The 142,601-nt window shown below is 54.8% G+C and overlaps 1 protein-coding gene, 1 long non-coding RNA gene and 1 other non-coding gene across 3 annotated transcripts; 1 reads left to right on the top strand and 2 right to left on the bottom strand.

Annotated features, from left to right (window-relative positions):
* Window positions 1–58,088: 58,088 nt before the first annotated feature.
* On the bottom strand, window positions 58,089–58,226 carry LOC114813056. Its single transcript, XR_003760668.1, has one exon. It is a non-coding gene; the product is annotated as a small nucleolar RNA SNORA7 (small nucleolar RNA).
* Window positions 58,227–59,786: 1,560 nt separating this feature from the next.
* ABCB7 (ATP binding cassette subfamily B member 7) lies at window positions 59,787–127,940 on the bottom strand. Its single transcript, XM_029067283.2, has 16 exons — window positions 127,802–127,940; window positions 102,545–102,622; window positions 100,128–100,214; window positions 92,316–92,435; window positions 79,156–79,288; window positions 77,520–77,788; window positions 76,116–76,204; window positions 75,929–76,016; window positions 74,915–75,089; window positions 73,376–73,533; window positions 72,648–72,811; window positions 72,340–72,469; window positions 71,598–71,769; window positions 67,712–67,815; window positions 66,251–66,358; window positions 59,787–63,095 (listed from the first exon to the last, which is right to left on the bottom strand). The coding sequence occupies exons 1-16, from the start codon at window positions 127,913–127,915 to the stop codon at window positions 62,883–62,885; spliced, it is 2,202 nt and encodes a 733-aa protein (XP_028923116.1). The 5' UTR covers window positions 127,916–127,940; the 3' UTR covers window positions 59,787–62,882.
* Window positions 115,307–122,080, top strand: LOC114812858. Its single transcript, XR_003760464.2, has 2 exons — window positions 115,307–115,460; window positions 121,554–122,080. It is a non-coding gene; the product is annotated as an uncharacterized LOC114812858 (long non-coding RNA).
* Window positions 127,941–142,601: the final 14,661 nt, after the last annotated feature.

Genomic DNA, 142,601 nt, shown 5'->3' with positions numbered 1-142,601 from the left:
ACGTGGTGAGCACTTTTAACGAATACCACAGCTATTATTAGTAATTAGCATAAACACCACTTATTGATTAACTGATGACCCGAGCCTATCGTCTGCCGCCACCGGAGACTCCAAGGGAGTGAAGGAGGTGAGAAATTAAGTCTGCGGAGACAAATGACGTTCCCGAAGGGGCCACTGAGACCGCCCACTTGACCCCTCTCTCGGCCACGGCCCCACTCCCACCGACCCCAGGCAGTACGCGACCCCGCCCGGATTCTCGGAGCAGATTTCGTCTGCGCTTAAACGTCAGTACGGTACGAGACGGTACAGGCACGCCCGATTTATCATCTGGAATGTCACGACGGAAAAGGTTAATCTCCATCTGTCGGTGAAAAATTAGAAGCGGAAGGGAGTCTCTATCACGCGGCTGAAGGATGATAATAATAATAATCATAACGGTGGTGTCCAAGTGGGAGGGAGAACGGGCAGTAAATCCCCAGTTTACAGATGAGGAAACTGAGGCCCGGAGAACAATAGCAGCGGTATCCGTTCAACGTTTACTACGTGCCGAGCACCGTGCTAAGTGTTGGAGTAGATACGAGACCATCGATCCCTGCCCCTCTCCAGGCTTCACTTCTCTGGACCTCAGTGACCTCATCTTTAAAATGGGGATGAAGACTGTGAGCCCCATGTGGGACGGGGACTGGGACCGACCTGTTTATCTTGCATCGACCTCAGTGCCGTACGCGGTGCCCGGCACGCGGTAAGCGCCTAACGAATACCGAAAACTGCGCATTCCAGCCGGGCCCCCCCCCCCCCCCCCCCCCCCCGTGGGAATCTAATAATAAACAATGGCTCACTATGTGCAAGGCACCGTTCCGAGCGCTGGGGGGGATACAGGGTGATCGGGTCGTCCCACGTGGGGCTCACGCTTTTAATCCCCATTTTCCAGAGGAGGTCACCGAGGCCCAGAGGAGTGAGGCGACTTGCCCGAGGTCACACCGCCGGCGCGCGGCGGAGGCGGGACTAGAACCCGTGACCTCTGACTCCCAAGCCCGGGTTCTCTCCACTGAGCCGCGCCGCCTCTCTGATCTCTGAGCTGCCCCCGGGCGTGTCAGCTGAGGACGTCCACCCGGATCAGAGGCCTGGACTTGCGGTTGGACGCTCGGGTCGTCGCCTCAAAGAAGGGGATCCACTCCTTGTAGGGGGAGAGGGTGCCCGCATTCATTCCCTCAGTCACTCGCTTGTATTTACTGAGCCCTTACTGCGTGCGGAGCACCGCAATGATAACGACGGTATTTTCGAAGCCCTTAACTATGCGCCAGCCACCGTACTGAGCGCCGGATCGGGTCGGACACGGTCCCTCTCCCGCGTGGGGCTCACGGTCTCAACCCCCGTTTCCAAGACGCGGTAACTGAGGCACGGACGAGTGAAGTGACTGGCCCAAGGTCCCTCGGCAGACAGGTGGCAGAGCCGGGATTAGAACCCATGACCTTCCGACTCCCGGACCCGTGCTCCGGCCGCTACGCCGCGCTATTATCGGGAAGCGGCGTGGCTCAGCGGAAAGAGCAGGGGCCTGGGAGCCAGAGGACACGGGTTCTAATCCCGGCTCCGCCACTCGTCCGCCGTGTGACCTCGGGCGCGTCTCCGTGCTTCGGTTCCCTCATCCGTAAAAGGGGTATCGAGACCGTGAGCCCTACGTGGGATAACCTGAAGAGCTTGCGGCTCCCCCAGCGCTTAGCGCGGTGCTTGGCACATAGTAAGTGCTTAACAAATATCATCATTATTATCATGAAGCACTTGGGAGAGTACAATACAACAATAAATGGACACATTCCCCGCCCACAGCGAGCTGACAGTCTAGAGGGGAAGCCAGACATGCAACTGGGCCACTTGTCAGCTGTGTGGCTGTGGGCAAGTCTCTTCACTTCTCCGGGCCTCAGTTACCTCACCTGTAAAATGGGGATTAGCTGCGAGCCTCACGTGGGACAACCTGATGACCCCGCATCTCCCCCGGCGCTTAGAACGGTGCTCTGCACGTAGCAAGCGCTTAACAAATACCAACATTATGATTACGGATGTAAATAAATACCACGAACAAGCACCGCGCTAAGCACTGCGCCACAGGCAGGCCTGCGTTGGGCGGCCGAGGCGCCGAGTGGGTTTGCGCCCCGCCGTTTTCCAAAGTGCCGTCCGGCAAGGAGCGATGCGGAGAGACTGGGGAAGCAACGGAGCGGAGGACGGACAGTCAAACTGCCCCTCCTGGACTCTTGTGATTTTGCAGTCAGTCAACTGTATTCCTTGAGCGCTTACTATGTGCAGAGCGCTGTACTAAACACTTGGGAGAGTACGATATAACCGACACGTTCCCTGCCCCCCAGTGAGCTGACGTCCGAGAGGGGGAGAGAGTCACGGGTTCTAATCCCAGCTCCGCCACTTGTCAGCTGCGCGACCTTGGGCGAGTCACTTTGCTTCTCCGTGATTCAGATACCTCATTCATTCAGTCGTCTTCATCGAGCGCCTACTATGTGCAGAGCACTGTACTGGGCGCTCGGAATGGCCAGATCGGTAGCGGATAGGGTCGGTCCCTGCCCTCTGAGGGGCTCGCGGTCTGATCGGGGGAGACGGACAGACGAGGACAGTAGCAGTAGACAGAACCAAGGGATCAACCTCATCCGTAAAATGGGGCCCCTCTGGGACAGGGACGGAGGCCGACACAATTTGCTTGTAATAATAATAATAATAATAATAATGTTGGCATTTGTTAAGCGCTTACTATGTGCAGAGCACTGTTCTAAGCGCTGGGGGAGATACGGGGCCATCGGGTCGTCCCACGTGAGGCACAGAGAAGTGAAGTGACTCGCCCACAGTCACACAGCCGGCGGGTGGCAGAGCCGCGAGTCGAACTCACGACCTCTGACTCCGAAGCCCAGGCTCTTTCCACTGAGCCACGTTGCTTCCGGTGCTCAGCACGTAACAAATACCATCGTCATCATCACCACCGAAACCTTTTCTCCGATCATCGGAAAGATCGAAGGACCCAGGAGCTGAGGGGAGAACCAGCTCCGGGCTTCAAGCGCAGGAAGCGCAACTACAGCGTGAGCCCAGCTGGCGCCCGGCGAAATGGGCCGAATCTGCAGCGAGAGGGCTGTGGGTTAGATCGTCTTGCCAACGAGGGCTGCGGGGCCCTAAAACGGGATGAGGGGGTGCTCGTTCCGAAGGACGCCCACCCGCCCAAATTAATCCGGCTCCAGCCCAGCGGGGACGGGGCGTTTAAAGGGGTCGGAAACGAGCCGGCGATACCCTGGACCCTCGGACTCGGAAAGAGGCTCGATCTCCTGAAGATTTCACCTCCTCCACCGTTCCACCTCGGCTGGGTGGCTCGGCGTGGCGACTCCTGGGATTGGCCATTGATATCTGACATCTGCCTAACGCGTAAGTACGAAGTAACGGATGCCCAAGGAGTTTTCTGCTTCATGAGTTTTCTGCTTCACGTATTTGTGTAAACACAACAGCTCCGTGAAGGAGGAGAAATAATCAACCAGCCGCGCGTGGCGTCCGAGATCCGCCTAACTTCAAAGAACAGGCCGAGAACAGGCCGGGGAGGGGTCGAGGTGGTTTGGGTGGAGCTTTTTAAAGAGCTTTGGGATCAGGTTGGGTGGGGCCACGTGAAACTTGGAAAGAGCCCGGGCTCTCTCCTCCGCTGTGGACCTTGGACAAGTCATTTCGCTTCTCGGTGCCTCAGTTTCCTCATCTGTGAAGTGGGGATTGAGACTGCGAGCCCCCCACGGGACAGGGACTGGGTCCGACCTGATTTGTTTGAACCCACCCCAGCGCTTTTTACAGTGGCTGGCACGGAGCGAGCGCTCAAACACCATATTCACCGTTCCAAAGACAAAACACCTAATTCTTGTTCATTTTGGCAGCGGCTCTAGGTAGCCGTTGTGGGGCTGGGGGGAGGCAGGGGGGGACCCGGGAAGGGTAAGAACCCAGACCTCCCTGTTCTGACAGCTCCAGGACCCCACTGTTAAATCCACACGTTGTTCATTCGTTCGTTCATTCAGTCGTCGTATTTATTGAGCGCTTACCGTGTGCAGATCACTGGACTAAGCACTTGGAGAGTACAGTTTGGCGACGAATGGAGACCATCCCTACCCAACAATGGGCTCCCGGTCTAGAATTCATTCATTCGGATGTATTTATTGAGCGCTTACTGATCGATCGATCATATTTACTGTGGGCAGAGCAGTGTACCAAGTGCTTGGGAAAGTACCGTACGACTATAAAGAGAGACAATCCCTGACCACAGTGAGATCACTGAGGTTCAGGGCTCTGCAGCTCTGGGCTCCACAGTTTCTTGTCAGCCTTCGAGAGACTTTGTCTTAAAAATAATAATTAAGCGCCAAGCACTCTTCTAAGCGCCGGGGGAGATGCACGGTAATTAGGTCGGACACAATCCCTGTCCCTCATGGGGCTCACACTCTCAATCCCCATTTTACGGATGAGGTAACTGACCCCAGAGAAGCTAGGCAACCTGCCCGAGGCTACACAGCAGACATTAGGCAGAGCTGGGATTAGAACCCAGGTCCTTCTGACTCTTAGGTCTGGGCTGTAGCCACTGAGCCAGGCTGCTGCTTCCCTGAGTATAATAATGTGGGGATTTGTTAAGCGCTTACTATGTGCAGAGCACTGTTCCAAGCGCTGGGGTAGACGCAGGGTAATCGGGTTGTCCCACGTGAGGCTCACGGTTAATCCCCATTTTACAGACGAGGGAACCGAGGCCCAGAGAAGTCAAGCGACCCGCCCACAGTCACACAGCTGCCAAGTTGAGTGACATGGCCAGAGTCACACGGCGGTCAAGTGGCACAGTTGGGATTAAAAGCCGGGTCCCTGTTAAGTTGTTCTGTGGTCCTCTCCCAAACACTTAGTACAGTGCTCTGCACGCAGCGGGTGCTCAATTGATACGACCGATGGATTGATTTGGCTCCGAGGACACGGCTCGCTCCCCTAAGCCTCCTTGAGATGCTCTGCACGCAGGAAGCGTTTGATAAACGCTACATCATCATAATAATAATTACTATATCGGTACTTGCTAAGCGCTTACTCTGTGCCGCACGCTGTTCGAAGCGCCGGGGTAGATACAAGGTGATCAGGTTGTCCCAGGTGGGGCTCGCGGTCTTAATCCCCATTTTACAAATGAGGGAACTGAGGCACGGGGAAGTTAAGTGACTCGCCCAAGGTCGCACAGCAGGCAAGCGGCGGAGCCGGGACTGGCTCAGCGGAAAGAGCCCGGGCTTCGGAGTCAGGGGCCATGGGTTCGAATCCCAGCTCTGCCACTGGTCAGCTCCGTGACTGTGGGCGAGTCACTTCACTTCTCTGGGCCTCAGTTGCCTCATCTGTAAAATGGGGATTAACCGTGAGCCTCACGTGGGACAACCCGATGACCCCCGTATCTGCCCCAGCGCTTAGAACGGTGCTCTGCACAAAAATACCAACGCCCTGGGACCCCCAAGCCCGTGCTCTTTCCACTGAGCCGCGCTTCCTTACACGTAGTCAAGGGGGAGACCGAAAGCGGGTACTGAATTCCCATTTTACAGATGAGGTGACTGAGGCCCCGAGAAGTTAAGTGATATGCGCAAGGTCACCCAGCAGGCAAGTGGCCGAGCCGGGATTAAAACCCCAAGAGTTGAAGGCAGGAGTTGTGACTGCTGAAGAGCTCGGCATTCTGTGGCAAAGGTGAGGAGTTTACAAATCCCTTATCCTGCCTTTTTTCTTTTTTTAATGGTATCTGTTAAGCTCATCCTGTATAATAATAATAATAATGATAATAGTGGTATTTGGTAAGCGCTTACTATGTGCCAGGCACCGCTCTAAGCACTGGGGTGAAGTCAAGCAATTCAGGTCGACACACAATCCCCGTCCCCTGTGGGGCTCACGGTCTCAATAGCAATTGTAGAGATGAGGCGACTTGACGCCCGGAGAAGTGACTTGCCCAAGGTCACTCAGCAGACAAGTGGCGGCACCGGGAGAGGAGCAGCGCGGCTCAGTGGAAAGGGCCCGGGCTCGGGAGCCCGAGGTCAGGGGTTCGAATCCCGGCTCGGCCACTTGGCGGCTGTGTGACCGTGGGCGAGTCCCTTCACTTCTCTGCGCCTCAGTTCCCGCATCTGTAAAATGGGGATGAAGACCGTGAGCCTCACGTGGGACAACCCGATCACCCTGTATCTCCCCCGGCGCTTAGAACAGTGCTCTGCACATAGTAAGCGCTTAACAAACACCAACGTTATCATCGTTATTATTTGCCTGGAGACGGGGCGTCCGAAGAGACTTTTCAGCTCTAGGCCGCAGAGACACCCTTGGTGAAAGATGCTTTGCATCTCAAGCCTTCCTTCCTCCAGACCTGTCTGTCCCTGTCCTGCGTGGGAATTCATTCATTCGTTCAATAGTATTTATTGAGCGCTTCCTATGTGCAGAGCGCTGTACTAAGCGCTTGGAATGGACACATCGGAATTAAGTCTGCCTAAGCCTCAGGGGGAGGAAGGCGAGGGGCAGATCCCCCCCCCCCCCGGGTTCACTAGCAAGGACCCCCTCCTCCAAGACTGCAGGAGGAGAGAGAGCAGAGCCCGGCCGGGCTCACAAGGGAAACGAGCGCTCGGGGTCCACACCCCCCAGCTCTGACACCGTGGATCGGATTGGGACCGCCTCGTGACATCCTTGACAGAATAACAATAATAATAATGATAACAATAATAATATTCGGTAAGTGCTTACTAGGAGCCAGGAACCGTACTGAGCACCAGAGTGGATACAAGCAGATCGGGTTGGACACAGTTCCTCGTGGGGATCACAGTTTTAATCCCCATTTGTCGGATGAGGGAACCTGTCAGAGAAGTGACTTGTCCAAGGTCACACGGCAGACAAGCGACGCAGCCGGGATTAAGGATGATGGTCTTTGTCAAGCGCTTACTACGTGCGGAGCACTGTTCTAAGCGCTGGGGTAGGTCCAGGGTCATCAGATTGTCCCACGTGGGGCTCACATTTTTTAAATCCCCATTTTTACAGGGGAGGTCACTGAGGCCCAGAGAAGTTACAAGTGACTTGCCCAGGGTCACACAGCGGACGAGTGGCGGAGTCGGGATCAGAACCCACGACCTCTGACTCCCAAGCCCGGGCTCTTTCCACTAAGCCGTGCTGCTTCTTAAGCCAAGTCCTTCTGACTCCCACACAGCCGCCGATCCACGCATCACCGTGATAACAATGTCGGTATCCGTTCAGCGCTCACGGTGTGCAGAGCACCGTTCTAAGCGCTGGGGGAGACACAGGGTCATCGGGTTGCCCCACGTGAGGCTCACCGTCTTCATCCCCACTTTCCAGATGAGGGAACTGAGGCCCCGAGAAGTGAAGCGACTTGCCCGGAGTCACACAGCTGACAAGGGGCGGAGCCGGGTTTCGAACCCATGACCTCTGACTCCCAAGCCCGGGCTCTTTCCACTGAGCCACCCTAATGCACCTTGCAACCTCGGCCCGTATCCGGGCAAGGAAATAGATCCCGTCTCGCGGAAGGGACCCGGGGTGGGATGAAACCGTACTGCCTGTCGCCTCGTTTTACCTCAGAGCTCTCTGCCGGAGGGAAGAGGAGGGGTAATAATGATAACAACAACCGCGGTATCTGTCAAGTGCTTACTCTGCGCCGGACACTGTACTGAGCGCTGCGGCAGATACCGGCAAATCGGGTCGGACGCAGTCCCTGCCCCACACGGGGCTCAGTGTCTCCGTTCAGCCCTATTTCGGAGGCGGGGACTGAGGCCCAGAGAAGTGACGCGACTTGCCCAAGGCCCCACAGCAGGGACCCGTGGAGCCGAGTCAGTCGAGACGCCAGCGTCCCAGTGCAAATCCATAATATTTTCGCTCTTCACCGCACCATTTCACCCGGCTGGCCTCTCGCGGGGCGGTCTTCGCCACCGGGTTGGGTTTCTGGACAGAAACCCAAGTTCCTCTTGACGGGGGCTCAATAAACCCCGCCGGCTGACGGGTCGAGGGGACGGAGGGAGCCTCCCCGAGACGCGGAGAAGGCGGGAGGACGGGTAACGGCTTCCTCGCCGCAGCGTGAAGGTCCCCCTTTAGACGTGGAAGGCGCCGAAAGGAAACTAAAAGGCTTAATAGGCCGGGCGGATATTGTGCTCCGGTGCCGGTAAATAAATAATGACGAACTGGAGGAGTCGTAGTGCACGGCGACATCCTGAACGATGCGGCGTCTGGTAACCCTCCAGCGGAAGCCGATTAGGTCGCGTTACCTCGGTCCTTTGTGTATTTTTGCGCGGCTCTACCCGCTAAATTGACCTCTGCAGACGGATGCGTGGCTTTTATTGTTTAATGGCTCCGCCTTCTAAGCTGCACTCAAGATGGGGGGAGGGCGATGGGGAGAAGCAGAATGGAGACAAATGGACCCAGCGCGTTCTCCGGTTTGAGAAATTTCCCCGGGAAATCGATCGATCGACGCTATCTATTGAGCGCTCGCGTTAAGGGCGCAGGGTGCTGTGTTAAGCGCTCGGAAGAGGACAGTACAATAGGGTCGTTAGACCCGGTCCTGGCCTTCGAGGAGTTTACGGTGGAGGGACAGCGGACTCTGGAGTCCTGCTGAGCCGGGGAGAGCCAGTCTGGCCGGGAAGACTAAAGTTTTAGGGTTTGGAATCAGGGCGGTCGGAATGTGGACGGGAAGAGGGACCGGGGTCGCTATAAAAAAAATCAGCGTGGCCAGACCACGGGCCGAGGCGCCGGGGGACCTGGGGTCTGATCCCGGCTCGGCCACTTGCCCGCACCGTGACCGCGGGCAGGTAACTGAATTCCCGGGGCCTCAGTCTCCTCACCCGTCGTCGAATGGGGATTAACCCCCTGCCCCCCCTCCCTTCCAGACTGTGGGATGGGGGCAGTGTCCAACCTCGTTACCTTGCATTCGTTCACTCCCTCGTTGCATTTATTGAGCACCTACCATGCACAGAGCACTTTACTAAGCGCCGGAGAGAGTACAATACCCCAGGGATCGGTACAGTCTGGCTTAGCGGAAAGAGCCCGGGCTTGGGAGTCAGAGGACGCGGGTTCTAAACCCGGCTCTGCCACTTGTCCGCTGCGTGACCTTGGGCAAGTGACTTAATCTCTCTGTGGCTCAGTTACCTCATCTGTAAAATGGGGATGAAGACCGGGAGCCCCACGTGGGACGATCCGATCACCTCGAATCTACCGCAGCGCTTAGAACGGTGCTCTCAACATAGTAAGCGCTTAACAAATACCAACATTATTATTCTTCTTATTTCAGCGAGGGGCACCTGATCAGTGTTTAACAAATGCCATGGTCATTACCTGCAATGCACGGGACATTATCTTCAGAGGTTCGAGAATCACGAGACGTAGGAGGCAGGGGAGGGGGAGGGGCCTGGGAACAGCAACTCGAGCCTCAGTTTCCCCCCCTTCCATCTCAGTTGTAGCTGGGGGCGACGGGGTTGGAGTCAAAACCCAGCTGGGAGTCAGGTGACGAACCTATCGCTCGCTCCCTCAGAGAAACCCCAGAACCTATAGCTTCACCCTCCCCGGTCCGAACGTGAGGGAGCGGAGGAGAGGCACGTCAGTGGAGGAGTCGAAAAGGAGACAACGATAACTGTGGAATTTAAGCACTTACTATGCGCCAAGCACTGGGGGGGGGGGTAGAAATAAGATAATCAGAGCAGGCCCATCCCACGGGGGCCTCCCGGGGGAAGGAGAACAGGTAGCGAGTCGCCACTTTACGGACCAGAGAACCGAGGCCCCGAGAAGTGACTCGCCCAAGATGACCCAGCAGGGAGGCGGTGGAGGTGGGACTCGAACCCAGGTCCCGGCTCTCTCCACTAGGCCAGAGGAGGGTGGGAAAAAGTAGGCAGGCCAGTTGCAACAGTGTCAGCTGACCTGAGGAGACTTCATTACGTGGCTCAAGGGGAGTCTGGACCAAGCTCTAAATATGATTCTTTTTTCCCCCCGGGGAGTATCTACAGAGCAGTATTTAGTCAACTTGGCCACAGGCCATGAAACATAATTACTTGTGAGAGATTGTTTAAGTGTGTAACAACGGTCGCTAATAGCGGAGCCGGGCACCGCAAATACAAATGGATTCCTCGGACCGGGGGCCCGGAGACGGCGCGGGAGCATCCCGAAAGGATCGGTGGTCTCGGACCAGCGGGCACGAGAAGGAAGAAGACCGGCTCCAGGAGGAGAGGGGGGTCTTCTGGGGAACGCAGGCCTCATAAGAAGTGTGCTGGCAAGAGGATTTCGGGGAACTCCCGATCGCTATGAGCCTCGCGCTCCCCGCCTCCTCCGGCGTACCGCCCCCGATCGATCCATCGTATTTACTGAGCGCTTGCCGTGGGCGGAGCGCTGTACTAAGCACTTCGGGGAGAAGAAAATAACGGGCGGCAGACATCTGCCCCGCCCCTAATGAGTTTACAGTCTAGAGGGAGAGACACGCATGAATAGGAATAAATTACGGCTACGTACCCAAGTGCCGTAAGGCTGCGGGAGGGGTGAATAAGGGGAGCAAATCAGGGCCAAGCAGAAGGGAGTGGGAGAAGAGGAAACGAGGGCTCAGTCAGGGAAGGCCCCTTGGAAGAGATGTTCCTTCAATAAGGCTCTGAGGAAGGGGAGAGAAATCGTCTGCCGGCTGGGAAGAGGGAGGGCGTTCCAGGCCGGAGACGCGGGCAAGAGATCGGCGGCGAGACAGGCCAAGTCGAGGTACAGCGAGTAGGTTGGCATCAGAAGAGCAAAGTGCGCGAGCCGGGTTGTAGTAGGAGAGCAGCCGAGTGAGGCGGGAGGGGGCAGGGTGATGAAGCGCTTCGAAGCCGCCGGAAAGGAGTTTCTGTTTGATGCGCTGGTGGCTGGGCGTGACCTACTTGGGGCTCACCGTAGGAGGCCGGAGGATTTGATTCCCATTTTATAGATGAGAAGGTCAGGACACGGGAGTCCAGCAGAAAGTGGAGGCCCCAGGATCAGAAGCTCGTCTCTGTAAGCTCGCTGTGGGCAGGGAACGTGTCTGTTTATCGTTGAACTCTATTCTCCCAAACGCTTAGTACGGTGCTCCGCATACAGTAAGCCCTGAATAAATACAATTGAATGAATGAGCCTCGGTCCTCCGAGTCCCAGGCCTGCACTCTTTCCACTGGGCCACACTGCTTCACCAAAATGGGCAGCAAGAAGGGGTGGCGAAGAATAATGGTGATAATAACAATTACCGTACGTGCAAAAGACTTAACCGTGTGCCAGTCACCGTACCGATCGCTGGGGTGGACAGAAGCGGATTGGGTTGTACGCAGTCCCTGCCCCGCGTGGGGCTCGCAGTCTCAATCCCCATTTTACAGATGAAGACACTGAGGCCCGGAGGAGTGAAGTGACTTGCCCAAGGCCACACAGCCAACAAACGGCGGGGCCAGGATTGGAACCCAGGACCTTCTGCCTCCCAGGCCCGGGCTCCCCCGGGCCAGAGATGAGACACGCTGGGTGGCAGGGCAGCTCCAGAATACCATCCCGCTGCAGACCCCGGAGTGAAGCCTTGGTGGGAGAGGAAAGGGAAGGTGCCAGTTGGGAGAAAACCGACCGTCCGCCAGCTCCGCGGCCCAAGAAACCCATTACGCCCCCGTGTCCTATTCCTGCTGGAAGTGAAGCTCTGCTTCATCACGGTGGAAAGCAGGGACGACCCGCTGCCCGACGAGGGCCGATTCACGGCCCAGCTCCTTGACCGCTTGCTCGGGTTTATTAAGTGCCAAGGCCTGGCTCTTCTGGAATCAATCAACCTATCGGTTGGGTTCATTAACGACCCAATTACGAAAGGGGCACTCGGAGCGGGCACCAGTGAGGTCGGAGCTGCCGGACGGGGTTGCTGGGTTATAGGCAACATCATCGGGGAGGAGAGGCATCCCGGGTGTTGGGTAGTTACTTGCCAGGGGCCGCCGCCGCCCCTCTACCCGCCCCTCTATTTCCTTCCATCTGTAATTGCTTTTAGCGTTTGCCTCACGTCTTAATCAGTCGTATTTATCGAGGGCTCACCGTGTGCCGAACGCTGTCCTAAGTGCTTGAGAGAGTACAATAGAACGGATACATCCCCTGCCCGTAGTGAGCTTACAGTCGGGGGGGAGAAGGGTAAGGGTGGTGGGGGGGGGGGGGAGCAGACATTAATCTAAATAAATAACAGCTACGGACGTAAGTGCTGTGGAGGGGGTGACGAATAAAAGGAGCAAGTCAGGGTGACGCAGAAGGGAGGGGGAGAAGAGGAAAAGGGGGCTTAGGGAAGGCCTCTTGGAGGAGATGGGCCTTCGGTAAGGCTTCGAAATGGGAAAGGGTAATCGTCTGTCAGATACGAGGAGGCAGGGCGTTCCAGGCCGGAGGCAGGACGTGGGCGAGGGGTCGGCGGTGAGCTGGGCGAGATCGAGGCACAGTGAGGAGGTTGGCGTTAGAGGAGCAAAGTTCGCGGGCTGGGTTGTAGAAGGAGAGCAGCGAGGTGAGGTAGGTGGGGGCGAGGGGATTAACTGCTTTCCAGTCCTGCCAGACTATTGGCACCCGGAGGGCAAGAAATGGCATCTTCTAGTTCTGTGGTACTGTCAAGCGTGAAGTGCAGGGCCCCGGACACACAGCCGATGCTCGGTCCATGCTACTGATTGACAGAAAGGCAGAGCGCGTGCTGAGGAGCCTCCTGAAATCACCCGTGACTTCTCTACGCAAGCCCCGCGGCCATGTTCTCAAAGATGAAACAAATGACACCTGTTATTATGACACCAGTAATTATTATCACTGCAGGTGATGCAGAGGAATTGGTGAAAGGGGTGGTTCCCAGAAGGTGGGCGGGAGACCAGGGAGCCTCCATCTCCACTAGAGGCCCAGGGTCGCCCGTGGATGATGATGACGACGACGCTGTTTGTTAGCCACAACTATTACTACTTTTACTGTAGCTTATGCAGAGGAATTGGTGAAAAGGGTGGTCGGGGGACGGGAGGCTGGTCAGAGGAGGCTTCCCGGAGGGGATACGATTTCAGTGCAGCTTTGAAGATGGGGAGAGCGACGTTTTGCCAGATAAGAAGAGGGTGGGAGTTCCAGGCAGGAGAGAGGACTCGAGCAAGGGGTCGGCAGCGAGGGAGACGAGATCGAGGCACAGCAGGTCTGCCGGTGCCGGAGGAGCTTAGTGCGTGAGCTGGGTTGTGGTGGGAGAGGGGCGAGGTGAGGTAGGAGGGGGAGGGCCGAGCGAGCGCCCAAAAGCCGACGATGCGGAGTTTCTGCCTGATGCGGAGAGACGGATGGGCAACCACTGGTGAAGGACTGGTGGCAGAGGGTGTAAATGACCTGTCGGTGGAGTCTGGACAATAACCAGGGGAGAGAGATGGGGCAGTCAGGAGTTGGGAAGGGCCGGGGGGGGGGGGGGGGGGGGTGAAGGTTTTTAGTGGAAGGAAGGTCTGAGCGGGTCCGAAGGAGCCAGTGAGAGGTTGAAGATGGTAATACTCATAATAATGATAATGTGGACATTGGTTAAGCGCTTACTATGTACATGTAATACATTATTATGTGTGAGAGGTTGAAGATGGTAATACTAATGATAATAATGATAATGTGGACATTGGTTAAGCGCTTAGTATGTACATAGTAAGCGCTTAACCAATGTCCACATTATCATTATCACTGTACATACTATATACATAGTAAGCGCTTAACAAATGTCCACATTATTATTATTATTAGTATGTGTGAGAGGTTGAAGATGGTAACAATAATAATAATATCTGTTAAGCGCTTCCTATGAGTAAAGTACCGTTCTAAGCGCTGGGGAGGAGACAAGGTGATCAGGTTGTCCCACGTGGGGCTCAGAGAAGTGAAGGGACTTGCCCAAAGTCACACAGCTGGCAAGCGGCGGAGCCGGGATTTGAACCCATGGCCTCTGACTCCCAAGCCCGGGCTTTTCCCACTGAGCCACGCTGCTTCTCTCCCAAGCAGGGTGAAGGCACAGGCACAGGGGAGAAGTTAAACTTTCCCGTCGCCATCACCGCCACCCCAGTCGCCACCGCCCTCTCAGATCCAGGAGCCCGCGACCTTCGTATCGCCCTCTCGCCCCCTCCTCGCTCTTTCCACCCTCGAGTCCGGCGTGACGCTAAACGCCGCCGGCTACTCCTCCAGGATGTTGCCCGCATCCGCCCCTTCTCTCTCCACCACCCCGGTGCGGGTCCTTGTCCCATTCCGACTAGACGGCGGTATCCGCCGCCTCCATCCTCTTCCCTCGCCAATCTGCCGCCCGGACCGACCAGCTAACGTGTTTGGGCACCTGTCTCGGAGAAGCGGCGTGGCTCAGCGGAAAGAGGCCGGGCTTGGGAGTCAGAGGGCGTGGGTTCTGATCCCGGCTCCGCCGCCTGGCAGCTGCGTGACCTTGGGTGAGTCACTTCACTTCTCTGGGCCTCAGTGACCTCATCTGTAAAACGGGGATTAAAACCGCGAGCCCCACGTGGGACGTCCTCATCGGCTCCCATCCCCTCGGCGCTTAGAACGGTGCTTTGCACAGAGTAAGTGCTTAACAGATGCCATCATCGTCACCCATCTCTCCCTTCTTCAATAACCTCACGTTTATTCATTTCTCTCGCTGCGCACGCAGAAGGCACTCGGGGAAACCCTTGCCCGAATGCCTCCTCCGGGAAGCCCTCCCCGACTAACCCGAGCCAGGAGGAAGCTTCCGTTTGACCCCCATCGTTCCCGTGAATTGCGGGAATCCAGGCACTTGTGAGTTTTCCTCATGGAACCCAGAGTAAAGCGCTCTGTCTAGCCCGGGGAGACGATAACCGAAGGGTGACCTCCTCACTCCGGTTGATATAGCCGTTAATATAGAGAGAAGCAGCGCGGCCTAGCGGATAGAATACGGGCCTGAGAACCAGAAGGTCACGGGTTCTAATCCCGGCTCCACCTCGCATCTGCTGTGTAACCCCGGGCGAGTCACAGCGTGGCTCAGTGGAAAGAGCGCGGGCTTGGGAGTCAGGGATCCCGGGTTCTAGTCCCGGCTCCGCCGCCAGTCAGCTGTGTGACCCCTTGGGCAGGTCACTTCACTTCTCTGGGCCTCAGTGACCTCACCTGTAAAATGGGGATTAAAACTGTGAGCCCCACGGGGGACAAACTGATCACCTTGTATCCCCCAGCGCTTAGAACAGTGCTTTGCGCATAGTAAGCGCTTAACAGATACCACGGTGTATTTATTTCTCTGGGCCTCAGTTACCTCATCTGGAAAATGGGGATGGAGACTGTGGGATAGGGACCGCGTCCAACCCCATTTGCTGGCATCCACCCCGGCGCTTCGAACAGTGCCTGGCACATACTGAGCGCTTAACAAATACCGTAATCACGAGTATACCCTAGGGCCACGGGGACCTTTTTAATCCATGGATCCTGAGGGAAATGATGATTTTACTAGACCACCCCCTCCAATAACCACCAAACCTTATCCCCCACCCCTATGCCGAAAAAGACGGCCACGAGCTCTTCTACCCCCCAGGTCCCCTGCCCCTCGCAATAGCAACTGCCCACGGCATCTCTTTCCCCCTGAAAGGTAAGTGCGTCAACACCCAAGTTGGAGAAGGGGCAAGCTGGGAATTTCCTGCTATTTCACTGCTGAGAAGCAGCATGAGCTAGCGGATAGAGTACAGGCCTGCGTCAGAGGCCCTGGGTTCTAATCCCGGCTCCGGCACGTGTCTGCTGTGTGACCCCCCGTCATTTCACTCCTCTGGACCTCAGTTTCCTCATCTGCAAAATGGGGATGAAGACCGAGAGCCTCAGGTGGGACAGGGACTGTGTCCAACCCGATTATCTTGTATCTATCCCGGCGCTTAGGACGGTGCCTGGTACATAGTAAGCACTTAACTAATACCACCATGATCATTATGATGGATATCATCATTATGACGGTTATTATCATTATTCTCTTCAGAGGGTTTCAAGAAGAAACCCAGGGTTGGGAAGAACAAACCGCAAGTCAGTCCAGAGATGGACAGGCAGGCTGAATTGAAAGTCCAAGGGATGGTACAGAGAAAGCGATGCCATCATCATCACTATTATTATTCTTGTGTACTAGAGAGTGAGACTGTGTGTCGGAGTGCGTGCGTATGCGTGGGTTTGCGTGTGAGTGAGCGAGAGGACAGTCGAGACAACCAAGAGGGCCAGACGAACGGAAACAAAAGAGCAGACACAAAAGCAAATTCTTCCTTCCCACTCACGGTAAAGCGAAACAACTTTTAATTAAAAAAGTCATTTTGAAAATTGCTTGTGCAGCGTCTGTAAAAGGTGTCGGAGGCGGCCGGGCTGATCCCTGGAGTTCTGCAACCTCGCGCTTAATAAACTGAATTTTTGAAAAGTAAACAGAGCCCATCCCAGACACACATCCCCTCAGGCTGGGGTCCGTAGCCTGTCACTTGGGCGGAGCGGGCCCAAGTCGTGACTAATAATAATCGTGGTTATTCATTCATTCAATAGTATTTATTGAGCGCTTACTATGTGCAGAGCACTGTACTAAGCGCTTGGGATGAACAAGTCGGCAACAGATAGAGACGGTCCCTGCCGTTTGACGGGCTTACGGTCTGATCGGGGGAGACGGACAGACGAGAACAATGGCAATAGCCAAGCATCGTTCCAAGGGCCAGGGTAGAGCCAATACTTTCTAGCCGGCCACAGTCCCCGACCCACGAGGGGCTCCCACTCTACGGGGATGGGAGAACGGGGATTCGAATCCCCAGTGTACAGATGGGGAAAGTGAGGCCCAGAGAAGTGAAGTGACCCAAGGACACCCAGCGGGTAGGTCGCGGAGCTGGAGGTAGAACCCGGGTCTTCTGATTCCCAGGCTTGGGCTCGGTGCACTGGGCCACGCTGCTTCCCTCCAGCCCCAAGATGGACCTTTCCTGAGTTGGAGAAGACAGCAGAATCAGTCTACAGGATGATGGGATTTCCCTATCACTGGGCTCCAGAAGCAGCACATCTTTCCCCTCCCTTCAAACCCTTACCGAAGGCTCATCTCCTCCAGGAGGCCTCCCCTGACTAAGCCCCCTTTTCCTCTTCTCCCACTCCCTTCTGCGTCGCCCTGACTTGCTTCCTCTATTCATCCCCCCCCCCCCCCCTTATGTACCACAGCACTTATATAGCACATCTGTCATTTCTTTCTTCGCATTAACGCCCGTCTCCCCCTCTAGACCGCAAGCTCAATCTAGACTGTGTCCTCTATATCGTTAAATTGTACTCTCCCAAGCGCTCTGCACACGGTAAGCGCTAATAAATACGACCGACCGACTGACTCGGAATTTCTAATCGGGCTCCGCTCGCGGCCTCCCCCAACCCACACACCCACATCAGTCAGAAAGGCCTGTATCCTTGAAGCTATTCCCTTCCACCCCCATCCAGCCCCCAGCACTTCCTTCCCCACCTCGAAGGAGAAAGCCAGCACTGAAGCGGGAGCTGTCTGTCGTTCGGATAGCAAGGAAGTTCGCACCCCAGTCTGTTCTGTGCTCTGAAGCTTCAAGTAAAAAATAGCCTTAGTCCCTGCCTCTGGAGACTCCCCTGCCTAAGAGGGGAAAGAGTAGGACGGGCCCCCGCTCACCTTCTCACCTAATGCTAACCCTCTCACCGTGCCTCGATCTCACCTATCTCGCCACGGATCCCTCGCCCCCGTCCTGTCTCCGGCCTGGAACGCCCTCCCTCCTCGAATCCAACAGACAGTTACTCTCCCCCGGCTTCTAGGTCTTTCTCGAAAGCCCATCTCCTCCAGGAGGCCTTCCCTGGCTAAGCTCCCCTCTTTCCTCTTCTCCCACTCCCTTCTGCGTCGCCCTGACTTGCTCCCTCTGTTCTCCCCCTCTCCTGGCCTCACGGCGCTTACGTCCATATCTGTCATTTATTTATTTATATTAATGTCTGTCTCTCCCCATCTCTAGACTGTAAGATCACTGCGGGCAAGGACTGTGTCCGTTTACCGTCGTACACACGCGGCCTAGCGGAAAGAACACGGGGTTAATGACAGTAATGATAATAATGACAGTATTTGTTAAGTGCTTACTACGCGCCAAGCACCGTTCTAAGCGCCGGGGAGGATACAAGGTGATCAGGTGTCCCACTGGGGGCTCGGGGTCTTAATCTCCAATTTACAGATGAGGTAACCGAGGCACAGACAAGTGAAGTGACTCGCCCAAAATCACACATCTGACAAGTGGCGGAGCCAGAGCTAGAACCCACGACCTCTGATTCCCAAACCCATGTTCTTTCCACTAAGCCACGATGCCTCCGGAGTCAGGAGACCCGCGTTCTAATCCTGCTCCTCTACTTCCCTGCTGTCTGACCTCGGGCCAATACGGAAGGTCCTTCTGCTCTATTTTTTCTAGCAAAACATACTACTACTAATAATTACCATTACGGTATTTGTTAAGTGCTTCCTATGTGCTAAGCACTGTTCTAGGTGCTGGGGTACCAACAGGGTGATCAGGTTGTCCCACGTGGGGCTCACAGTCTTAATCCCCATTTTCCAGATGAGGTAACTGAGGCCCAGGGAAGTGAAGCGACTTGCTCAGACAAGTGGCGGAGCCGGGATTAGAGCCCACGTCCTCTGACTCTCAGGCCTGGGTTCTTGCCGCTAAGTCATGCTAATGTTATTGTCATAAACGCCGTAACGGCAGTGTCATTCTTTGGAACCTGTTGCTTAACTTCCCTGCATCTCAGTTATCTCATCTGTAAAACGAGGATTCAATGCCTGTCCTCCCTCCTCCTTAGAAAACCCCCGGGGGACGGGGACTGTGTCCGACCCGTTGGTCTTGTATCTACCCCAGTGCTTTCTACAGTGGGGTGGACACGAGTAATTCGGGTTAGACCCAGTCCTTGTTCCGCACGGGGCTCACGGTCTCAATCCCCATTTTCCAGGTGAGGTAACTGAGGCCCAGAGAAGTGAAGTGACTTGCCCGAGGTCACGCGGCAGTCAAGCGGCAGAGCCACGGTGCCACTGGGCTATCCCGGGCAGACCCTCTGGAGCAACAGGGCCGGAGAAGATCCCAACCTCTTGGAAGGAGAGGTCGGATGAGTGACTGCAAGCTCCTCGACGGCGGGACTCATGTCGACTCACTGTATGGTACTCTCCTGGGCGCTTAGTGCAGTGCTCTGCAAACAGTGCTTCATCAATACCATGGAATGACTGACCGCGCTGGGCTTCGGCTCAGATCTGAGCCCAAACTCCCGCGTCCCAGTTTGGTTCAGACCAGTGAAGGACCCCTCCTTCTGGGGATCATCGGGCCTTGCTCTTCCTCGCCTACTCTCCTGCTCTCTGACTCGGTTTACTCCCAGCCTGCCCCCATCCTGACATTCTGGTCTGAGACCCCCAAAGGCAAAGAATTAGTGGCAGATCGTTTCGGACGTGTCTCTCCGGTCTGCTCCAGATCTCAGGGGGTGTCTTCCGCGTGCTCTCTCACAAGCACGGGGCAAAAACACTCACACACAAACACACACACACATCCTTGGATTCAGAATTTCATTTGGCCTTTGGATGTCAAGATAATAATAATAATGTTAATGTTGGTATTTGTTAAGCGCTTCCTAGGTGCAGAGCACTGTACTGAGCGCTGAGGTAGTTACAGGGTAATCAGGTTGGCCCACGTGAGGCTCACAGTCTTAATCCCCATTTTACAGATGAGGTCACTGAGGCACAGAGAAGTGAAGCGACTCGCCCACAGTCACACAGCTGACAAGGGGCGGAGCCGGGATTCGAACCCATGACCTCGGACTCCCAAGCCCTTGCTCTTTCCACTGAGCCACGCTGCTGCTCTTTTGCCTCTCGGAGCAGGACGACTCCCCTCGGTTCCACGCAACGAAACGGGACGTCTCACGGCCCACTGGATAGAGCGCGGGCCTGGGAGTCCGAAGATCGGGAGTCCTAATCCCGGCTCTGCCACGTGTCTGCTGTGTAACCTTGGGCAAGTTACCTCACTTCTCTGGGCCTCGGTTCCCTCATCTGTAAAATGGGGATTAAGACTGTGAGCCCCGTGTGGGACAGGGACTGCGCCTAAACCTACTATCTCCTATCTACCCCTGTCGGTCTCACCTTCACACCATCGTTAAAATCGCCCTGTCCTCTCCACCACGTTGATATAATCACTCATCCTACCCCGCCAGGGCTTAGAGCGGGGCCTGGCACATAGTGAGCGCTTAACAAATTATCATCATCATTAAATTTATGTTGAGGTTTCCCGTCGCACGGCAGCAAGGCGGAGGCTTATTCTCGCCCCAAGGCGGGTCCTTCCTCCCGCAAATTTTCTGACTCGATTTCATCCTCATTTCCCCTTCCTTCCACTCCAGGTGACACCACCCAGGCAATTGCAAACAAAACCAACCTGGTCTATCAAGCGCATGAAACAGTACGGCCTGGTGGAAAGGTCACAGGCCTGCGAGTCGAAGGATTTGGGTTCTAAACACCGGGCTCTGCCGCTTGTCTGCTTGCGTGACCCTGGGCGATTCATTTAATTTGCAGTCACCTTATCTGTAAAATGGGGATTAAATCCTTCTTTCTCTGATTGCTCCGACTGTAAGCCCTGTGATTATCTGGTATCTACCACAGCACTTAGAACAGTGTTTGATGTATGGTGAGCGTTCAGCAAACACCATAAAAAACCCCTGCCCCACTTCCAATCAATCGATGGCATTTATTGAGCGCTTACTCTGTGCAGAGCATACTTGAGAAGCAGTGTGCCCCAGTGGATAGAGCGAGGGGCTGGGAGTCAGAAGGACCTGGGTTCCAATGCCGGCTCCGCCACTTGTCTGCTGTGTGGCCTGGGGCAAGTCAGTCGGGCTGGGAGTCAGAAGGACCTGGGTTCTAATTCTGGCTCCGCCACTTGTCTGCTGTGTGGCCTTGGGCAAGCCAGTTCACTTCTCTGGGCCTCGGTTTCCTCGGCGGTAAAACGAGGATTGAGACTGTGACCCCCCCCCCGACGTGGGACAGAGACTGTGTCCAACCCAATTACCTCGGATCTACCCCAGCACTTTTTTTTTATAGTACCTGGCACCCGGTAAGCTCTTAACAGATACCGTAATTATTATTATTCTAATTATTACTAAGTGCTTGCGAGAGCACAATACAACAGACGCAGGAGACATGTCCCTACCCATAACAAGCTTACAGTGTAGAGGGGGAGACAGCTCTTTTATCGCGATTACGTGGTCTTGTTTTTGTCCGTCTGCCTCCCCCCGATTAGACCGTGAGCCCGTCGCTGGGCAGGGACTGTCTCTATCTGTAGCCGCACTGTACATCCCAAGCGCTTGGTACAGTGCTCCGCACGTAGAAAGCGCTCAGCTAATACTACTGAACGAATAAATAATTTATAATACATAATTTAAAAACAGATACACAAGCGCGGTGGGGTTGGAGGCGGGGGGCGAATTTCAAATGTCCAAAGGTCACAGATCCAAGTGCACAGGCGAAGCGGAAGGGACGGGGAGATGGGGAAGGGAGGGCTTAATCATGGAAGGCCTCTTGGAGGAGCTGGGCCCTTAGTAATTCACTCTCTCCAGGCTCGCCTCTCCCCCCGCCTTCAAGACGTCTCCACTTGGATATTCTCCCGTCATCTCAAACTTAACATGTCCAAGAGAGAGCTGCTTTTTCTCCTCCCCCAAACCCTGCCCTCTCCTTGACTTTCCCATCACCGTTGATGGCACCGCCGTCCTTCCCATCTCACAAGCCCAGAACCTAGGTGTCATCTTTGACTCCTCCCTGTCTTTCAACCCACACGTTCAATCCGTCACCGAGTCCTGTCGGTCTCACCTTCACACCGCCGCTAAAATCCGCCCTTTCCTCTCCAGCCCTACGGCTACCACGTCGATATAATCACTCATCCTATGCCGCCTGGACTACTGCGTCGGCTTCCTTGCCGACCTCGCAGCCTCTCGTCTCTCCCCGCTCCAGTCCGTAGTTCACGCTCTGCCGCCCGGATCAGTTTTCTAAAAAGAACTTTCAGGGTACATCGCCCCGTTCCTAAAAGAGCTCCAACGGTTGCCTGCCCGCCTCCGTATCCAATGAAAACTCCTCACCGTTGGCTTTAACGTTCTCCATCACGTTGCCCCCCTCCTACCTCACCTTGCTTCTCTCTTTCTACCACCCAGCCAACACACTCTGCCCCTCTGGTGCTAACCTTCTCACTGTGCCTCCGTCTCGCCCGTCTCGCCGCCGACCCCCGGTCGACACCCCGCCTCTGGCCTGGAACGCCCTCCCTTCTCACATCTGCCGGACAGTGACTCTCCCCCACTTCAAAGCCTTACAGGAGGCCCATCTCCTCCAAGAGGCCTTCCCGGACCGAGCCCCTCTTTTCCTCATCTCCCCCTCCCTTCCGCGTCACCCTGACTTGCTCCCTTTGCTCTTCGCCCCCTCCTAGCCCCACAGCGCTTATCTGTAATTTATTTATCTGCATTAACGTCTGTCTCCCCCCCCCTAGACTGTCAGCTCGCGGTGGGCAGGGAGCGTCACCGTTTATCTTCCCAAGAGCTTAACACGGTGCTCTGCACGCAGCAAGCGCTCGATAAATGCGACTGAATGAATGAATAATGCCAACCCCCCCTCCTCCTACCTCACCCTGGGCTCGCTACCCCGCTTATCAGCCCCAACTCTCCTGTCCTCTCCCTCGCCCCAAACCCCCTCCGCTCCTTTACAACCGGCAACCTTAACCCCATCCGGCTTCAGTCGCCGCAACCTCTGAACGGTCTGTGGAACAACCCTGCTGTCAGGTTGCTCCTGTTTGTCACTGTTTGTCCGTTCGTGGGAGCGTTCTGTCTCCCGAACCGAACTGGAAGCTCCGGAGAGCAGAGGAGGTGACTCTTCCGGCCTCTGGGACCCCTCAGGCCGTCTGCATCCCCTCGGCCCCGCGGGACTGTCACCCGGTAGGAGGTCGTCTCGTTTCCGCGCAAGTCGACAGAGAGACCGCGGGCTGGGCTCCTCGGCATGCGGGTGGCTCTAAAGGATCGTGGACTCGGGGAGAGGAAGATGCCAAGGTGCGGATAATTCACTTATCGAGCACGCTGTGTGTGCAGAGCACAGCACTGAGCGCTTGGGGTGTATATGGAAGCCAAACGCACAGCCCTCATCCGCCAGACTTGGGAAGGCCACTCAGAAAAGCTCAGTCCAGCTTTGGGGGGGTCGAGGCCCGGACAGGCGCCCCTTCTTTGGATTTCTTGGTTCTCCAGGGTCTCCCCTGTCCTAGATTTCCTTGGATTCGGGGGAATGGGCCACGGGGGGCCAGCACATTTGGAAATTCCTACTCAGGGTGACTAATCCCTCACCTCCCTATCTGAGTGCTCTCCCGAGTGCTTAGTGCGGTGCTCTGCACACGGTAAGCGCTCAATAAATACGACTGAACGAACGAATTTAACGATAATAATGACTGCGGTATCTGTTAAGCGCTTACTATGTGCCAGGCGTGGTACTGAACGCTGGGGTGGACACAAGCAAAGGGAATGAATGAATTTAACAATAATAATGAGAAGCGGCGTGGCTCGGCGGAAAGAGCACGGGCTTTGGAGTCGGAGGCCATGGGTTCGAATTCCGCCTCGGCCGCTTGTCAGCTGGGTGACTTCGGGCAAGTCACTTCACTTCTCGGTGCCTCAGTTACCTCACCTGGAAAATGGGGATGAAGACTGTGAGCCCCACCTGGGACGACCCGATTCCCCTGTGTCTACCCCAGCGCTCAGACCAGTGCTCGGCACGTAGTAAGCGCCTAACAAATACCAACATTATAATGACCGTGGTATTCGTTAAGCGCTTACTACGTGCCGGCCACGGTACTAGACGTTGGGCTGCTTTAGGGAAGCAGCGTGGCTCACCGGAAAGAGCACGGGCTTTGGAGTCGGAGGTCATGGGTTCGAACCCCGGCTCGGCCGCTTGTCAGCTGGGTGACTCCGGGCAAGTCACTTCACTTCTCGGTGCCTCAGTTACCTCATCTGGAAAATGGGGATGAAGACTGTGAGCCCCACGTGGGACGACCCGATTCCCCTGTGTCTACCCCAGCGCTCAGAACAGTGCTCGGCACGTAGTAAGCGCTTAACAGATACCAACATCGTTATTATTATTATTATTATTATTATATAAGCAAATCAGGTTGGACACAATCCCCGTCCCGGGAGGCGCAGTCTTCCCCTACTTTACCTGTGCCCTTGGGTTCATACCCTTTTAAACACCTAGTTCCCCATTCCCACCCTCACAGCACTTGCGTTCGTTAATTCATTCATTCGACAGTATTTACTGAGCGCTTACGATGCGCAGAGCACTGTACTACGCGCTTGGAACGTACACATCGGTAACAGATAGAGACGGTCCCTGCCCTCGGACGGGCTCACGGTCTAATCGGGGGAGACACGCCCGTTCACACCTTTACGCTCGGCCGCCTCCCTACCGCGATTTATTTTGCCGCGCTGTACTCTCCCAAGTGCTTAGTACAGTGACTTGCACACAGTAAGCGCTCGGTAAATAGAATCCATCGACTGACCGGTCAGCGTCCGGCTCCCCGGCTCTACCGTACGCTCCTCGAGGGCGGGGATTGGGTCTGTCGACCGATGGTAGTTCTCCAGGGCTCCCTGCGTGCACGACACTGTACTACGCACTTATTAAGCGCAATGTAACAAACGACAAGACACATTCCCCGCCCACGATGAACTCACAAAATAGAGGGACCTGGATCACGCCAAAACGGAGGGGATTATTCCGCTCGCTCTTCATTCATTCATTCGATCGTATTTATTGAGCGCTCACCGCGTGCACAGCACTATACTAAGCGCTTGGAAAGTACAATTCGGCAACAGATAGAGACAGATAGGGATCTACAGCGAGGCTGAGGAAAAGCAGGTCACGGCCCATCGGAGACTCGGGAACAATTACATTCCCAACTCCAGAGACATGCCCTGAACGACAGAAATTAAACACTAAGGGGAGAGAAAAGCCAACACCCGGATTTATGGACGAGAAGGAGGTGGGACTTGCAGCAGAGCTGGGCTTGAAGCCTTTCTCCCTTCTGGGGTCCAGGTGTAGAGCTCCGTCTTCGGCCAAAGCGGGTCTGCGGCCGAAAGCAACAAGCCCATCTATTTCGGTGGTCTTGAATAATGATGACGTTGGCATCTGTTAAGCGCTTACTACGCGCAGAGCACTGTTCTAAGCGTTGGAGGCGATTCAGGGTCATCGGGTTGTCCCACGTGGGGCTCACGGTCTTAACCCCCCATTTTACAGACGAGGGAACTGAGGCCCAGAGAAGCCAAGGGACCTGCCCACAGTCACCCAGCTGACAAGTGGCAGAGCCGGGAGTCGAACCCGTGACCTCTGACTCCGAAGCCCAGGCTCTTTCCACTGAACCACGCCGCTTCCCATACAACCCACCAGCCCGGCAGAGATCGGGCCGCCGAGGAAGCAGCTTGGCCCAGTGGCAAGAGCACGGGTTTGGGAGTCGGAGGCCGTGGATTCTAATCCCGGCTTCGCCGCTTGTCTGCCGTGGGGCCTCGGGCAGGTCGCTTCACTTCCGAGCGACTCGGTCACCTCATCTGTAAAATGGGGATTAAGACCGTGAGCACCAGGTGGGGCGGGGACCGTGTCCAACCCGATTACCTTGTATCTACCCCGGCGCTTAGAACAGTGCTTGCTACCCGGTAAGCACTTAACAAATACCGCAATAATAACAATTATTATTACATCCAGGAGGCGACAAATCTGTGATTGAGTCTCCGTGCAACCTAAACCAGCTGACGCTATCGGCAACCCAACCTGGCCCCAGAAATCATTCTGTCTCTTTTTTTTTTTTTTTTAAGAAAGTATTTGTTAAGCTTAACAGGCCAGGCATTGCGCTAAGCGCTGGGGTAGATACCCGCTAATCGGGTTGGACACAGTCCCTGCCCCATATGGGGCTCACAGTCTTCGACCCCGAGGTCACACGGCGGACAAGCGGCAGTGTCAGGATCAGAACCCAGGTCTTTCTGACTCCCAGACCCGTGCTCTACCCGCTAGGCCAAGAAATATGAAGCACTGAACGGCGGCGGGGAGAAGAACGCGTTATCTCAAGCCCTGGCCAAAGAAGCAGCGTGACCAAGTGAAAGAGCTTGGGGGTCGGAAGACCTGGCTTCCAATCCTGACCCGGCCACTGGTCGGCTGCGGCATGACCTCGAACAAGTCACTTCACTTCCGGGTGCCTCAGTTTCCTCACCTTAAAAATCGGGATTCAATACTCGTTCTCCCTCCTTAATTAGACTGTGAACCACGTGTGGGGCGGGGACTCCGCCTGGCCCGATTATCTCGTAGCAGCACAGAGCTTAGCGCATAGTAAGCCTTAACAAATACCATTACTATTATTACCATTACGGCAGGGCGGCAGGGCCTAACGAACAGGTCATGGACCTGGGAGCGGAAGGCCCGGGGTTCTAATGCCAGCTCCGCCGCTTGTCTGCTGTGTTACCTTGAGCTACTGACTTTGCTTCTCTGTGCCTCAGTTACCTCACCTGTAAAATGGGGATGAAGACCGTGAGTCCCAAGAGTCCCAACCCGATCAGCAGATTGTATCTGCTCCGGTGCTTAGTAAGTATGGCTTAACAGATGCCATAAAATAAATACGGGCGCCTGAGATTCCCACCCAGGCCCTGGCACTCTCCCCTTAATTTGAGTTTACGGAATTTCAGACCTGGTTGGGGTTTCGGACGGTCATCTCGTCCAGCCCCCTGCCTCTAGGCAAGGCAACACCTACGCACCGCGGGACAGCGAGGCGGCCGTTCCTTTTCCTCCCGCTTTTTAAAGCGTGCCGGAGATCCCTCCACTCACCTCTGAAGCTGGGCCTGTAACCTGTAGACTCCCTGTGAGCCGGGATCACGTCTACCACCTCTACTGCTTTGTGCTTAGCAATAAACGCCATCAAATAAACGGATTGAGCTTGTCCCAGTTTTGAACCGGTCGAGAAATTCTACTCTGGGACTAATGAGAGTAATAATCATCACCGCTATTATTACCGTGGTATTCGTTCAGCGCCTTCTAAGCGCCGGGACGGATACAAGGTAATCGGGTTGGGCACGGTCCCCGTCCCACGTGCGGCTCACGGTCTTAATCCCCATTTTACCGACGAGGGACCCGAAGCACGGAGAAGTGGGGTGACCCGCCCAAGGCCACGCAGCAGGCACACGGGAGAGCCGGGAACCGAACGCACATCGTCTGACCGCCAGGCCCGTGCTCCCTCCCCTAGGCCACGCTGCTTGTCGGTCTAATACGGCTCTCTCCTGATTTTTCAGTCCTCTGTGGATGCGGGTGCATTGGTCTGCACCCACTCATGATAACCGTTTTCAAGTCTCCGAAGGAATCTTTACATCATCCTTCCCATCGCCTTTAAAACACTCGATCAGCTCTCTCCCTCCTACCTACCCTCGCTGATTCCCTACTACGATCCAGTCCTCACGCTCGGCTCCTCTCACGACAACTTCGCTCCTCGATGTACCTCCGTCTCGTCCATCTCGCCGCCGACCTCTTGCCCACGTCCGGGCCCTGGCCCGGAATCCGCTCCTTCTCCACAGCCGACAGATCGCTACTCTCCCCGCCTTCGAGGCCTCGTTAAAATCAGTTCTCTTCCAAGTAGGCCTTCCCTAATTAAGCCCTGTTTTCTCCTACTCCCCCTCCCTTCTGCGTCGTCTATGCCATCGCCACTGGTATTTACTGAGCACCCACCCTGTGCACAACACTATCCCAGGTGCCCGGGGGAGGGCAACAGAATTGACACACACGTTCCCGGTCCCGAATGACCTCGCAGTCGAGAGAGCATAAGTAGGGCGTTCGTTAAGCGCTCACTATGTGCCGGGCACCGCACCAAGTGCCGGAGTGGATCCAAGCCAATCGGGTTGGACACAGTCCCCGTCCCGCGTAGGGCTCGTACTCCTAATCCCCGTTTTCCAGATGAGGTGACCTGCGGCAGTGAAGTGACCCGCCCAAGACCACGCAGCCGTCAAGTGGCGGAGCCGGGATTAGAACCCGCGACCTTCTGACTCCCGGGCCCGTGCTCCTTCCTCTGTGCCATTCCGCTTCCCCTACAGTTTGCGCACTTCATTCATTCGGTCGGTCGTATTTATTGAGCGCTTACTGTGTGCAGAGCACTGTACTAAGCGGTCGGAAGATACAATTCGGCAACAGATAGAGACAATCCCTGCCCACGAGGGGCATCAAAACAAGTAAACAGGATCTGTGCCCTTTGAGCATTTGGTATGCACCCCACCCTCAGCACTTCTGTATCTATCCATCATTTACAGTAACGTCTCCATCTCTCCCTCTATGCTCTAAGCTCCTTGTGGGCAGGGAATGAGTTTCCCAACTCCGTCGTGCTCTCCCAAGCGCCGAGTACAGTGTTCTGTGCAAGGTAAGCACTCGGTAAATACCGCTGAGTAAATCACGTTAAAAAAAAGATCGATCCATCGATCTTTCGCCTTCTCTGCCCCAGAACCGCTCAAATATTCCAACTCCTTTAACACGTCCTCTTCTCTTTCCAGGGGGTTTAAGTCTTCACAGTCATCGGGAAGCAGCGCGGCTCAGTGGAAAGAGCCCGGGCTGGGGAGTCAGAGGCCGTGGGTTCGACTCCCGGCCCTGCCACCTGTCGGACTGTGGGCAAGTCACTTCACTTCTCTGTGTCTCAGTTCCCTCATCTGTAAAATGGGGATTGACTGTGGTAACCTGATTACCCTGTATCTACCCCAGCGCTTAGAACAGTGCTCTGCACACAGTAAGCGCTTAACAGATACCGACGTTATCATCAGCAGCTCCCCAGGAGACGGCCGACCTCCCCGTCCCTCGACCCTCACCACAGTTCGGTCCATCGATCCACCCGGCGGTGGGATTTTACTGATCGATGACCGTGCAGAGCACTGAACTGAGAGCACTGGGGAGAGTACCACGGAGTGAGTACGTGGCTCCTGGTCTCCTAGAGCCGTTCGCCGGAATGTCGATTCTGACACCACGGGGCCGCCGGTTGGAGCGAAAATGGTCTCGGTCGTGATTACGATCATCACTGATATTATTAAGATCTCTGCTAGGCACTTAGACTTCGTATACTTGAAGCACTGGGGCAGATACAAGCTAATCAGGTTGGATGGAGTCCCCATCCCTCATGGGGCTCACGGTTTAATCGTCCATTTTACAGAGGAGGAAAACTGAGGCTCAGGGAAGCTAAGTGAGCTGCCCAAGATGACGCAGCAGGCAGGGGGCGGAGCCGGGATTAGAATCCGGGTCTTCCGACTCGCGGGCCCGGGCTCTTTCCACTAGGCCCCGCGGCTCCTCGAAAGTAGTAACGAGTGGATGTTCTCTTCGGTTCTCCCGTCTCACCGAAACAGAGTTACGGGGTTACCGTAGAAGTTATCGTCATTATCAGAGGTATTTATTGAGCATTTACTGGGCGCGGAGCACTCTGCGTTTGGGAGGGTACGATACAAACGAGTTGCCCGATACGTTCTTATAGTCTAGTTTAGCGCTTACAGTCTAGAGGCACGTATGTTAATATAGAGAAACAGCAATGGCGGAGTGGATAGAGCACGGGCCTGGGAGTCCGAAGGTCTCGGATTCTAATCCCGGCTCTGCCACCTGCCTGCCGTGTGACCCTAGGCAAGTCACTTCACTTCTCTCGGCTTCGGTTCCCGCATCTCTGACACGGGGATCGTTCTTCCCCCTTGAGAGGCCCGGGTGGAGTCGGGACTTGTCTGATCCGATTGAATCCCACCTATCACAGTGCTTGGCACACAGTAAGTGCCTCGCAAATTCCCCAATTATTATTGCAGATGAAATACAAATCATCATAATGGAATCTGCCGAGCGCTCACTACGTGCAAAGCACCGTACTAAGCACCGGGGTAGATACAAGACCGTCCGATCCCACGCGAGACTCACAGCGTCCGTCTGTTGTCAGTTCAGCGCTCTGCACACGGTAAGCGCTCGATAAGTACGGCTGAATGAGCCGAATGAATGGAAAGGGATCGGAATCCCCATTTGGCAGATGAGGGAACTGAGACCCAGTGAAGTGACTTCTCCAAGGTCACCCGGCAGACGAGTGGCGGAGCCGGGATTAGAACCCAGTCCCTCTGACTCCCCAGGCCCAAGACCCTTCCACTAGGCCACACTGCTGCTGACGAAAGAAGAGGTTTTCTTGTTTTTCTCTCTTCCCGCCTCCCACCTGCTGTCACCTCCCTGTCGCCCGAGCAGAAAGCCAGCCTGTCGCCCTTCTCTCACCTGGTCTCCAGTCCCGCGCTCTCCCCCCAGATCTGACCCCGACGCCCGGGGGACCCCAGGCGAGGCCGAGTGCGTTTCGCTCGCGACGCGGTCACGGGACCGACGGCGTTTTTCAAAACGGGGGGGGGGGGGGGGGGGTGAGACCCGAGAAGGAGACCCGGGAGAAAGCAAAGCGAAGGGACAGCTGCGCCCGGCAAGACACTTCGCCCGAAGCGCGGCTGGGAGATGCCCCAGGAATCTGGGCTCCTTTACCGCTCAGCGGGTGGTTCACAGGTTCTGAAGAAAAAAGGGACGGAGGAAATTCCCGAAACCGATGAGGGGGTTCTGACCGGCAGGTACAACGGTCACAGCAACTGAGGAGCGGGTCTCCCCGGGGGCGGGGGGAGGGCCGTTTTGACTTTTGCCGGGCCGGTCCAAGAGGCGGAAATCCGCACCCAAGCGCTATTCGGCGAGCTTCAGACGGCTAGCGGAGGAAGCGCGTGGCAATAAACACCGGATGGTTTTCTGTGGGCGAGGACGTTCCCAAGCGCTTAGAGCAGAGCTCTGCACCCAGTAAGCGCTCGATAGGTTCCGCCGGTGGATTGGGCACCCGCGTTGGCTCGGCTTGGGGCGGCAATCCGTTAACCTCCTCCTGGGTGTCTCCCACCCCTCTTGGGAGATGCCCCAAACTGAGCCTCCCCGACTCTCTCCACCCGGCCCGGACGCCAGCGCGCGGCTCGGATCCGGGTCCGGCGGCCGGCCTCCGAACGGGAGGCTCGCGTACAGTTCCGCCGCTCTCCCGGAGCTCTTTGGGAAGGACGAAAGCAAGCCGGGAATTGGACCCGAGGGGCACGACTATCCGCCGGCGGGCACGCGACACCCAGGGCACCGGCTGTCCCGGAACCTAAGCTCGAGCGGGAAACCCTTGCTGGGAATTCAGGGAGGCGGGTCTCCCAGGCCAAAGACCTTCCACACTTACAGGACCTGGGGGTCTCTCCAGAAAAGGGCACCCCTCGCCTTTCCCCGGGGGGTCTCTTTCAGGGATCGGGGCCTCGGGCCGACTGACCCGAAGCCCTCTTGCCGCGCTTCGCGTCCGTCCTCCTCTTCGGCCCGCTCTGAGGAGGGGACGGAGGCGAGTCGGTCGGCGCTCCTTGTGGGCGGGGAACGTGTCTGTTTATTCTCTTCTCCCAATCCCTTGGCACAGTGCTTCGCACAAGAGCGAGCGCTCGACGAACACGACTGAACCGACGAACGAATTAATGGAACGGCCCTCCTCGGTTGGACCGAGGTGGCTCACGACGGAGCGGGCCTCTTCCTGCCGCGGGACCGCAGACGGGTCACTTCACCTCCCTGGGCCTCGGTTTCTTCGTCTGGGAAATGGGAACTCGATACCCGTCCTCCGCTCCTACAGAGACCCCGAGGGACAAGGGACGGTGTCCGACCCGATCAGCCGTATCCTCCCCAGCCCTAGGGAGGTGCCTGCCCCATCCCGCCGCACCTCCCCGATTTCCTACCCGAGAGAGGCCCGCACGCCTCGTCCCTCGAATGCCACTCTACCTCCGGCTCGTCGACGCCTCGCCGACCCCCTCGCCCCCACCCTGCCTCTGTCCCGGCACTCCGTCCCCCTTCGGAGCCGACGGACAGTGACTCTCCCCCCCTTCAGGGCCTTACTGAACTCGCATCTCCTCCCTACGAAGCCTTCCCTGACTAAGGCCTCTTTTCCCCTCTCCCTTGGACTCACACCCTCTATTCAACGCCGCCCCCCCCCCCCCACTTACGTCCGTATCTGTAGTTGATCTCTTTCTATTAATTTCCGTCTCCCCCCTCTAGACCGTAAGCTCGTTGTGGGCAGGGCATGTGTCCACCCGCTCCGCTACTCTGAACTCTCCCAAGCGCCTAGTACAGCGCTCTGCCCACAGCGAGCACTCAACAGATACGACCGACGGATCGACACGTTAAGAAATACCACAGTTATTACGATCACTATTCCCGAGGGCCGAGAGGGCACTCGGGCCGCCAACTCGGGGAACGTGTCTGTCCATCGACCTGTCGTGCTCTCCCAAGCGCTTAGTACAGCGCTCCGCGCCCAGGAAGCGCTCAGTAAATACGACTAGCTCTCCATTCATTCATTCAATCACTTATTGAGCGCTCACCGGGGGCGGAGCACTCTACTAAGCACTCGAGAGAGCACGGCATCGCAACGGACGGACGCATTTCTGCCCACAGCAAGCCCGGGGGGGAGACGGATATTAACGTAAGTGAATAAAGGAGTAAATAAATCACGGACACATAGATATGCGGTGCGGGGACGGGAGGGAGGATGAATGAAGGAGCCAGTGAGAGCCGCACGGAAGCGAGTGGGAGAAGAGGAGAGGAGGGCTCAGTCAGGGAAGGCCCGTTGGAGGCGATGCGCCTCCGACAAGGTTTCGAAGCGGGAGAGGACAACTATCTGTCCGACACGAGGAGGGTCGCCCGCCGGCGGTGAGGGAAGAGGGTTTCTTCTCGTGGAGACTGGGGTGGGGGGGGCGGGGGGCTTCATCAGTGGCCCGTTACAGCCCGCAGAGGACTGGCCGTTGGGGAGGGGAACACATCGGCAGCCACCCCAGCCCTCAGCTTCCTCTCTGTGGATCGGACTGCAGACCTCCTCTCTCCATCCCTCCCTCTCCCCCCGCCTCTCTGCCCGGCAAGCCGAGTCACCCCCGAGACGCCGCCGGTACTCGCTGGCGACATTTGTTGGGCGCTTCCTGTGTGCCGGGCACCGCGCCGAACACCGGGGTGGACCCGGGCGCACCGGGTTGGACACGGTCCACTTGGGGCTCACGGTCTCGAGCCCCATTTTACAGCCGAGGCCCAGAGAAGCGCGGTGACTCGCCCGAGGTCCCACAGCAGACGAGTGGCGGAGGGAGCCGGGATCAGAACCCATGCCCTTCTGACTCCCAGGTCCGCGCTCCGTCCGCTCCACCCCCCGTACCGCTTCACAACTGACCGAATGCACGGATTCGACGGACGAATAAATAAACACGAACGAGTGAATACGGACGAAGGAACCGAGCCCAGGCGCAAGCCACCCAGGCGAGATGCCGAAGGGCAGGAGGGGAAACGGCGGAGAAGGGAAGGGGCCTGGAGGATTCTGGGAGCTGCAACCTTTTGGGCCGCTTATGAAAAACTGGAAAAAACCAAAGAAGCCTGGCAAATATTTGACATTCCGCCTCGGAGATCGCTTATTCCTTCAACCCTCTCTGAGGGGGCTCAACGACTGAACAGATGAAAATCAAGAGCCCGGCGGCTTCACCGGCTCCTTTCCTTCTTCCCTCCGTGAGTCTCCTAGAGAGGTCTCGGGCGGGACTTCCCAACCCCGGGTCGGGGGAGCCCGGATGAAGCTCCCAGGGGAAGAGGGGGACCTCGCCATCCGGTCGGGACGATCAGAATGGGGGCCGAAGCGGGGAGACGGAGTGGGGGGACCCCCTGCGCTTCCTCGGGCCGCAGTCGGAGGCGCGGCGCTTTGGCCTGGAGGCTTCAGCGCTCTCCCCCTTGAGGAAGAGTAAGTTCCCAAGGCCCCGGGGAGAAGACGGAAGTCGCCGACTCAACCAGGAAGAAGAGAACGGGAGGCAGAGGGGCCGCCGAGCGGCTTGTCGCCCCCGGGGCAGGACTCCCAGGAAGCACAGAGAGGCATGGAGAGAGGCCGGGCGTGGGAGCCGGAGGACCCGGGTTCCGCTTCCCGCCCCGCCACCCGCCCGCCGCGCGACCGCGCGCGGGGCGCTTTGCTCCCCGGGGCCTCGGTTCCCTCGTCGGCCGAATGGGGATTCAAAGCCCGTTCCCCCTCCTACTTGGACCGTGAGCCCCACGTGGGCCCCGATCATCCTGTATCTACCCAAACGCGGCACAGCGCTCGACGTAGAGTAGGCACTTGACAAATACCACTACTGTCATCGTTATCATCCTAGAGATGCCCAGGCAGTCTCCTCTCTGGAAAGAAACAACTCTCCCCGCCTCTGGACATTACATCTATCCTTCCCCGCCGCCTGGGATACCCGCCCCCCTCTTTTTCAGAGACCCATCCCCATCCCTTCTGCTAAACTCTTCTACACACCCAACTTCCTCCTTTTTTGGAAGTGACTCCAGTCGCTCCCCAAGCAGAGGCTTGTTTGGACCTTCGGTGCATCTCCCCTCTTCCGCCCTTTGCGCTTCGGGTATCGGTCACTTCTCTGCGGATTTACCGTCTGCCCTGTCACCCCCCACAAGGCCCCGAGGCCCAAGGGCTGCCGGGAAGTGATCTGGGCCAGGAGGTGAAAAGCAACCGTCCGTCGGGTGACGAGGCCCGGACCCCGGCATTCTCCGGAGCCGAGGGAGAAGGGGGGAAGAAAACAGCCCCGGAGCGGACGGGCCCGGGGCCCTCGAGTGGGTCCTCTTTCATTCCCCTTCCGAGCAGGGGCGCTTGAACCGGCTCTTTACGTGCCGAAAGATAGCGCACCAGCGTCCAGGGCCAAGTAGGACCCCCCCTATTCTTCCCTCTCCGTCAGGGCTCTGGTTGCGGGCGGGGGCGGGGGGGGGGGGGGAGAAAAAAAATCATTCTTCACCAGAACCGCCACGATGAAGACAGTCACCTAAATCAATAGAGCTCTGCGCGGGCCGTTGCCACCACCGGGCAAATACTCGGGCGAGACGTGTGTCGGGGGGAACCGTCTCCCTGGGATATTCCTTAAGCGCATCTTTGTGTGTTTTTAATATCGGGCTTATCGTTTTTCCAATCCCTCCTCCTCCGACACCACCAGCGATCCCGGCCCAGCTAAAGGCCTTTCCGCCGTGGCTGTGGGTTCTGGGATGGGGAAACCAGAGAAGGGAGAAAGATGGGGGTGGGGAGGAGAGAGACAGAGACAGAGAGACAGAGAGGGAGAGAGAGGAAAACTTAAAAGCAACAGTCAGGTCGATCCGTTTCGCTCCACGGCGCGTCGTGTGCCTACATGCCCATCTTTGGGTCTGTGGGGTTTTTCGGGGGTTGTTTCTTTTCCTACTAAGGCCCCGACGCATCCCAGATCCGTTCACCGAACGGGTCGGTTTATTTAACGGACCCGACGTACGTCAAATCCCCACCACGTGCTTACATAACCGTTACGTGTTTACCGCCGCTGTCGTTCAACCGGATCTCTGAAGCGTTTCCCTTTAAAAGTCTTCCGAGCCCACTGCGGCGTCTAGCCGGGCGTCTCTCTCTTAACCGTGTGCTGACACGCAGGTCTGGGCCGGCGCGGTCCCCCAGCCCACCTCCCCCTTCCCTCTCTGAACCCAAACGCCCCTCCTCCCCAGTCCCATTTTGGATTTTCACTCCGGCAGGTCCGGAAAGACGCGGCAAGGTGCACTTTCCGCCCGGGGCCTCGGACGAGCCGGCTCCCGCTCAGACGGCAGGCGCCCAACGCGCCGAGGAACCCCCCCCCCCCCCCCCTCCGGATCTCCAAATACCGGGGGTCCCGACGAACTGCCGGAAGAGGCGCTTACGGGAGGGGGGGGGGGACACCCCCACGAGGGGATCGAGGCACCAGCCAAGAAGGCGGAGGAGATGGCGGAATTCTTGTCTCTGTTCTGAGGGTAGGCCGATCCCGCCTGTCACGTCCCGATTTCCCCCCCCTCTCGTTTCCCACCCCGTCTCCCTCCGTTCACCCTGGCGCGCGCACGCGCACACGCCCGGACCCCCCGCACAACCCGTACACACGCGCGCTCGGACCCCCGCCCGGCCCATTCGGACGCCCACCGCGCCCGCACACTCGCACCACACACGACACCCAGACGCGCACACCCTCTCCCCATCCCCCTTCGAACCGGCGCACCCGGCTGAGCTCTTCCTCCGCCAGAGGCGCCGCGCGGGATGGCATCTTCCACGAGCCCCCCGAAAAGACATATAAGAGAAATGGGTAACCTCTGATTTTAATCACTCGCCCCATCAGAGTCGGGCCGAGCTAATATACTGTAAATATGCCCTCCGCAAGACACGGCGGAGAAGGGGGAGGCTTATTTTGCACATCCGGTTCAATCGCAAACACCTCAGCTAAAAGGAGAGACCGGAGAGAGGGAAAGGACCTCCTCCTCACCCCTCCGGTCGACGCCGACACTCGGCGAGCGGAAAACCCATTATTGTTGTCACCACGGCGGAAACGCACAGGGCCTCCAGAAATCGGAGCCCGTGATAAAAATGTACCGGCCCAAATTTAAACCGCTCACCGGACAGACGGCAGATGATATTCACGGCCGCATCTTTCGCCGGGATAGAGTTTCAAACACTCGGCGGGTCTTTATCCGATCGGTCCACCTCCCCCTTAATATGCCAGATGAATTACTTGGCCCCTTTTCATTTTTTCTCTTTCCCGGTTCCCTTCTCAAAATAGATTCGAAGCGAGCGGCCAACGGCCCCCGGACATCACCCCGGGGGCCGGGCGCGGGCCATCCGACGGGTGAAAGAAAGCGCAAAGGGAGAGCCCCGCAGGAAAGGGAAATGGCCCGGACCCACGTAGCCCCTCTCGCCCCGCAGGATAATCCAGTCGCCACCCGGATTCTCCCTGTCGCCGAAGCGCACGCAGATCCGCTCCGGGGCCCCCGGCTCGTCCTCCGCCGAGCGCTCGGCGCCGTCTCCTACCTTCCACCCTCCCCTTCGCCCCCTCCGGCCTCCACCCGGATCGTGGGGAGCGATGCCCCTCGAAAAATCGTCACCATCATAACGACGACGGGATGAAATATCGGAAGAGGCCGGAGAGCAACGGCGTGCCCCGGGTGAGATGCCTCGGCCCCCAAGAAAGGACCGTGCAAGCCGGTGGTGGGGGGGGGGGGGAGAAAAAAATCTCCCTCGGGGAGGCTCGGTTTTTGTTGGATCTTTTTATATATATATATATATACGACTTGCGAAAGCCCAGAAACGATCAGAGCACAATTCCGCACCTTGCCATGAGACAGGCAGAGGCAGGCACGCCGAACCCGTGAATTCCACAGCAGAACCCGCGCTGAGATTTCTCCCCCCACCCGCCCCTTCCCACCCTTTCTCCTCCCCCATCCCCTCCCCCCAGAGACGAGTCGGGAGCCCCCACCTTATTCCACGGGAAAGGGGAGGGTGGAGAAGATGCAACCGTTTAAAGGGAAAAAAAGAAGGGGGGGGTTGAAATCATCCTCCGATGGGGGTGGTCCCCGCACCCCGATTTTCTCCCCGGAGGAAGGGCTGTCAAGTAGAAAACTTCACCTTCAGCCGCCCCCCTCCCCCCAAAAAACCAACCACAGAAAAAGCAGGCCCTAGCCCTTCCATCCCGGTAGCCTGGAGCGGGGGGGGGGGGGGGTGTGTGTGTGTGTGTGTGTGAAATCCTCTTTCAATGAGAGGGAGGGAGGTCCCCGCACCCCAATTTTCTCCCCGGAGGAAGGGCTGTCAAGTGGAAAACTTGATCTTCACCCCAGCCCCCCCCCCCCCCCCCCCCCCCGCCAAAAGCCAACTACAAAAAAAAGCAGGCCTTAGCCCTTCCATCCCGGGAGCCCGGAGCGGTGGGGAGGGGGGCCGCGGGATCCTCTTTCAATGGGGGAGGGGGATCCCCGCACCCCAATTTTCTCCCTGGAGGAAGGCGACCCCGGAGGAAGGGCTGTCAAGTGGAAAACTTGATCTTCACCCCCCCCCCCCAAAAAAACCAACTACAAAAAAAAGCGGGCCCTAGCCCTTCCATCCCGGGAGCCCGGAGCGGTGGGGAGGGGGGCCGTGAGATCCTCTTTCAATGCGGGGGGAGGTCCCCGCACCCCAATTTTCTCCCCGGAGGAAGGGCTGTCAAGTGGAAAACTTGATCTTCACCCGCCCCCCCCCCCCAAAAAAAGCCAACTACAAAAAATAGCAGGCCCTAGCCCCTCCATCCCGGGAGCCCGGAGAGGTGGGGGGGGGGGCGTGGAATCCTCTTTCAATGGGGGCGGGGATCCTTGCACCCCAATTTTCTCCCTGGAGGAAGGCGACCCCGGAGGGAGGGCTGTCAAGTAGAAAACTTCATCTCCGGCCGCCCCCCCCCCCCCCAAAGAAAACCCCGGCCACCAAAAAAAGCAGGCCCTGGCCCCTCCAGCCTGGGAGCCCGGAGCGGTGGGGAGGGGGCGGGGGCTCCGGCTAAGCCGGCCAGACTCGGTGGCCTCTCAATCGCGACCCCAGACCCCCCACTGGATGGGGGGGGGGGGGTGGGGGTGGAGGGGGGAGAGGGGGAAAAAAAAATCCTCTCGCAACAAATGCAGCAAAAAGGCCCGGGGGCGCGCAGGCGCGCGCGTGTGCCTGTGTGTGTGCCTGTGTGTGTGTGTGCGTGTGTGTGCGCGCCCCCCTCCCCACCCCCCTCCCCACCCCCCCACCCGGCCCGAGGGCGAGCCGGGCCCTCCCTAGGTGGCACAATGCCCGTTGGGGGGCGGGCAGGGGTGGGCAAGGGAGAGGCGGCTCTGGCTTTCTCCTCGTCCCCCCCGTTCCGTTCCCCCCTCGCCCCTTCTCCTTTCCTCGTCCTCCTGCGGATCGCCTTCCACCCCGCACCCCCTTCCCCGGGAGCGGACCCTTACCCGGGGCTGGCGAGGGGGCGCTTCTCCCGCCGCGGGCGTCCACTGCGGTCACCGCTGCCGCTCCACGCGCCTGGACAGCCAGGTGGACGCGCCTCCCTCCGTCTCTCCGTCTCTCCTCCCCCTCCTCCTCCTCCCTCCGTCTCCGCTCCCTCCTCCTCCTCCTCCTCCCCCCTCGGTGTCTCCTCCTCCTCCTCCCCCCCCTCCCCCGTGTCTGCCGCCCCCTCCCCCCGCCCGTCCGTCCGTCCGCCCTCCGGGCGGTGCGGCCCCGGGGGCGGGGGGTCCGGGTTTCGGGGGGCGGCCCGGGGAGGGTCCCCCGCCCCCCCGTCCGTGTCGGGCCCGGGCCGCCGCCGGAGGCCCGAGCGGGCCATGGGGGGGCGGGGAGGGGGAGGGGGAGGGGGAGGAGGGGAGGGGGCGCGCACGGCGAGGCCGAGGGGCACCGGGGCAGCGGGTGGGGGGCGGAGGCGCCCGGGGAGGGGCGGGACGCGGGGGCGCCCGGGGAGGGGGACACGCCACCAGGGGACTGACACTGCTGCTGCTCTTCTTCCTCCTCCCCTCCCTCCTCCTCCTCCTCCTCCTCCTCTCCTCCCCCCGAGCCACCGTGGGAGCTGCTGCTGCTTCTCTCCCTCCTCCTCTTTCTCCCTTCCTCCCCTTTCCTCCTCCTCTTCCTCCCCCTTCCTCCTCCTTCCTCCTCTCTTCCTCCCCTTTCCTCCCCCCTTCCTCCCCCTTCCTCCTCCTCTCCCTTCCTCCTCTCTTCCTCCTCTCTTCCTCCCCCTTCCTCCTCCTCTTCCTCCCGCTCCCCCTCCTTCCCTGAAGTCCCCTTGGCCCATTGTCTCCTCCCCTGCCCGCGCCTGACCGGACCCCCTCTTCCCTCCCGGGGCTACCCTGCCACCCGTCATGAAGGGGGCACACCCCCTCCCCTCCTGCCTCCCCGGGGACGCGCGCGCAGCCGAGGGCTCTCAACTTCGGGGACCCCCCCCCCCCCACCCGGCACCCCTCATCCCTCTCCCTCCATCTGAGGGCCCGCCGGCTAGGCCCGGGGAACCAGGGGGTCCGGGGGGTGACGAGAGCGGGCGTTCCGTCCCGTCGGCATCGTGGGGGGGGAGGCCGCTCCCCTCCGCCCGCCTCCGTCCCGGTGCCCGGGTCGTTCGGGCCGATCCCACCGACGGATCGCCGACCGCGTGCCGGCCGTCGGGCCGGGCGCTCGGGAGGGGACGGCGCGACGACGCACGGACGCGTTCCCCGCCCGCGACGGGCTTACGGTCTGGAGGGCGGGGGCGCGGGCCCGACGGACGTCGATCCCCGCGGGGGGCGGGGAGGGGGACGTGATCGGCGCTCGACTGACGGCACGGAGGACGGAGACATCCGGACGCCCGGCCCGGGCGAGAGCGGCGCCGGCCGTGCCCGTCGTCCGCCGGGCCGACCGGGAATCGCCTCCCGGGCCCGGGTCCGGGTGGAATGGGTCCGGCCGTTCTTCGGATCCCACCAGCCCGCCTGGAGGACCCCAAGGGGTGTCATCTGTTCCCCGCCGTCCAGAGACGGCGAGGAGCGTTATTTGGAACCCGGGGCCCCGATCCGGGCGTCGGAACGGGCGGGGTTCCGGTCCTGGGCCCTGACGCCGAACCCACTGTCGAGTCCCCTCTCCGGGCTGCTGCGAGGAGGAGGAGGAGGAGGAGGAGGAGGAGGAGCGCTTCCTACGCGCCGGGCACCGTCCCGAGTGCCGGGGTAGGTACGAGATGGTCGGGTTGGACCCGGTCCCCGTCCCACGCGGAGCTCACGGTCTTAATCCCCGTTTTACGGAATAGGTGACTGAAGCCGAGTGACCTACCCGAGGTCACCGAGCAGACGGGCGGCGGAGCCGGGACCGGGACCCGGGTCCTCTGACTCTCGGGTCCGCGCTCTTGCCGCTAGGCCGCGCGGGAAAACGGGACAGGGTCTCCCCTCCCCGCCTCCCGGCCAGGTGGGGTGAGTTGCGGGCACTGGGGTCTCTCGAGTGATGCGAACTCAAAGAGGAGGGACCGCCGGGAGGCGGGGGCGATCGTCCGCATTACGGTGTCGGTTAAGTGTGCTTACCGCGCCGCCAGGCACGGTACTCGGCGCTGAATATCTAAAGCGGAACGTGACTCCCTCCCTCGCCCTCCCTCTTCCCGCCGCAGGCCCGGACCGGACCGAGGGTCTCGGGACAGCTCAGCCGGGATCCGGAATGAGGATCGGGTCCCGCTGGAGACCCATCCGTTAAGGGGTGGTGGGGGGGGGGGGGGGGTGTGTGAGTGTCTCTCAGTCGACCGTGGTCACCGAGCGTCTACCCGGCGCGGAGCACTGTACTGAGCCCTCGGGAGAGTACGACGCTACAGAAGACACACTCCCCGCCCGCGGCGAGCTTACCGTCTAGAGCGGGAGACGTATCGATAGAGATGAACGGATACGGACGTGGGGTTGTGGGGTCGGGACGACTAGGGGGAGCGAGGCAAGGCGTCGCAGAAGGAAGAGGGAGAAGAGGGTTCGGTCGGGGAAGGCCTCTTGGAAGCGCCGCGCCTTCGATAGGGCTCTGAAGGAAGAGGGGGATTCACCGTCGGATTTGAGGAAGAGGGGCCTTCCGGGCGAGGGCGAGGTGCGGTGAGAAGGTCGGCATTTAGCGGAGCGGACCGTGCGGGCCGGGTCGCGGTAGGAGGTGAGGTGGGAGAGGGCGAGGTGCTTTAAAGCCGCGGTGACGGTGGCGAGTTTCTGTTTCTCGCTCCCTGCATTTGGTCTAGACCGGTCCCGGGAGTGTCTGGGGGCAAGCCGCTTCCCGCTCACGGAAGAGACCGGCTGGGCCCCTTCTTGCGCTCCCCTCGATCTGCAAGGCGGAGCCCCGACGCCCGCCCCGTCCCAGAGCCCGTCCGAGCGCAAGAGGTATTCAACGAGGCCGACGAGAGAAATGACGACGTCACTGTAACATCGCTGGGATAGAATATGGAACGTCACGGTTTCATTACGCATACGATGTACCGTTACAACCTCGAACCGGTACGGTGCGATACTGATGACACCCGGGGCTCCGCGCAGCCCTTCCGCCGAGTGACATCCGGCGGGCTGGCGTAGCCGAGGCTCGGGGGTCCCGGCCGGGTGCCGCGTAAAGCTGGGACGCCCCGTCCCGCCCTCGCCCCACCTCTGCGCCGCGGGGAATGGACTCTGACCCTACCGAACCGCCTCCCCGCACCCTTTTCTTTCGGAAGAACTCGGGGCACCTTACAGCCCTCTCCGCTGGTCGGTCGACCGGTCGGCCGGGCGGGGCGTACCGAGCGCCGGGGGGGAAGAACGGTGGAGCGAGCGCTCGGCACGGCGCCTGGCGGGCGCGTAAGCTCTCAGTACGGTGCTGGGCACGGAGGAGGCGCCTGAGAAATCCGGGCGAACCAACGGGAGCAGCCACGACCCCCACCTCCGGGGGTTTCGCAGTCAAATGGGGGAGACCGACACTGAAATGAGTCCCAGGCGGGGAGAGGCAGCAGGGTCTAAGGACACGGACACGCGCGCCGCGAGGCCGAGGGCAGGGCGAGCCTTCGACCGTATCTGTCGAGAGCGCCCGCCGTGCGCAGAGCGCCGGGCTGAGCCCTCGGGGAGTACGATTCGGCCGCAGGCAGAGACGGTCCCTGCCCACAGCGGGCTCCCGGCTGGACCGCTCCTGCGCGCGGCCCGTCAGTTACATCCCTCTATCCTCCGGCCAACGGGCCCGAAGCCTCCCAAGCCCACAGCTACGAACGCCCCGTCTTCTGATTAGGCGGGAGCGTCATTCCCTGCTCTCCCAAGCGCTGAGTACGATTCCCCGCACACGGCAGGCGCTCGATAAATACGCCCGACCGACTGAGCCCGGTCCGGGGGCCCCGCCCAGAGAGAGACCCCCAGACGGGGACACGCGGAGACGGAGGGAAACGAAGCCGCCGGACCTGGGGGGTTTTTCTTTTTTTTTTTCCTTTCGAGAGGCGACCGTCTGTGCCGGACGGTCGTCTTCGCCCGAGCGGGGCCGGGGGGGGGGGGGGGGGGGGGGGGGGGGGGGGGGGTTTGGACCGGGTGACCTCTCGGGGACCCTGTCGTCCCTTGGGAGCTCGCGTGGGTGGGGAAGGTGGAGTGGGTGAGCGAGCCGGGCCACTCTGGCGATCAGTACCATGGACGGGGACCGTCGAAACGGAACGGAAACTCAGCGGGCAGAGCCCGGGCTCGGGGGTCCGAGGTCATGGGTTCGAATCCCGGCTCCGCCGCTCGCCAGCCGCGTGCCTCCGTCCCCGCCGCTGTAAAATGGGGATTAAAACCCTGAGCCCACATGGGGGCACCTGACCGGCGCTTAGAACGGTGCTCGGCCCCCGAGCGAGCGCTGAACGAACACCGCCATCGATGCCGCCGTCAGTAACGGTGGTATTCGCCGCCGGGGCCGAGCACCGTTCTAAGCGCTGGGGGAGACACGGGGGAATCGGGTTGTCCCGCGTGGGGCTCGCGCCCTTTTAATCCCCGTTTTACGGATGAGGGAACTGAGGCACAGAGAAGCGAAGCGACTCGCCCACAGTCTCACGGCTGACGGGCGGCAGAGCCGGGAGTCGGACTCACGACCTCTGGCTCCCAAGCCCGGGCTCTCTCCACTGTTGAGCCGCGCTGCAATATCGTACTTGACTAGACACCACAGGCGCCCACGCCCACACGTTCACGCGCATAACTGCCTCTACCGCACGACCCCCGCCCCGGACTTTCTGGGGGGGGGAGGAATCCAAAGCTCATCTCTGTGAACGGTGAGCGTGTCCGACGTCGGGCGCAGAAGAGGACCTGACTACTCTGGACCCACCCCAGCGCCCGGCACGTGGTGAGGGCTTCGCAAACACCGCGATTACCAGTAAGAAGTACCTCTTCCCAGAACCTCCTCTCCTGCTTACCCTCGGGGAATCTTCATTTTCGTCCGTCTTCTCTTTCCCAGCGCCCCAAACTGCCTTGCCGGGTTTTCCCTTCCAACGCCAGCATTTTAAAATCCGGGTCGAAATGTCCGGCGATTTCAAGTGACCGGAGATTTCGTCCGCCTACTCCCACCTTAGGAATCCGGCTCCCCTCCCCTGGCAGATGGTCATTTTTCCCTCTGTGCCGAATGCAGACCGGTCTCCCTCTTCTCCCCGTTCCGTCGAAACCGGAACCGTGATCGGAAGAGGCGGTCGGGGCTTTAACGGGTGGCAGACGATCGTCTCTTTGATTAGGCCCGAAGCTCGTTCGTTCGTCCGACGGGGCGCGAGGCCTCCTCTCCCCAAACGCGCCGGGAGAAATATCTGAATCCGCCAAAGCCACTGGGAGTCTGAGATCTTACTGGGCACCAACATTCGCCGCCATTTCCCTCCTCCCCTGGAACGGGAGATTTTCCGGGGGGAGGGCGGCCACGATGAAAATCCCCAGATCGATCGGCCGATGTCATTTACTGAACGCTCTCTACGCGCACAACACCGTGCCGGGGCGAGAACTGCAGAGTCGGCAGGCGTGAGCCCAGGCCTTCGGGGAGAATACGAGACTCTCCTCGAGGGCCGAGGTTCAACCTCGTCCTCCATCTAACCGTTTCTAACCGCAAATTGGACGGGACCGACCTCCGGCTGCTCTCCCCGTCCCCCGGGCGACGGAAAGGGAAACGACGGTTGCGGTTCAGTCGGGCACCCGGGACGTGCCGAGCGCCGCGCTCGACGCCGAGGGAGACGCGAGGCAACCGGGTTGGGCACGGTCCCCGTCCCGCGTGGGGCTCGCGGTCCAGACAGGAGGGAGGACGGGTACCGAATCCCCATTTCACAGATGAGGGCGCCGAGGCGCGCGACGTGCCCCGGGTCACTCGGCAGGCAAGCGGCGGAGAACCCGGGCCTCGAGGCCTGCGGCTCCGTGGCCCTTCCCCGAGGCCTCACCGCTCGCTGGAAGTACGGCAGGGGAAAGGGCGGGTAGCGCACAGACGGGGAGGGAACGGGAGACTTCCGGTCTGGACCATCCCGCGCCCTGAACGGCAGGATCCCGGTGAACAGAATCGTTGGCGTGTGAAGTATTCTTTCTCCGATGATAACTGTGGCACCTGTTAGGCGCTTACCGTGTGCCAGGCACTGCAATAATGATCTCGGTTAAGCGCTCACTATATGCCAGGCACTCTTCTAAGCGCTGGGGCGGATGCAAGCAAATTATCGTCGTCGTCTCTGTTAAGGGCTTCCCACGCGCCAAGCCCTATACTGCTACAAGCTAACCAGGTTGGGCTCGGCTCCCGCCCCCCACGGGGCTCACGGTCTTGATCCCCATTTTGCCGAGGCACGGTGAAGTGAAGCCACCTGCCCAAGGTCACGCAGCAGACGGTGGCGGAGCTGGGATCCGAACCCAGGTTCTTCCGCGCCCCCCCCCCCCCCCCCCCGCCCGGGCTCCATCCACCAGGCCAAACTGCTTCTCTCACCGCTGTCCCGGGGGGGGGGCGCTCGGGCCCGCCTGCTCATTCTGGCACCAAGGAAGCGCTTAACGAACGTCCTGTCGTCCTCGTCACCTCACCCCCTCCCACCTCCCCTCGCTTCCCTCTTTCCACAACCCAGCCCGCACGCTTCGCTCCTCGGGTGCTAACCCGCTCGCCGGGCCTCGTTCTCGCCTCTCCGGCCGCCGCCCCTCGGCCCGCGTCCCACCTCTGGCCCGGAGAGGCCCCTCTCCTCGCATCTGCCGGACAGTTACTCCCGCCGCCCCCCTCCGAAGCCTCGCCGAGGGCCCATCTCCTCCAAGAGGCCTTCCCCGACTGAGCCTGCCTCGCCTCTTCCTCTTCTCCCGCTCCCTGCTGCGTCACCCTGCCTTGCTCCCTTTGCTCTTCCCCCCTCTAAAACGCCTGTCGTCTTATCATATGTTAATATATTATGTATACAGTTATCACTATAGATTATACGACTATTGTATACTGATTGCGAACACCACGTTTATTTCTAGTGAGGCCTGCCCTCCCCCCCCCCCCCCCCCCCCCAGGCTGTGAGCTCGTCGTGGGCACGGACTGTCCCTCTTTATCGCCGTACCGTACTTTTCCGAGCGCTTAGCATCCGATAGCATTCACTGAGCGCTTACTATGTGCGGAGCGCCGTACCGAGCGCTCGGAATGGACAGATCGGCAGCAGATGGAGACGGCCCCTGCCCTTGGACGGGCTTACCGTCTGCGCACAGTAAGTGCGCGACAGATATGACTGTGAACGAAGGACGCTCTATCCGTGCCGCGTTCACCTAAAGACCCCTACTGATCGCAATAATAATAATAATAATAATAATAATGATAGCGGTATTCGACACGTGCTTACCGCGTCAAGCGCCGTTATTATAACCGCGGTCTTTTTAAGCGCTTACTACGTGCCCAGCACCGTTCTGAGCGCCGGGGTAGATACGAGGTTATCGGGTTGTCCCACGTGGGGCTCCCGGTCTCAGTCCCCATTCTGCAGGCGAGGGAACCGAGGCACAGGGAAGCCGAGCGGCCCGCCCGAGGTCACACGGCGGACGAGCGGAGGAGCCGGGATTAGAGCTCACGTCCTCCGACTCCCAAGCCCGTGCTCCCTCCACTAAGCCGAGCGCTGGGGTAGATGCCAGCTAACCGGGTCGGCCACGGTCCCCGTCCCCGCCGAGTGCTTCGTAAACACCGCCGTTGCTATTGTTACCGCGGTGGGACTGTCCCGCAGATGCCTCGGAGGCGTACCTCCGAAGCTCTCGGGGCGTGCCTCACCCCGGACTCTCCCGTCTGCGGCCCCCGGCTCATCCCGTTCCCCCGGCCCGGATTCCTTCCCCCCCAACCCCAGATCCACCGGGCCGCGGCTGGCCCCCCCGTCTTCCAAACCCGCCTCCTCCCCGAAGCCATCCCCGATGAACTCCCACGGCCCCCGGGCGCCGCAGCCCACGTCACCCGTACGACGGTGTCGGCGTCCGTTGAGCGCTCACGGTGCGCAGAGCACCGTTCTCAGCGCTGGGGGGGGGGGGGGGGATGCGGGGTCACCGGGTCGTCCCGCGTGAGGCTCACGGTCCCCGCCCCCATTTTACAGACGAGGGGAACCGAGGCACCGGGAAGCGAAGTGACTCGCCCACGGTCACGCAGCCGACGAGGGGCCGAGCCGGGATCCGAACCCGTGACCTCCGACTCCCAGGCCCGGGCTCTCTCCACCGAGCCACGCCGCTTTTGCGTTAGCGGTAGTATTATTTTATCCGTTAACTATTCCTCCATTCGTTCGACGGTATTTACCGCGCGCCTCCTATGGGCGGAGCACCGCGCTGGGCGCTCGGGACGGACAGTTCGGCAACGGACGGAGACGATCCCTGTCCACCGACGGGCTCAAAGCCAACGCCTACAGCGTGTCGCCGACGAGAATCGCGGTGCTCGTTAAACGCTCAGCGTATACCCCGTAGGCAGGCTTGGTACGCGGCGTACGCCGAGCACCCTTCTGAGCGCCGGGGTGGACGCGAGTCCATCGGGTCGGACGTAGCCCCCGGCCCGCGGGGGGCCCGCGGGCCAAGTGGGGGGGGGGGGGGGGGGCGAACGGAGATCGAACCCCCGTCTGCGGATGGGGAGACCGAGGAACGGAGAAGTTAAACGGCTTGCCCGAGGTCACGCGGCGGACGCGTGACCGAGCCGGGACCCGGACCCGGGTCCCCCCGCCGCCAGGCCACGCGGCGTCCAAGCGTCGATACAAGGCGATCGGTTCGATAATGACGATTACGGCGCTTTCTATACGCTCACCAAACGCCGTTCCGGGCTCTGGGGCAGATGCGAGCTAATCGGGCCGGACACGGTCCCCGGCCCCTGTGGGAAAAGCAGGCGAGGCGGGAGGGAGGACGGAGTTGGAATCCCCATTTTACAGGCGAGGGGACCGAGGAACGGAGAGGTGGGTATTTATTAAGCGCTTACGATGGGCAGGGCACCGGTCTAGGCGCTGGGGCGGATACGGGGTCATCAGGTCGTCCCGCGCGAGGCTCCCAGTCCTCCTCCCCGTTTTCCAGATTGAGGTCGCTGAGGCCCAGAGAGGTGAAGGGACTCGGCCACGGTCACACAGCCGACAGGCGGCGGAGCCGGCACGAAGCGTAGGGGAAGCAGCGCGGCTCAGTGGAAGGAGCCCGGGCTTCGGAGTCGGAGGCCACGGGTTCGACTGCCGGCCCCGCCGCCTGTCGGCTGGGCGACCGTGGCCGAGTCACTTCGCTTCTCCGCGCCTCGGTTCCCTCATCCGGAAAACGGGGGATTGACCGCGAGCCTCACGTGGGACGGCCTGCTCACCCCGCCTCTCCCCCGGCGCTTAGAACGGTGCGCTCTGCACACAAGTGAGCGCTTCACGGATGCCGGCGTTATTATTATTAAGTTAAGTGACTTGCCCGAGGTCACCCAACGGGCAACGGGCAGAGTGGGGACTGGAACCCGGGTCCCCGGCCCGTGCCCCTTCCACGACGTCGTGCCGCTTCGGCACTGAAAGGACGCGTACCGTTAAAGCAGAGATAGCTCTTGGACGTTTCGGTCGTTCTCGGCACCGGGACGGCGTCCCGCGCGATCATCTTCCACCGACCTCGGGGGCCGGGCACCTAGTCGGTGCTTGACAGAGAGCGCGGTTTCGATAAACGCTAACGACGGCAGCGGTCAGGTCCGTGGGTTCGAATCCCGGCTCCGCCACTCGTCGGCTGCGTGACCGCGGCCGAGTCACTCGGCTCCTCTGGGCCTCGGTTCCCTCGTCTGTGAGACGGGGATTAAAACCGCGAGCCCCACCTGGGACGACCCGATCGCCCCGTTATCTCCCCCGGCGCTCACAACAGTGCTCGGCCCACAGTAGGCGCTCAACGAATGCCCAACGTCATCACGACCTACCCCGCGACGGGCGCTGCTCTCCACGCCGGGGTAGGTACGAGCCAACTGCGCTGACGACGGCGGCGGCGGTATCCGCTGAGCGTTTGTTTACCAGGCGCCGGGCACGGCGCTGAACGCCGCGGTGGGTACGGAGCAGATCGGTTCTGACGCGGTCGCTGCCCCGCCTGGGACTCGCGGTCTTCATCCCCATTTTACAGATGAGCTAACCGAGGCGGCGAGCGGTCAGTCAGTTGAGCCTACTTACTGAACGCTGATACTGGGGGCACCACACCCAACTGGGCGCATGAGATGTGACGACAGTCACCGGGCTCTGGGGCACTCTGAAGTCGGGCGGGGACGGGGGGGACGGGGGGGACGGGGGACTCGTCCCTGAAATCACCCCGACAACCTGGCCTGGAGTCCCCAAGCAGCGTGGCTCAGTTGGGAAGAGCGCAGGCTTGCGAGTCAGAGGTCATGGGTTCGAATCCCCGCTCCGCCACGTGCCAGCTGACGGTGGGCGAGTCCCTTAACTTCTCTGTGCCTCAGTGACCTCATCTGCAAAATGGGGATGAAGACCGTGCGCCCCACGTGGGACAACCCGATTCCCCTGCGTCCACCCCGGCGCTCAGAACGGTGCTCGGCACCTAGTAAGCGCTCAACGGATACCGCCATCGTCGTCGTCGTCGTCGTCGTCGTCGTCATCGATCCCGGCCCTGCCACCTGCCAGCCGCGTGACTGCGGGCGAGTCACTTCACTTCTCCGGGCCTCAGTCACCTCACCTGTAAAACGGGGATGGAGACCGCGAGCCCCGCGTGGGACGACCCGATCACCTCGTATCCCCAGTGAATCCCGGCTCTGCCCCCTCGGCGGCCGTGTGACTGTGGGCCAGTCACTTCACTTCTCTGGGCCTCAGTTCCCCCGTCTGCAAAATGGGGTTGAGGACCGCGAGCCCCACGGGGGGCAACCCGATTCCCCCGTGTCTCCCCCAGCGCTCAGAACGGTGCTCGGCTTAACAAACGCCAACAGTGCTTAGAACGGTGCTTTGCACATAGCAAGCGCTTAATACCACAATTTATTTACAACAAGAAACAGACACATTCCCTGCCCAAGGTCGCCCAGCGGAGTAAACGCTGCCTGTTCTCTTGTTCTGATGTCTCTCCCTCCCCTTCTCGGCTGAAAGCCTGTCGTCGGGTAGGGATCGTCTCTCTTTCTGGCTGAATCGTATTCTCCAAGCTGTCCGCGCAGCGTTCCGCACACGGGAGGCGCTCAATAAATACGACCGACCGACTGAAACGGTGGAGCCGGCATTAGAATCCGGGTCCTCCCGACCCCCGGGCCCGTGCTCTACCCACTAGGCCGCGCTTCTCCTCCAGGTTATTAGGTCAAGGGTGTCCAGCGGGGAGCACCCGGGCTGGGAAGGAAGGCGCCGGGGTCCCCTCGGGAGTCCCGCGTTCACTTGAGGGAAGCGGCAGGTACGGGGGAGTTTCTTAATCGGGATTCCTCTTCGCCCCGGCCCCTCTGCCCCTTCCGGTCTCTAGACCGTAAGCGTGTTGCGGGTAGGGAGTGCGTCTCTTTACGGGGACGCACCGTTTCCGAGAAGCAGCGGGGCTTGGCGGGTGGAACCCGGGCCTGGGAGTCGGAATTCATTCGTTCATTCCTTCAACGGTATTTGCTGAGCGCTTACTACGTGCAGGGCACCGTACTGAGCGCTCGGAACGAACGGGTCGGCAACAGACAGAGACGGTCCCTGCCGTCTGACGGGCTTACGGTCCCATCGGGGCGAGACGGACGGACGGGGACGATGGCGATAAACAGAGTCCGCAGCAGCGCTGGCGTTGGTTAAGCGCTGACTACGTGCGGAGCGCTGTTTCAAACGCCGGGGTAGATACAGGGCGATCAGGCTGCCCCCCCGTGAGGCTCACGGTCTTAATCCCCATTTTACAGACGAGGTGACTGAGGCGCAGAGAAGTGAAGGGACTCGCCCACACGGGGCTGACAGGCGGCGGGGCCGGGATCCGAACCCACGTCCCCCCCCCCCCCCCCGCCCCCGACTCCCAAGCCCGCGCTCTCTCCTCTGAGCCGCGCCTGCGGGGACCTGGGTTCCGATCGCGGCTCCACCTCTTGTCCGCCGGGTGAGCTGGGGCAAACCACTTCCCCGGGCCTCGGTTTCTGTAAAACGGGGAATGAGACCGGGAGCCCCACGCGGGCCGGGGCCCGCGTCCCATCCGATCACCTCGCGTCTACCCCGGCGCTCAGAGGAGTTCCTGGCACCCAGTGGAGTGCTTCAAAAATACCACGATCATCACCATCGCGCCGCGTCCGTCCCGGAGGGAGGGTCCCCGGTTGCCAACTGTCCCTTGCTGGCAAAAGTCCCGCGGAACAGGCGGCCCTTAGCCACACTCTGTCCGGGCCAGCAGACGGGAAACAGGGCCGGGAGCCAGAGGCCCTCGGGCCTCGAGGGGCCCCGGGTGCGATCTGCACTCGGCATCCATCGACGGCATCCACTGAGCGCTTATTAATAAGCGCTTACTAGGGGCTTCTAAGCGCCGGGGGAGACACGGGGGGATCGGGTTGGCCCACGTGGGGCTCACGGACTTCGAATCCCCGTTTCCCAGGTGAGGGAACTGAGGCCCAGAGAAGTGAAGCGACTCGCCCACGGTCGCCCAGCTGGCAGGCGGCGGAGCCGGGAGTCGAACCCGTGACCCCCGACTCCGAAGCCCGGGCTCCTTCCACGGAGCCACGCTGCTTCTCGTGTGCAGAGCGCTGTGCCGAGCGCTGGGGCGGCTCGGCGGCCCCCTTCCCTGCCCACGCCGGGCTTACGGTCCGCGGGGACGTTAGTATAAATCAATTACGGACCACCTTCGTGAGGGCTGCGGGGGGGGAGGCGGGGAAAAGAGGGTTGAATCCGGGAAGGCCTCTTGGAGGAGATGTGAGGCCCTGAAGGTGGGGAGGGAGAATATGGGACGGGAGGGAGATCCAGGCCGGGGGGAGGGTTGGGAAAGGGGTCGGCGGCGAGGTGGATGAGATGGGGGGGGGGGGGTACAGCGAGCGAGCCGCTGCTAGGGCGAGGGAGGCGGGCAGGCTGTAAATATCCTATCTGTTAAGTTAAGCGCTTACTATGTGCCAAGCGCTATTTTAAGCACCGGGGGGGGGGGGGGGATACAAGGCAATCGGGTTGTCCCCCGTAGGGCTCACAGTCTTCATCCCCATTCTGCGGACCACTGAGGCCCAGAGAAGTGAAGGGACTTGCCCCACGTCACCCAGCTGACGAGGGGCGGAGCCGGGATCCGAACCCACGACCTCCGACTCCCCGGCCCGGGCTCTTTCCGCCGAGCCACGCTGCTTTGTGACCGCAGCCCAGGTTCTCGGGGTGACTTCAGGGACAAGTCCCCCCCCCCGCCCCGCCAGGCTTCTCCTCCGTAAAACGGGGATCATCATAATAATAACGATGTTGGCATCCGCTAAGCGCTTACTACGTGCCGAGCACCGTTCTAAGCGCTGGGGGAGATTCGAGGCAATCGGGCTGTCCCACGCGGGGCTCACGGACTTCATCCCCATTTCACAGCTGAGGGGACCGAGGCAGAGAGAAGTTAAGTGACCTGCCCAAGGTCACACAGCTGACAAGCGGCAGAGCCGGCGTTCGAACCCATGACCTCCGACTCCCAAGCCCGGGCTCTTTCCACCGAGCCGCGCCGCTTCTCTACACGAAGGGGACGAAGGCCGTGAGTCCCAGGCGGGGCAGCGACCCAGGCTCTGGGCGCGGTGACTGCCTGGACGCCTCCCTCCCCCCCTTCCCCTCCGGCTAGGCCAATCTTGGAGGGACGGAAGTGAAGCGACGGTCCGGAGGGGAGATTTTATTCTCCCCGAGACCGCCGAATGAAACCCTCCGGAGCTTTGGGTTAACGGCGCGTTGGATTGTTCTCACGTACCCTCCCAAGCGCCCAGCACAGCGCCCTGCGCACCGTACGTGCTCGATAAATACCACCGAGTGGCCGACCCCCGCAGGCCCCCGGCTCAGGCCCGTGGCACGACGAGATGACCTCCTTCGCGACACCTGGCGGGGGCCCAGGTCCGCCCCAACCTAGGCCATTTCTCCCTCTTACAGCAGCGTGGTAACCGTCAAGTCCTCGTTAGGCGGTGAGCACTCTTCTAAGCACTGGGGTTGATAATCACCGGGGTAGCTGTCGAGCGCTCGCTCTGTGCCCAGCCCCGTACCGAGCACCGGGGCAGATACGACACAGTCCGGTTGGACACAGTCCCCGTCCCGCGCAGGGCTCACGGAAGACGTGAACTGAGGTACCGAGAGGTGGGACGACTTGCCCGCTTATTCCCCCCCCCCCCCCCCCCCCGCGATTCACAGTTGAAGAGGGAAGGGAGAACAGGTATTTGCTCCTTACCTCACAGATAAAGAAACTGAGGCCCAGAGAGGCTAAGTGACTGGCCCAAGGTCACGCCAACTGCAGGTCCCGCGGCCCTTTCCGCCCATCTCGGTCCGGAGCCCTACCGTTCTCCCCCCCCCGCCCCGCGGAACCTCCCGGATGCGAACCCTCTAGACGACAACGGGGGGGCGGGGAGGGTGGCTGTTATACTGCCGTGCTGTATCTCCCCCGGCGCTCGGCCCAGCCCTCTCCACCCAGGAACTGCTCAATAAATACGACTGGTCGGTGAGCCCCGCTGCTGGGGAGACCCAGAACCCGAGGCTGGGGTGGAGACGGAGGGAGGCTAGGTGCTGCGAATGTAAAGGGACGGGCTCGTTATTAATAGCGGTGACGATGACGATCACGGTACCCGTTAAGGGCTGACGACGCGCTCGACACTGTGCCGAGCGCCGGATGTAGGCAAATCGGTCCGGACGCCGTTCCCGTCCCGCCTGGGGCTCACGATCTCGATCCCCGCTTCTTTACCGATGAGGTGACCGAGGTCCAGACAATAATAAGGGTACGCGTTAAGCACTTACTACGTGCCGAGCGCTGCGGTGGACACAGGGAAATCAGTCTGTCCCACGTGGGGCTCACGGTTCCACCCACCCACTCTGGACCGTAAGCCTGCTGCGGGCAGGGAGTGTGTCTTCTATTATTCTATCGCTAAGCGCTTAATATAGTGCTCGGCACACGGGAAGTGCTCAGTTGTGAGACACGCGCCTGATAGAGGGAGTCCGCCCCGACGGGGGGGTGGGGGGGTGGGGTGGGCTCCCTCGGCGCTTAGCACACGGTAGGACCTTACCAAACACAACGGTTAATCATTAATAATTGCCGTTAAGCACTTGCCACGCGCCGGGCACCGTACTAGGCGCTGGGGAGGCCGGGGGCAGTGATACGGGAGAACTGGTTCCCGTCCCACGCGGGCTGCCCCGTCTTGCAGATGGGGAAACCGAGACCCAGAGAAGCGAAGCGACTTACCTAAGGTCGCACGGCAGACGAGCGGCGGAGCCGGCAGGAGCACCCAGGTCCCTCCGACTCCCAGGCCCGGGCCCTCTCCATCGGGCCGCGCCACGGCCGCCGCGTCGTCGGCGTCGTCGTCCCCGCCGCGTCCGCCGGCTCCCCCGATCCTCCCTCCGGGTCCGGACACTGGCTCCGCCCGGGCCCACGGTCCCCCTCCGGGCGGAAGAGGGACATCTCGGGCCTCGACCGCGAGCGGGACGGGATATTAAAAATCAAACTCTCCCTCCCCGCCGCTCGGGATCGAAACCCATCCGGATGGAAACGTGCCTCGCGGGAGCCGGCCCTCGTCGCCGGGAGGTCGGCGGTCAGGAGGCGAGCCGGCGCGGAACCAGTCGGTGCCAAAAACTGGCGGGCCAACCGTCCCGAGAGCGGCTTCTCCGAGCTCCACGCGGCTTCCGATTTTGGTCGGCGTGGCGAGTCAGAGTTCGGTGACTCTCGGCAAGGCGGCCGGGGCCGAGTCCCTTCCTCGCCGCCTCCGTGTCCCTCCAGGGAGCGGGGGCCGTCCCTTCTGTTTCTGGGGTGCGGGGCGGCGGAGACCCCTCGTTTTTCAGGACCGCAAACCCGTCCAGGTGCACCCATCCCACCCCTCGGCCCAACTCCGGGTGGAAGAGAACACATCTGACCGAAAAGTAACGAAGAGCGACGAAGATCTGTGTTGAGCACTTACTGTGTGCCGGGCACCGTAGCGGGCGCCGGGGTGGATGCGGGCAAATCGAGTTGGACGCGGACCCCGTCCCATGTGGGGCTCACGGTCTGGATCCCCGTTTTCCAGATGAGGCCCGGGGAAGTGATCCGCCCAGGGCCACGCAGCGGACAAGTGGCGGAGTCGGGATTAGAACGCCCGACCTTCTGACTCCCGGGCCCCGTTCTGTGATCACCCTGGTATTCGTTCGGCGCTTACTAGGTGCCGGGGTAGATACGAGGTCATCGGGTTGCCCCACGTGGGGCTCACGGTCTTCATCCCCACTTTACAGATAAGGTAACTGAAGCGCTGGTATCCGTCGAGCGCTTACCATGCGCAGAGCACTGTTCGAAGCGCTGGGGGAGATGCGGGGTCGTCGGGTCGTCCCACGTGAGGCCTTCATCCCCATTTCACGGACGAGGTCACCGAGGCACGGAGACGCGAAGTGACCTGCCCCGGGTCACGCAGCCGACAAGCGGCGGGGCCGGGATTTGAACCCACGGCCTCTGACTCCCCAGCCCGTGCCCCTGCCGCCGAGCCCCAACCCCGTGCTGCTCCTCCGCGGCGGCCTTGAAAACGAGAGAGCCGGAGGGTTGGCCAAAAGGGCCCACGGCAGAGAGGGTGGAGGCGAGTGGCCTGGGTGGAGGTAGCTAATCCCGGCTCCGCCTCGCGTCCGCTGGGTGACCTTGGGCAAGTCACTTGGCTCCCTAGTACGGCGGCTGGCACGTACTGGGCACCTAACGGACACCGTAATTACTAACGCAAGCCCTTCCAGGCCGGATACTCCTGCCTTGTCCTTCCACTTACCGCTGTGGTTGTTATGACATTTCTCATGCACTTCAATGCCAAATGCTGGGACAGATTCAGGAGAATCGGGTTGGATGTGGTCCCTGGCCCAGGTGGAGCCCGCGGTCTGAGAGAGACGGTACCGCGCCCTCGTTTTACAGACGAGGAAACTGGGGCACGCAACCGTCGAGTGGTCTTTCCGAGGCCGCGCCGCAGCCGGGGGGCAGGGCCGGGGTCGGAGGCCGAGCTTCCCGACTCCCTGTCCCCCGCCCTTTCCGCCGCACCACGCTGCTTCTTTTCTCATTCCCGAGGAGGGGAGGTCAGGTGTCGTCGTCCCCATTGCAGAGATGAGGAAACTGAGGCCCAGAGAGGTTAAGTGACTTGCCCAAGGTCACGCAGCAGGCCGGAGGCAGAGCTGAGACTCGAAATCACGGCATCCGATTCCTACGTCTGCGGCGTCGGGACACCTGGGCGTGGAGTCCGGGGCTGAGGGATAGGGGAAGGAATTTACCGCCGACTTGTGATTTTTCCGTCAGCGATGGCTCGTCCAGGGTCACCCCAGCGGGCAAGTCAGAACCCAGGCCTTCGTACTCCCAGCTCTGGGCTTCTTGCATTAGGCCGCGCGGCCCCTCTGCGTACGTAAGACCCTCGATAGATATTGCCGGTTGGCCGGTGGGCCCAACGCAACCGATTTCAATGTGTCTTTTTTTAAGAGTGGTATGCGTCGAGCGCTTACTGTGCGTCAGGCACTGAGACCGTAAGCTCCCCGTGGGCAGGGAACACGTCTACCAACTCTGTTGTGCTGCTCCGGTGCGCTCGCCCGAGCGCTTAGTACGGTCCTCTGCGGGCAGTAGAGTCTCTACAAACACCACGGATGGACCGGGGCACCGTTCTAAACGCCGGGGCTGATACAGGTCCATCGGGCGGGACGCGGTCCCCGCTCCCCGTGGGGCTACCGTCCAGGTAAGGGGCGGAACGGGAATTTCACACCCAGGCCGGCCACACGGTCAGCGCTTAACAAATACCATCATTACTTTACAGATGAGGCACAGAGAAGTGAAGGGACTTACCCAAGGTCACGCGGCAGGCGGAGCCGGGATTAGAACCCACATCCTCCCAAGCCCGTACTCTCGCCGCTACGCCACGCCGCTTCCCCGTTAAAGCCGGAAGCGGGACGGACACATCTCAATCCGTCGACGGCACCTACTGCCCACTTGGAGTTGGCGCAGGACACTCCGAGAAGCACCTGGGCGGCTACGACGGAGTCGGCAGACGTGATCTTCGTCCCTGAGGAGCTAACGGACTGACGGGAGCTACCAGGGAGGCTACGATCGGTCACAGGCTGATGCATGACGGGCGGCACCGATAAATGCAGAAATGATCCTAATGAGTCTCCCGGTATAAGCAGGAGGGAAGAACAGGCCCTTAATCACCATTTTACAGAGGAGGAAACCGAGGCACACAGCTGTCAAGTCACTGGCCCACAGTCACGCAGCAGGCGAGGGGCAGAGCCGGGATTAGATCAGCGGATGGAGCACGGGCCTGGGAATCAAAAGGACCTGGGTTCCGGCCCCAGCTCCGCCCCTCGCCCGCTGGGAAGTCGCTTCACTTCCCTGGGCCTCAGTCCCCTCGTCCGTAAAACGGGGATGAGCACTGGGAGCCCCGCGTGGGACTCTGATTGGGTCCGACCTGGTTACTCTGTGTCTACCCCAGATCTCAGAAGTGTCCGGCACACACTAAGCGCTTAAAAACAAAAAACCCATAGAAAAGACCAAAAACCGTGAGACCAAAGGACCTCGGGCAAGTCACTTCACTTCTCTGGGCCTCATCTGTAAAACAGGGATTGAGACTGCGAGCCCCACGTGGGACCAGCCCGATCTGCTTAGCGTTTCGTACGGCGCCTGCCACCGAGTAAGCGTCTGATAAATAATCATTAGTCCATCCCCCCCCCCCCCCGCCTCTAGGCGTAACCACCCCCCAGATCACCCAGGTCAGACGGTCTTCCCTGTCCTTAAAGGCCAACTCGGAAGCCTGCCGCGGCGTCCCAGCCCCCCCGACTCAACAAGACCTCCTTCCCGTCTCACCTCCGATCCCTCCTGCCGCAGTGGAGGCTCTCCTCGTTCCCGTAATAGCGGCGACGGTGCCTTATGTAACGGTAGTGAAGTATTAATGCCAAGTCGTCAGGAGTCTGGAGAAACACTACAGTCTGTTTGCCCACACCGACGTCTCGCAGCAGATTACACGGTGCCTGCCAGGGAGCCCCGGGATCTCCGGACCCGGAGCCGAAGCCTCTCCCCTCTCCGGGGCCTCGATGCCGGGCGGGAGCGGGAACCCGGAGCCTTGAGGCGGGGACGTTGCAGCCCCCGGCTCGGGGCCCGATTCGCCCCCGCAGCGGGGAGCGGAGGGGATCGGACCACCGCTGGGGAATCTTCTGCCGTCGGGTCCCGTGGCGACGCCGCGGAGCGACTCCCCCGCGGCGCCCCGCCTCCATCCGCGGTGGTCCCGGTGGTAGATCCGGAGAGTCTCCTCGGTCAAAATCCGGAAGCGGTATGACCGTCGGCTCCTTCCGCGCAGTCGACTTGAATCCCCGCCCTCGACCCTCTCCCGGGCCGCCAGCACGGGTTAGTTTTGACCTGTGGCAGACGGCCTTCCGCTCGCCAGCCACCGGCCGGGCTAGGGACGGAACGGACGGGCCTCTGCTTGACTCTCCCTCCCGTAGTCGAGACTGGTAGAGTACCGGGGACTCTCCAGGTGCGACCCTGAGAGGGACACGGAGGAGTGGCTAAACGATAAGGGGCAGACCCAGGTAGTCACGGCCCGGCCTCCCCGGGTTCCAACTTAAAATTAAAACCCGCTGACGACCCGGCTTCGGTTCGGTGATCCGTCAGGGGGATTTACGAAGCACCTAAGTGCGGGCGGGGCACCGTACGAGGCGCCTGGGAGAGTCCGGTGCGACGGAATCAGCGAATGCGTTCCCTGCCCGCGACGGCAAGCTCGCGGCCTAGAGGGTGATGTGATGACGGTGACGATTATGGGTAATAGTTAAAAATGATACGTGCGATGACGAGGGTGTTGGTTAAGCGCTCGCCATGTGCCAAGCGCCCTTCTAAGCACTGGGGTAGGTACGAGGTTATCAGGTCGTCCCACGTGGGGCTCACGATCCTCATCCCCGTTTTACAGATGAGGTACCCGAGGCCCAGAGAAGTGAGGTGACTTGCCTAAGATCACACAACAGACGAGCGGCAGAGCCGGGATCAGAACCCATGACCTTCTGACTCCCAGGTCCGTGCTCTACCCACTACAGGAACTGAAGTAGTGTCCTGGGGGGGGGACGGGGGGGGGGGGACACGGGAGGGGACGCTCACTCTTTGCGACCGCTGAGGGCGGGGCTGAAATGACGGCTTCGGGAGGCCCGCAGTGAACGTTCACTAAGTGCTTACTGTGTGAAGTGCGAATCCGGATCCTCTCGCTCCCTGAAGGAGCTAGAGAGAAGGATCCAGAGATTTCTTGGCCCACCTCTCGTCCCTTGGCCGACCGTCTCTGCCCTTCGGGGGTCTCTCCGAGGGGTGGGGAGGAAGGAGGCAGTCCCTGGAGGGTCGGGATGACCCCGGCCACCCTGAACCAACAGACGCAGACGTTATCCACGGCCCTTCCTCCGGAGATGGATCCGCTCCAGAGAAGCGACAGGGCAACGTAGCGGATAGAGCCCGGGCCCGGGAGTCAGAGGGACCTGGGTTCTAAACCCGGCTCTGCCACCTGTCTGCTGCGTCGCCTCGGGCAGGTCGCTTCACGTCTCTGGGCCTCTTATCTGGAAAATGGGGATTGAGAATGCGAGCCCCACGGGGGGGGGGGGGGGGGGGGGGGGGACGGTGACTCTGTCCAACCCGCTTCACCTGTATCGGCTCGGAGCGGCGCCCGACGCGTAGCAAGCGCTCAACGAGTACCGTGATTACTAGGGAGCGTGTCTCCTGTCATAGTGTACTCTCCCAACCACTCAGTACAGCGCCCTGCACCCAGTGGGCGCTCAATAAGTACGACCGACTCAGAAAGGGGGGCGACCGAAACCTACCTCCCCACCGAATGCCGCTATTGCCTAACTCCAACTGCAAGCTCTGTAATTGCCATCACTTTATCCTTATTACTGAGCTCTGTACACAATTACTTCCTCTCTGAAACCATTCCAAGTCTTCTCCTCCTGTGTGACGCCAAGAGGCTGCGCTGCCAGAGAGCGTCTATTAATTATCTTTATTCTTATTCTGGTGTGTGTGACTGACAAAATATCAGTTTTCCCTGGGAAACGCAGGCAGGGTTGTTTCAACAGGACACCCATTTCTATTCACAAAGAGATAAGTCATTTATTTAATAACAATTATCTACACGGATTAATGTAAACAATAAAAAACGTGGTAAAGAGGTCTCCTAGATAAATCTTAAAAAAACAGAACAAAAACCAACCGGTTTTAACCGGATCGCACTGGACGGTTTGATGTTGTCGTTTTCCCTACGTGTCTCCAAGTCAAAGTTCCGCGTCCCGGGGTGGGGAAGGGGAGAGCTTCCAGAGACTGAGTTTCCAGCTCGTCTGGACCCGTGAATCCCCACCGGAGCGGACGGGATCGGGCTGGGAGAAGAGAGGGAGGAAGCAACACGTATTCTTTCCAGTTCTGGATCAGCTGGGGCTGATTTTCCCCGGAAGCCCCCGAAAGAATGCCCCGATCACAGCAATCCTTTGTCTTTCAAATAGGGCGGCGGGGGGGCCGGGGGGCGTTTTTACACACTGAAACCCGTGCGAAGCCTCAGCGGAGAAAAGAGGAAGGCCGGCTTCACCTGAAGGTGGGAGAGAAGGTTGGGAGCCCCAGATTGATCAACGGGCGAATCCAGGGGAGAAAACAGGGAGCCCGGACTCCTGTCCGTAACGACGGGACCGGTTTTGGCAACCCGAGGGTTCAGATTGAGTTTGGACGAGAGTCGCCTTATGTCTGAGCAGCCTCTGCCTCCACCTTCTCACGCGAATTCTCCGACGAGTGGGTCTGTCCCGCGAGCAACGACGCGCGCGCGGCCACATCGGCTTCGCCAGGCCTGAGCGGAATAGGCTTGGTTCGCCGAGATCCCCCGGGGAACGGGCCCGGGAAGCTCTCGTTCGGAGCCCAGACGCCCCCGTCTGCGGTGGTTCGGCCCGGCCGGCTCCTGCGGGGGGCCCGAGGCCATCCGGGGCCCCCTCCCCGCTGGACGGTCTGCTCATTTGATGAGGGGAGGCAGAGACGCTCCGTCTCCAGGGCGGTTCCCGTCGGGGGCCCTGACCCCCCGGCTGTCGTCCCCCAAAACTCAGGGGGGGGGGGGGGCTCATGAAATATTTTGGGGCTCGCAGGCCAAAGCCTCCTTCTTCCTGAAAAGCGGTCCCAGCTCCGAGGCAAATGGCTTTCAGGATCTCTCTCTCTCTCACGGCCGAGAATCCAGGATCAGAAGCCCAATGGATACAGCCTATCCCACGGCCCGGGGACACTCCTCCCACGGAAACCACTTCCACTGTCCCCAAAAGGGACGTTCTCTCCTCCCGCCATATTCCAACAATCCCGTCTTTCCTGAAACTGCTTCTGCCTCCTGTTCCCACGTGCGTTCGGATCATTTCATCTGCCCAGTTAGTTACACTTAAAGGCCCCCTTCTCCTTGGCTTCTTCACTCCCACCCCATCGATTATTCAACTAAGTTCCACCTTCCGGCAGGAAATGCTCAGAAATGCCTTAACAGGGGGAACCAGAAAAACAGGATCCCTTCAGACCCTTACCGCAACGTGCTTCGCCCACAGCAATCACGGAGGATCCAAACCAATAAAAATCAAAGCACCCGGACTTTCCTCGGAAAAGGATAAAAAAAAAAAAAAACACCTTATTAACTATAATTTGCGTTTCACTCGCCAAACACTTCAAGGGCTGCAAAAATTCTTTAATCTGAAAGTCCGCGGCTAGATTAAAAAAAAAAAATCCCATTGGAAAAGAAGGGGACTCTCTAACGAGTCCGTCGCTATCTTTAGCTAATTGTTTCTGGCAGGTAAAACTTGATTAAGTCAATGGGATTTCTCCCCGCTGTGGTGTCAACCTTAAAAGAACACATCCAATCACCGAAATAATAAAAGAGAAGACCTTACCTAGAAGTCTCGCTCGACTGTCAACGTGGATTGGCCGGTCTGGGCCGTGCCCAGAGAGGATACCTAACCCTCAACTCCCCCAGCGCTTCCCTGATTAGAATTTTTTTGAAACTGTAATGGAAGCCTCTTTTATCCGCACCCAACCAGCCCGTATCCTCCCCTGTCCGGGTTCGAACGGTGGAAGAGAAGGAACGGAAGTGCTCGGGCTGCTTTCGGCTACGCTCCTGACTCTGCCGCTCACAGCTCCCGACGAACGTGACGCCTCTTCGGGCCAGGCCTTCCTAGATTCCTTCTGGCACGGGAAAGGCCACATCTCATTCCCCTAGGCAGTCGGAAGGCCGCCGGACGGACACCCAGTTGACGGCCTGAGGGCACTCTCACCAACCCCCGAATCCGAATCCCGGGTTCTGCTTCGGCCCCGGCGCGTCTCGAGCGTCGGTGCTCAGAATGACACCGCGCGGGGCCCCGTCGACGTCGAGCTACAGAGATCTGCTCATCTCCTGCCTGGGGAGCGGGGGTGTTTGGGGGGGGGGGGGGGAGCGACGACGTCCTCGCTTAACACCTTCCGACGTCCGTCGCGTTTTTCTCCCGGCAGGATTTCTGCTTTAAAAGTGTGTTTTCGGGCAGCTCCTGATGGGGACTGGAAGAGGGAAAGAAGATGAAGGATGGCTGTGTCCTGGACTGGAAGCCATGGTGAGCTCTTCCCCCACCCCCTCCGCCCACTCCCCCCTTTTTTTTTTTTTTTTTTTAAAGACGAACTCTCCTCAATCCAACCGTCGGTACGAGGAACTACCGGGTGATGGGAAACGCGTATCAACCGCAAAGCGTAAAGCGGCGGAACCAGTACCGGAACCGCCCGACACGCCCCAGCCAGAGACACGGGTCCAAGTCGTTCCGTCTTCGGCCCCACCGGCTGGACCCCGGCCACGGCCCCTCGATACAGGGGGCAGGTCCACCGGTGGGCGTGACTTCTGACACCCCCCGCCCGCCCCCCGCCCCGGATCGGAAAGATGAGAAGGTCTCCGGGGGGGGGGGGACGACAAAAATGAATGAAGAAGACTTCATTAAATAGATTTTTGACAGTTGTAAAAATAAATTCCTTTGGTTAAAGACACAGTACCCCAGAGAAAGATTAAGAGGAAAAAAGAAAGGGAACGTTCTGATTCTTGTTTTTAAATACAGCAGGAGTTCCACTCCAGTGCGAACGGGTGCCGCCATTTCACTCGGAGATTAAAAATGGAGAGTGAAAAGCTGGAGGAATGCTCGGAAGTGCTCAGTGGCACTTAGCAGGAACAGTTTCCGCAGCCTTTCACGCTGTTGATGATTTCTTCCTGAAGCTTCTTCCTCTCCTCCTCTTTGGACGTGTTCTCTCTTTTCTCTTCCCATCTGGAGTCGTTGCTCAGTGCCCGGCTGCTCTGGGCGTGCCACATTTCGGAGTAGATGCTGCCGGGCTTGGCCAGGAGAACGCTGTGTGTGCCACGTTCGGCTATTCTACCCTAAAGACACAAAGGCGAGGTCAGGAGGAACGCAGAAACTCGATGCTGCCGTATGACGGCTCGACGGAGGACCCTGGAGCAGTTTGGGTTTTTTTTATGGTATCTGTTGGGCACTTTTCCAAGCACGGGGCTAGAAATGACGATAACGGTATCTGTTTAGCGCTTCCTACGCGACAGGCACCGTTCTGAACACCGGGGTGGATACGAGCAAGTCGGGCTGGACGCAGGCCCTGTCCCATATGGGGCTCACGGTCTCAATCCCCATTTTACAGATGAGGTGAACTTACTTGCCCAAGGTCACACAGCAGACAAGCGGCGGAGCCGGGATGAGAATCCAGGTCCTTCTGACTCCCAGGCCCGTGTTCCATCCACTGGGCCAAGCAGCTTCTTTGATACAAAGTAATCAGGTCGGACACGGTCCGTGTCCCGCACGGGGCTCGCGTTCTTAATCCCCCATTGGGCGTGGCGAGGCGAGGAGCGGCATGGTAGTGAATCCCCATTTTGCAAAGGAGGGAACTGAGGCACGGAGAAGGTCACACGGCAGGCAAGTGGCCGAGCCGGGATTAGAAAGAATCCGGGTCCTCTGACTCCCGAGCCCAAGCTTTTTTTTCCCACCGGGCCATTTACCGGAGAGAAACGCTGACGCCGCAGTTCTTTGATTCAGTCGTATTTACCGAGCCTTTACCGTGCGCGGAGCACTGTACTAAGAACTTGGGAGAGTGTAGCGCGACGGTAAACAGAGGCCCGCCCCGCCCGCAAAGCGCTCACTGTCTAGAGAGTTGGTGAGGGGGTGGAGGTTAAGGGATGTGCAAGATCCATCGGGGAAGGCCTCCTGGAGGAGAAGTCACTCATTCAACAGTACCTGTTGAGCGCCTACTATGCGCGGAGCACTGCGCTAAGCGCTCGGAACGTACAGATCGGCAAATGAGACGTCGTTTCAGAAGGGCCGCGAGAGCGGTCGTCTGCCGGATGTGGGGTTCCAGGCCGGGAGGGAACGTGGGAGCAAGTCGCCGGGATGCCGGTACTCTCCCAAGCGTTTCGTACAACGCTGCGCACACAGGAGGTGTACCGTCGATATTACTGACGGCCAGACTGATTCGGATCAATTCGTCGGTGGGTTATCTGAGGGAGAGACCAGGCCGCGGCGAGAAAGGTAGGGACGAGAGACGGCCCGGAAGATCGGAGGTCCGGAAGGGCAATCCTCGTGTGTCCACACGTCATAATCTGAGTCCCGGGACAAACCCGAGAGCCACTGGCTCAGCCCGGGAATGAGAAGCCAGTGACCAGGGGTCCGAGTCCAGGAAGGCTACCTGAGAAGCCGCACGGGGCTGAAGGTCACTCGTTCTAAGGCACGTGAGCGATCTGGGAGAAGCGGTTACTTCGATTTTCCTGCCTCTTACACGTGGGACAGGGACCGCGTCCAATCCGCGTCCCCGGTGCTTAGAACAGCGCCGGACACAATGCGAGCGGCTGCACTCTCCCGAACGCTTCACACAGCGCTATGCACAGAGTAAGCACTCGATAAATACGATCGAATAAATACGCTCTCGCCGTCTTCAAAGCCCTTCTGAAATGACCTCTCCTCCAGGAGGCCTTCCCCGCGGGATCTCGCACGTATAACCAAGATGACGACAATAATGAGAATAATAAAAATCTGTCTTGTGTTCGATTCGCCGAGCCAAACGACGAAACGGACAGCGCCGTCACCTGATCGGTAGTTTCCGGGGGGCTCAGGAGAGGGAAAAAACCAAACCGAAACAGAAACACCTCCTTTGTGTTCACTTCAAAATGAAAAGATTTCTGCACGGCGAATCTGCTTCTTCCCGCCACTACCTATGGGAACCGTGGCTGTGAGCTGGAAACCTACTTAGTGGGAGGAGAGATTCCAAAAAGCGGGATGTGCCTTTCATTCGCCACCCGGGGACGACTGTCGTCGCACACGCTGGGAGACGGAATGGGTCTCGTCCTTTTAATTGCTGCTCACCGGGGCTGGACCTTTACAGAGACGCCCAGAACGACGATGACTCCGGACCTGCTCTAAGCCTCATCTGAATGGGGGGGGGGGGGGTTTTACGGGAAGCAACATGGCGCGGTGGATGGAGCCCAGGTCTGGAAGTCAGAACGTCTCTATCTGTCGCCCAGTTGTACATCCCAAGCGCTTAGTACGGTGCTCTGCACGTAGTAAGCGCTCAATAAATACTGCCGAGTGAATGAACGTCGTGGGTCCCGATCCAGGCTCCGCCACTTGTCTGCTGTGTGACCTCGGGCAAGTCGCTTCACCTCCCTGGGCCTCGGTTCCCTCATGTGGAAAATGGGGATTGAGACCGTGAGCCCCACGAGGGGCAGGGACTGTGTCCAATCTGAATACCTCATATCTACTGCGGCGCTTAGACAAGGGCTTGGCACAGAGGAAGCGTCTAACAAATACCATCATCGTCATAATGACGGGAAGCATCACCGGGGAAGCAGCGCGGCTCAGCGGGAAGAGCCTGGGCTTCGGAGTCAGAGGTCACGGGTCCGACTCCCGGCTCTGCCGCTTGTCAGCTGGGTGACTGTGGGCGAGTCACTTCACTTCTCTGTGCCTCAGTTACCTCATCTGAAAATGGGGACAAAGACTGCGAGCCTCATGGCATGGGGGGACAACCTGATTACCCTGGATCTACCCCAGGGCTTAGAACAGTGCTCTGCTCACAGTAGGCGCTTAACGGATACCAACATTATTATTATCATAAGCTAAGGAGCCCGATGCCACAGATTCCCCTCAGAGCAAAAGAGGATACGGAGCTTTTAATGACTATACACATATCCTGGGAAACCTGCTTTTCTCATCCCCGCATTTCTTGCTTCCTCAGCGCGTATCTTTTGGGAATCTAGAAAAACAGTAAGTGGGTTCAGGCACATTCTGCTCCTGTCACTGAGCCGCGTTACCGGCTGTCAGAAGACGATGTTAAAAATGGAATCTCGAAAGCGCTTATCGGGGTTCGGCTTGAACCTCGGGCGAAGACCTTCCGCACGTCCCGCTAGAATCGATTTTTAAGTTACACACGTGCACGCCCCCGCCCGCCCGTCCCCCCCCCCCCCCCCGGGGACCCCACAACTAGAACAAACTCAAATGTCACTGGGCCGCTGAATTCCCGGGGATCACAGTAACTCACCTGATCCAGGACGATGATTTCGTCGGCGTCGATTACCGTCGACAGCCGGTGGGCGATGAAAATGGACGTTCTGTGTCTCACCACGTCCCTCATGGCGCCGAGGATGTTCTGGAAGTTTGGGCGGGAAGGAGACAGACACGTTTGATCGTCTTCGAGACCCGAGCGGCTCCCGAGGGAACTCGGGACGCGGCAGCGCCTTGGCGAGTCGTCTCCGGAGGGGTGACGGGTGCCCCTGACCAACAGAGGACGGGAGCAACCCCGGAAAGAGGGACGGGAGGAAAGAGGCCGCCCAAATCAGGCGAGGAGCCATTCCGCTCCGAGATTTTACCCCCATCCCAATGGGGAGGGAAAGGAGAGTCCATCTTTGGAAAAACCTCTGAAGACGGACAACCTTCAGAACCCTGGGGACGACGAGACCTCTCCGGGCCGTGAGAAAAATGATACGATCCGAAGGCGTCGTCGGAAGAAGGATGGGAACTACCGAGGAGATACCCTCGGTACCCTTCTCCTCTGCCCGGATGCCAACGTGTCCCGGGGGACAGGCTAGGGAGTGTGTCTATTATTGTTCTGTACTTTCCCAAGCGATTAGTACAGTGCCCTGCACACGGTAAGTGTTCGACAGATATGACTGAGTGAATATATGAATGAACGAAGATCAACCGGTTCCCCGATTCGGGGGTCTCGGGGCCCGGGGAAACAGCCGGCTGGGCTTGGTCTGGCCACCTGACAACTAAACAGGGCAACGGGAGGGAAAGGAGGAGGGCGGCACCCCACGGATCTCGAAAGAGAGCCACAGAAGAGTCCAACGTGGCCCAGAGGGGATACCTGCTCCTCGGGGCCAGTGAATCCGGGTTTGTTCCCTGCCGGTGAGGGCCACCCCAACAGAACTAATCGGTCTCTGAAGAAGAGGGGCGAACCCGGGGGCGGGGAGGCCTCGGGGGCGGAGCTCAGAGAATAACCGAAGGGCCCCGGGGCCTGGGAGGACGACCGGCAAACGGCATCCGCCCGTCAGCCGCCGCCGAGGCTCCGCGCTGAATGCACGGACGTGGTTACGAAGTGTGAGGCGGTTGCCGGGGTAGTGCCATGACATCGGTGTCACAACATCCGACGCTTCCCAGCCCTCCCCGTGACACGAACGCAAATCGACGGCGGCGCCGTGAGCCTGACTCGCTCCTGCAGCGGGCGGCTCCACGCGGGGCGGGAGGCGGGCGTCACCCTCATCGACGCGATTCTTTTAACGCGAGCGGGGCGGACCAGAGCCCCCCCCGCCCCCGTCGGTGGGGCGGCCGACTCCGGCTGCCGGGCGACGGGGGCGGGTGTGGTTCGGTGCCCCGCGACGGTCTCGCCGTCGACCCTCGCTCTCGGGGGCGGGGAGCCGATCCCGTTCCCAGCCGCCCCGGCGGGGGGAGAACCGTTTAGCATAAGGGAGCGGAGGAGGGTTCTGAACGCCGACGGGCTTACCTCTTCCGTAATAGAGTCCAGGGACGACGTGGCCTCGTCGTAGAGGATGATGGGCGGGTCTTTCAGAATGGCCCTGGCGATGGCGACCCTCTGCTTCTCTCCTCCTGGGGCAGAGACAAGGATTCGGCCTTGGCGTTTAAAACGGGCCACGGTAAAGCCCCGCTCGCCGGCCGGCCCGTTTCCGTTGGTCCTCGCCCGGGGAGGGTCCGACAATTCACCCTCCCCGGCCCGCAGGCTGTAATGGTCTCAACCCAACGAAGCCATTCGGTCTTACGGCTCACAGTGTGGAAAGCCAGGCCAAAGAGAGGGGAATCTCAGGTGGCGTTTTTAGTTTTGGACACAGGAAAAGGGACAGAGGAGGCGCTGCCCTTCCCGTCTGCTTCCCCACTCGACTTTTTAGGCTCTCGCCTTTCTTCTTTCCGGTGCTTTTTTTCTCTTTATGGCATCTGTTAAGCGCTTACTATGTGGTAGGCACTGTACTGAGCGCTGGGTAACAATAATGGTGGTATTCGTTAAGCACTTACTATGTGCCAAGCACTGTTCTGAGCGCTGGGGGAGATACAAGGTCATCAGGTTGTCCCACGTGGGGCTCACGGGCTTAATCCCCCATTCTGCAGATGAGGGAACCGAGGCACAGAGAAGTGAAGTGACTGGCCCCAAGTCACACGGCTGACAGGTGGAGGAGCCGGGATTAGAATCCACGACCTCTGACTCCCAAGCCCGGGCCCTTTCCCCTGAGTCACGCAAAGCTAGACAGAGTCCACGTCCAGGAGAAGTGTCCCATCTAGGGCTCACCGTCTCAATTCCCATTTTGCAGATGAGGTGACCAAAGCACTGAGAAGTGAAGTGACTTGCCCGAGGTCACGCCGCAGACAAGTGGCGGAGCCGGGATTGGAATCCAGGTTCTTCTGACTCCCGGGCCCGTGCTCTATCCTCTAGGCTTACGCCGCCCTTTGAGGGCGGGGAACGTGCCTGCTGTGTGTGACTCTCCCAGGCGCGGAGTATGGTGCTCCGCACACAGTGAGCACTCAATAAATCCCATTGATCGACTGACCGATCGAGTCCCGCGAGGCTCTGGATCTTCTGGTGCATTTTCAAGCGTCCTAAATGTAGTTCAGGCTAAGCGCTCGAGTGGCTAAGGCTGTCTCCATCCTGACACTCCATTTTTTCCCCATCCATATTCCCCCTCATAAGAAACCGACCAGAGTTCACAGCCCAACGGTTCGGAAATTCGGGACCTCCGACGAAGAGAATCAAGAAGGGGGTTTTCTGAAATCCTGGGGGGGGGGGGGGGGGGGGGTTACCGCTGGCGGGGGGAGAGGCCGGGGAAGGGTCGGCGCTGGCGACGCGCTCTCCGCAACCAATGCCTGCTGCAGAGATTCGAGTGGTTTTCCTCACCGGTCGCTGTACCGTTTCCGATCCCGACAACTCGGGAGGCCCGCTCTCCTACCGGCCCCCGCGATACGCCCGCAGAACCGTTCCCAGTCCCCAGACGGACACCTCTGATCTCTATCAATCACCCGATCGTATTTACTGAATGCCCTGGAACGCCCTCCCTCCTCTTAGCGGAGAGATGACTGCTCTCCCCCACTTCGAGGCCTTATTCGAAGGCCCGTCTTCTCCAAGAAGCCTTCCCTAAGCTCTCCTCTCCTCTCCTCGACTCCCTTCTGCGTCGCTCCGACTTCTCTAGCAGCATGGCCTAGTGGACAGGAGCACGGGCCTGGGGGTCGGAAGATCGAGGGCTCTAATCCCGGTTCGTATACATCCCGGCGATCAGTATAGTCCCCGGCACGGAGTAAGTGCTTAACAGATACCATAATTAATACCATTGTTATACAAGCAAATAGGGATGGACACGGTCCCTGTCCCCCGTGGGGCTTCCAGTCTCAATCCCCATTTTGCAGACGAGGGAACCGAGGCCCAGGGAAGTGAAGCGACTCGCCCAAGGGCACAGAGCAGACAAGTGGCAGAGCCGGCAGTAGAATCCATGACCTTCCGGATCCTTCCCGAACGGTTCCTCGGGAGTAGGTGGAGCCCTGCGGTTCCACCGATTTAAGTGGGCTGAAATAATAATAATAATATTGACAACCATCACTGTGATATTTGTTAAGTGCTTTCTAGGTGCCAACCACTGTACCGAGCACTGGCGTAGATACAAGGTAATTGGGTCCCGCATGGGGTTCGCCGTCTAAGTAGGAGGGATGCCGGGGATTGTACTATCATTTTAATAATAATAATAATAATAATAATGCCATTTAAGCACTTCTATGTGCCAGGCACTGTTCTAAGCACTGGGGTGGATACAAGCAAATGGAGTTGGATCCAGTCCTTGTCCCACATGGGGCTCACAGTCTTAATCCCCATTTTACAGATGAGATAACTGAGGCCCAGAGAAGTGAACCGACTTGCCCAAGGTCACACGGCAGAGCCGGAACTGGAACCCATGACCTTCCGACTCCAGGGCCTGCGCTCTCTCCTCTACACCACGCTGCTGATGAGGGAACTGAGGCACAGAGAAGTGAAGTGATTAGCGCAAAGTCGCGGAGCAGGCAAAACACATATCCTCTGCCTCCCAGGCCCGGGCTCTTTCCACTAGGCCGTACTCCTTTTAACTGGCCGGTCCCGGTCTTCTGGCTAGTGGAAAGGGCTGGGGTCTAGCCCGGTTTGGCGAGGGCGCACGAACGTGGAAGAGGGGCGCTCAAATCTGACTCTACGCCCCTCCGCTGGACCACCGCTCCTTCTTCGATTTCACTCCGCATCACCCCCCAGGCCTAACTCCCCCTTCCACGGGAAGCAGTGTGGCCACGGGAAGCCGCGTGGCCTAGCGGGAAGCGGCCGGGCCTGGGAGGCAGGAGGGCCCGGGTTCCAATCCTGCCTCCGCCGCCTGTGTCTGCCGGGTGACCTCGGCCAAGTCACTTCACTTCTCTACGCCTCAGTTACCTCGACTGCAAAACGGGGACGGAGACTGCGGCCCCACCGGGGACAGGGACCGCGTCCAACCCGATTTGCCTGTATCCACTCCGGTGGTTAGCACAGTGCCCGGCACACAGTAGGTGCTTAACAAATGCCATCCTAACACCACCACAACCGATAACGATGACGACGACGATATCTTCCCCTCCCAAATGAATATCACTGCGTCCCACCCCTCTGCGTGGACAATGCGTCTACTGACTGAGCACCTACCAATGACCGCCCATTAAGCAGCCAAGGGCACCTGCCGCTAAAAGTGGACTAGAGGATGGAGCCCGGGCCTGGGCGTCGGAAGGACCTGGGTTCCGATCCCGGCTCGGCCACCTACCTGCTGTGTGACCTCCGGCAAGTCGCTTCACTTCTCTACGCCTCGGCTACCTCCTCTGTAAAATGGGGATTGAGACTGTGAGCCCTGTTGGGGACACGGGCTGTGTCCCACCTGACTACTTTGTATCTCCAGCCGTTAGAACAGTGGCTGGCACACAGGGAGCGCTCAACGAACACCATAAAAAAATATAAATCAATAAACAGCGCAAGAAAAGACCGGAAAGTCAGTCTGCACAGTCCGGACGAGCGGACACAGTTGACTTTACCGAACCCCGTGCTACTTCTGAACCCCGCCCTTTTTAAAAATTTTTCAAATGGCATTTGCTAAGCGCTCGCTACGTGCCAGGCGCCGTTCTAAGCACAGGCTGATCAGGTTGGACACGATCCCCGTCTCACAGGGGGCTCGCCGTCTTAATCCCCGTTCGACAGATGAGGTGACCGAGGCCCAGTGCGGTGACTCGGCCCCACAGCGGACGGGCGGCAGAGCGGGACTGGAACCCGGGCTCTACCAGCCAGGTCAGAGTGGGGCGTGAAGGGGGAGGGCAGAGGCGGGGAAGCGGAGACAGCTCCTCAGGAACACCATTACCCGAAAGCTTGAGGCCTCTTTCTCCGACCTGGGTGTTGTAACCGTGGGGCATCCGGAGGATGGCGTCGTGGATCCCAGCCAGCTTTGCCACGGCATAGACGTTTTCGGGGGCGGCACTGATGTTCCCGTACAGGAGATTGTAGTAGATGGTGTTGTGGAAGAGAACGGCGTCCTGGGGCAGATGCAGAGGAAAGACCTTTCAGCGGCGTCTCGGGTTTGGCGTCTCTGTTAATACTCGAGTTGTTTATTTAACCGGAATCCGTCCCCCACGGGGTTCCTGGAATGTCACAGGGCTCGCTTTAATTCCCGCTCTGTCCTTGGGACGTCCCTTGCGGGATTCCCATCCGATGGACGAGGACCACGAGACCCAGGGACGTTAAGAAGCAGCGTAGCCTAGTGGATATAATCCCCACTCTGCCACTCGTCTGCTGTGTGACCTCGGCCAAGTCACTCTGCTTCCCTACGCCCCAGTTCCTCCTCTGTGATAATACTAATAAAGGTATTTGTTAAGCGCTTACTATGTGCCAAACACTGTTCTAAGCGCCAGGGTAGGTACAAGGGTATCAGGTTGTCCCACGTGGGGCTCACAGTCTTCCTCCTCATTTTACAGATGAGCTAACTGAGGCACAGAGAAGTGAGGTGGCTTGCCCAAAGTCACACAGCTGACAAACGGCGGAGCCGGGATTAGGACCCACGACCCCTGACTCTGCTCTAAGCGCTGAGCACTGTTCGGACACTGTACCTGAGGGACCACGCCCACGGCTTTCCTTAAGCTCTCCAGGCTGACGTCTTGAATGTTTTGGCCGGCGATATAGATGCTTCCCTGCTGGGGCTCATAGAAGCGAAATAATAACCTCACGATCGTGCTTTTCCTGAAATTGGGAGAGAGGACAAGAGGGGGAAACAAACAAAGGTGAGCTTAGAGGCGACTGACAGGCGCCTCTCAGACCACCGTGATGATGTCGCGACCAGGGTGGGGGGAAAACACATCACGTTGGGAAAGGTCAATCGACGATGCAGAATTTCATAAAAAAAAACGTGGTTACCCACCCTGACCCACTACCTCCTACGATGGCCACTTTCTTTCCCGCGGGGACTTCGAAAGAAATTCCACTAAGGACTCTCTGTCCCTCGAGGTATTCAAAATGCACATTATCAAAGGCGACGGTAGCTGTCTGCGGTGTGATCTGAAGGGGAGCTGCCATCACTCTGTCCTGGTGGCGGAAAGGAGAAGAATTGCCACTTCACACATTGCCCAGAGCGGAGCTTTCCTGGCCATTTCCTAAGTCACCCGGAGACGGTGGAAAACGAAGCTAAAATGGATGGGGCTGTTGGAACCACGCCGTTTCTGTTTCCTCTTCTTTTTTCGAAAGACTCGACTCCACCCTACCACCCGCCGCCCCACCCCTCGGCGCTACTGGCACACAACGATCCTTCGGATGCTTCGCTCTCTAAGCGCCCTTTCCGTTTCACATCTCAAATTCTGCATCACTGATTACAAACGAAAGGTAAAAAAAAAATAAGGGCAAGATACAAATCCCCAGGGGGAGCAGAAATCGCCCAAGGCCTCCTCGGTAGGTGATCCCTTTCGCCGCAAAAAGGCCCTCAGAGGTAAGGAGCAACGAGACTATCGAGTTGTGGACAGAATCCGGGGCGGGGCGTTCCCCGGGAGGATGAAATCCGCTAACTCGGGGAAGGCTGGGGGAGAATGAACGGTCCCAAGGACGATCCCGGTCCCCTGAATCCGACCCGGAACTTATTTTTCAGACGGGACTTACTTTAATTTGGGTGTCCACCTTGAGCAGGGTGAACAGAGTGTTCATATCTATGAGCGCCTGCCTCGTCTCCCTGTACACGGTTCCCAGGAAATTGAGGGGGAGAGAAAGCTGAAATAGCAGCCCGTTCACCATGACCAGGTCTCCGACCGTCAGAGAACCTTGAAAACACAAAGCGGAGACGACGAGCAGAGGATCTAAGCGGCAGCCAAACTCGCCCGGTACAGACAGCTTAATGTTCACTATTCCTTTTCGGATTCCGATTCCTCCCCACCCCGGGACAGGAACCGCGCTAATTCCCACCCGCGGGATCTCTCCCGGGGCTCAGTTCCGTTCTCTACAACCAGTCGGCACTTCGTAAATTCTACCGTTACAACTCTGTTCGGGGGGAGTCGCGTCAACAAACTGCCGGAGAGAACTGAGAGCGTCTGAGGCGTGCGATCTGACCGGTGTAACCGATCGATCGTATTTATTGAGCGCTTGGGAGTGTCCGATATAACAGAATGGGCAGGCACGCTCTCCGCTCGCAGCGAGCTTAAAGTCTACAGTAGAACCGCTTGTCTGTTGCCAAGCGGAGGGGAAAAGAGAAATTCCACTCTCCGCCTCACTCGAAAGGCACCCCTGAATATCCCGGTAGTTGGTATTTGTTAAGCGCTTACCATGTGCGCAGCACCGTTCTAAGCGCTGGGGTAGATACAGGGGAATCAGGTGGTCCCACGTGAGGCTCACGGTTAATCCCCATTTTACGGATGAGGTAACTGAGGCACAGGGAAGTGAAGTGACTCGCCCGCAGTCACACAGCTGACAAGTGGCAGAGCCGGGAGTCGAACTCGTGACCTCCGACTCCGAAGCCCAGGCTCTTTCCACTGAGCCACGGAGTTGGCTCTAAAATGGGGAGGAGAAACCGTCCTCCCAAAACCTAACGCCCATTCCAAATTGGGGGGTGGGGGAGGGTCAGAGGTAGCAAGGGCAGGCCCCCATTTCCAGTCCTGGGCGCTGCCCGCTGAGTCGCCCCACCTCCAAGGCTCCAAACGAGTTCGAAACACCCGGTGCCGACCCCGGGATCCCGGCGGTCTGGAACTCAATGGGGCCGACTCTAGGCTAGGGATCGACCAACTTCCAGGGGTGGGGAAGAGGCGCCACAGTAGCAGAACAGTGGACACAGCACGGGCCGGGAGTCGGAAGGTCACGGGTTCTAATCCCGGCTCCGCCGCTTATCTTCTGCGTGACCTTGGGCCGGTCCCTTCACTTCTCTGGGCCTCGGGTACCTCACCTGTAATTTGGGGATTGAGCCTGGGAGCCCCACGTGGGACGGGGGCTGTGTCCAACCCCATCTGCTTGGTACAGCGCCCGGCACATAGTAAGCGCTTAACGGACACCACGATTATTACCAAGGAAACATAATCGGACGAGGACGGTCTAAGCTCTTTACTGAAAGTGATCAAAACCGGGGGTTGATCTTCCCCATCCGCTCACTTTTTCCTTAAAGTCAAAGCAGAACGGCCTTTGAATTTAAGATATAATCAATCACCGATCCATTACCCGCTACGATTCCCTGGCTGGCCAGCACCATGATGGCGGTCAGGCCGACGCTGAAGATGGCATTCTGTCCGAAGTTCAGCATAGCCAGGGTGGAGGTAGTCTTCAGGGAGGCGGATTCGTAAGTTTTCAAAAATCCATCGTACCGCTGGGCTTCGTACTTTTCATTATTAAAGTACTGTAGGACACAAGGACGGGAACGAGACGCGAATCCGCACGCGACGTACTTAAAGAACCATTTCCGGGATCGACACGCACGTTCCCCGGAAAGCGGCTGAGCGGGCCCAATCCCCCGGTTTTCAAGATCTGACTCCACCGCTTCCCGGCCGGTCTGATGCTCCGTGCCCATCTCCATCGGTCACTCGCTGAACGTCCGCCCCTTGAAACTGGGCCTCTCCCTCTAGACCGTACGGCCTCCGCGGGCAGGGAGCGCGTCTACCAACTCCGTCCCGCCACACTCTCCGTGCGCCCGCTAAGCGTTCAATAAATACGGCTGAGTGATTGATTTACCGAGCCCCTGCTGAGTGCCAGGCACACGGTGCTAAGAGACGGGGAGAGCACAGCGGTACTGTAACAGAAAGTCGTCGGGCGGCCACATGCCTAGGGCGGGAACTTGGAAGCCGCCGGAGGAAGACCCGGACGGCGGTTCGCTCCTGGGCTTCGAGACTTGACCTGAGAGTCAGAAGATGATCTGCCTCAAGCAGCGTGGCCTAGTGGATAGAGCACGGGCCTAGGAGTCAGAAGGACCTGGCTGCTAATCCCGGCTCTGCCGCCTGTCTGCTCTGGGCCCTTGGGCAAGTCAATTTCACTTCCTCTGTGCCTCAGTTGCCTCATCTGTAATATAGGCAGTAGGAGTGTGGGCCCCAAGCGGGACAGGGACCGTTTCCAACCCGATTCGCTTGCATCCACCCCAGCGCTTAGCAGGGCGCCTGGAACATAGTAAGCCCTTAACCAATACCACATTTATTGATGGTTATCATCAGTAGCAGCAGCCGTACTGACAGGCGGACAGCTCACCTTCACAGTTTCGTAGTTCAGCAGTGAGTCTATGGCGGCGTTGCCGGCGTCGTTATCGGCCTTGTTCATTTCTATTCTGAATCTCGTTCTGAAAAAAGCCGAGATTGACCCGCCGTGACACGGCGGCCCCGGCCTCGGGAGGCGAAGTCGCGCCCGAAGCCTCCCCGGCCCCGAGGGGGTGCCTTACCTCCACTGGGTAACTGCCACTGTGAAGGCGGTGTACGCTCCCAGCGTTCCTAGGGTTACGAAGGCAAACTGGGCCCCACATTTGTAATACTGGGGAGGGGGAGGAAAAACAAGACAGTCAGCGTTTCGTCTGGACGGCCGACACCCCGGCATTTTAGGCCTGCGGTCCTTAAACCGCGTCTTTGAATAAAAAAAAAGATGCAGGCTAGAAGAGGGATAATTAAGGGTTGAGTCGGGAGCCCGGGGACAACGTGAAAATCCGCTCTAGGCCGCACAGAAGCCAAGTTCAAAGAACAAATCGGGAAAGTAGGATTTGAGAGGAAGACCGGTCCCGTAGACCGAAGAGCGACAAAAACCAACCGCAGAGAACGCTAACCTGAGACATTATTTCCCGCGAAAGAGGCCCGGCGAAAAGAAATGACTTCATTTCGGACACAAAAACGTGGTGGAGAGCGAACTCTCTGAAAACCAGTAATCCAAACTGACCAGTGCCCTGATCGTGGCTAATCAGGATAATCCAGAAAAAACAGAAGTCGGGAGAAACCGCTAAACCGGGGCCCACACCTGCCGGAGAGACCGATCCAATTTTGCCCGGCTTCCGGAACTTTCAATTCCCTGAACTCATCTCGGTCCCAGTTGGTTTGAATAGTTAGCTTCTTACTAATGTTCAATAATGATGACTCCTCTAGAGTTTGTTGGACGATTTCTCTGCGCCAAAGCTACGACGCCGATCGTTGCGGGAGAGATAAATCGGCCAGGAGGGAGACTCCTATCCCACGCGGGCTCCCGATTTAAGAGGTGGGGAGAGCAGATGTCTCCCCGTTTTCCAGATGAGGACACTGAGGTTTAGGCAGGTTAAGCGACTCGCCCGTGTTTCCTCGGCAGGTGAGGGACAGAGCCGGGATCGGATCCGGCTCCCGAGTCCCAGCCTCCCCGTGATCTTTCCACTCCGCAGCGACAGCCCCCCGCCCCTTATCGTTCACCTAACTTTGCTTTCGCATCCTCCCAAGGTAACAGCATGGCGTAGTGGAGAGAGCCCGGGGTCTAGGAGTCAGGAGGTCCCGGGTTCTAATCCCGGCTCCACCACTTGTCTGCTGCGTGGCCTGGGGCGAGTCACTTCGCTGGGCCTCAGTTACCTCGTCTGTAAAACGGGGATCGAGACGGTGAACCCCCACGTGGGACAGGGACTGCGTCCAACTCGATTTGCTTGTATCCACCCCAGTGCTCTCGACGGTGCTCGGCACGTACTAAGCGCCCGATAAATACCACAGCTATTATTATTGTTAATCGGCAAGCAGAACTTCGAAAATTAAGTTGCCACTCGAGGGGAGTGCTTACAAAACAAAATAATAATCTTTGAAGGTGGGAACCGAAGCGCTTCAGGGAGAGATGATTACGTCCTTACCAAAATGCTGCTGACCAAAGCCACTTCAAACATGGTGGGACCCAGATTGAATACCAGAGCGCTCAGAACGAAACTGATTCCCCGGGTCCCTCGATCTATGGCTTTGGACAGAGCTCCGGTCTGCCGACTCAGGTGGAAGCCCAGGTCCAGGTTGTGGAGGTGGAGGAAGACATTCTTGGCTATCCTTCGGATGGAGTTTTGGGCTACTTTGCCGAACACGGCATTTCGGACTTCGTTAAACAGGGCGGCTCCAGCTCTGGAAACGCCATCTAGAAACGACGGGCAAAGGAAGGGAAAGGAAGGTGCTCTCGATAACTAGGTGAACCAACAGAAAATTATTCCCACTCCAGACGGGTCAAACGTCACAAGGAAATCAAGGGAAGCAGCGTGGCCTAGTGGAAAGACCCCGGGCTGGGAGTCGGAGCACCTGAGTTCTGATCCCGGCTCCGCCGCTTGTCTGCTGTGTGACCTTGGGCGAGTCATTTCACTTCTCTGGGCCTCATAAACCCCATGAACAGGGACTGCGACCAACCTGATAAATCTGTATCTATCCCAGCTCTTAGTAATAATTGTGGTGTTTGTTACGCGCTCACTAGGCGCCAGACGCCGCAGTGAGCCCTGGGGTGAGTACAAGCAAATAGGGTTGGACGCAGACCCTGTCCCATGTGGGGCGCACAATCTCAATCCCCATTTTACACATGAGGTAACTGAGGCCCAGAGGAAGGGAAGTGACTTGTCCAAGGTCACCTAGCAGAGAGGTTGGTACAGTGCCTGGCACATAGTAAGTGTTTAACAGGCACAATTTAAAAAAAACCCATCCCGGGCAAGTCCATATTGACACAGATTCCGATTCAACCACGGGCAATGCCGGATAATATCAGCCACCGCCTGTTTGCTTCTTCCATTTTGTTGTCCGTCTCCCCCCTTCTAGGCTCCCAGCCCGTTGCTGGGTAGGGCCTGTCTCTATCTGTTGCTGAACTGAACTTTCCAAGCGCGTAGTACAGTGCTCTGCACACAGTAAGCGCTCAATAAATACGACTGAATGAATCAATATCATTTAGACGATTTTAATCCGGTTTTGCTTTCCACACACAGACACAAATTCACTTCACTGGGAGGGAGCTTATGGCTACAGGCTATTTCCTGGAACTTAATAATGATATTAACAATAACAACAATATGGGCCAAGTACCTTCCCAAGCGCTGGGATTGATAGAAGATGATCAGGTTGGACACAGTCCTTGTCCCTCATGGGGCTCACAGTCTTGACCCCCATTTTACAGATGAGGTAACTGAGGCCCAGAGCAGCGAAGTGACTTGCCCGAGGTCACCCAGCAGACACGGGGCAGAGCCGGGATTTGAATGAGGCACTTAGGGAACTTGCCCCGTCCCGCTCTGTTCCGAAGTTGGGCTGATTCTCCTGAGGTCCCGGCACGCCGGGGTTGGATGTGTCAAGGACGGAGTGACGTGGCCCGCGCCCCCCTCCCCGCCCCCACCGCCCCCCCAGACCACAAAATAATGATAAACATCCAGAATGCTAAGTCGTGTCAGCAGTGAAAAGGTCATCGGCTCAGATAGGCTGAAACCTTCCCGAAGAAAGTCAACACCTGTCGACGGATTAAAGAATCCCACTTACAGCCAATCAGAACAGCTGTTGCCATGGTTGCGACTGTATTCGGTGCATCACTCAGGTTCAGCATGTTTCCCGACATCTGGTTGAGGTTGTCTACTGCATATTTAAACATGAAGGGAACCACTATATTCATGGCCTAAAAGCATAAAAACAGCAATTACCCATCATGTGCTAAAATGTTTATTTATCAAAGTACAAATATTTACCCTAAATTAGCACCCGTGATTATATTTGGTTATTAACCGCTTACTGACGGTGAAACGCTCTCTTGATTTACAGGGATAAGACACTTTCCGTCGGGAGACGCTTTCATCTCGGGGTTCACTCTGGCTCTCTTTTAGAATAGTCGCTCGCCGGCTGAGTAAACGGCTCACGGAGAAAACCCTTCAGGCTGCAGATCCGATAAAGCCACGGTACAACCGGAAAATTCAAAGCGGCCAGGGTCTCCCCGGCACAGGACTTACAAAACTAATGTGGTGGCTAACGATCACCGGGAATGATTTTCTTTGGGGTAAGGGGGAAAAAAAAATCGCCGGTCTCGACAGCTATCGAAATACCGACAGTAAACCGAGCGCTTGCACTCCAAATGTAAAAATAGGGTCGGGCTCATTTTCATGCACTCGAAGCAAACGCTCCGAACTCACAGGTCCCGGGACGGAAGAAGGCCTGAGAAGCTTGTATTTATTAGGAGGTGTACTGGCAGAAATTCAATTCACGCATACTGAGCTGAGCGCCCCTGAAAATCATCCTAAAAGGCTCAGGAAAACTGAAAAACCTAACTCTTGTTAGTGTTCCATTATTATGCCATTCACTTTTACTAAACATGAAGATTTTACTGCCAACAAATCCTAATTTTAGCTCCAAATGATGGAAGTTATAGAAATCTGTGAAAAATTTCTACCAATCAGGATTTCAAAGTACGGCGTATAAGTGTCTTAGCAACTGAGCAGGTGTTCAGACAATAAAATCACTAAACTATACGGAGGATGTTAAAACGCTTTTAAGAAATGGACGACTTTGTGTTGAATGTGCACTACGAGGTGAATGGTTTGAAACTTTCCGAACATCAAAATTTGGTGGAAAATCAGTTACTGATTTTCAACGCGTTGGTTTAGTTAGTTATTTCACTGTAGGCAGGGGAATTTACAGTGGCGCTTATCGCTGAAAAGCGGTGTGATCCGGTGGAAAGAGCAGAAGCCTGGAAGTCGCAGGACCCGGGTTCTAATTCTGCCTGACCCCTGGCAAGCCACTAAACTTGTCCGTGCCTCGCTTTCTCCCTCCCCATTAGCCCGACAGCCCCACGTGGGGCAGGGACCGTATCTAAACCGATCATCTTGGATCGACCCTTGTGTTCAGGAGACCGCGTGGCCAATAAGCACTTAAAAACCACAGTCGTTACTATTAATGATCCTCATTTCTGAGGCGTGTGTGAGGATGTGAATCGACCGATGGCATTTATTGAGCACTTCCTATGTGCAGGAGAGTCCCATACAACAGAATTGGTAGGCAGGTTTCTTGCCCACAAGGAGCTTACAGTCTGGGGGAGGAGACAAGCACTAAAATAAATTTAATTATCAATCAGTGGTATTTATTGAGGACTTACTATATGCAGAGCACTGCCTAAGTGCTTGGGACAACACAACAGAGTTGGTAGACGTGTCCCCCGGCCATATTTACCGGCTGGAGGGCTGAGGGTGGGGTGAATAGCAAGTGTTTAAAAAGTACAGATCCGAATAATGCAGAAAGGAGAGGGGACGGAAGAAATTAGGGCTCAGTTGGGGAAGGATTTTAATAAGTGTTTGAGAGTGGGGAGAGTGGCAGTCTGTTGTCTATGTACGGAGAAGCAGCACGGCTCAGTGGATAGAGCACGGGCCTGGGAGTCCAGAAGGTCATGGGTTCTAATCCCGGCTCTGCCGCGTCTGTTGGGTGACCTCGGGCAAGTCACTTCACTTCTCTGCGCCTCAGTTACCTCACCTGTTAAACGAGGAATAGAAGTGTGACGCCGATGTGGGACGGGGACCGTGTCCAACCGCACTTTAACCTACCCCCAGCGCCGAGAAGGCTGCTTGGAACACAGTAAGCGCTTAACAAGTAACGTCATTATTATGGCTACGTAAGGAAGGGAGTTCCAGGACAGAGGGAAGGTGTGGGCCGGGGCAGGCGTCGAGAGAAAGGTGAGAGTGAGGTTCAGTGAGTAGGCTGGCATTAGGGGAGCCAAGTGATTGAGCTGGGCTGTGGTGGGAGACCAGTGAGGTAAAGTAGGAGAGAGAGCGCTGAGTGAGATGGACAGGAAATCCTTGGAGGTTTTGGAGGAATAGCGGGACGTGTAAAGAACGATATTCTAGGAAAACAATCCAGGCAGCAGAGTGAAGTACAGACCGGAGAGGGGCGGCCGAGGCGGCGGGGAGGTCAGCGAGGAGGCCGATGCAGGGGTCGAGGCGAGATATACGACACGTGCGTGCGTGTCCGTTCTAGAGCTCCTCGTAGGGCCGCTTCGGCCCACAGGCTGGACTGGGCCCAGAGAAGGGCTGTGGGAAGCCGCGTCCTAGCTCAGGCTGGGGTGGCCCCGGGTCAACTGGAAGCCACGCGACCCTTCCCACTGCTCCTGTGCCGACGTGGGGCCCGTGAACCCCAGCGGCCGCCACGAAGGAGTTCACGGGTCCCCGGCGTGACCCCTTCTCCAAGGTGGGGTACATGTGACCGAGAGGAAAACGAGGTGTGGGGCCAGGTCCGAGCCCCTTACTCGTACGGCTTGTACCGAACCAAGCCTCGTGACGTCAGGGTGTTCAAGCGTGGCCGAGTGGACAGAGCCCGGGCCTGGGAGTCAGAAGGACCTGGATTCTAATCCCGGCCGCGCCACGGGTCTGCTGAGTCACCTTGGGCAAGTCACTTTACTTCTCTGGGCCTCAGTTACCTCATCTGTAAAATGGGGATCAAGACTGTGGGCCCCGCGTGGGACAGGGACCGTGTCCGACCCAATCTGTACCCACCCCAGGGCTCCGTATTAGTGCTTGGCTCATAAGAAGCACTTAGACAAATACCGTCATTACTATTATTATTAAGTCTAGGCCTGGTCTGAAATGAAACACTTTCATTTGAGATCGAGAAGCATGTCATTTGGTATTCAGCATGGAACATCCTCACCTGCCCCAGAGGTAACAGTATTTATTAAGTGCCTTCAATTTGCAAGGTATATGCATTAAGCCCTGGGGGGGGAAAACCCACAGATGAGAATGAGGCATGGTCTCCATCCCCCAAGTAGCTCACAACCCTAAAATAAGAGGTGGGGAAAGGGAAGAGAAGGAAGTTGTTATCTGACATATAAAGAAAGGTGAAAATATGGGAACACAAAAACAGTATAAGAGGAAAACAAAACATACGACAAGACTGAGGACAGAGAGGCAATGACTCTCCTCCCTTTAAAGCTTTATTGAAGGCCCACCTCCTCCAAGAGGCCTTCCCAGACTAAGCCTCGCTTTTCCTCCTCTCCCACTCCCTTCTGCGTCCCCCTGACTTGCGCCCTTTGCTCTTCCCCCGCTCCCAGCCCCACGGCACTTGCGTACATATCTGCAATCGTATTCATTTGTATGCATGTCTGCCTCCCCGTTCTACAAGCTACAGGCTATCCAGGCGCCCAAATATGATGTCCGTGCCTTAATCGTAGTCCTAAGCCTGGCCCCGCCACTTGTCTGCTCTTTGGCTTTGGGCAAGTCACTTCTCCGGGCGCCTCAGTTACCTCATCTGTAAAACGGGGATTAGGACTGTGAGCCCCACGCGGGACGGGGGACAGCGTCCAACCGATTTCCCTGTATCCACCCCAGCGCTTAGTACGGTGCCCGGTGCACCGTGAGCGCTTAACAGAAAAACACGGTAACGGATCTAAGGCTGACTCACGGTCGCGCGCTGATCTCGAACTATGGGTCGCAGGCTCTGACGACAGCCTATCTCGTGTTCCCGCCTGTCTTCTGGCAGGTGGCAATTCCGCCCAATGCCCCAATTCCTCAGGAACGTCCCTTTCCTGATTTCTCACATCCGCTCCACATGATCACAGATGCCCCCGCCCCCCCGACGGAGTCACCATTTCTACAGGGAAGACAAAGGTCCTCGGCACAGACCCCCGTCCGGCGGAGGGGTGGATAAGAACACTCAACCCTGCTGAAAGCGCCGAGGCCAGGAAACTAGCTCAGGTGCTAAAATCGCAGTAACGCCGCCGAGCCCCGACAGAGCTGCCGCGAGGAAGCCGGGACTCAACCGCCGCTTGACCCGGGGCAGCCTGGACTGCGCCGACCGAGCCCGGAGATCACCACTGGAGACCGTCCTTTCCTAACCGCCTGGGCGGACTGACAAGGGGCCCCCAAATAACCTCGACATTCCACTGGATGCTGCGGGTTTTCTCCTCAGAACGTTCTGGATTTCTCGGCCCAAGGCGCTTAAACAACCCGGTAATCCCAGCCCAGTGGGGATGGGTGAGCTGCTCGGGGGTGCCTTCTCCGCCAGCCCTACGGCGCTAAATCGCTACCAACGTCTCTGTTCTGTTCACTTGTCGAAACGTCAACGGTTGGCGGGGGGGAAGAAACAGTTAGGGGAAAAAACGATAAGGAAAAAAACTTGCCTCATCTCCTCCCCGCCGTGACTAGGGAACACGGATAAACATCTTTGGCTGAGGCAGCGTCTGGGTGAAGAGATAAGCCTCACTCGAGGCCCTTAAAGCCAATGGATTCACGCTCCCTGAGTCTGCTTGGGAAACCATGCTCTTAGGGCTGTCGAGCACATTTAAGAAAGGCGTCTCTCTTTCTCTCTCTCACACTCGCACAGAATCACCATGGCTTGCTCTCGCCTCTCGCCCGGCCGACCTCTTGCTCCCTTCCACCCTCCTACCGGGAACTGCCTTCCCTTCACAACTAGCAGCCCACTGCTCTCCGCCATTTCCTGAAAGCTCGATTCCTCCACCCCGATTAACCTCTCACCTCGCCACCCTCTTTCCCCACTTACCGCCGCTCCGGCACTCCTGTCACACAGCGCTGACACCTGCCTTGAACTCTATCCCTTCTTCTTCTCTGTAACTTCTTTTAATGTTTGTCTCCCCTGCTAGAGCGTAAGCTCTTCGAGGACACGGGTCACGTCTGCTGACGCTATTGTAGTCTCGCAAGTGCTGATTACAGTGCAAGAACAGAGTGGGCACTCGATAAATACTACTCATCTCCTCGCTGATCTACTACAGCCCAGCCCCACACGCTCCACTCCCTCGGAGCCAGCTTACTCGCTGTGCCCCAATCTCATCTATCATCTACCGACCCCTTTTCCGTGTCCTCTCTTTAGCCTGAACTTCCTCCCCCTGCACGTAATGATAATAATAATGATAAAATTACAATAATTACTGTATTTGTTTAGCGCTTACTATGTGCCAGGCACTGCACTAAGACGGATACAAGCAAATTGGTTTAGACACAGTCCCTGGGCCCACGTGGGGCTCACAGTCTCGATCCCCTTTTTACAGATGAGGTAAATGAGGCAAAAGGTGAGGTAAAGGAGGCGCACAAGTGAAGTGACTTGCCCAAGGTCACACAACAGGCAAGTGGCAGAGCCGGGATTAGAACCCAAGACCTTCTGACTCCCAGGCCCGGGCTCTATCCACTACGCCATGCTGCTTCTCTGCTTCACATCTGCCGAACCACCACTCTCTGCCTTGAAAGCGTTATTAAAGTCACACCTCCTCCAGGAGGTCCTCCCCGCTGAAGCTCCCTTTTTCACGGCTGGCTCTGCCTTCTGCGTCGTTTGCAAACTTAGATCTTGTGCCAATGGACATTTTATATTCACCCACCGCCTCACAACACTTAGGCGCAGATCTCGAAATTCTATATTCATTCATTCAATAGTATTTATTGAGCGCTTACTATGTGCAGAGCACTGTACTAAGCGCTTGGGATGAACAAGTCGGCAACAGATAGAGACGGTCCCTGCCGTTTGACGGGCTTACGGTCTGATCGGGGGAGACGGACAGACAAGAACAAATGACCTATTTATTCATATTAATGCCTATCTCCCCCTCCGGACTGTACGCTCATTATGAGCAGGGAACATGTCGGCTATTTCCGCTGTATCGCCCTCTTTCACGCGTGTAGCACAGTGCTCTGCCCATAGTAAGGGCTCAATAAATTGATATTGAAGGGCGGGTTCAATCACACTAACTCACACCTATTTGCGGTGCCTGCTTGAAGAAGGACCCCCTCTCAGGATCAAATTCACCCCGATCAAACTGGGCAGGTCAATACAAAACTCTGAATCCCGTCGGTGGATAGGAGCCTTGATCATCCCTGATCATCCGGACCCACTTGGCTGAAATCACTCTAGATGCCGGGGTAAGAGCAGGAGAAAATATATCTGTCTTTGAGAGGAAAATCCAGGAGGAAAAATACTCTGTGGAATAATACGCGTACTCTCTTTGGACCAAGGAATTGAGTTACGAATGCCCCTTTTTGATGCATTCGAACGCTGAGATTGTTTTTTCAGTTTCCAAGTTCAACAATCCTCACCCTGGTACAGCTGAGATATTAATATAAATAAATTAAATTACGGATACGTACAGAAGTGCCGTGGGGCCGGAGGAGGGGTGAATAAAGGATGGGAATCTCAGTGCAAGGGTGATGCGAAGGAGAGAGCAGAGGAAATGAGGGTTTAGTCGGGAAAGGACTCTTAGAGATGGCTTCAAATAAGGCTTTGAAGGTGGGGAACCCCTGTCAGTTTTGAGGAGGGAGGGAGGGAGTTCCAGGACAGAGGCAAGAAGTGGGTGCCATGGTAGACAAGTGGAGGTACAGTGAGTAGGTTGGCTTTAGAGGAGCGAAGAGCGCAAGCTGCGTTCTAGTAGGAGACTGGCAAGGTGAGGGTGGAAGGTGGCAAGGTGACCGAGTGCTTTAAAGCCGACGGTGAGGAATTTTTGTTCGAGGCGGAGTTGGACGGGCAACCACCGGAGTTTCCTGAGGAGCGGGGAGACACGGCCTGAACGTTTTCGTAGGAGAGTGATCCGGGCAGCAGGGTGAAAAGAAGTGGAGTGGGGAAGGACAGGAGGCTGGGAGGTCAGCAGACTGACGCAGTAATCCAGGCGGGATAGGATATGTGCTTGGATTTACGTGGTAAGAGTTTGGACGGAGAGGAAAGGCTGGATTTTAGCGACGTGAAGGTTGAACCGAAAGGATCTGACGACAGGCTGAATATGTGGGCTGAATGAGAGTGATGAGTTGAGGATAACACCAAGGTTAGGGGCTTGTGAGACAGGGAGGATGGGGTTGTCTACAGTGATGGGAAAGTCAAGGGGAAGACAGGGTTTGGGTTGGAATATGAGGAGTTCTGTTTCGGGACATATTGAGTTTGAGGTGTCGGCAGGCGTTCAGGTAGAGCTGCCCTGGAAGCAGGAAAAGCAGCACGGGCCTGGGACTCGGAAGGACTTGCCGTCTACTCCCGGCTCCACCACCTGTCTGCTGTGTGACCCTGGACAAGTCATTTAACCTCTCCGTGTCTCGGTTACCTCATCTGTATGATGAGGATTAAGACTGTGAGCCCCGTTAACATCTTGTGTACAGCCAGATTATCTTCTATCTGGCCCAGCACTTACCACAGTGCCTGGCACATAGTAAGCGCTTAGCAAATACCCCAGAAAAAAATGAGACTGCAGAGGAGGAGAGAGATGTAGATTTGGGAATCAGCTGCACAGAGATAGTAGTTGAAGCCAAAGGGGCGAATGTAGATTGTCACCCTGTAAATTAATTGGAGGATATTAAGAACGACCGGTAACGGAAGGCAGTTTCCCTTCCCTCCTTTGAAGGAGCGAGCGGTAGACGGGATCTCTCAGTCTGCAAGAAGACTTTCCAAAGAGTGCAGCTTATGGAAACTGTAGATGTAGATGGAAACTGTCGGCGTAGACGGAGAAGCGGCGTGGCTCAGTGGAAAGAGCCCGGGCTTTGGAGTCAGAGGTCATGGGTTCGAATCCCGGCTCTGCCACTTGTCAGCTGTGTGACTGTGGGCCAGTCACTTCACTTCTCTGTGCCTCAGTTACCTCATCTGGAAAATGGGGATTAAGACTGTGAGCCCCACGTGGGACAACTTGATTCCCCTGTGTCTACCCCAGCGCTTAGAACAGTCCTCTGCGCATAGTAAGCGCTTAACAAATACCAACATTATTATTATTATTATTAATTAGAAGAACTGAACCTTAAGAGACTCCCACAGATAAGGGGTGGGAGGCAGAGGAACAGCCTGCCAAAGTGTGGCCAGAGAGACAAGAGGAGAACCAGGAGCGGGCAGTGAAGCTGAATTTCGAGCAGGAGAAGGGGGTGGTCGACGCTGTCGACAGAAGTCAGCTGAGAGGCCGAGGAGGATCACAACAGGGTAGTGGCCGCCGGATTTGGCGAGATAATAATGTTGGCATTCATTTGTTAAGCGCTTCCTACGTGCGGGGCACTGTTCTAAGCGCTGGGGCGGATACAGGGCAATCAGGTTGCCCCACGTGAGGCTCGCAGTTAATCCCCATTTTCCAGATGAGGGAACGGAGGCACAGAGAAGTGAAGTGACCTGCCCACAGTCACACAGCTGACAAGGGGCAGAGGCGGAATTCGAACCCATGACCTCTGACTCCCAAGCCCGGGCTCTTTCCACTGAGCCACGGAGATCACTGGTGATCTCTGAGCAGCGCAGTTTCGAGTGAAGGGGGCACCCGGAAGCCAGAAAGATGTAATGTCTCCAGCTCATCTCTACACTGAAAGCTCACTGTGGGCAGGGCACGTGTCTGTCTATTTTTATACTGCACTCTCCCGGGCGCTTGGTACCGTGCTTTACGCACAGTAAGCGCTCAATAAATACGACTGAATGAATGAATGAATAAATTCAGCCAGGTTCCTCTGCCACCGGAGAGGCTCACTGTCGTGTGAGATTCCCTGAAGGTTGGCCACGGATCGTGGTGGGTAGGAACGCCACTTTCCCATAAGCTGCGCTCTTTCCGAAGAGTTATCTTCTTGCACACTAAGAGATCCCGTCTACCGCTCACTCCTTCAAAGGCGGGGGGGGAAATGAGCCGCCTTCCGTAACCAGCAGTTCTTAATATCCTCCAATTAATTCACAGGGTGGCAATCTACATTTCTGCGGGAGCAGCTTCTTTCCACGCTTTAATAAAACTTAAAGCCCGGGTCTCGGGTTACGCCGGCTCGGACTCCCCGAGAGAGGCATCGGAATTCAAAATCAGGCCGGCGGCGGCGTGTTTCATTCGCGAGCAACTCGGTCTGCATTCTTGTCACTTATTTGCTTTTCCAAAAAATATATAAATTAGTTAATCTCCTAAGGATTACACTCGGAGAGAAATGAAAATTAGTTATTAAAATTAGTCTTTTATATTCAGCCTGTTAAACCACGGGGAGATGCTGGACCTAGGACAAAGACGGGATTTCAGCAACACCTGTGACATACATATAAAGCTGAAAAATCTAGAACAAGCCAAAGAGTTTATTCTCCTAAAACGCACCTGAATGTTCTTTTTATAAAGTCGGATGTTTCATCAGATGAACGGGCTACCCCCTTCAGTAGAAGTCTTTAAAAAAAATTTCAACAACTCCAACAAAGGCCGGCTCCCTTGATTTTTATCACGGAAATGTACCGTCTTTACCACACTGTGCTGCAGATAAGGAAGAGGGGGATCTCTTTTTTTTTTTAAATGGCATTTGTTAAGTGCTTCCGATGAGCTGGGCACATTGCTGAGCCCTGGGGTAGCTCAGCATCAGGATGACTAAAAACAAGGGCTTAAGAGTCTGTCATTTAAACTACCTACTCTATACAGATTAAGAGATATCCACAGAATAAACCGCCTTGAAATGTCTGCTCAGTAGTTAATTCCCATTCCGAGTTTCCAGCCATATTTAAGGGATGTCCAAGAAAGGGCTGTTTAACTTGAATACATCATCAGCCACCTCTCGGGGAACAAGTGAGGGGAAAAAAAGCCCCTCACGCCCTGTTAAATAACCTCTCTTGTCCCATCTGGATTAGAAGCATGGAAGGATTATTTAATAAAGGGGGGTTACCGGGATGGGGGAGAAGGAGGTCCGCTAAGGCGTCCACGTGAATTTCAAGTCTGATCTTTGATCACAATCACTTCTTTTCTTTCAGCCCCCTCCAAAGTATGAAAATTAAAAATTGGTGATACAGAAATGATAAAATATTGTTCTTTTAGAAATACTGCACTTGCAATCAGGGGAAAAAGGGCATTTTTTTCCCCTTTTGCTAAGATGGCAGACTCATTTCCTCTCTTGAATATTAAATCCAACTCTTGGGGAAATAAAAATCTTGAATCCATAGAAGTGAGCGAGGGACATATAAAAGATCGCAGAAGTAGAAAGCCAACAGGGAGATAATTCACACAAGGCAGGTCGATGCACAATGCGGACCAATCTGACAAATCATTTGCTCAAAGCTTCCATTTAAGATATAAGTTTTATTAGCAAATCGCAGCTGAAGTGTTTAAAATGGGGGCCAGGGTCAGGTAACTCAGAACCATACTGGGCGCTGAAGCAGGGCACAAGAAGCTTCTGTCAAAAATCGCAAAAACGCAGTTATTTCACGCTTTTTCACACCTGAACCGCATAAAACTAGAAACAAGCCAAAGGCAGTATTAAAAACACTGAACTGCAGTTTTCCCTGCACTAAATTCACGAGAGATGCGGAAGAGAAACATAGTTTAAAATGGAAATCTGAAGAAGTCCAACACCTAGGTAATCACCTCAACTGGCAGTCGTGATATAATGTGGGAATAAAGTTACAATTCTTCAACTAACAAGAATAATAATAATAATAATCATTATGGTACTTGTTAAGCTCCTACTACCGGCCAAGCACTGTTCTAAGCACTGGGGTTGATACAAGCTAAGCAGGTTGGACACAATCCCTATCCCGCATGAGGCTCACACTCTTAACCCCCATTTTACAGCTGAGGTAACTTCCAATACCATAGGGTGGGTGGACACAATCCCTGCCCTCAAGCAGCTTTCCGTCTAACCCAAATCCACTAGAAATCTCTGCCAGTCACAGATATAAAAACTGCCGAAGCGCAGCAGAACCCGGAAGTGAAATGACTTGCCCAAGGTCACACAGCAGGACCTTCTGACTCACAGGCCTGTACTCCACTCACCGAGACATGCTGCAGCCATCTTCAAAACAGACCCTTGGACAGAACTGAAAACATGCCTGGGTATCATTTGGTCATCATCTTAATAATAACGGTACTTGTTAGGCGCTTACCCTGTGCCAAGCACTGTTCCAAGCTCTGGGGTCGAGACAAGGTAGTCAGGTTGGACACATTACCTGTCCCACTTTGGGCTCACACTCTTAATACCCATTTTACTACTTTTCCCCGTTTTGCTACTCCCCAGGAGTAGCTGCACGACTTGGTTGACAGAGCCCGGGCCTGGGAGTCTGAAGGTCACGGGCTCTAACATCGGCTCCGCCACGTGTCTGCCGTGTGACCTTGGGCAAATCACTTCACCTCTCTAGGCCTCGGTGACCTCACCCGTAAAATGAGGATTAAGAGTGTGAGCCCTTTATGGGACGAGGACTGTGTCCAATCTAACTTGTATCTACCCCAGTGCTTAGATACACAGTAAGCGCTTAACAAGCACCATTATTATTATTATTATTACTCTTATTTTACAGATGAGGTAACTGAGGCCCAGAGAAGTGAAGTGCCTTGCCCAAGGTCACAGACCAGACAGGTACCGGAGACAGAATTAGAACCCAGGTCCTTCTGACTCCCAGGCCTGCGCTCTATCCACTAGGCCACGCTGTTTCCCGTAACAAACTCTTCATTTCTCCAGACAGCAGGGGAACCTGAACTGTGTTGTGAGGGCTCAGAACTTATTCTGCCTTCTGACTCAGATAATTAGAAATTCCAGGCTCTTCCCACTGGTTGGGAACACGGCTTAATCAGCAGGCTTCTCTACCTTCTCCCTGCGTCTCCCCAAACACGTCCACAACAGAATAAACGCCGTTTTGCCTTTATCTTCTCAGCACGGTAGTCTCTTTCCGCGACTCCGGAGATAAAATCACCAATTTCGCCTTACTGGAAATAGTAGTCCTCGTTAAGCGCTCACTATGTGCTGAGCACTATTCTAAGCGCTGGGGCAGATACAAGTTAGGTTGGACACGGTCCCTGGTCCCTCATGGGGCTCACGCTCTTAAACCTCATTTTCCAGATGAGGAAACTGAGGCCCAGTAGTCAAGAGATTTGCTCAAGGTCGCAGACCGGACACGTAGCAGAGCCGGAATTAGAACCCAGGTCCGTCTGACTCCTTCTGCGTACAATAAAACAATAACCAGGTCCACTCTCTGCCCACAGTGAGCTTCCAGTCTAGAGGAGGGGAGACAGACGTTAAGAGAAATCAATTACAGATATGTACATAAATGCTATGGGACTGGGACTGGAGACGAACAAAGGGAGCTAGTCAGGGTGAGGCAGAAGAGAGTGGGAGATGAGAAAAAAATGGGGCTTAGTCGAGGAAGGCCTCTTGGAGGAGAGGGGCCTGCAATACGGCTTTGAAGGCGGAGGAGTAATTGCTTGTCAAATTTGAGGGGGGAGGGCCTGACAGGCCAACTTTTCTTTAACCAATCTGTATGTAAAAGACAGACCTAGAATAAGTCTAGTGCTGACTATAATAAGGAACGCAAAAGTCCAAATTATTACAGTCAGCTGCTGAAAAGGAGATCTGCAATTCCGTTCCCTCCCTCCCGCTTAAATATGCGGACTCTAGCTTGGCTTCTCGGTCTGTTGTTCAGCAACTTTGGAAAAGTGCTCTCCCAATAAAAGGGAACAAGTGGTGCTCAGGAGCAGCACGCCTAGAGAGTTCTGAGAGGGGGAGCGAGGAGGAAAAGCTGGGGATAGTGCGGGTAGGGACGGAAGATACTGAATAGGAGAAGGTCACAATCCAAAGGACCAACCTGACAGAGAGCCAGATTATTTCAATAGAGACAGAAAGGTCATAGATCAGCGCAAATTCACAACAAGGCTGGGGAGAGGATGGGGGAAGGCCATGGGAATGGCGGCGGGGTCGCTCTGCCTTTCGAAGCGTTCACCGTTGGAAAAGACGAAGAACCTCTGGGCTGCAGGAACCCGAGACCATTTCAGTAATTCTTACCTTGGCCCCCGCCAGGAAGCCTAAGGAAACGGCCACTCGGGCTCTCAGATCTGGCCTGTCCTTGGGCCATACGTAGGATAACATCGCCTTGATGATTTTCTGGGCGTCCACGTCCTTCAGCTGTTTGGGGAAGAGGAGACAGAAGGAGAGGAGGATTTAGCGGTCTTATCTCAGAGCCATGCCTTCCAGGACACTGCACATTTTGATGATAAAATCTCCAGAAGATGCCTATCAACCTCCGCATCAAGCAAAAACTCCTCCCACTTGGTTTCAAAGCTCTCCATCACCTTGCCCCCTCCTACCTCACCTCCCTTCTCTCCTTCTCCAGCCCAGCCCGCACACTCCGCTCCTCTGCCGCCGCTCACCTCCTCACCGTCCCCCGTTCACGCCTGTCCCGCCGTCGACCCCCCGGCCCGCGTCCTCCCGCTGTCCTGGAATGCCCTCCCTCCTCACCTCCGCCAAACTAGCTCGCTTCCCCCCTTCAAAGCCCTACTCAGAGCTCACCACCTCCAGGAGGCTTTCCTGGACTGAGCCCCCCTTTTCCTCTCCTCCCCCTCCCTTCCCCATTGCCCCACTCGCTCCCTCTGCTCTATCCCTCTCCCCGTCCTAAAGCACTTGTGTGCGTACACGTACATATTTATAATTCTATTTACTAATGATGTGCATATTATTTATAATTCTATTTATTTATATCGATGCTACTGATGCCTGTTTACTTGTTTTGGTGTTTGTCTCCCCCCTTCTAGACTGCGAGCCCATTATGGGCAGGGATCGTCTCTATCTGTTGCTGAATTGTACCTTCCACGTGCTTACTACAGTGCTCTGCACACAATAAGCGCTCAGTCAATACAAGTGAATGAATAACTGCTTGGAGAGTATGAGGAAAGCAGCCTAGGAGATGAAAGTTCCTTTTAAGATGTAAGGGCCGACACCTTTTCCAAAATATTCTTCAGTGAGTGCCCAAATCGATACATTTATTCACCAATTGTATTTACTGAGTGCTTACTGTGTGCAGAGAACTGTACTAAGCACTTGGGCGAATATAACCACCTAACAGACACACGAGAAAACTCCTTAAAAACCCCTTCCACATTCTCACCAACCTGAAAGAAACAATTCCACATTCTTCGTCACCATTCATTCAATCGTATTTATTAAGCGCTTCCTGTGCGCAAAGCTTTCGGCAGGTCACTCTTCCCCTGGAAGTCGGATTTTTTTGAGTTTTCCCTCGAGTTAAAACAATCTGCCCAGCCGATTCCCCACCTAACACTCTGGGTGATTACACACAGCGCTTGACTTTGTTTACTCTGCCCCAAATCTCATATAGGTGGTAGCTCTGGTCATCCATTTCAAGGGTGGCTACTTTGCAGGTGAGGCTAGAAATGGGTCCATACCAAGAAGTGAGAAACCACACACAATAAAAATGAAACTCGGATATCAGATTGCTCGGCGGCATCTTCTAGTCGTATCTGATTCATCTGAAGAGCATTGTAAAGTACAATAGAAACCTACTTTAGTTAAGTTTCAGGAATAAAAGATCCAGACAGTCTTTAAAAGAAACCTCAAACTGTACAGAAAACGGCATTATTTCACTTTTACTTTCAGTGCTCACGGTTCTGATGGGTTTTAAAGCGCAACTGAAGACCCTTCAGATTTTTGAAAGTGCGTTTGGTAAATATAAGAAAACTCGAACGACCGGGAAACTCGTCCTTCCCGGTCAGCAGATGGGGGTAACATTTTACGGCTTCCTTTTCTGACCAAACTAGTTCTAAAGCGCCTTCAATTACTGGCCATTTCCTCAGTTTTGTGCCGCTTATTTTTCTCAGTAGAGCCCGGAAAAGAGAGGCCAGAGATTTGCCCTCCCATCTTCTCTGATACCTACTACCATTCCTCGAATGCGGACCCAGAAGAGTCATGGCTAAGGAGCAAGGAAATTATTCTCGTTGCCTTAATCGTGGGTAAAATGCCACCTCTCCTTCATTTAGTGGAATAGGAGCCCATTCCACTGTAATGGATGTAATAATAATAATGGCATTTCTTTAGTGCTTACTATGTGCCAAGCACTGTTTGCTGGGATAGATCCAAGGTATTCAGGTTGTCCCACGTGGGGCTCACAGTCTTAATCCCCATTTTACAGACGAGGTGACTGAGGCACAGAGAAGTTAAGTGACTTGTTCAAAGTCACGCTGCTGATAAGTGGCAGAGACGGGATTGGAACCCGCAACCTCTGGTTCCCAAGCCCATGCAATTTCCACTGAGCCACGCTGCTTCTCTATGGCTTCGGTTACATTTTAGGTGTATTAGGGTATGGAAAGAATGTTTTTCCTGGCTACGCTATGGCCAGATTTGGGTATCAATCGCTAATTTGGTGGGTTATTTTTACACCCAATCAAATGAATCCTATTTACTGAGTGCATTCTGCATGCAGAAGCGCTGAATTGAGTGGTTAGGAGGGCACAGTGGAGGTAATTCACTTTTTTTTTTCAGCAGAAGAGAAAAATGGAGAAAAGCAGCCCAACCCTTGCTTCTGAAAGTGGCGGCTTCCGAGAGGTGCTTCAGAGGATGAAGTACAAGTCATTTCCTCAATTTCCCAAGCAATCGCTGCCCGCTGCACTAGAGTGAAATAAAATTGGTGGTCTCGATTCAGACCCTGACAGACAATATGCCACGTCTCCCATCCACGACGGTTATTTCATCAGCAGTGGACACTCCAGGGTAATCCTGAAAGACCGGAGAGGTTATCGAGAGCCGGGGAGGGGCCGGCCGCGGCCCGGAGCCTGAATCGGCCATCGCCCCCGCGTCGGCTAATCTTTTCATTTCAGGCAAACCAGAAAACAAAAATAGCGCGCTTGCCCGCCCTTTAGAGACTGTATCTTTTAAAAAAGAAAATCAAGTAAGGGAAAAGTCACCAAGGACGGGAGCAGAAATTGGATTGTTTTTAATAGAGTAATCACGTGCGTGGTCCCCACGATGGACCAGAAAACTGAATCTAAAAAAAAAATAAAACCAAAAAGCCTCACTGGAATAGGGAAAAGAGACTCTCTTTTAAAGGTCAGGGCTCCCCGGCAATCAGCAATCAATAAAATCGGTTACTAGCCTTGACGATGTAAAATGGAAGATTCTGATGGTCGGTCTGGCACTTTTCACCTTCGTGGTTAACTCGTTGGAAAAAGAAAACGAGAGAACGGCCACAACTGTGATGTTGGTGTAACTGCGCGTTTATAAACATCCCCGCAATACAAGTGGGGTCTTTCACAAACGCACAGATTCAGAAGAATTCTTCCTCGTACACGCTGCCCAAAGAGACTGTGTTGAACAACGTATGGGCCTGAATTGCCCTAAGGAAGGGCAAAAAGGCCTTACAGTTCCCACCTCACAGGAATGGAGGTTGTAATAATAACAATAAAAATAATAATAATAATGTTGGTATTTGTTAAGCACTGACTATGTGCAGAGCACTGTTCTAAGCGCTGGGGTAGATACAGGGTAATCAGGTTGTCCCACCTGAGGCTCACAGTTAATCCTCATTTTACAGATGAGGTAACTGAGGCACAGAGAAGTGAAGTGACTTGCCCACAGTCACACAGCTGACAAGTGGCAGAGCCGGGATTCAAACCCATGACCTCTGACTCCCAAGCCCGGACTCTTAGCTGAGGGAAAAACCCGGTAAGAGTGAGCCAAAGCATGGCCCGGTGAATGGCTCTTTGTATCCCGAGCACGGCGGAAGAGTTTCCGTTCTGATTTGGTTGCCGGGTGAAAGGAGTTCATGGCTTATCTCCTGTACCTTGAACTCCGGCCTGAGCGCCTCTTTCCATTCCTTAAAAGGGATCATGTTAGAACTCACGTCCTTCTGACTTCCATTCCACTAATAATAATGTTGGTATTTGTTAAGCGCTTCCTATGTGCCGGGCACTGTTCTAAGCGCTGGGGTAGACACAGGGGAATCAGGTTGTCCCACGTGGGGCTCACAGTCTTAATCCTCATTTTACGGGTGAGGAAATAGGGCATAACGTAGGATGGACTCAAAGCACAATCCGAGGCTCCTCCAAAGAAACTCTCTCCAAAGACAATTCCCCTCTCCTTGAATTTAAACCTGAAGGGGGGGGGGGGGGGAGGTGTTAGGGAGAAGTGGCTAATCCACATCAATGCTGGGAAATGTCCCAGAGATGCTCCTAATGTTTGATTTATTGCCACAACAAATTCCCTGGCAGGTTATTAACATTTATTGGGTGAAAATGCGCTGCTTCGCTGAGCTTCGCTGGGTCAGGCAGGAGAGGAAAAATGATGGCGTGAGGATGCCTAAGCCCTGCTGACGCAGGATGGGCCAGGGGAGGGAGAGGAGGCCCGAGGCCTTCACGACAGTGAGGTGATCCTGGAAAAGGCAGGCCACGCTGCCTGTTGGAATTCGTTCATTCATTCGATCGTACTTAAGCGCTTAACGTGTGCAGACCACTGTACTAAGTGCCTGGGAAAGTACAATACAATAAAGTGACAATCCCTGCCCACAATGAACTCACAGTCTAGAGGCAGGGAGACAGGCACCGATACAAATAAACAGACGCTGATACAAATAGATAAAATTACGGATACAAACGTAAGTGCTGTGGGGCTGCGGGGTGGGGGAAGAGCAAAGGGCGCAGGTCGGGGCGACGCAGAAAGGAGCGGGAGATGAGGAAAAGTGGGGCTTAGTCTGGGAAGGCCTCTTGGAGGAGATGGGCCTTCAGTAAGGCTCTGAAGGAGGGGAAGAGAGTTACTGTCTGGTGGATTTGAGGAGGGAGGGAGTTCCAGAACAGAGGTAGGATGTGGGCCAGGGGTCGGCTTGGAGTTGGACGGCTTGCTTCGGGGGAGCGGGGGGAGAAAAGCCTTGAGTTTGCGAAGGAACGTCACGGCACCACCGTCGGACCCGAAGACAAGTCCCGCAAGCCGGGAGAGGAACCGGCCCCGGGACGAAAGTCGGGCTACAAACGCAGTCGGGGTGGAGAAACCTGCAGCTTGTTGCCCAGGCGGCTTTTCGGCCACATTTCATAGACAACCCCCTCGAACGTGAGGAATAACTCCACACTCTTGGATGACTGTCCAGCGGTGAGTCTTGCGTTTGGGAAGCAGCCTGACTAGTGGAAAGAGCCCGGGTCTGGGAACGGGACCCGGGTTCTAATCCCAGCTCTGTCACTCATCCGCTTGTGTGACCTTGGGCCAGTCACTTCACTTCTCCGGACCTCAGCTACCTCATCTGGAAAACGGGGGCTGAATCCTCCGACTTAGACCCTGAGCCCCGTGTGGGACAGGGACTGTGCCCAACCCGATTATCCTGTATCTACTCCGGTGCTCGGTACAGCGCTCGGCATTGTACAGATACCGTCAAAACAGACTGTTTAACGGAAGAATCCACTTGGGGCCGAAATCTCCCGAGCACTAAGCCCCAGGATTAGAGTAGTGGGGCTGGGGAGGTCGGGGAATTGTGTTTCTGGGACCGAAGTCTCCACCTCTGGGCACCCCCCGGTATCAATTCCAATTCATGATTGTAATTACAATCACTCTCCCGTTCTTCAAAGCCTTTATTGAAGGTCCACCTCCTCCGGAGGCCTTCCCTGACTAAGCCCTCCTTTCCTCTTCTCCCACTCTCTCTGCGTCACCCTGACTTGTTCCCTGTGTTCATCCCCTGTCCCAGCCCCACAGCGCTTATGTCCATATCTGTCATTTATTTCTATTCACGTCTCTCTACCCCTCTAGGCCGTGAGCTCGTTGTGGGCATGGAATACGTCTGCTTCTACTGTTACAATGTAATCTCTCCAGCGCTTAGTACGGTGACTCGCACACATTTAGCGTTCAATAAATACGACTGAATGAACGGATGAATGCGTGTATCTGCCTCAGAGTCCAGGGGAGGTGGAAACCTGTCCAGAGGGGTAAAACGGAACCACCAACACGTCCGGGAAGAAGCGGGCCGACGGGCGGGCTCCCAGTCCCATCGGAACGCCACACTGGAGCACGATCCGACGGCAAAACCGGGCTGTCCGGCTGACCCCAACCATTTTCCAGCCCTACCCCATCTCCAGGGTCAAAGGTCGGTCTGGAGAAACGAACTACTTCTCTTCAACCCAACCACAACTATCTGAGTTCCTTCAATGACTCTGAGCCAGCTGCCTCTCGAGTGGGATGGAAGAGGACGTCAAAGGTGACTGACGGAAGAGTCCGAGAAGCAGCTAAGGAAGCCCTCCCACGCTGGGGGGGAGAGAGACGCTTTTCTTAAGGAATTCTGAAAAGGATCGCGTTCGGCAAGCCACGGAAGTGGCTGCTAAACCCCTGGCCCAATAACATCTCCCTCCTCCCGCCCCGCCCATCATCATCGACGGCATTTATTGAGCAACGGCTCTGCGCAGAGCAGAAACTTGGCGAGATGGCAGGTAATAAGAGCGTGGGGACCAGAGATGAGGAGAAAAGAGCGAGGGCGGCAGAGAATCAATGTTTCCCAGATAAAGAGTGAGCCTGCCTTGAAACCTAGATTGCTCTGCGGCTGGAGACGCCAGGGACGGTTTATTCAGCCAACATCTGTTTGAGTCGAGCCACCCCCAGGAGGCCGTGGCGAAATACCTGTCCAAACTGACAGATATTCAAATTGATGTGTGCAATAGACACACAGACCTTCCGCCAAAGACGGACTAGCCCAGACGATACCACCGACGTCGGCGTTTTTGTTCCAAAGACGGTTTCGATCGGGTTGTCTTAGAAACGCTGAAGTGCTGGGGATCATCGAAAACGGGCTAACGACGAGGATATATAGTACTCTGAGTTCCTTGAGAGAGAAGCAGCCTCACATTTAAGGTTTGGTTTGTTTTTTGTTTTTTTTTTACTAGTACCAGAGTGCGTCTGGCTGAGTCTAAATAAATAATTTAAATATAATTTAAATTATAAATAAATGCAAGCGCACTTACCAGAGAGTTCCAAGGGACCCCCGTCAATCTACATGGTAAATGAATAAAGTTACCTGTTTAGGGTAGACTTACTTCATCTGCTTATTCTCCAGGGTGGGCTGAATAATAATAATAATCGTGGTACCGTTTAAGAGCTCACCGTGTGCCAGGCGCTATACTAAACGCTGGGGTGGATACAAGCAAGTTGGGTTGCTTATGGTCAATGTCCCACGTGGGGCTCAGTGTCAATCCCCATTTTACAGCTGAGGGAACTGAGGCACAGAGAAGCCAAGTGACTTGCCCAAGGTCACAGAGCACACAAGTGGGTGAGGCAGGATTGGAACCCAAGTCCTTCTGACTCCCAGGCCCATGCTCTATCCCCTAGATCATTCTGCTTCTCAAAAACGACCACCCCAGCTGTTCTACAAAAGCTGAGGCTCCAGGACGGGAGAACCCACTTTGGACTTCAGCAGAAGGAGAGTCGGGCAAAATTCTCCTGGCTTCCGCCTGATGATCGGAAATATCGGGCAGGCAGCGTACGTTTTGCAAACGCAGGAGAGGCAGCAGGGTGTGGAGGACAGAGCCCGGGCCTGCGTGTCAGAGGGTTCGAATCCCGCGCCGCCCCGTATCTGCTGTGTGACCTTGGGCAAGTCATTTCACTTCTCTGGACCTCAGGTACCTCATCTGGAAAACGGGGATTTGAGCCCCGCGTGGGGCAGGGACTGTGTCCAACCCGATTTGCTCGTATCCACCTCAGCGGTTAGTACACTGTCTGGCACATAGTAAGCAATACAGCGTCCGGCACATAGCAAGCACTCAACGAATACCACAATTATTATTATTATGAATAATAAACATAGGTCCGGGAATGGGAATTCCAAGTATCCCCACTGGGTCTTACCCCTTCCTTCGGATCGGTGTGTAGTCCACCGCCAGCATGGCCATGCCAGCACCATCTCTTTTCTAGAAGAGGCCACACCTGAAGCGTCTGGGGGAAAAAGAGACGTCACTTAGTCCATGAGGCCGATATTCCCGATACAGCAGCTTCCGAAACGCGGTCGTGGGAAACGGCCCGCCAAAACCCATCTCGGAAGCGGGCGCGATCGAGCCACTGTACTTGAGGGGGGATCGAATCGAGAACCCGGCCGACGAGACCGCACGGGGAGATAACGTCAGCCCCTCGACACCAGTGGCTACATGTCGGGAGAACGGAAACCTGCAGCGAGGTGATCCCAACGTGTCAGAAAGAGAAGGGAAAAGTGCAAACGGCGAGGACGGCTGTTAACAGACTAGCTGCTAGCTGGGATGACAACACAGTCGACGCTATCCGCGGCAGGCCGGGAACGAGTTGGTTTCAGGCTACGGCAGCGTTTCTGAGATTGCAGAACTGAGGTCTACGTTGCTGGGGAAAACAGATGGCAGTTTTCGAGGTGACTGAGGAATGGCTAGTCAGATTAGGATCGTTAAAGGCCCGAGCTCTACAGAACCTAAAAAGGGAGCTTTTCCACTATTCCAATGAATCCGGGAAGGGATGTGGAATAAAACGGGCTCGTGCAAAGGCGGTGATCACCAATACCGAGGTGCAAACTACTCTCCAAAAAACAAATTTTAACAATCACTGCAGTTTGGACAGTTATCACAGCCAAATGATATATGAGCAAGATGACGCTTCCCTGCCTGTTTTCCTGGTTGAGGCAAAAAGCAAAAGGACTAAATCGGTCATCTTACAGCATTTCGCAATGAGAAAATCAGAATTATGATTATTTAAAAAAAAAGGTCACAGATTAGATAACAGGACACTCTGGTTCTCACCTAGGGAAAAAGACGAGAAGCTGAAGAAATACGGTGGCCTCCTTTACGACGACTTCTACGGATATAAACATGACCCCCCCCATCCCAGCAAGAGAAGCAGTATGGCCTAGTGGAAAGAGTCCAAGCAGCGAATCAGAGGACCTGGGTTCTAATCCCGGCTCTGCCCCGTGTCTGCTGGGTGACCCTGGGCAAGTGACTTTACCGTCTCTGTGCCTCAGTTACCCCACCTTTGAAATGGGAATTAAAACCAACCCCCTCCTAGTTAGATTGTGAGCCCCAAGTTGGTCAGGAACTGTGTCCAACCTGATTAACATGGATCTACCCCAGTGCTTGGTACAGTGCTTGGCACGTAGTAAGCCCTTAAAAGTACCGTAATTATTATTATACGAAAGAAAGTAGAGACATCGGCTTCCAGATTTCTAGTCTGATTGTGTGGTAAATTTTAAAATGTGTTTCCCACACACATATATGTGTGTGCGCGTGTGTGTGCGTGTGCGCATTTACAAACATAATAATGATGGTATTTGTTAAGCGCTTACTACGTGCCAAGCACTGTTCTAAGGGCTAGGGTAATCTAATGTTGATATTTGTTAAGCACTCACTATGTGCCGAGCACTGTTCTAAGCACTGGGGTAGATACAGGGGAATCAGGTTGTCCCTCGTGAGGTTCAGAATCTTAACCCCCATTTTACAGATGAGGTGACTGAGGCACCGAGAAGTGAAGTGACTTGCCCAAAGTCACAGAGCTGACAGAGCCGGAATTAGAACCCACGACCTCTGACTCCCAAGCCCGTGTCCCTTCCATTCCGTGTATATATGTACACACACACACACATATATATATGCACATATGTGTGTGTGTGTGTATGTGTGTATATATATGTATATATGTGTGTGTTTGTGTGTGTGTGTGTATATATATATGTATACATGAAGTCTGGAAAGTTTAATTCACTTCCATTAGCAACTGGGGGGGGTGGGGGGGGACGACAACCACAAAAAAAAACCCTACTTCTCACCAAGTTGCAAGCTCAGCATACCCCTCACCCCAAGGGTTCTGATAAACTTTCACAGTCGCTTAATGTTCTGCTAACTGAGCATCTTTTCGGGTAAGTAGGCCTCACACACTGGAAAGCCAACCATACATCATCGGACCCAAAACGCCAAGATACATTTGAGTGTCAACAAGCTGCAATTACATTCCTAAAAGCTCTCTGAAAATGTCGCCGTGACTAGCTGTGATTTTCAGAGTCGGAGAGATTTCTCAAGGGGTGAAAAAAGGATCAGGATTTTGACACAGATTCTCTCTCCATTTCCAGGGGCTGAGATGCACCTTCCCACTGCTCTCCCGACGACTGGGAAAGCAGGAAGAGGGAAATTATGCAGGAGGTGTAAAATACGCATCAGAAATCGGAGAAAGTTCGAAGGGCCCGCACCTTCTCTCCTCCCCCCGCCGCTCCCCGCCACCAACCAAGCAAAGGGGAGGAAAGGTCTGCTCGGTCTTACCTTTGTAGCATTTAATAAATGCCTTGAATGGTCTCTCCCCAAACTCCGCAGCGTGGCTTGCCTGAATGTCTCTGGAATCTGTTAAACGACAGAAAAAAAGGGAGGGGAGGGGGGAGGTGAGTTGAAGAGTGGACACTCACTGTTCCAAGACTATTCCCTTTGTTTAGCCTACATCTGCATAAAATGAAAAGACAGAGTCAATTTTGGGTGGTAGTGTTTTGCCCAAAAGGAAGACAGAAGCAAGAAGTGGGTAGCAGGTGTAAAAGAAAATCAATGGAATCATTAAAAATGCCAAATGGCATTTTCTTCTGGCCCTTTCTCCCCCTAGACTTCCATTTCTTTGTCCTCTGAAAGCCCCCCAGGTCTCCCACCCCTCTTTCTCCTGCCATCTTCTTTCAACGGGCTTTTATATTCTTTTCAAATGCCCCTCTTTTGTTGCGAATCCCATATCCCTGCGTTTCATTCTTCTCCACCTTGTGTCCCTTTTCCCTCTTCGGGCCTTAATCAGGGTTCCTGAATGGCGAGCTTTGGTCCCAGCCATGAGAGACTGCCAACGCCAATGTTTCTCAAGGATGGAATGGTTCTCACTTCTCCAAGAGATCGGATGACCATTTATTTCTAGGACGGGAAACAAAAGAACAACAACAATCCACTTGGGTCTCTTCGGGAAAAGGCCGGCTCTCTCGGTTGCCCTTCCGGACCGGATCGCCGAGCCCTGGGTTGGAAGGGGTAACCTCTTGGGCTAGGACCTCAGGGTGAGGAAGATAGGCTCATACGGAGATACAAACACGAACACCCAGAATCATCCTCCAGGATCACAGATGCATCCAAAGAGAGGAATCCGAGAAAGCATCTGAGAAAACACGGTTTCGTTCGGTCCGGAAACCATTTCTCACATCGAGTTTTCCAGCAACGGCAGACCACGAAGCCCTAAACTCTGTAGCTGAGAAGAAGCCGCGGATATGGCAGGGTCTATACGTGCGTCGTCCACTTTTCTGATCCATCGATCGATGGTGCTTACTGAGCGATTACTGCGTGCAGAGCACTGAACTAAGTGCTTGGGAGAGTACAATTCAAGAGTCGGTAGAAGTGATCCTGGCCCACGAGGGGCTTCCAAGTCCTTGACGTTAAAACCAACTACGGATAGGGGAAAGAGGAAGCTATTAGGCTAATTATATAACTGCTGTGGTGGCCGGACTGAGGCACTGAAGTGTCCCAAAAACGAGCCAGGAAAGGAAAACCTTATAAACTAACAAACTACGGTTGGTCGTATCTCTTGTGGACGAGTCCTTTTTGGAAAAGGGAAGAAAAGGTGGGGAGACCAAATTATCAACTCCAAAGACAAGCCTTGCCTTCAGGTCAAGAACGGCAAAAAGCGGGGATTTTATAAAATTCTCGCCTTCTTATAGGGAGAGCTGATTTATTCGCATTTTAAAGGGGGCGTTTTTATCCCTCTAGTTACGGTGTACTGAGCTCATTAAGAGATTCCCTTAGCAAGCGGCTAACGTGCTCTCCGCTTGTGTTTCGATGGTGAAATTTATGTTGTGCGCTCATTGTATTTATAAACTTATCTGTTCACAGAGTGAGACTACTGTTCCTGGTAGTTTCGTGTATTATCCAGGTTGTATAACCCAGTAGAGCTTTAATGGTCCATAGAGTCAGCAAATCCTGGGCTCTCAGAGCCCAACTAGGTTTCACCAATCTGCACGGTGAGTAAAATTTCTAGTGTGCTGTTAAACAAAAAGGCCCAAACAATACTGCTATTTCTCGACCATTAATCATTTCCCTGAGAAGAGGAAAAAAAAAACCCAAAGAGGAGATTTTTAAATTAAAGTCAATAAACCCTTAAAGAGAAAGCCACGCAATTAAGGAATGGCTTTAACTTATTTTTAAAAAGCTGAGGCGGGGACTTTATTCGGCCTCCATGTCCTTGCCTAGTTTTCTGGAATGGGTCAGGGTTGGCCTTTTCGGCGGAGATTCTGCCACGGCTCCGAGGCGGAGCAGATAGAGCGTGGGCCTATCCGTCAGAAGGACCTGGGCTCCGCCACCTGTCTGCTCTGTGACCTTGGACAAGTCACCTCACTTCTCTGGGCCTCGGTTCGCTCATCTTTAAAATGGGGATTAAGACTACGAGCCCCATGCGGGACAGGGACGGTGCCCAACCCGATTTGCTTGTATCCACCCCAGGGCTTAGAACAGAGCTTGGCGCCTAGTAAGCGCTTTAACAAGTACCGTAATTATTAAAAACGCTACAGGTGGTTGTGTGTACGCAATAGAGGCCCAAAGGGCTGGCGTGACGGTGGATATGAAACCGGGAGAAAGGAGAAATCTGTCTGCATTTCACTGTGTAGAGAGTAACAGGTAACGCCTAAAAAGATGACGGGAGGCATCCCTCCCTCCAGACTGTAAGCTCATCGTGGGAGGGAATGTGTCTATTGTTATGCCGTACTCTCCCAAGCGCTTAGTACACTGCTCCGCACACGGTAGGCGCTCAATAAACACAACTGAACCAATCTCTAGGATAATGGCCTCTGTGCTAAACGAGGAACTGGGAAATCAAAGCTCTCCTGAGGGCCAGCCGGGACTTGGTGTGTGATCACGGGGAAAACCGTCTAATCTTTGGGCCTCAGTTTTGATGCGAACATAAAGGTGACTGGCCCATTAGCCCCGAACAGAGAAAACAATTGAAAAGCACTTTAGGGTTTCCAAATGTTATCCAGACGTGATACCTAAACTATTTGAACGGTAATTTGCATCCAAGCAGCTCCAACGCTAAATCAATAGGGCACTTGATTGAATTCACCGTCCACCGGATTTCAAAAGCTGCAGATAATTGACCGAGTGATTTGTGGTCAAGGACAAGGCTATTGACCCATTGCTGAACGATTCGTTTTCGAACAGGAGCAATGGGAGTTTTCCTTTTTTTACAGCCAGGAGACGACGCGTTCATTTGCCTCCAAAAGGAATATCCCAAATAGTCCCCGCTGCTCCGCTGTATATTTTTAGCCGTCGGCTTTTTAGACTCGGAAACGGATAGACTGTCTTCATTACGGCTCCCCGAGGGATGGACAATTTTCAGGGTGTAATTGAATATTGAGTGAGGATGGGAAGAAAAAGGCCTAGAACGGGGGGCCGGCCACCTCTTCGTGCAGAAGAGCCGCACCAAATGCAAGCTGAGAGGAGCTGAGGCGCAAAGGTGACACCGAGGCAGGCCTCCCTCGGTCCACGCGACGCGGCTTTGGCCCGCTGCTTCCGGTGCCTTGGGCTGCTTCCTGGGAGCAGCCGCTCATAGCAACGACTGGCACTGCCGGTTGCGGGGCTGGAAAGGGGAACGGAGAGGGGAAAGCCCAGGGGAGAAGGATAGTGCCACGGTGGCTCCGTCCTTCCAACTGGTGGGGGCACGTTCCGGGTCTCGGTGTAACGGGCCTGGGAGTCGGTGCTAAGAGCTGGGGCAGATACAGGCTAATCAGGTTGGACACAACCCCTGTCCCACATGGGGCTGACAGTCTTCATCTCCATTTTACAGTGAGGGAACTGAGGCCCAGAGAAGTGACTTGTCCAAGGTCACCCACCGAATGGCAGAGCTGGATTAGAACCCATGACCTTCTGACTTCCAGGCCCGTGCTCTATCCATTATGCCTTGCTGCTTCTGAATACTCAGAAGACGTCAAATTCGCTTTCCAAGGGGCTGAGTTTACACTACTTCTATTTAGGCACCTGGTTCAGTGACCTTTGGGCATTTGATATTCGCTCCACCCTCTACCCCAAAGCACTTACTTACAAAACTTTCCATTATCCATTATAAATTATTTATATTACTGCATCCCCATCTAGGCTGCCAGCTCGTTGTGGACAAGGAACATGCCTGCCAACTGTTTGTGCTGTACTTTCCCAAGCACTTAGTACAGTGCTCTGCACATAGTAAGTGCTCAATAGATACCACTGCAGCTACTGACGACTACCCATTCGCTCCTGGTAATAATAATATTAATAATTGTGGTATTTAAGCGCTTACTATGTACCAGGCACTCTTCTAAGTGCCGTGGTGGATACAAGCAAATCGGGTTGGACGTTCTCCCTGTCCCACATGGGGCTCACAGTCTTAACCCCCATTTTACAGAGGAAGTAACTGAGGCACAGAAGTTTCGTGATTTGCCCAAGGTCACACGACAGACAAGCGGAAGAGCCGGGATTAGACCCAGGTCCTTCTGACTCCCGGCTCTACCCTCCCCGCCAACCCCCGGCCTCACTCCACGTCGTTTCTGTTCATTCTTTCATTCAACCTTATTTATTGAGCACTTACTGTATGCGGAGCACTGTATTATGCTCTTTTGGGGAGTAAAATATAACAATAAATGTACAAATTCCCTGCCCACAACGAGCTTACAATCTAGTTAGGAAGGGAGGTGACTTCCCAGCCTGGTAACAGAGCCATGAAGGACATCCAGAAGACACTTTTTAAACGGAGGCCAACAAAAATTCCAGACAGCAATAGTGGGAAAGGGAAAAAAAAAAAAAGTCCTCCCAAGCAGGTGCTGTCTAAAGTACAGATTATTTTTCCTTGAACGTATTAAAAATGATCGAATAAAGCCCAGCTTTTATAGTACATTTGATTTCTCACTTCAGTACCGAGTATTCTCGAAGGCCTGAAGTAGCTTTCTGAGAAACACCGATGTCGAGCTGACAAAATAAAGGAAAGACGACGGGGCGGAGGAAATTATGCCTAAACCCTGGGAAAAATTAAAGGAGTCACTGAACGCGAAGGTGGATCCTTCCCGTGAATAACCTTGCGCTTTTTTACGTTGTGCGAATCGGGTCTGCCCTAACGCGCGCTCTCATCAAGTGCTCTGACTCGACTGTAGTAGGGGAGTTTAGGGGATGTTCTTGCTACAACTGAGGGGGGCTTAGAGGCAACAGGCAGTGGAGAGTCCTAACAAACGATCAGACACGATCAGAAGCAAAGTCGCCTAGTGGAAAGAGCCCCGGACTGGAAGTCGGGAGGCCTGGGCTCTCTTCCCGGCTCCACCACTTCTCCATCAATCAGTCAGTCGATGGCATTTAGGAGAATAGGAGCGGCAGCACGGCGTAGTGGATAGAACCCGGGCCTGGGAGTCGGAAGATCGGGGTTCTAATCCCAGCCCCGCTACGTCTCTGCTCTGTCACCTTGGGCAAATCACTTCTCCGGGCCTCAGTTCCCTCATCTGGAAAATGGGGATGAAGACTGTGAGCCCCATGTGGGACAACCTACCTCGAATCTACTCCAGTGCTTACCACAGTGCTTGGCACGTGGTAAGCACTTAAACAAATACCGTGATTATTATTGATTGAACACTTTTTGCAGACCACTGACCTAAGTGCTTGCGAGAGTACCGTACAAGAGAAATTAACTGATACGTTCCCTGCCCATAAGGAGCTTTCAGTTTGGAGACATTAATAAGACAGACATTAATATGAAAATCATTTTCTGCTTTGTAAACCTGAGCGAGTCACTTGGTGATACTAATAACGATGATGATGATGACGGTGTCTCAGTTACCTCATCTGTAAAATGGGGATAAAGGCTGTGGGCCCGGAAGGAGAACGGGCACTGAATCCCCATTTTGCAGATAAGGGACACGAAGCCCAGATAAGTGAGGTGATTTGCCCAAGATTACGCAGCAGACATGAGACAGAACCACGATAAAAAATCTGAGTCACTCTAAGTACATTCCCAGCGCTTAGTACAGTGCTCTGCACAAAGTAAGCGCACAATAAATACTATTGAATGAACAGTAGTGGCATTTATTGAGCACTCCCTAAGTGCTCGATAAGAAGCAGCGTGGCACAGTGGAGAGAGCACAGGCCCGGGAGTCAGGAGGTCAGGGGTTCTAATCCCAGCTCCGCCACGTGTCTGCTGGGTCACCTCGGGCAAGTCACTTGACTTCTCTGTGCCTCAGTTCTCTCATCTGGAAAATGGGGATTGAGACTGTGGGGTGGGACAGGGACCGTGTCGGGCCCGATTCGTCTGTATCTACCCCAGCCCATAGAACAGTGCCTGGCACATAGTAAGCGCTTATCAAACACCTTAATTACCGTAATTATTATGTCTAACGCACTGCAGTAAGTACTTGGGAAGAACCAACAATGCAAAAGACGTTCCCTGCCTACGAGCAGAAGCGTGGCCTAGTGGAAAGAACACGGGTTTAGGAGTCACGGGACCTGAGTTCTAATCCTGCCTCTGCCAAATGCTTGCCGTGTGACCTTGGGCGAGTCTTTTCTCTGTGCGTCAATTCTCTTATTCTCTCTCCTACTTACATTGTGAGCCCCACGCAGGACAGGGACTGTGTCCAAACTAATTCAATCGTACCTACCCTAGCGTCTGACACACTGTAAGTGCTTAAATACCATAAAAAAGGAAAGGGATTACATCTTTCTAGTTTTTTCCCCATCATTTCTGCTGCTCCATTCCACCCCAACTGCTGACGCCCTGATCTTCTTACCCTCTCATCGGCTCCTGACTAGATTACTGTACGGGCCTCCTCGCTGGGCTCCTCGCCTCCAGCCTCTCCCCTCTTCAGCCTAGATTGTCGTCTTAAAGTGTCATTTTGCTCATAACCCTCCCCTCCTCACAAACCTCCAAGAGCTTCCAGTCAGGGCTGAAGGCTTTCGAAGCCCTCCTGAAATCTCGCCTCCTTCAGGAGGCCTTCCCAGACTGAGCCCCCCTTTTCCTCTGCTCCGCCTCCCCCCCCATCACTCCTACTCCCTCCCTCTGCTCTACCCCGTTCCCCGCCCCACAGCACTTGTGTATATTTGTACCTAATTATAATTCCATTTATTTTATTAATGATGTATATAGATCTCTAATTCTATTTATCTATTTTGATGCTATCGATGCCTGGCTACTTGTTTAGTTTTGCCGTCTGTCTCTCCCTCGGAAAGCTCTGCTTCTGTGGGTCACCAACGCGGGAATCTGAAGGCAACCCCTAAGGGCATTTCTTTGCACAGGGTGGGACGCTTTGTCTTGGGGGCCCGGGCTCTTCTTTCCTTTAGGTACGTGTTTCTGGAATACTTTATTTGTGTCAGCTCTAGATGGAAAAGTCTGTTCCTCTGGGGTTTGTTTATTGTCACGTTGATCCAGAGGAATGCGTTGCCCTCACTGCGGGTAAGGAATGTGTCTGTTAGTTATATTGTACTCTCCATTCATTCAATTGTATTTACTGAGCGCTTACTGTGTGCAGCAGACTGTACTAAGTGTTTGGGAGAGTACAACAATAAACCCACACATTCCCTGCCCACAGCGAGCTTACAGTCTAGAGGGGGAGACAGACATGAATATACATACATTACAGATATGGAAATAAGTGCCGTGGGGCTGGGATGGGGGATGAATAAAGGGAGCGAGTCAGGGAGACGCAGAGCGGAGTGGGAGAAGAGGAAAGAGGGGTTTAGTCGGAAGGCCTTTCGGAGGAGGTGAGCTTTTAATAAGACTATGAAGGGTGGGAGAGTAACTGCAAGATCTGAGGAGGGCGGAGGATAATGGCCTGTGAGAGGGGTCTTTCCCACTTTCCTGCAACCTGTCCCTCAGTCAGCCTTGTACGATCGGGGCTCGGCTCGTTCAATCGTATTTATCAAGCGCTTAGCGCGGGCAGAACGCTGAACTAAGCAGTTGGCCAACATTCACCACTCTACTTCTCCACTGGCCGTCCACACCGAAAAGAGAGGCGTCACTGGCAACCCAGCTCGGTAACCCTGCCGGGAGCGGGGCACCGTCTTCTCCTGAGCCGCTGTTTCCTCTGCCAGCGCAAGTATCGATCAGACGGGAGGTGAGAAGACCAACAGGAGAGCCTGAACTGAAAATCAGGACGCGCTTGCAGACGAGCGCCGTGGACAGTACGGGAAGCGTCTCCCCCCTCCGCTTTCACTCCGTCGTATTCACTGAGCGCTTACCGTGTGCAAAGCACTGTACTAAAAGCTTGGGGGAGTACAATTTAACCATAAAACAGACCTATGCCCTTACGACAGGAAACATTTAGTAAGCACCAAAGGAATGAGCCAGGGAGGAGTGTGCTTCACCTTCCAAATTTCAATTATCCAAAGGGCTTTCGGTCCCAATTAGTTTAGATGATGGGCGTTCTGCCGAAACGCCATCGGAGAAACCGCCGGCTCTTCTGGAAGCCTTCTAAGAAGTACCTCCCGGAAGAGCTATTTGGAAAAGACCTCGAAGAATGCTTGAAAAGTAAATACCCCCTTTCTCCTCCATGTCACGCTGACCTCGTAGACGTTCCCATTCCCCTCAGCATTTAAGGGAAATGAGACGTGCAGGGGCCTCGGGACTGAGGAAATGAAAACCCAGCCCTTGAGATCTGGAGATTTAGATTCTAAAATGGAGGACGCTGATGTCTGAGGAATCTTTGAGGGCAAGCCTAGGCCCTGGCCCAGCGAGGCAAGATATAAATGGTGGGTGGAAGAAAGGTCACTCATTCGATCATACTTACTGAGCACTTAGTGTGTGCAGAGCACTGTACTATGCATTTGGGAGAGTATAATATAAAAATCAACAGACGCATTCCCCGCCCACAGTGAGTTTATAGTCTAGAAGGGCAGAGAGACATTAATATAAAGAAATTAATGGCAGATATGGACATAAGTGCTGTGGTGCTGGGAGGGGGGATAAACAAAGGCAGCTAGTCAGGGCGATGCAAAAGGGAGTGGGAGAAGGGGAAAGTAGAGCTTAGTCAGGGAAGGCCCCTTGGAGGAGATGCGCCTTCAATAAGGCTTCGAAGAAGAGGGAGAGTCACTGTCTGTCGGATACGAGGAGGGAGGCCGTTCCAGACCTGAGGCAGGATGTGGGCGCGACTTCGGCGGCCAGATTTTACAGATGAGGGAACTGAGGCACAGAGAAGTGAAGTGACTTGCCCATGGTCACAGAGCAGAGAAGTCACGGAGCCATGACCTTCTGACTCCTAGGCCTGTGCTCCATCCCCTACATCGTGCTTGCTTTGAAACTCCCTTTTCGACAGGAGAGGGCCAGCCATCGCCACTAAATTAGCCTCTATTGTACTCTTCCCTAGCGCTTAGTATAGTCAGCCCTTGGCTGGCGTTCACCAAGTACTGAACGATCGGCTGGGATGGAGCCTCCAATTGTACAAGATGCGTGAGGCTTGGCTCCAGTCACCAAGACTTTGGGGTTGAGACCCTGTGCAAAGGAAACAGAGGGTGAAGAGTTTTACCTAGTAATGCTGGTATTTGTTAAACGCTTACTATGTGCCAAGCACTGTTCTAAGCGCTGCAGTAGATACAAGGTAATCAAGTCGTCCCACACAGGGCTCACAGTCTTCATCCCCATTTTACAGATGAGGTAACTGAGGCACGGAGAAGTTAAGTGACTTGCCCAAGGTCACACAGCTGACAAGCGGCCAGAGCTGGGATTAGAACCCACGGCCTCTGACTCTGACCTACTAACACTGGCTTCCTTCTATTAACGTCTCTCCCCCCTCTTCTTCTAGACTACAGACTTGATGAGGGCAGGGAATGAGTCTGTTTACTATTCTACTGTCATTCATCCATTCATTCAACAGCAGCAGCAGAAGCAGCGTGGCTCAGTGGAAAGAGCACGGGCTTTGGGGTCAGAGATCATGAGTTCGAATCCCAGCTCTGCCCCTTGTCAGCTGTGTGACTGTGGGCAAGTCACTTCACTTCTCTGTGCCTCAGTTACCTCATCTGGAAAATGGGGATTAAGACTGTGAGCCCCACGTGGGACAACCTGATTCCCCTGTCTCCCCCCCAGCGCTTAGAACAGTACTCTGCGCATAGTAAGCGCTTAACAAATACCAACATTATTATCAGTAGTAGTATTTATTGAGCGCTTACTATGTGCAGAGCACCGTACTAAGCGCTTGGAATGGACAATTCGGCAAGAGAGTGAGACCATCCCCGCCCAGTGACGGGCTCACAGTCTAACCCGGGGATACAGATGGCAGAGCAAAAGAGAACAAAACAAAAACAAGATATCATCATGATAAATAGAATCAAGGAGATTTAAACCTCATTAACAAAATAAATGGGGTAATAAATAATATATACAAATGAGCACAGTGCTGAGGGGAGGGGGAGCAGAGGGAAAGTCCTCTCCAAAGTGCAGAGTACGGTGCTCTGCACACAGTAACTCCTCAACAAATACAACCGAACGAATGTTTCCGCAGGATCACACAGAGGGTAGGATGAGGGGTGCAATACACTGCCCTAATACTTGGGTACTTCATGTTCCTCCCTCCCTGTACATACCTTTATTAATAACAATAATAAAAATAACAATGGCATTTAAGTTTACTATGTGCCAGACACTGTTCTAAGCCCTCAGGTAGATACAAGCGAATCAGGTGGGACACAGTCCCCGGTCCCGCACAGGGCTCACCGTTTTAATCCCCATTTTACAGACGAGAGAACTGAGGCGCAGAGAAGTGAAGTGACTTGCCCGAGGTCACCCGAGCCGGGACTAGAACCCAGGTCCTCCTGACTCCCCGGCACGCGCTCTATCCACTAGGCCTTGCAGCGTGGCTCAGTGGAAAGAACCCGGGCTTGGGAGTCAGAGGTCATGAGTTCGAATCCCGGCTCGGCCACTTGTCGGTTCTATGACCGTGGGCAAGTCACTTAACTTCTCTGGGCCTCAGTTACCTCGTCTGTAAAATGGGGATTAACTGTGAGCCTCACGTGGGACGACCCGATAACCCTGTATCTACCCCAGTGCTTAGAACAGTGCTCTGCACGCAGTAAGGGCTTAACAAATACCAACATTATTATTTCTTCGGTTTCCCATCCAGAAATCTTCAGCCCCGAGGGAAGGGCCGAGACGGGTCCTCCCCAGCTTCTGGACGCGTCTCGGCCCTCCTCCCCTCTCCAGAGTCAGCGGGAATACGACTAGACTTAAGGAAGTCTGCCTCCTCCAACCTCCCGGGAGCCGCTAAAATCCGCAGAAGGCATCGAGCCACGGACACCGGCTTCACTGCCCGCCCACACATCTAACGACTGTGGGGGAATTGTTGGACTGCCTGCGAAGCGACTGCTTGGCTTTGCCAATTACGGTCAATCTTCGGTCATCTGTGAACCCGCCGGCCTGGCAAAGCGACCGTAAGTAACCAAAGTTGGGAGGACGCTTTGAAATGGAGCTTCCGTCAGACTGGAAACTTGACTTGTCCACCGACCTGTGGCCTTTTGGACTCTGATTTTTTTTTTTTTTTTAAATGGATCCCTGAGAGCACGGTGGATTTGCAAATATAGCTGGTTACAACCTTGCTGGTGAGATATTTAGGCCCAGAAGAGAAATGAATACGCCAAGTCCTGTCATCACAGCGTGGCTCAGTGGAAAGAGCAGGGGCTTGGGAGTCAGAGGATGTGGGTTCTAATCCTGGCTCACAACCTCTGTGCCTCAGTTACCTCATTTGTAAAATGGGGAGTAAGACTGTGAGCCGTGGGACGACCTGATTACCTGACATCTACCTCGGCGCTCAGAACAGTGCTTGGCACGTAGCAAGCGCTTAACAAATACGATACTTGTAACATGTTTCTTAATATTAATTGATAATTGTTAAGCACTCACTCTGTGCCAGGCACTTTTACTAAGCGCTGGGGTGGATACAAGCAAGTTTTTTGGGTTCCAGAGGTTGAAATCAACCCCCCATTTTTGAAGCTCAGTCCTGAGCCCAAGGACGTTCACTGAACATCCCCCCCAAATGGGCACGACTTTATTCCACTCGGTGACGGGACGACAGCGTCATGGGTCTTTCATCGGAATCGTAGCTAGTGAAACGCTGGCCATAAAGAAGTACTTCCGCTCAATGTGGAGTTAAAGATGTTCCGGCTGAAATAATAACTTACTTGAGATCTTCTCGGGGAATACTACTGTCGGAAGGGGTGACGCTCACGCTCTTCACCGAGTCGGGGTTTTAGCTTCCCTTACCTGGAATTCCAGCTACCCATGGCTAAACACTGGGCTAGCTGAGATCCCGACGTCTCATTTTGTACCTCAATGCTTTCCCGACCCGCTGAGGTTAGCCACTTTTGAGGGAGAAGGGGGTGACTACGACCGGTCGCTCTTTCAGGGCCCGTTGACTTGATTCAAGGCTCCAGGGGGATGCCAAGATGTCTTCCGTTGGGCTGCCATCTTGGAAGTTCTGCCCCGCCACCTGAAAACCCTCGGGGTCTCGCCTCGGGACGGGGGTGGTACAAAAGGAGCTCTGGCTGCCGCCACGGGGTGGGTAGGTGGGGAAGAATTATTCAGTCATATTTACCAGCGCTTAATGTGTGCAGGGCACTGTGCTAAGCGTTTGGGAGAGTACGGTATAACGATAAGCAGGCGTATTCCCCGACCAAAGCAAGCTTAGAGAAGGTGTCTATCACAGGGCTGTTTTGGCCATTCCACATTTTGCCAGCCCTGACAGAAACTCCCATTCATATAATAATAATAATGATGGCATTTGTTAATCGCTTACTATGTGCAAAGCACTGTTCTCAGCGCTGGGGGATACGAGGTGATCAGGTTGTCCCACGTGAGGCTCACAGTTAATCCCCATTTTACACATGAGGTAACTGAGGCTCAGAGAAGTTAAGTGACTTGCCCAAAGTCACGCAGCTGACAAGTGGTGGAGCGAGGATATCCAGCCCCATCTCTCTCCCTCTGCTTCACCCCTCCCTTTCCTGTCTTCCACCGCCCGTTTTTCGTTTCCTCTTCTCCCTCTCCCCATTCCTACTTCCTTTTTCACCCTTCTGCTTTCCCCTCTAGCTTCGTCCCCCAGCTGCCCAAGTCACCCCAACAGGGAGACTAAAACGGATCATCTGGAGAGACAAATATACGCGGGATCTGACGTGCCACGCAACGCCAACTGATGGTCCACATCGTGTGCCGCCGCCAACCAGCGCTTAGCACAGTGCCCTGCACTCGGTAAGTGCCCAATAACCACCACCGAATGAGTCTGTCCAAAAAACCTTGGAATCAATCAGGCGGTATGGCGTAGTGGATAGAGCAAGGGCCTGGGAGTCATGGATTCTAATCCCGGCTGCGTGCCGCGTGGCCTCGGGCAAGTCGTTTCACTTTTCTGGGCCTCACTGACCTCTGTCAAATGGGGATTGAGAATGTGAGCCCCACATGGTAAACCCTCTGTGGGCAGGGATTTGCTTTCTTTATCGCTCTATTGCACTTTTCAGCGCTCAGTACAGTGTTCTGCACACAGTAAGCACTCAATAAATACGACCGCACCAATGAATGGCAGGGGTCGTGTCCAACCCGATTTGCTTGTATCCACCCCAGTGCTTAGTACAATGCCTGGCACATAGTAGGCGCTTAACAAAAACCACAATCATTATCACTGATAATAAGAATAAATCCTAGCCCAGACACGTTCAAAGGGCCCAAAGCGATGCAAACACCACCTAGGTTCCCCGCTGTGTGCCAAGCAAAAAGGTTTTGTCTGCGGCCCCGTTTCCTTTGGGACCCGGTTGAAGGGGGGCTGTAATAAATGGAAAATTTCCACCTCTCCATTCCTCTGCCTCAAAATCATCCATCATTCCAAACACGCGTGGCCCCCAGAGGGGTATGTCGTCATCCCCAAAAGAAGTCCTTGAGGAAGCGCGGTGCCGGAAGAGATGGCGAGAAGGCCCACGGCGAGCAGCTAGGATGACTCAGGACTTCTCCAATGTCACGGGGCTTTCGTCAGAACCGCAGCTGATGAAAAGCCGGCCCTAAAAGAGTACTTCTGCTCCAAGCCGAGTTTAAGACGTTCCAGCTGAAATAACAGCTTACTCGAGAGCTTCTCGGGAATGCTATCATTGGAAGTGGTAACGTTCTCACTATTCAGGGGTAAGGGTCTTTGGGTTATCACATTCTGTGACAGAGAAACCAAAAAGCAGCCTTTCCTAACTAGCAGGGTGTGCCCTAGTCCAAGGCAAGGGCGGGAAAGTGCAGCGATCTAGCTGATTATTAATAATTATGAGATCTGTAAGCGCTTACTATGTGCCAGGCACCGTTCTAAGTACTGGGGGTGGATACAAGCGAATCAGTTGGACCCAAACCCTGTGCCACACGGGGCTCACACGTCTCAATCTCCATTTTACAGATGAGGCCACTGAGGCCCAGAGAAGTGAAGTGACTGGCTCACGGTCACAGAGCAGACAAGTGGCGGGGCCAGGATTAGAACCCATGACCTTCCGACTCCCAGGCCTGGGCTCTATCCACTACGCCAGGCTGTTACTCATGAGTGGCTCCATGAGGGACGCAGCATGGCCAACGGAAAGAGCTCAGGCCTGGACACGGAGGACCTGGATTCTCCTCGGCTCCTTCCCAGGATGCGGGACTTTGGGCGAGTCATTTCTCTGGGCCTCCATTTCCCCAACTGTCAAATGGGGATAAAATAGCTTTCCTCCCTCCCCTTTACGCTGTGAGTCCGATAAGGGACAGAGACGGTGCCCGGTCTAATTCTTTTCAATGAACCCCGGCACGTAGTACGGTGTTAGGCACATAGTGAGCGCTAAACAAACACCATCATTATCAATAGTATTTATTGAGTCCTTACTGCGTGCAGAGCACTTTACTGAGCACCCGGGAGAGTAGAAGACAGAGTCGGGAGACGCATCCCCAGTCCACAATGAGCTTACAGTCTAGGGGACAAGTTTAGAGGCCTTATGAAATAATAATCTAATAATTGTGATATATGTTGAGTTCTTACTGCGTGTGCCAGGCACTGTACTAGGCATTTAACAAGTACCATAATTGTTATTACCCACTGGACTGCCTCCATGGACTGAATCGACCTGATAACCACCCGATAAATGAGGTATCTGTTAAGCGCTTACTAGGTGCCGGGCACCGTACTAAGCGCTGGGGTGGATACAAGCAAATCAAGTTGGACCCAGTCCCCGCCCCACGTGGGGCTCAGAGTCTCAATCCCCATTTTACGGATGAGGGAGCCGAGGTCAAGAGAAGTGAAACGACTCGCTCAGGGTCACACGGCAGACAGGCGGCAGAGCCGGGATTAGAACCCACAACCTTCTGACTCCCGGGTCCCGGCTCTACCCGCTACGCCACGTTGCTTAGAATTCCTCAACTCCCATTCTCTCGTAGACCCCCTCCAATCTGGCTTCCGTCCCCTCCACTCTACCGAGACTGCTCTCTCTAAGGTCACCCGTGACCTCCTTCTTGCCAAATCCGATGGCTCCTACTCCGTTCTGATCCTCCTTGACCTCTCTGCTGCCTTTGACACTGTCGACCATCCCTTCCTCCTCCATACCTTATCTCACCTCGGCTTCACGGACTCTGTCCTCTCCCGGTTCTCCTCTTACCTCTCTGGCCGGTCATTCTCGGTCTCCTTCGCCGGAGCCTCCTCCCCCTCCCATCCTTTAACTGTTGGAGTTCCTCAGGGGTCAGTTCTTGGCCCTCTTCCGTTCTCCATTTACACTCACTCCCTCGGTGGACTCGTTCGCTCTCACGGCTTCGACTACCATCTCTACGCAGATGACACGCAGATCTACATCTCCGCCCCTGTCCTCTCCCCCTCCCTTCGGGCTCGCATCTCCTCCCGCCTCCGGGACGTCTCCACCTGGATGTCGGCCCGCCGCCTAAAACTCAACGTGAGCGAGACTGAGCTCCTCATCTTCCCTCCCGAACCCGGTCCTCTCCCAGACTTCTCTATCACCGTGGATGGCACGACCGTCCTTCCCGTCTCTCGGGCCCGCGATCTCGGTGTCATCCTTGACTCGTCTCTCTCGTTCACCCCACGCATCCTATCCGTTACCGAGACCTGCCGGTTTCACCTCTACGATATCGCCAAGATCCGCCCTTTCCTCTCCACCCGAACGGCTACCTTACCGTTACGGGCTCTCGTTATATCCCGGCTAGACTACTGTGTCGGCCTTCTCTCTGACCTCCCTTCCTCCTCTCTCGCCCCGCTCCGGTCTATTCTTCACTCCGCCGCCCGGCTCATCTTCCCGCAGAAACGCTCTGGGCATGTCACTCCCCTTCTTAAACAACTCCAGTGGTTGCCTATCGACCTCCGCTCCAAACAAAAACTCCTCACTCTAGGCTTCGAGGCTCTCCGTCACCTCGCCCCTTCCTACCTCTCCTCCCTTCTCTCTTTCTACCGCCCGCCCCGCACGCTCCGCTCCTCCGCCGCCCACCTCCTCACCGTCCCTCGGTCTCGCCCATCCCGCCGTCGACCCCCGGGCCGCGTCCTCCCGCGGTCCCGGAACGCCCTCCCTCCTCACCTCCGCCAAACTGATTCTCTTTCCCTCTTCAAAACCCTACTTAAAACTCACCTCCTCCGAGAGGCGTTCCCAGACTGAGCTCCTCTTCCCCCTCTACTCCCTCTGCCATCCCCCCTTTACCTCTCCGCAGCTAAACCCTCATTTTCCCCTTTTCCTTCTGCTCCTCCACCTCTCCCTTCCCATCCCCACAGCACTGTACTCGTCCGCTCAACTGCATATATTTTCGTTACCCTATTTATTTTGTTAATGAATTGTACATCGCCTCGATTCTATTTAGTTGCCATCGGTTTTTACGAGATGTTCTTCCCCTCGACTCTGTTTATCGCCATCGTTCTCGTCTGTCCGTCTCCCCCGATTAGACCGTAAGCCCGTCAAACGGCAGGGACCGTCTCTATCTGTTGCCGACTTGTTCATCCCAAGCGCTTAGTACAGTGCTCTGCACATAGTAAGTGCTCAATAAATACTATTGAATGAATGAATGCTTCCCATTTTTGCTTCGGCTGTGCAGATCTAGCCATCGATTCTCAGAGACTCAATACCACGACTAACCCGCCGGAGGTTCTTTTCCAACGCGCTGAAAAACAATCCGATATTTGCGATTAAATCAGCCGAGAGACGGAATTAGCTTGGCGGTAAGCCTCAAACGGTGGGGAAGGATAGCTCAATTTCAGCCGATGAAGAGGCAAGATTATACCTAAACCAGATGGGCCTTTGAAAGGATTCTGGTTCAGTCGATTGAGTCCGGTTCAGGGTTTAAATGTGCTTGCCAAGACGCGTCGGGCTTGGCTTACCGCATCCACCTTTAGGTGGTTAAATAGCGACGCTCTTTTAAACTCCGAAAACAACAAAGACGAATCTGACGGTGAAAATGTTGCGAGATCCAAATGATAGGCTCCTAGTGTTTACCTGCCCTCACGCCTTCCCTTCGGCTCTGCCACTCGTCAGCTACGTGACTGTGGGCAAGTCACTTCACTTCTCTGTGCCTCGGTTCCCTCATCTGTAAAACGGGGATCAAGATTGTGAGCCTCACGTGGGACAACCTGATTACCCTGTATATCCCAGCGCTTAGAACGGTGCTCTGCACATAGTAAGCGCTTAATAAATACCAATATTATTATTATTATTATTCCCGTTAGGCAAAGAGAAGACAGTTTTAACAAAAACCTTTGTGTTTTCCTCCCCTGGAGTGTCAGCTCCCTCAAGGCCGAGATCGTGTCTGCTGATTTTTTTTTTTAAATGGCATATATTAAGCGCTTACCATGTGCCTGTACTAAGCGCTGGGGTAGATGTAAGCTAATCGGGATGGACACGGTCCCCATCCCACACGGGGCTCACACTCCTAATCCTCATTTTACAGAAGAAGGAAATGAGGCCCACAGAAGTGAAGGGACTTGCCCAGGTCACAGAGCAGACAAGTGGCGGAGCCGGGATTAGAACCCAGGTCCTTCTGACTCCCAGGCCTGTGCTCTATCCACTAGGCCATGCTGCTTCTATCATCCTCTCCCATGCACTCAGTACGGTGCTCTGCATTCTGCAGATTCTCAGTAAATGCAACTGATTGATTGGGAAGCCAACGGTCGAAAACTCTCTGGCTGGTGGGGGATAAACAGTCCCCCACGAGTCAATTCTCTGTGACGGCATAAGCTGAAACGCAGGCCTTTCGTTCCGTCTTAACAAAGATTGTACTCGATAAGTGCTTACCATATTAATGTTGGTATTTGTTAAGCGCTTACTATGTGCCGAGCACTGTTCTAAGCGCTGGGGTAGACACAGGGGAATCAGGTTGTCCCACGTGGGGCTCACAGTCTTAATCCCCATTTTACAGATGAGGGAACTGAGGCACAGAGAAGTTAAGTGACTTGCCCACAGTCACACAGCCGACAAGTGGCAGAGCTGGGATTCGAACTCATGAGCCCTGACTCCAAAGCCCGTGCTCTTTCCACTGCGCCACGCTGCTTCTCGACCATATGCCAAGAACTGTTCTAAGCACCGGGGCAAACAAAAGTTATCAGGTTGGACACAGTCCCTGTCCCACCCAGGGCTCACACTCTCAACCCCCAATTTAGAGTTGAGGTAACTGAGGCTCAGAGAAGAGAAATGACTTGCCCAAGATCACACAGCAGATAGGTGGCGGAGCCGGGATTAGAACCCAGATCCTTCGGGCTCCCAAGCCCGGGCTCTATCCACTAGGGCCAGTGTTAAATTCCCCAAGTAACACCTCTCGCCCCCGTTCCAATTTCCTCTTAGTTCCCCTCCTCCCTGGAAACCATTTGGCTTCTCCCACCCCCACCGCGGAGCAAGTGTGTCCTTCTCTGTAATTTACTTATGACAATGTCTGTCTCCCCCTCTAGTTTGTAAGCTCCTTGTGGGCAGGCAATGTGTCTGCTATATTGTTGTCTCCCAAGCGCTTAGTACAATGGTCTGCCCACAATAAGCGCTCAATAAATACGACTGACTGACGGTCTCAATCTCCCAGCACGGCACCGGTCGGACTGGAGCAGAAGGGATGAGGCAGAAGTACGGGGAAAGACACACAGCCCCCCAAAACCTGGTGACTCTAGTTAAATCCACCAACCCCGCTTTCATTCATTCACTGTCCTATTTATTGAGCGCTTACTGTGTGCAGAGCACTGTAGTATGCGCTTGGCAAGTACAATTCGGCAACAGATAGAGACAATCCCTACCCAACAACGGGCTCACGGTCTAGAAGGGGGAGACAGACAACGAAACGAATCACCCGGAGAACGTTTGCAAACGGTCCTCCCGCTTCTTCCCCCAGAACCTTTAGCGTCTCCAAAAGCCCGGCAAACCTCGCCCTGCCACGCTAGACCTGCCTTGTGAGGAGAAAAAGAACGCGATCACTGAGCGGGCTGGGGGAGCGAGCCCACCCACCATCCACATCACCGCCGGCCCCGAAATCTGAACGCGCAAGGTTAAATTCCCAAGGACGCCTCCTCCCGCAAGTAGCTCGACGCTGGGAGAGAAGACTTCTGAGGGAGGAAAAAAAATCATCGAGATACTGAAGGGTTCTCAGCTTCCGAAAGCATTTCCTATTAACTGAGAAAGATGAGATTCCGGCCTTCTGCTTTTGCCAACAAGCCTCCTCCCCGGAAGCGTCTGAGAGTGAAATCTGCCCCCAAAATACGCTTCCGGTTCTCGGAAAATGCAGGGAAGTTCTCACAACATCCCACATTAAGGAGAGTCAAAGTCTGATGCCGGGAGCGTGCTCACGGGCTGCTTCTTCCGATGCCTTCTATCCAAGAAGGTTTGACTAAACACTATAATAAATACTATGGTATTCGTTAAGCGCTATGTGCCAGACACTGTACTAAGCACTGGGGTGGATACCAGCAAATCAGGTTGGACGCAGACCCTGTCCCACATGGGGTTCACAAAATCCCATTTTACAGATGAGGGAACTGAGGCCCAGAGAAGTGAGGTGACTTGCCCAAGGTCACAGAGCAGGCAAGTGGTGGAGCTGGGCTTAGAACCTATGACCTTCTGACTCCCAGGCCCGGGCTCTAATAATGTTGGTATTTGTTAAGCGCTTACTATGTGCAGAGCACTGTTCTAAGCGCTGGGGTAGATACAGGGTAATCAAGTCGTCCCACGTGAGGCTCACAGTTAATCCCCATTTTACAGATGAGGTAACTGAGGCACAGAGAAGTTAAGTGACTCGCTCTCGGTCACCCAGCTGACAAGTGGCAGAGCCGGGAGTCGAACCCATGACCTCGGACTCCGAAGCCCAGGCTCTTTCCACTGAGCCACGCTGCTTCCCTAACACCGTGCTGCTTCTCTTCTAATAATGTCTGTTAAGCGCTTACTATGAACCAACCATTCATTCCATCGAATTGATTGAGCGCTTACTGGGTGCAGAGCACTGTACTAAGTGCTGACTGAGGTAATCAAGTTGTTCACACCCCCTGTCCCACACGGGTCTTAAGGCTAAGTAGGAGGCAGAACGGGTATGAAAGGGAGAACGGGTATGAATCCCCATAGTTATTATTATTAAATGGTGAATCTGGGATTAGAACCTCAGTCCTTTGACTCCCAGATCTGTTTTCTTTCCATTAAGCCACAAAATACACTGATGTATACAACCTGTGGACATGTGGAAAACAACCACAACAGACCCATGCCCATAGGCCATATGAGGTGAGGTAGGAGGGGAAAGGGGATGAGGAGCTTTGAAGCCAAGAGTGATGAGTTTTTGCCTGACAACCCCTGGAGATTTGGGGGGGGGGGGGGGGGGGGAGGTGACATGCCCGGAAGGTTTCTGTAGAAAGATAATCCAGACAGCAGAGCGAAGTACAGACTGAAGTGGGGAGAGACAGGAGGTTGGGAGATCAGAGAGGAGGCTGATGCAGTAATCCAGTCGGGATAGGATGAGAGAACTGTACCAACGAGGTAGCGGTTTGGACGGAGAAGAAAGAGCGATCTTGATGATGCTGTGAAGGTGGGACCGGCAGGCTCTGGCGACGGACTGGACGTGTGAGGTGAATGACAGAGCGGATTCAAGGATGAAACCAGGATTGAGGGCCTGAGACACGGGAAGGATTGATAGTGCCTTCCAGAGTGACGGGAAAGTCAGAGAGAGGACAGGGTTTGGGAGGGAAGATAAGGAGCTCTGTCTTGGACACGTTGAGTTTTAGGTAGCGGGAGGACATTCAAGTAGCGATGTCCCGAAGGCAGGAGGAGATGCGAGTCTGGAGGGAGGGAGAGAGAACAGGGGAGGAGATATGGATTTGGGTATCATCCGCGTAGATATGATAGTTGAAGCCGTGGGAGCGAAGGAATTCACCAAGGGAGTGAGCGTAGAAGGGGACCAAGAACTGGCCCTTGAGGCCAGTTAGGGGACAGGAGGGGGAGGAGGAGACTGAGAAGGAGACTGAGAATGAATGGTCAGAGAGATAAGAGAACCAGGAGAGGACGGAGTCAGTGAAGCCAAGGTGAGATAAGGTGTGGAGGAGAAGGAGATGGTCGACAGTGTCAAAGGCAGCTGAGAGGTCGAGGAGGGTTAGGATGGAGCAAGAGCTGCTGGATTTGGCAAGGAGGAGATCACTGGTGACCGCCGAGAGGGTAGTTTCGGTGGAGTGGAGAGGACAGAAGCCAAACTGGAGGGGGTCCAGGAGAGAGCTGGAGGAGAGGAACTCGAGGCAGAGAGTGTAGACGACTCGCTCCGGGAGTTTGGAAAGGAAGGGTAGGAGAGAGATGGGGCCTTGGAGGGGGCCTTGGGGTCAAGGGAGGGTTGTTTTAGGATGGGGGAGACATGGGCATGTCTGAAGGCAGAAGGGAAGAAGCCATTGGAGAGTGAGCAGTTGAAGATGGAAGTTAAGGAGGAGAAGAGGGAAGGGGCGAGAATTTTTATAAGGTGGGAGGGAATGGGATCTGATGCGCACGTGGAGGGGGTGGCATTTGAGAGGAGGGAGATCTCCTCTGAAGATACTGCTGGGAAGGGTGGGAAAGTAGAAGAGGGAGTCGAGAGGAGGGGGGACGGAGGAGCGGGAGGGGTGACTTTGGCCAGATCATTGGGAGTGAGGGATGAGGGAGGGGGAGGAACAGGGGGCCTGAAGAGGGAGTTGAAGGTCCGGAACGGACCAGGGTGATGGGCATGGGTGTCGGTGAGGAAAGCGAAAGTTTTGGCGGATAGGGGAGAGGGCAGAGGTTGGCCTGGTGTTTAGATTTCCACCAGCGGCGTTCGGCGGCTCGAGCATAAGAGTGAAGGAGGCGGACGGTGGAGGTGATCCAGGCTGTGGGTTAGTGGTGCGACAGCGACGAAGGGATGGGGAGGGAGGGAGTTGAGTAGAGAGGGTGGAGTTGAGAGCATCTATTTGGTCATCGAGAGTGGAGAGAGTGGGTAGTAAGGCTAGGTTGGGTGTGATGCGCTGAGAGAGATGGATGGGGTCGAGAGAGCGGAGGTCTCTGTGGGGGAACAGTAAAGACTTAGGGGGAGGAGGCATGTGAAGGAGGAGGCAGGTGAGAAGGTTGCAGTCAGAGAGAGGGATTTCAGAGTTGGTGAGGGGGGTAGATTGTGCAGCGGTAAGAGATCGAGCTTGTGTCCAATCGTGCGCGAGTGTGTGTGAGGGCGTCCTTTCACCCTCAAAGGTGGTTTTGCAGTGCCTGACTATAATTTTGCCTCAGAGTCCTCTGAAAAATTCAGCTCAAAAGAACCCCTTCGTAGGATTCGGAGGCTCTCCTACTAATCAACGCCTTATCATGGCAGGAGAGTTTGCGTCCGCCAATGAAGCTTAGAGCTCCGCCACTACAAGAGATTCTCTCGTCGGCGTTACCCATAATGGAAAGGGCTCAGCCGAAGCATCAGAGCTGATTCACCTGTGCCGGGCAGCGGCGGCATGGGAGAGAGTCACGGGCGGACGATCAGAACGTCGATCCAACGACCGAGACTTAGGTTTTCACTGCGTGGAAGAGGGCGATGGTAAATCGCTTCCGTATTTTTCACCGAGAAAACCCTCTGGATAAAGAAGTCCATGAAGTCGTTACGAATCGGAAGCGACTCGTCGCGTTCGATCATCATTTCGGATCACAACCCGGTGGGTCTCCGCTGCAGCTGCCGGGCCATACTGTCTGACGAGATATCGCTTGGGTATCTGCTGACAGGCAGTCCCTAGAAGTGTCCCACCCAACCCAAACTGGGGCGTGAAAAACATTACTTTCCCGCTGGTGGCCTGACTCGATCCAGTCTTCTGTAACCCTGTCTAGGCATGTGACTCCCCGGCGCTTATTAAAGTGCTCTGCGCCGAGTACGTCCTCAATAAATACCTTTAATGACGATGACACCAAGAGTAGCCTGTCTCTGGAAGATGGATGCGTATCTGTGGCAACTCAGTACTCTCCTAACTCCATCGCAGCCCGGCCCACTTCAAAGCCTTACTGAAGGCGCGTCTCCTCCGAGGCCTTCCCTGATAAAGGCCGTCTTTCCTCTTCTCCCACTCCCTTCTGCGTCACCCTGACTTGATCGTGGCTTCGGTCGTGACTTTCAACCAGGCTGCCGGTTGCCGCCAATGTCATCTATCACCTGTCTTTAGGCGCTAGGCTGCTCTGAGACCCCGGGTGGAATTTCACACAGCTCTCCAAATGACAAACTCCAACCTGAAACATTTCAGGACATGGGGCAAAGATGTTCCGAATACCATGGAGAAGCAGCATGGTCTCATGGAAAGAGCCTGGGCCTGAGAATCGAAGGACCTGGGTTCTAATGCCGCCTCTGCCACACGTCTATTGCGTAACCTTGCACAAGACACTTCACTTCTCAGTTCCCTCATCTAGGAAATTAGGATTAAGACTGTGAGCCCCAGGTGGGACAGGGACTGTGTCCGATCCAAATTGCTTGTAACCATCCCAGCGGTTAGTACGGTGCCTCGCACACATTAGGCACTTAACAAATGCCACAATTACTATTATAATGATTACTCAATCATTCGTATACAAGCGAATTTATAAAGCGTTTACTGTGTGCGGAGCACTGTACTAAGCATTTGGGAGAGCACAAAACAGCAATCAAGAGTGACAATCCTTGCCCACAGTGAGCTCTCATCTCAGTCTGGGGGGGGGGAGATAAACATCAGTACAAATACACAGATGTCAATATAAATAAAATGCCAGATGTATACATAAATAAATGACAGGTGTATACATAAATGACACCCATATACATAAATAAAAGCAGCGTGGCTTAGTGGAAAGAGCACGGGCCTGGGAGTCAGAGAACGTGGGTTCTAATCCCGGCTCTACCACTTGTCAGCTGTGTGACTTTGGGCCGCTCACTTCACTTCTCTGTGAATCCGTTTCCTCCTCTGTAAAATGGGGATTAAGACTGTGAGCCCCAAATGGGACAACCTGATTATCTTGTATCTACCCCAGAGCTTAGAACAGTGCTTGGCACATAGTAACTGCTTAACAAATACCACTCTCATCCTTATTATTATTATAATGAAATGACAGGCCCATATAGAAATGAAGAAAGTGACAGGCCTATACATGAATGAATGAAATGACAGGCCTATACAGAAATGAATAAAATGACAGGCCTATACAGAAATGAATAAAATGACAGGCCTATACAGAAATGAAGTGACAGGCCTATACAGAAATGAAGTGGCAGGCCTATATGTAAATGAAGTGGCAGGCCTATATGTAAATGAAGTGGCAGGCCTATGTAAAATGAATAAAAGGACAGGCCTATATAGAAATGAATAAAATGACAGGCCTATACACAAAATGACAGGCCTATACAGAAATCAATAAAATGTCAGATCTATACACAAATAAAATGACAGATCTATACGGAAATAAAATGACAGATCTATACGGAAATAAAGTGACAGAACCTATACAGAAATAAAGTGACAGAACCTATAAAGAAATAAAATGACAGAACCTATACACAAATGAATAAAATGACAGACCTATACAGAAATGAACAAAATGACAAACCTATATATAAAGTGACATACCTATACAGAAATAAAATGACTTATACATAAATGACAATCCTATACATAAATGACAGACCTCTACACAAAAACAAAATGTCCAAACAAAATGACAGACCCATTCACAGATAAAACGAGAGGCCCATACATAAATTAAATGAGACATACACATAAATAAAATAACAGTCATATACACGAATGGATCAAGTGCCAGATAGACACACGCCCGATAGTTAGGTGAAACGCCAGCGACCTCAACAAAACGCGAGCTACGTACATCAACTCAGACCGGGGCCTGGCCCCGAACAAGCGCTGCAGAAGTGCCATCGTTACGGTCGTTATAAAGGCACCGAGGGCCAGACCCGTGCATGAACAAAACGCCAGCGAGGTGCATAAAATGAGACGCCAGATACGTTGCCAAAGTGGGCGAGCTGTTCATAAAAGAAGTCAAGGAGGGAGCCGTAGAGGAGGCCGTGGGGGAGGGGAAGGGGCAGGAGGCCGGGCCCGTCCTTGAGGCCCCGGACCCCCGTGGCCCTCCAGCCCGGCCTCCCGCGACCCCGGGCCGGTGGCCTACCTGGTGGAGGTGTTGCGGGCGGGCCGCCCCGTGGAGCCCCCGCCGTCCGGGCCTCCGCTGCAAGGCGGCGTTGGCGGCCGCCCATCGCCGAGGCGCCGCCGCCAGCAGCGCCATCTTGGCCAGGAGCAGGCGAGAGGAGGAAGGGGGGAAGAGGGGCCGCCCCGGCGGGGAGGATGCTGGGATAGCGGACGACCGTCCCCGCCCTCCCCGCCCTGTGCGCACGCGCGCTCTCTCCCTCCCGCTCCTCCCGCCCGGCCCATGGCGCCGTCGCGGGAGCGGAAGTGACGTCAGCGGCGCTGTGGCAGGGCCGCCCAAGCTGGGGCCTGGTGGCTGCCCTAGCTGGGGCCTGGTGGCTGCCCTGGCCACCCCACCTCCAGTCGGCCCAATAATAATAATATAGTTGGTGTTTGAGCGCTTACTCTGTGCAGAGCGCTGTTCTGAGCGCTGGGGGGAGATACAAGGTCATCAGGTTGGCCCACGTGGGGCTCACAGTCTTCATCCCCATTTTCCAGATGAGGTCACTGAGGCTCAGATTAGTGAAGTGACTTGTCCACCGTCATTCATTCAATAGTATTTATTGAGCGCTTACTATGTGCAGAGCACTGTACGAAGCGCTTGGAATGTAACGGATAGAGACGGTCCCTGCCCTTGGACGGGCTGACAGTCACACAGCAGACAAGTGGCAGAGCCGGGATTCGAACCCGTGACCTCTGACTCCCAAGCCCGGGCTCTTGCCACTGAGCCACGCTGCAATGATCATTGGGGCATTGGTTATAATAATGTTGGTATTTGTTAAGCGCTTACTACGTGCAGAGCACTGTTCTAAGCGCCGGGGGAGATACAGGGTAATCAGGTTGTCCCACGTGACGCTCACAGTCTTGATCCCCATTTTACAGATGAGGGAACTGAGGCTCAGAGAAGTCAAGTGACTTGCCCACAGTCACACAGCTGACAAGTCTTTATTTGCTATTGTTTTAATGCGATGTTCATCCCCTAGATTCTATTCATTGCTATTGTTCTTGTCTGTCCGTCTCCCCCGATTAGACTGTAAGCCCGTCAAAGGGCAGGGACTGTCTCTATCTGTTACCGATCTGTACATTTCAAGCGCTTAGTACAGTGCTCTGCACACAGTAAGCGCTCAGTAATTACGATTGATGGGCTCACCGACTCACTGTGGTCAGGGAACATGTCCACCCACTCTTTAAATACTGAACTCTCCCAAGTGCTTATCCTTATATTCAAACTCTTCTCCTATCTGTACTTAATTTAACTGTCTGTCTCCTTTCTGGAGACCACAAGCTTCTTGTGGGCAGGGACAGTGTCTACCAACTCTATTGCATTGTACTTTTCTAAGTGCTTAGTACAGTGCTCTGCCCATAGTAAGCGCTTAATAAATACTATGGATTGATTGATTCCCTTCAGACCCTCTTCCTCTCAGAATCCCTCCTGTTCCGCGGCGCTACACTTCTCCCTTCTTTTTTCTTCTTTCTATTCAGTCCTTCTGATGCGCCCCTCCAAAGTTCCCGTCTCCCGATTCATTTATCCATCCATTCAATCATATTTATTGAGCGCTTACTGTGTGCAGAGCACTGTATTAAGCTCTTGGGAGAGTACAATAGACGCTTTCCCCGCCCACAGCGAGTTTACAGGATTATTAATGGTTGGATTGTCCACTCTGATGGATTATCAGCGGCTGATTAATCATTTTATTCATCTTAAAATATATATTAAAGCTCAACAGCCGCTACCTGCCTTCCATCCTTCAAGTGGAGGAGCTCCCAACTGACTTTCTCCCAGCTCTGACAGAGTTGTCTCCTTGGATCTCCAAGGTCATCTTCCTCTTCACCCCTCCCCAGTGTTGTATCTGTTGCTTCTAATTATTCAGTCCACCTTCATCAGGACAGATCTACACACTCTCCCTTCCTTGTCCTTCCATTCTTTGGAACTCCTCCTTTCCAACCTGTGGTTACTGGTGGGAAGGAGCAAAACCACTCAGAGACCTATGCGTAAAGAGGTTTTTAAAATCGATCCTAACCTCCAAAGGGCTCTCCTTCTAAGGCTAGAGTGGGGAGGCCTGGCAATGGGCCTATATGGAAAGATGAAAAAAGAAAACCAGAAGAACTGCAGAAAGGGCAAGAACAAGACAACAAAAATAAGGTAAGAATTGAACAACGATGTGGTCACGCTCCTCAGTGCTCCACTTTGTTTTCTTCCTTTACTTATAAGTTCCTTGAATGCTGTGACTGTTTCTTTTGCTTCTGTCGGATGTTCACAAATACTTACACCTCTCTTCTCCGGGTGCTCAATACATGCTGCGCTCACTCTAAAATCACATCAGAAGGGAGGGAAGAGCTTCCCCCTTGTCCCCATTTTACAAATGAGAAAACTGAGATGAATTAAATGATTTGGCCAAGGTCTCACAGTAGGCGAGCAGCAGAGCCCGGGTTAGACTCAATCAATCACTTGTATTTGTTAAGTGATTACTATGCTCCAGGTGCTGCACTAAGCATTGGGGTATTAGGTACAAGATAATTGGGTTAGATGCCGTCCCTGCCCCACACAGGGGTCCCAATCTTAAACCCCATTTTGCAGATGAGCTAACTGAGGCACGGAGAAGTTAAAGTGATTTTCCTAGTGTCACGCAGCAGACAGGTGGAGAAGGCGGAATTAGAACCCAGGGCTTCTGACCCCCGTCAGGCCACGCTGCTTGAGCATTTACTATGTGCGGAGCACTGTACTAAATCCTTGGAAGGGTACAACAGAGTTGGTAGACAAAGTTGCCGCCCACCAGGAGCTTACAGTCAACTGACTCCAAGTCCTGTCCACTAAGCCGTGCTGCTTCCTCTGTACTCACGTGGAACTATTCATTCGGTCCTATTTATTGAGCGCTCACTGTGTGCAGAGCACTGTACTAAGCGCTTAGAAAGAGCTATTATGGTGGTGTTCATTAAGCACTGACCATGTGCTTACACTGTATTTAAGCATCTACACTTAATATGCTTACACTGTACTCAAAACTAGGGTAGGTACAAGATAATCGGGGGACACAGAGTATGATACGTATTAGGTGTTTCCCCTCACTCCTTAATGATGATTGTGGTATTTGTCAATCGCTTACTCTGTGCCAGGCACGGTACTGAGCGCCGGGGTGGGTACAAGTAAACAGAGTTGCAAGCAGTCCCTGTGGGGTTCCCGGTCTCAATCCCCATTTCACAGATGAGGTAACTGAGGCACAGTGAAGTGAAGTGACTTGTCCAAGGTCACATGACAGACAAAAGGCAGAGGTAGGATTAGAACCCCGGATCCTCTGACTCCCAGGCCCGGGCTCTATCCACAACGCCGCGCTGCTTACGTCAATCCAATGACAGAGAAAGCCGTCTCTTTATGAATGCAGAGAGTTGTCAGTCAGTCAGTCATTCATTCAGTCCTATTTATTGAGCGCTTACTGGGTGCAGAGCGCTGTGCTAAGCTCTTGGGAAAGTACAATGCAACAAGAAACAGACTTTAGCCATATGATCCACGTCCAACCCGATTAATTCACGTTCACCCCAGCCCTTAGTACAGTGCCTGGCACATAGTGAGCGCTTAACAAATACTATAAACAAACAACAAACCCCAGGGGGAAGAGAGAGGTGGAGAGGGGAGAGAGAGCCCTGAAAGATCAATATTTGTACATATTTATTACACTAAGTATTTTAATGATGTGTATATATCAGAGAAGCAGCGTAGCTCAGTGGAAAGAGCAGGGGCTTGGGAGTCAGAGGTCATGGGTTCGAATCCCAGATCAGCCACTTGGTAGCTGTGTGACTGTGGGCAAGTCACTTAACTTCTCTGTGCCTCAGTTACCTCCTCAGTAAAATGAAGACTGTGAGCCTCACGTGGGACAACCTGATTACCCAGTGCTTAGAACAGTGCTCTGCACATAGTAAGCGTTTAAATACCAACATTTCATTTTTATAACTGTGATTTTATTTCTTTATTTTGATGGTATTGATGCCTGTCCACTTGTTTTGTTTTGTCGTCTGTCTCCCCTTTCTACAGTCTGAGCCCGTTGTTGGGTAGGGATTGCCTCTGTTGCCAAATTGTACTTTCCAAGCGCTTAGTACAGTGCTCTGCACACAGCGCTCAATAAATACGACTGAATGAAGGAATCAGTCAGCCTTATTTATCGAGCACTTACGGTGGGCAGACTAGACTGAAAGGCAGGGGTCACGGCCACCAATTCCACTGCGCTCCCCCAATTGTACGCGATTAAACTGTGGTGTTTGTTAAGCTCTTACTATGTGCAAAGCACTGTTCTAAGCACTGGGGGATACAAGGTGATCAGGTTGTCCCACGTGGGGCTCACAGTTTGAATCCCCATTTGACAGATGAGGTAACTGAGGCACAGAGATGTTAAGTGACTTGCCCAAGGTCGCACAGCTGACTAGCGGTGGAGCCGGGATTAGAACCCGTGACCTCTGACTCCCAAGCCCGGGCTCTTTCCACGGAGCCACGCTGCTTCTCTCTGTGTATCGTAAGTACTCAAATAGCATCGACGGATTGATTGATCTGGGGCTAGTGCTTGCTTTCTCCTCCGCCTGGCATGCGGACACAGAAAGACGCTTTAACTCTACGGGAGACTGAAAACTCAAGGAATCCTAGATGAGAATGGATTTTAATGAGGCCGGGTCCGAGGGAATGACCAAGACGGAGTGTGACATCCATCTTTGCTCCTAAGTGGGCTCACAACTGACTTTGATTTGTACTTGCTATCATTTTCCTCCGGCTTCAGCATCACCATCTAGTGGAAATCTGTTCAAGGAACCGACGCGGATGCTGTTCTCTCCCAACCCCTTGACTTTGGGCAAGCCACGTAACTTCTCTGGGCCTCTGTTACCTCGTCTGTAAACGGGGATTAAGACTGTGAGCTCCACGTGGGACAACCTGATTGCCCTGTCTCCACCCCAGTGCTTAGAACAGCGCTTGGCACATAGTAAGCGCTTCACAAGTCTTGTCCTGTGCCGTCGAGTCGTTCCCGACCCATAGCGACGCCGCGGACGCATCCCTCCCAGACCGCCCCGCTCTCCGTCTGCAATAGTTCTGGTAGTGGATCCGGAGAGTTTTCTTGGTAAAAGTCCAGAAGTGGTTTACCATCGCCTCTGTTTGGTCGGCGAGTGGGAGGGAGGAACTGGTAGAGAGAAACCAACCCACTTTGTACTAAGCGCTGGGGTGGATTCAAGCAAATCGGGTTGGAAACAGTCCCTATCCCACATGGGGCTCACACTCCCGATCCCCATTTTCCCGATGAGGAGACTGAGGCCCAGAGAAGTGAAGCGACTTAAGGTCACACAGCAGACAAGTGATGGAGCCGGGAATCGAACCCATGACCTTCTGACTCCCAGGCCCGGGCTCTATCCACTACGCCGTGCTGCTTCACGTTATGTCAGATTCCTTTCATACCTCGGTAGCCTTGATTGTCCTACTTCAGAGTACCGAATTGTTTGTCGAAAATATTGCTCGATAATATCTTCAGCCCTGCCTGGACCGGGGGGGCAGCAAGCTAGAGAACCAAAGCCCGGGAGTCAAACCGACCAAATTAAATCACTAATTGAAACAGGAAAGGGGATGAATCTAAGATAAGAACTGCGGGAGGGTTGATGTCCAGGGAGAATTTTGACAGGGAAGAAATTGGGAAAGCTAGAGACGCAGAATAAGGTGTAATTCCCAACGAGATATTATTATTATTATTATTATTATTATTGTTATATAAATTGTTTGAATGACTAGATTCTCCTGCTGCTTGAATACAGTGGATTTTCACATTCAATTAATAGTAATGAGCCTTCATTTGGCTTTAATTAATCTTCACAGTTCCCCTGGGAAATGAGTCAGGAGTACTATTCCCAGTTTATAAATGAGCAGTTAAGAACTGAGCTACTGATCAATCAATCAATCATATTTTTCGAGCCCTTATTGTGTGCGGAGCACTGTGTGACCTTATTCACACACCTGACAATCCCCCTGCGAGATTCTTGCTTTTGCCCAGAAAATAAGAGAATGAGAAAACTAAACCGTTTTTCACTCCCTCTCTGCGCTTTTCACGTCTTCAGCCGGTCTAATTCTAGAGCAGCCTCCAGTTTCACCTCCCAGCGAGGTCCAGCTGTTTAAATACGCCAGTCTCACGGTAAAGAGAAATACAAACTGCATTTCAGAAGGCTGGGGATGACCCTCCCAGTATTTTATCCAGTCCCCACGATCCCTCTTTCCTGTGGACGCGCCCTTCTCCGGTCTTCATTTAACAGCCTGGATTTCAGGCAACTCTGCCGTGGATACATGAAACGGCATAATGGCGGAAGCAGAATCCAGGTGGATCGGTAAAAACTCATCAGCGAGAGATTTCTACAGGGGCAGCGAGGATGTGAAATCCGGGGATTTACATAGAAAACACCAAGGTCACCGAAACGCACCGACTCGGGAGGTGTGACGAGCTCAGGTGACTCAGATATATCGGGGGTTTTATCGGCCGCGGGCGAGGAGCTGTGTCAGCCCCAGAGAATAATGGCCAGACGCTTTTGTATTGGGCAATATTTTTTTTTTCCAAGAACCGCGAGCCGGGTATTTCCAAGTTTCAAGGGGTTCTGATCCACCAGCGGAGCTCTGGAGGACCAAACTGTGGGATTAGCTGGAGGAAAAAGAAACAAAAACTATCTTCTCCCAAAATATGGTAGCAGAGGGGGGTGGAACACTGCTAGCCTTTTTAGCAGGGGGATTTATTAAGCGCTTACTGTATTATCGAGCACTGTTGTACAGTGAGACGCAGCATGGCCGAGTGGATAGAGCACGAGCCTCGGAGCCAGATGGTCACGGGTTCTGGTCCCGGCTCCGCCACTCATCTGCCGTGTGACCTCGAGCAAGTCGCTTCACTTCTCTGTGTCTCAGTTCCCTCATCTGTAAAATAAATAATAATAAAAAGGGTGTTCGTTAAGGGCTTACTATGTGCCAAGCACTTGGAGATTAAGAGTGAGAGCCCTATGTGGGACAGGGACCGTGTCCAACCCGATTATCTTGTATCTGTCCCAGTGTTTAGAGCAGTGCCTGGGAGACAGTGAGTACTTAGCAAAAACCATAATTATTATTATCCTCATTCATTCCTTCATTCAATCGTATTTATTGAGCGCTTACTGTGTGCAAAGCACTGTACTAAGCGCTTGGAAAGTACAGTTCGGCAACAGATAGAGAAAATCCCTACCCAGCGGCGGGCTCACGGTCTAAAAGGGAGAGACAGACAACAAAACAAGTAGTCGGGCATCAGTAGCATCAAAATAGATAAATGGAATTAAAGATATACCCATCACAAATAAAATAAATAGAATGATAAATATGTATAAATATACACAAGAGCCGTGGGGCGGGGAAGTGGGTAGAGCTGAGGGAGGGAGTAGGGGTGATGGGGAGGGGAGGCGGAGCAGAGGAAAAGGGGGCTTAGTCTGGGAAGGCCTCCTGGAGGAGGTGGGCTTTCAGGAGGGCTGCGAAGGGGGGGAAGTGTGGTAGTTCGGCAGATGTGAGGAGGGAGAGCATTTCAGGCCAGAGGTGGGACGTGGGCCGGGGGGTCGACAGTGGGACAGGTGAGAACGAAGCACAGTGAGGAGGTGAGCGGCAGAGGAGCGGGGTGTGCTTTATTCTAAGCACTGGGGTAGATACAAGTTAATCAGGTCTTACATAGTCCCTGTCCCCTGTCTCAGTTGAAGCAGGAGGGAGAACAGGCATCGAATCCCCATTTTACAGATGAGGAAACCGAGGTACAGAAAAGGGAAGCGACTTGCCCCAAATCACGTAAAAAGCTGGGATTAGAACCCAGGTCCTCTGACTCTCAGACCTGGGGTCTTTCTACTAGGCCTTGCTGCTAACCTATAGGACAACCCACAGAATGCATAAATCAAAGTCATTGTTCATTCATTCATATTTATTTATCACTTACTTTGTGCAGAGCACTGTACTACGTGCTTGAGAAAGTACAATAAAACAGTAAACAGTGACAATCCCTGGATATGTTCATAATTTGGGGGGTGGCGAATAAAAGGAGTAAGTCAGGGTAACAGAGAAGAGAGTGGGAGAAGAGGAAAGAGGGCTTAATCCGGGAAGGCCTCTTGGAGGAGATGTGTCTTCCATCTGCTTAGTCTGGGAGCTTGGCAAGAGGCTTTTGTTTAAGTTTCTGAGGTCTCAAACAGGGGGAGATTTCAGACGCAAGAGCAGAGAGATGAGAAAGAAAGGCAGTAATTCTAGACACTTTCTAGAAAAAGGCTCTTTCCAGAGGTGCGATGCTTTGGATAGACGGAACCTGAAAATGATCTCCATCGAGGCCTATTGAGGTTTTTCTGGCTACTAATAAACCACCAATCAGTCCTAGCTGAATATGCACAAAAGCCAAACGGTCTCTGTGATCCTATTTCTCGGCAAAATATTTGAAAACCATTAACTATTGTTGGATTGTTTCTACATACTCTATTGTACTGTGCAAGCACTTAGTACCATAAATAAATACCACTGACTGCTGAAAAAGATAGAGCATCAACATAGAAATCACCAAATGTTTATACGTTTCAGGTTCATCCTCTGAGTTCTGGGATTCAGAGTTCAATTTTGGATGATTAACTCTTGCCATTTCCCAGGTGATTTCATCGTTGTACATCTGTGAGCCTCCTAGATTCACAGCACTGTTGGAAGGATTTATCTAGAAAAGAGAAGGAAGGACCCTTGCCTACGTCTCTACGCCTGCTGAAAGGACCCCATCCCAAGCCTTGGGGGCTTCCCTACTCCATCGCTCTTCCAAGGAATCAAGCCATGGCCCGGGGAGGGCAGGAGGAACAGCAGCAGCAGGCAAGATTCATTTATCGCATCTCCAGAATCTGGAAAGGTGATGAAAGATCCATCTGTCAACAACCCAACATCCATCCAACTGTACGTTGCCCTAGGCAGCAGGCCTGCTGTTCAGCCGCTTTCTAATTTTAGTTTGTTTTGCTCAACTCGCATTGTTTCTCGGGCTGACTTACGGGCTGAGTCGAAGGGAAAAGGAAGCCACCGCAAAACCCCACCGAAAAGCACATTTCAAGGTGCCGTCTCCGCAGCGGAGCCAGAAAGCAGCTGCCATTTTGGCCTTGCTGCTTGGCTTCACCTGCTGCACATCTGGGGAGCGGTTCCCCAGAAGATTTGAATTTGGCCGCTCATGAATTCACCTTGGTCCGTACCTTGGAGTGACCGCTCCCCTTAGGCCGTGGTGCTTCCGTCGTACTGTACTCTCCCAAGCGCTTAGTACAGTGCTCTGCACCCCGAAAGCGCTCAGTATACACGATCCAATGAAAGATCGAATGAATGGAGTCCTTGGCATTTAGTTAGTACTTCGCGAATGCCGCGATTCGTCGATATGGGCATTATTGTTATTCCTCCGTCCGTCTTTTGCTCGATCAGCGGTATTTATTAAACGCCTACTATGGGCAGAGTACTGTACTGAGCACTTGGGCGAGTACATTAGAGTAGAATTAGGAGTTACATTCCCTGCCCATAATGAGGTGACAGAGCTTACAGTTTAGTAGCCATTTTGAAAGTCCACGGCCGGGAGAATGAGAGCTAAAGGGGCAGTAAGTGAGAAAAAGTGAATGAAATTTGAATCGCTTTGCCTGTTCTTCCTCACTACAGGAACATTACAAGATACCCACTGAGCAACTGCTGCCAACTAAATATTTTTCCTACGGATATGGAAGAAATTTCTTTTCCCTGGACTCTAGTTCTACAGACAGTCTAAGCAGTCAGTAAGTTTCCCGCATGCTTCAGCCTCAGTAGGATATGATCAAATTCTCCTAATTTCCACCGGGAATTTGTGGGCTGAGGTAGCTATTGAGCCCCTGGCAGAAGCTATTAATAAAGAAATTGAGATGTGAGAGAGGAGATTACGGAGTGTGTTTCGCCCAATTATTTCCCTGTATTACCCATAGTATTTAAATCGGAAGAAACAATTTTCTTATTTCTGTTTCGTTCAGAAGCCACTCGGGAAACAGCCTGGAGGACAGGAGTGTTATTCAAGTTGTGAATTATGCTAATATTAGACACCGGAAAGAAGAATCGGCATGTAAATGAAGTCAGAGTTGCTATGTTAGCCAGGCAGAAGAATCCCACATTCCCGTCCGTGACATCACAGTTGGCCTCCAGGGAATCCTGAAGCCAAGAGAAGATTCCGATTTCAAGTGGGGATGAAACCCGGGGAGCAGACGAAGAAACATCGCTTCTTCTCCCCTGGAAGAAAACAAAAAAGGTCTACCTCAAGGTAAGACGTTTTTCTCCGTTGTTCTTTTTCTCTTTTCTCCCCAAAGCATTAATACGATAATAATAAAGAGGTCACCCTCTGAACATGTGGTGCCATTCGTCTCTGGCTCACACTATCCTTCAGGACGAATAGCTGTTGCTGCTCAAGGGAGGGGGAAATGGAGGCACAGGGGGCTTGCAAGGGTAATAAATAAAATTTCCTGAATGACAGCGCAAGGGTAATCGCCCCTAGGTCACGGCAGGTCTTGCCCTCTTCCTAACCGTGTTGATCCATCCGCCATTTCAGCCGCACCTGCAGTCATCGGTGAATTTCTTGCCAGCGGCATCTTCTTCAAACATGAAGAACAACTGTGTAGTGATCAATCAATCATATTTATTGTGCCCTCATCGAGTGCTTATTGGGTGCAGAACACTGTACCTAAACCGTGTATATATATTGGACACACAGTCTCCGGGTGCGCAGATGGGAGTCTTGATGTATTTGTTGTCTTTTTTCACCTCGCTTCCCGTGGAAAGAAAGCCTATGAATGATCTTGTCCCAGTTGAGGGTCCCAACTTCCACTCTGCCAAAGCCTTTTGAACTTTGAACCCTTTCAATCGATTTTCACCATGGACATATAAATGAGGGACGTCATTATTTATGTGCAACCAACACCCCAGCCCTTGACTCAAAGCCCTCGATATTCTGCACTGGGTGCCCCATAATCCACATCAGTGATTCTCGTAGGGAGAGCGCTGACCAGACAAAACCACTCTCACCCTGCCCGACTCCAAAACTGAGCCCTTTCGATGCACTGGGGCTTCTCTGTGGTGTTTTTAATAACTCATTTAATGCTGACCGTAACAGTGTGATGTAATCCATCATTTAATCGGTTGGATTTCTTGAGTGCATACTCCAAGAGTTAATGGACGTGATCACTGCCCTCAAGGAATTTACAATCTACCGGAGGAAAAAAGACGGTGAAGTTAATTAGAGAAAGAACACGGTCTAGTGGAACTAGTGCGGGCCTGGGAGTCAGAGGACCTGGCTCTGTCACTTGTCTACTGTGTGACCTTGGGCAAATCACTTTAGTTCTCTGTGCCTCAGTTTCCTCATCTGTAAAATGGAGATTAAATCCTAGTCCTTCCTACCTCATTTATTCATTCAATAGTATTTATTGAACACTTACTATGTGCACCCCAACTGTGAATCCCATGTGGGACGGGGACTGCGTCCATCCAAACAGATCACCCCGGGTCTACCCCAGTGCTTAGAACAATGCTTGGCACATCGTAAGCCCTTAACAAATACCATAATCCTTAATGTTGGTATTTGTTAAGCACTTACTATGTGCCGAGCACTGTTCTAAGCGCTGGGGTAGACACGGGAATCAGGTTGTCCCACGTGGGGCTCACAGTCTTAATCCCCATTTTACAGATGAGGTAACTGAGGCACCGAGAAGTTAAGTGACTTGCCCAAATACTATTACATTATTATAGTAACCAGAGTTTAAAGATATGTGCACAATGCAAGGGGATGTCTTCTAACTGTTAATTTCACTTCAAAAAAATTGCTTTTCTACCCACCACAGTTGTCAAATTTTTATTTTGGAAGTAAACCCTTTCCTAGTTAGGGAAGGGCCAAATTGCTCTGAAAGGACTAAGGGAAATCACTCCTTGTCCGTTAGACCGGAAGTTCCTAGAAGATAAGGGACCCAAGCTCAGTTTAGTACAGTTCAGTACATGGCACACACTAGGTGCTCATTAAATACTCCCCCGCTTCAAAGCCTTATTGAAGGACATCACCTCCAAGAGGCCTTCCCTGACTAAGCCCCCCTTTCCGCTTATACAACTCCTTTCTGCGTCGTCCTGACTCGCTCCCTTTGTTCATCCCCCCTCCCAGCTCCACAGCACTTACGCACGTAAAACTGATTTATTTATATTAACGTCTGTCTCCATCCCTGCAGACTGTAAGCGCGCTGCAGGTAGGGAACGTGTCCGTAATATTGTTATACTGTATTCTCCCGGGCACTTAAATGCTCCCTGCCAACAAGGAGCTTACACTCTAATTGCAGGAGGCTCAATGTCCAAAGATTCATTCATTCATTCAATCGTATTTATTGAGCGCTTACTGTGCGCAGGACACTGTACTGAGTGCTTGGAAAGTACAGTTCGGCAACAGAGACAATCCCTACCCAACAACGGACTCACAGTCTAGAATAATAATAATAATAATGTTGGTCTTTGTTAAGTGCTTAGAACAGTGCTCGGCACATAGTAAGCGCTTAATAAATACCAACATTATTATTATTATTATTAAGTGCTTACTATGTGCAGAGCACTGTTCTAAGCTTTGGGGTAGATACAGGGTAATCAGGTTGTCCCCCGTGAGGCTCACAGTTAATCCCCATTTTACAGATGAGGGAACTGAGGCACAGAGAAGTGAAGTGACTTACCCACAGTCACACAGCTGACAAGTGGCAGAGCTGGAATTCAAACCCATGACCTGTAACTCCCAAGCCCGGGCTCTTTCCACTGAGCCACGCCGCTTCTCTAGAAGGGGGAGACAGACAATAAAGCAAGTAGACAGGCATCAATAGCATCAAAATAGATAAATAGAATTATAGATCTATAAACATCATTAATAAAATAAATAGAATGATAAATATGTACAAATATACACAGGATGGAGAGTTCTGAAGCCAAGAGTGAGGAGTTTTTGCTTCATGCGAAGGTTGATAGGCAACCACTGGAGATTTCTGAGGAGGGGGGTGACATGCCCCGAGCGTTTCTGTAGAAAGATGGGAGGAAGGGTCTTTGTCATTTTCCCTCTGTCCCTTCCAGGGACATAGTCAATCTTTTTCAGTTAGAATGGGAGGCTATTAACTGGAAAAAATCAAAATGAGAGCGATGGTGTTTTAAGTAGGGCTGGGCTTAGATGTGTTCTTCAGGTCAATTCTGAACCCATGATACTGTCTGATCATTTCCAACATCGTCCCTTAAATGCTTCCAGAACCCTGGGGTAAAAGAAAACCTTTGCTCTTTCTAGAAGACTCAATTATTTTTGCTAAATTTACACCCCACTGTTAAAAAAAAGAAAAGGATAAATATTTCATTTAAATTAATTCTCTGCAGAAGAGATATCAAGTGCAAGGCTTCGGTGGAGACCAATTCTTTTTCCCCCCCCTCAGCCCATTTGGGAACTTTTAAAACAGAGAAATCACAGTGGAAACAACAACACTCACAGCCTGGATTTACCTTGAGAATTCAGGCTTGGCAATAATTAAGGGATGTGTGTCGGTAATTTTGTAGGCGGGTACACGCTAGAAGAAAAAGAACTAACTTCTTTTTTAATAAATCAAAGCCTGGGCACATTTTAATTATCTTGTCAATCCAATTCCCCGATAACTAGATCTAATAATGCAGTTTGCAGAGCAGCAGGCTTTTCGACTGCAGCCGTGCCTCACGATTTTCTGCAGCTTTGGAGGACCCTGGATCTCAAAAGCGTGAGGGTAGACTGTCCTCTGGAGTGCATGGAAGCATCCGGACCCTCAGAGGCGTATGCGAAAGAGAGGGGTGTGAAAACCCGGAGACTCAACAAGCTTTAGGAAATAAGACTCTGGCCTCGAGTTGCGAAAACCTGAAGGAAAATCCATTTCTCATGGCGAGCCGTTTTAGAGGGACTGCCTGGATATCAGTAATATTTGGAATATTTCTCCCCCTCTAGGTGGTAAACCTGTAGTCAGTCATCGTTATTTAGTGCCTATTGTGTGCACAGCACTGTGCTAAGCGCTTGGAAGAGTACACTATAACAATAAACTGACACATTCCCTGCCTTAAGAGGGAGACAGTAATATAAAGAAATAAATTACAGATGTATACCTAAGTGCCGTAGGGCTGGGAGGGGGGATTGAATGATGGGAGCCGGTAAGGGTGACTCAGAAGGGAGTGGGAGAAGAGGAAAGGAGGGCTTAGTCAGGGAAGGCCTCCGGGCAGGGAATACGTCTGCTAATTCTGCTGTATTGTCCTCGCCCAAGCGTTTAGTACAGTGCTCTGCCCACAGCAAGCGCTCAGTAAACATCTCTGATGGACTGAATGAATGGGTTTCAGGTCCAATTTTTCAGACCGGTTAATGGGACAATCCCCTGTTTCTCCCCCTCCAGCTCCAACCCAGATTCCCATGGTTTATCACATTTGTGTCTTCCGAGTCACAGGGCCGGGCAGGGCCAGCAGTCTTACCTCCGGTATATTGGGACACGATGTGCTTGAAAAACCTGGACTTCGGATGCTGCAGCCTGAGACCCAGCAGAAAGACGGTCAGGAAAGTTTGCAACCAGCGTCTCCAGTTTGTGAGTGTGGGGCGGAAGGGAATAAGCTTACTGGGTGACTGGGGGAGGAGGACTCGTCAGGGCTGGGCCTCGCGAAGGGGTTAACCCGGGGTCCACAGTGCAAGATTTACCGTTTTCAGGTATCAGATTCCCCTGGAGCCCGTGCAAGACCTAGCATTTTTCAGGTGTTAGAG

This window comes from Ornithorhynchus anatinus, chromosome 6, assembly GCF_004115215.2.
Source record: "Ornithorhynchus anatinus isolate Pmale09 chromosome 6, mOrnAna1.pri.v4, whole genome shotgun sequence".
Taxonomy (NCBI): domain Eukaryota; kingdom Metazoa; phylum Chordata; class Mammalia; order Monotremata; family Ornithorhynchidae; genus Ornithorhynchus; species Ornithorhynchus anatinus.
Note: the sequence above shows the minus strand (reverse complement) of the source record. Positions and strands in the feature narration are given on the sequence as shown.

Excerpts from the sequence above, each read along its gene's own strand:
- ABCB7 (XM_029067283.2), bottom strand. The coding sequence starts at position 127,915 with ATGGCGCTGCTGGCGGCGGCGCCTCGGCGATGGGCGGCCGCCAACGCC. Across the intron at positions 75,090-75,928 it reads TGAACTACGAAACTGTGAAG|TACTTTAATAATGAAAAGTA; the intron begins GTGAGCTGTCCG and ends TGTGTCCTACAG. Across the intron at positions 66,359-67,711 it reads TGGACTCTATTACGGAAGAG|AACATCCTCGGCGCCATGAG; the intron begins GTAAGCCCGTCG and ends CCAAACTTCCAG.